Source organism: Elephas maximus, chromosome 3 (assembly GCF_024166365.1).
Source record: "Elephas maximus indicus isolate mEleMax1 chromosome 3, mEleMax1 primary haplotype, whole genome shotgun sequence".
Lineage (NCBI taxonomy): Eukaryota > Metazoa > Chordata > Mammalia > Proboscidea > Elephantidae > Elephas > Elephas maximus.
In genome coordinates this window covers 138,393,001-138,537,179 of record NC_064821.1, presented here as the reverse complement: position 1 = coordinate 138,537,179, position 144,179 = coordinate 138,393,001, and positions in this window count along the sequence as shown.

Sequence of the window (144,179 nt, the reverse complement as noted above, 5' to 3'; positions counted from 1 at the left end):
AAAAAAAAGTTGTGTACAGAAAATAATTATGCCTGTTGAGTCCTGAAAAGGGCTTAGAAGGAGTGAGTGTGCAATTGGTCAACTGATAGATTAGGTTCATTTAAAAGGAGAAATATAAGGTTTGTCTGCTGTGTTGCATCTTGTAACTCACTTATTAAATTTATTCAGGAAAGATGGCTTTAGTGATTTTTCTGGAAACTAACTAGTGGGTTGTGAGAGATAATTAACAAAACTTCCTGTTTCTTCTATTGGAACAGATGGATATTTTTGAAATGCAGCAGAACACGGAGCTCAGTTTGAGGGCATGCATAGTTGAGCTGCTTCTATTTGTATAATGAGGTGCTACTAGCTTGTATTCCAGAGGTCTACAGCCTTTTATCTGCAGAGTCATACAACTCGTTTCCACAGAACTAAGCAGATAAATGCAGCAGCCAATGTTGGCTTCAGGAACAGACTTTTGAGGACATTGCCCCAAACAACATTTTTTTTTCCTGTTGTTTTTTTCTACCTGATGAAACATACCTCGTCTACCTTATTATCTTAGCTATATGGATGCCAGCATTTGAAAATGGCCTAGCCCTCTCGTAGAACTTGTTGAAAGCGCAGACATGAGGTAAGGGTTCTTTGCTAGTTTAAAGTGTCATGGCCTGGAATCTAGAATCAGTAAAATAGTTTTGAGAGAGGGACAGAGCGAAAGGACAGGCCATCCACAAGCATTTCCTGTTGATTGAATATTCAGATGTGAACTGCTACCTGTGAAAAGTCAAGGTTTTGGCAAAAGTATGTGATTGTAGCAGACAGCAGGGCTCTTTATAGGGCCCCAAGTTTCTAATGCATTTCTTATGTTCAAATGGCCAGTGTAGGTGTAACTGTATTGATAACTCTTGAAAGTACAATGCATGTTTTTATATTTGATGCCTATGAGAAAATTTACCATGAAACTAACAAAGCTTAAGTTTCATGGTCCTTTATTTGCAAGGATCTCTTTACAAGTCCTTTCAAGGAGGAAACTTAGCAATCTGTATTTGTGATTTTGTATACTTCTTTTCAAAGCTCCCCACAAACAAACAAATAAACAAAAAACGAAACAAAACAAAAAACAACTCCACGTCACAAAACCTGGATCTGCACCAGTTCATCAACCAGAGGGGAAAGGGCAACAGAAACCCCTATTTGGTTTCCAGAAGGCAAATGGTGCCTTGATAGTTTCTGTGGAAGAAGGATTAAGGGTTGACTTAAGCCACCATCTTTTAAGTAAAAGAAATTACTAAGTGAGAAACCCAGAGAACAGGGTGAAGAAATGTAGAAAGCACCATGGAATGACCATGAGATTTGGTGCCCATTCACCTTTACCATCATTGAATGGTAACAGAGAAATATGTTGGGTTCTTGCTTGTAACTTTAGACTGTGAGCTCTTTGAGGGTAAATTGAACAATTGTTTGTTGAATTTGATTGAATTTCAAGAGAATGCTGAGAAGAAGTCTGCAACATCAATATCTAAAACAAGCCATCTAGGCTCATTTAGATAACTTGGGTCCTTAATTAACTAAAAGAAAACCAAAGCTTAAAGTGTTTTAAAAGCCAAGTGATATTTTTCCTGACATGTGCAGTACAATAAGGAGTATGAATACACACGTTGAGTAAAAAACACATACAATCACGTCTTTTCTCAAAAAAACTTGGAGTGCATATTTGGTATTTAAAGTCCAAATCCCTACCATGGCTTTAGGATGCAACATAACTTTTCAGCTTCCTGTTCATACAGTCTATGCTCCCTTCTGATCGGAATACTCAGCATTCCAAAACATTCTGACCTGTTCTCAAACTGATTCCTCATGTTGAATGCCTTTACTTCCTACCTGCCAAGTATAGTATCTCGTACACGGTGAAACCATAATGAATGTTTGTCCTATTATCACTTCATCTATGAAGAAAAAAAAAGAACTTGCTTGAAGAAAATGTGAAGGAATTGCTCCTAAACTGATCATAGTTGTTTGTATTTGTTTTCTGAGAAAGACTACATTCCTTGATATGTGTACTGGAAACTTTTGGATCTCTAGCCTTTGCTATCTTCTCCAGTTTCATCTCTTGCCCTCTTTGCTTTTGGTTCATGACTAGTCCTGTCTTCAGATCTTCACACATACTATTCCCCATGCCTGGAATGTTTCTTTTCTCCCATCTTCCTCAATTTCCTCCCCTTGGCTAATTTGTGTTGTTCCTTTGAGTCTCAGGTGTCACCTTCTTGGGAAGCCATCTCTCACCTAAACTCCCCTTGCCCATCTCCATGAAGTTTGCCATCCTTTTTATATGTTCTTATGGCGTCTTATGTGTACATTGACAACATTTTTTGAAAATTTTCTGTTTACATATTTGTATCCCTCTAGTAGACCTGATAGCTCCTCAAGGGTAGGCTATCTTGTTTACTATGATATCCCTGGGAAAAGTACAGAGCTTAGCAGAAATATTTATTGAATAAATACATTTCAGATATCTATAAATGACTAGTTATAAGAGTTAAAAATGCGTAAATTTATGTTTTGCTTACACATCCTTGAGTTCATTAGAAACCTGTTTAAGTGAAGAGAAGTTGCTATAGCACTTATACCGCAAAGACTGTAAGTTGGATGTCAAGGCAATTCTCATACAAAGTGTAGCCACATATCCCTTCTGCCTCTCCCATGGGAAAAAAAAGTTCCTCTGCTGTTAAAACTCTTAAACCACTGTGATACGCTAATATCACAGTGGGTGAGTCGTCTTAAAAGAATCAGAAATTGGTCCAAGGACACAGGGAAAATCTCTAGTGAAAATCTTGTAAGTTTTTGTACAGACAGGCTTTATGATATTGCCAAATGAAGAAAAAGTTTTTAAAGCTTTTTAAGTTTGAGAGCTACAATCTACATGAAAATGAAAAATAAACAGGAGTAGAATAGCACTCTATTACTTTTTTTTTTAAAGAAAAAAAAAAAAACCTGAGTGAATTTTTCCCTTTGTATTCTTTGCCTGGCTTTACAATGATAAAATACTTAAACTTGTGGTACTCAAGTTGTACAACATATTCAAAATTAGCACTGCTGAAGACATGGTGCAGCAGTTTTATTTCAACTGTGTCACCCAGGTAAACTTCAAGTGTCTGGCAAGATGGCAGCCTAAACACAAAGACCTGAAAAGAAAATACAGGAAATACAAAGGAGTAAACCAAGAGAAAGAGAGGGATGGCATTAAGAGATAAGGCATTTCAACAAATTTCTGCAAGATGGAAGGAGAATAGAAGCCCATCGATGAACTGTTCCTTTGTTTTTTTTTTTTTTTCAGTTCAGAAAGTATTAACCCAGGACACTCAGGTAGGGACTGCAACAGTGGAAAGAACTGATCTGCCGGGAAACTCTAGAGAAGCATAAATTCAGAGTTGGAAGATACATTGAATCCATCCAGGTTTGAGTTAAGAGCTTGGCTGCTAACCAAAAAGTTGGCAGTTCGAATCCACCAGGTGTTCCTTGGAAGCCATAGGGGGCAGTTCTACTCTGTCCTATAGTATTTGCTATGAGTTGGAATCAACTCAACGGCTTTGGGTTTAGGAATAGCCAGAAAGACAGAAAAGAGGAGAGAAAATTATCAAAACAATAATAGAAGAAAAACTTCCAGAGCGGAACAGTCTTTTGTTATTGAAAGACTTCACCCAATGTTGAGATGAATGAATGTAAAAAGACCTACATCTAGACATTGCATAATGAAACTTCAGATACAAGAAATAACCAGTAAGTCTGCAAATCTTCCAGAGGGAAAATATAAGTCACAAACAAAAGAACAAGGATCAGACTGACATCTGGCAACCCCAGATGTATGAGATCTTGAAGACAATAGAACTAAGCCTGCTAATTTCTGAGAGAAAATTACAGCCAATCAATGTATGACGAGAAAAAACAAACTTTTTCAAAATATGAGGACATGAAACATTTCCTCATAGGCACTCTTGCTTAGAAAATTTCATTATGTTGTACTCCAGAAAAATAACGTAAAAAAGCATGAAAGACGGAAATAAGGCATAAAAGAAGCTGTGGAGCTAAATCAAAAAATAAAAATACCATGGCTTGACAGTTGTTCTGGAAGTTTCTAAGCCTCCCTAGAAGCATGACTCAAGAAGAAGAAAGGAAAAGATTCCAAAGATTTGGTAAAATGAGTTAAAAATTGATGTCATGAATGACAGAATGAAGCAGACATTTTCCTCTTTTACAAGAAAATAGAAAAGAGTATTAGAAAGGGAGAAACAACCACAACAAAACTGTACAGGAAAGTCATAATCCAAATATGAAGCAAACTAAAACATAGCATGATTTTGAGCAATTACTGTAAAGATAGAAAAATAATACATTCGACTTAGATGCTAGGGACATTTTCCTCTGAGTTGTCAAAAAACCCATTGCTGTCGAGTCGATTGCAACTCAGCGATCCTGTGGGACAGAGTAGAACTGCCCCCGTAGGGTTTCCAAGGCTATCATCTTTATGGAAGCAGACTGCCACATCTTGCTCTGTTGAAGCAGCTGCTGGGTTCGAACCACCGACCTTTCAGTTAGCAGCCGAGCACTGTAACCACTGCGACAGAGGTTATGATATTGAATCCTGTATCAGTTAAGGTTTGGGTACAGTTAAGAGACATCTCCAAGTAACAGAGACCTAAGGAAGGTAGAGGAACCCCTGGTATCATAGTGGTTAAGAGCTAAGGCTACAAACCGAAATGTTGGCAGTTCGAATCCACCAGGTGCTCCTTGGAAACCAAATGGGGCAGTTCTACCCTGTCCTGTAGGGTCACTATGGGTCAGAATGGACTTGATGGTGACAGGTTTTTTTTTTTTTTTTTTTTTAAGGAAGACGGAGGAGGTTTGTTTCTCTTGCGAAAGAAGCAATGAACTTCAGGGCTTATCTAGTGGCTTTGTGATCATCAAAGAACTCTATATCTTCCCATTCTTTTCCTCTGCAAACCTCCACCTATGACTTCCATATAACGGTAACTGTCAGGAAAAAAAAGTTATAAACTATTAAAAGATATTGCTTCTGGAATTGGGGCTACGATAGAGAGGGTTGGAGCAGGGATTGTTGCTTTTTGTAATAAACTTTTCAGTATATTTCTATGTTTTACCACGTGTATAAGGAGCCCTGGTAGGTCGACGGTTAAGTGTTTGGCAGTCCAAACCCACCCAGCATCTCTGTGGGTGAAAGACCTGGCAATCTGCTCCCATAAAGGTTAAACAAACAAACAAACAAACAAAACCCAACTAAACCCATTGCTGTTGAATCAATTATGACTCATGGCCACCCTCTAGAACAGAATAAAACTGCCTTATAGTGTTTTCTATGCTGTCATCTTTACAGATGGAATCCTGGTAGTGTAGTGGTTAAGAGCCTGGGTGCTAAGGAAGAGGATGGAAAGTTACAGGGTCCCTCGATGATCATGAAGCCACTATATCATGCCTTAAGTTCCTTGTTTCATTCATGAGAGAAACAAACCTTCTCTATCTTCCTTAGAACAACAACAAAAAGCCCAACCCATTGCCATCGAGTTGATTATGGCTCATAGCAATCCTATAGGACAAAGTAGAACTGCCCTGTAGGTTTTCCAAGGAGCAGCTAGTGGGTTCAATCAGCAGCCGCTTAACCCTCTGTTATTTGGAAATGTCTGTTAAACTGTACCCAAACCTTAACTGGTACAGGATCCAGTACATAACTCCTGTCAACGCAGAGGAAAATATTCCTAGTATACAAGTCAAATGCATTATTTTTCTATCCTTACAGTAATTGGTCAAAATTATGCTACATTTTAGTTTGCTTCATATTTGGATTGTGACTTTCCTGTACAGTTTTTTTTTTTGGTCTCTCCTTTTCTAATACTCTTTTCTGTTTTCTTGTGAGAGAGAAAAATGCCTGCTTCACCCTGAGCACTTAAACACTGTACCACCAAGGCTCCCTATAAAGATTAAAGATTACAGCCTAAAAACCCTATGGGGCAAGTCTACTCTGTCACATGTGGCTACTATGGGCCAAAAATCAACTCGACAACACCTAATAACAACACCACCACCATCTGTAGGTATTATTTAGATTAAAACATAATACGAAGGATAAAAAGGCAGTAAAGAGAAAGATGAGAAAAATTCATTTCATATGACTTTAGTTGAATGTCACCTCCTCAGAGAAATCATGCTGATCACCCTTCTAAAATGCCATAACCAGTATACCTATCCTCAATAAACTTTCAGGTTCATTATCCGATTTTTACTTTTCTTCAGCAGCACTTACCAGTATCTGAAATCATGCAATTTTTTATGTTTTAATTGGCACTTCCCCTAGCTAGAATGTAAGTTCCATAAAGAAAAGGACATTGTTTAATTGCTCATTTCTTTGTCTCCAAAACCCACAACAGTGCTTTGAAACCTAGCAGGTATTTAATAACTACTTATTGAATAAGCGAACTCCTGAATAAATACTTAGAAGTTATTAAACTAGAGGGAGATAAATTAGAAAATTGCATATGAGCCTTATCGTTGTTGTTGTTGTTCTTAGGTACCGTTGAGTCAGTTCTGACTCACTGTGATCCCATGTACAACAGAATGAAACACTGCCAGCTCCTGCACCATGTTCATGATTGTTGTTATGCTTGAGGCCATTGTTGCAGCCACTGTGTCAATCCATCTTGTTGAAAGTCTTCCTCTTTTTCACTGACCCTCTACTTTACCAAGCGTGATGCCCTTCTCCAGGGATTGATCCCTTCTGATGACATGTTCAGAGTATGTGAGACGTAGTCTTGCCATCCTTGCTTCTAAGGAACATTCTGGCTGTACTTCGTCCGAGACAGATCTGTTCATTCTTTTGGCAGTCCGAGTATATTCAGTATTCTTTGCCGAAACCATAATTCAAAAGCAGTGTTTCTTCTTTGGCCTTTCGTATTCATCGTCCAGCTTTCACGTGCATATGAGGCAATTGAAAACACCGTATCTTGGGTCAGGTGCACTTTAGTCTTCAAGGCGACATCTTTGCTTTTTAATACTAAGAGATCTTTTGGAGCAGATTTGCCCAATGCAATGGGTCCTTTAATTTCTTGACTGCTGCTTTCATGGGTGTTAATTGCAGAGCCAAGTAAAATGAAATCCTTGATAACTTCAACCTTTTCTCCATTTGTCATGATGTTGCTTATTGGTCCAGTTGTGAGGATTTTTGTTTTCTTTATGTTGAGGTGCAATCCATACTGAAGGCTGTGGTCTTTGATCGTCATCAGTAAGTGCTTCAAGTCCTCTTCACTTTCAGCAAGCAAGGTTGTGTCATCAGCATATCACAGATTGGTAATTAGTCTTCCTTCAATCCTGATGCCACATTCTTCTTCACATAGTCCAGCTTCTCAGGTTATTTGCTCAACATACAGATTGAATAAGTATGGTGAAAGGATACAACTCTGACGCATACCTTTCCTGACTTTAAACAAATCAGTATCCCCTTGTTCTGTCTGAACAACTGCCTTGTGATCTATGGGCAGGTTCCTCATGAGCACAATTAAGTGTTCTGGAATTCCCATTCTTCTCAATGGTATCCATAATTTGTTACGATCCACACAGTCAAATGCCTTTGCATAGTCAATAAAACACAGGTAAACATCTTTCTGGTATTCTCTGCTTTCAGCCAGGATCGATCTGACATCAGCAATGATATCCTTTGTTCCATATCCTCTTCTGAAACCAGCCTGAATTTCTGGCAGTTCTGTCGATATACTGCTGCAGCCGTTTTTGACTGATCTTCGGCAAAATTTTACTTGGGTGTAGTAGTAAGGATATTGTCCGATAATTTTCACATTCAGTTGGATCACCTTTCTTTGGAATACCCATAAATATGGATCTCTTTCAGTTGGTTGGCCTGGTAGCTGTCTTCCAAATTTCTTGGTATAGAAGAGTGAGCACTTCCAGAGCTGCGTCCATTCATTGAAACATCTTAATTGGTATTCGATCAATTCCTAGAGGGTTTTTTGCCAATGCTTCCAGCACAGCTTGGACTACTTCCTTTGGTACCATCGGTTCCTGATCATATGCTACCTCCTGAAATGGTTGAATGTCGACCAGTTCTTTTTGGTGTAGTGACTCTGTGCTTCATGCATCATTTAATATTTTCCCTGTAGAATTCTTCAATATTTCAACTCGAGGCCTGAATTATTTCTTCAGTTTTTTCAGCTTGAGAAAAGCCAAGCTGTCCTTCTCTTTTGGTTTTCTATCTCCAGGTCTTTGCACATGTCATTATAATACTTTACTTTGTCTTCTCCAGCCCCACTTTGAAATCTTCTGTTAAGCTCTTTTACTTCATCATTTCTTCCTTTTGCTTTAGCTACTTGATGTTCAAGAACAAGTTTCAGTCTCATCTGACATCCATTTTAGTCTTTTTTTTTTTTTTCTTTCCTGCCTTTTTGATCCCTCTTGCTTTCTTCATGTATGATGTCCTTGATATCATTCCACATCTCATCTGGTCTTCGATCATTAGTGTTCTATACTTGAGATGATCTCTAAATTCAGGTGGCATATAGTCAAGGTCATATTTTGGCTCTCCTGGACTTCTTCTAATTTTCTTCAGCTTCATCTTGAATATCGCCTTGTTCTAATTGATGTTACTAATCTTTTTCCATTATCTTTTTCCACAGAGGTAGTCAATTTGATTCCTGTGTATTCTATAAGGTGAGGTCCACGTGTATAGTTGCCATTTACGTTGCTGGAAAAAGGTATCTGCAATGAAGAAGTCGTTGGTGTTGCAAAATTCTTTCATGAGATCACCAGTGTCGTTTTTATCACCAAGATCATATTTTCCAACTACTGATCCTTCTTCGTTTCCAACTTTTGCATTCGAATCACCAATAATTATCAATGCATCCTGATGGCATGTTCAATCAATTTCAGACTGTGGAATTTGATAAAAATCTGCATCTTTGGCATTAGTTGTTGGTGCATAAATTTGAATAATAGCTGTATTAATTGGTCTTCCCTGTAGGCATGTGGATATTATGCTATCACTGACAGGAATGCACTTCTGGATAGATCTTGAAATGTTCTTTTTGATGATGAATGCAAAGCCATTCCTCTTCAAGTTATTATTCCTGGTATAGTAGACTATATGTTTGTCCAATTCAAAATGACCAATACCAGTCCATTTCAGCTTACTAATGCCTAAAATATTGATGTTTATGCATTCCATTTCATTTTTGATGATTTCCAACTTTCGTAAATTCGTGCTTCAGACATTCCAGGTTCCTATTATTAATGGATGTTTGCAGCTGTTTCTTGTTATTTTGAGTCATGCCACATCAGCAAATGAAGGTCCCAAAAGCTTGACTTCATCCATGTCATTAAGGTCGACTCTACTTTGAGGGGGCAGGTCTTCCCCGGTTGTATTTTAAGTGCCTTCCAACCTGAGGGGCTCATCTTCTGGCACTATATCAGACAGTGTTGCCCTGCTATTTATAAGGTTTTCACTGGTTAAATCTTTTCAGAAGTAGACTGCCGGGTCCTTCTTCCTGGTCTGTCTTAATCTGGAAGCTCAGCTGAAACCTGCATGCCGTGGGTGACCCTGCTGGTTTTTGAATACTGATGGCATAGCTTCCAGCATCACAGCAACACACAAGCCCCTACAGAATGACAAACTGACAGATGTGTGGGAGTGGGGTATCATTAAGAAAGCCACGACTGACATCGATATCAAGAAAATATAAGAAAAGTCTTAGAGTCTTAGTTTTCCAAGGCTTGTTCTAGTTTCTTAAGATATTTTTGAAAAATGGCTTCCTTGACTAAAATAAGTATGGGAAATGATATATCCGATGTACTTCTTTTGAGACTTACAATGTATATTGTTATATAATAAATTCTGGTGATAACTGCAATAAATAAACTTATTTCACCTAGCATCAACATGGGTTACTCTGTTATGTTATAATAATCTTATTAACATCTTGTGGAGCTAACCTTCCATGGAGAACACTTTCAGAAGTACTGCTAAATGTGTTACTTAAAGATAATATGATGCAAACTATAAGTTATAAGGAATTCAAAGAAATATGAACAATACAGTTTCAATCGCAGTGAGAGTGATCACGGGGTTCTTGCCACCACATGATAAAATAAGATGCGGGGAATTGGTCCCCATATTTCCTTCTCTGGCTAAACATTATTGTGATTCAAGAGAAAAGAACATTGGAATGGAATTAGATGGCTGGACGTGTGAAATAGTTTGTCTTCCTCCCGTATCTGGAAGGCCACGCTATTTACCTTTACTGCCCTTGAAATAGAAATTCAGAATAGTATATTGTGCATGGAAACCCTGGTGGCGTAGTGGTTAAGAGTTATTGCTGCTAACGAAAGGGCAACAGTTTGAATCCATCAGGCACTCCTTGGAAACTCTATGGGGTAGTTCTACTCTGTCCTATAGGTTCACTATGAATAGGAATTGTCTTGATGACAATGGTTTTTCTTTTTTTTAAATATATTGTGCATATCAGACTCAATGTAATTTTTATTCTTGTTTTGTTAAATCACTTAACTTGGAGCACACCAAATAGAGTTAAGGCTCTGTAAAAAGATATGAGAAATTCTAAAACTTAATCAGAAACATTTAACCATTCTGGTAAACTCTGTACTTTCATCAAAACACTCACAAAATCTTTATTCTAATCCTGCATTTACTGGATTATCAAATGAAGTTAGTGTTTTTTAAATTATATATTATTTTATCTTATATTCTTAGCATATTTTTTTTTTGTAGCAGTTGAAATTGGAGTTTACCTTCTGAACTCTGCCACAGCCTAATTATTATGTTATTGCAATCATAATTGTCAATCATTTTCACCATAGTTCTTGTGGATATCTATTTTAAGGATTGTAATTATAGTATTAAGTACTTACTAAGAATTGCTTAAGGATTATTTATTTTTTTTATGTCTAATTTCTGGAGCAAATCAGGATTTGTTTCTCCACTTTATAGGTTAGGAAACAAGAGCTTTAATCATTCCATATGATTTTGGTCTATTAAAAAATCCACAAAGCCTTTATCCAATAACATCAAATCTATTCTTAAAGATGCTCACATTTAAGTTTTATTTGACTAATTTACACAGCAGCTAAAAAACGATCCTAATAAACATTGCCTCTTTTATTTTTTTTCCACTTTGGATGGACCCATACATGGAACTGAAATGGTTGATTCACTTAAGAGTCGGTGGATTATGGTGCAAGGAAAATCAAGTTGAATCTTCGTGTTTTTCACTCTAGGTTGATCTTGAATTAAATCCCTAACTTCTTGGATTTTGCCACGAAATTTCTCTGTCTGATCAATATATACTGTATTTTTACCCAAATAATATATACCTTCTATGTTTGTTTGCCAACTGATATCTCCCTCCTGCTCCCCAAGGTATTTCCGTGTGCTATGCTAATTTTTTTTCAGCAACATTGAAAAAAAAATTAGCACAGTAGCGCTTATGAAAATACCTCGAAGGGGGAGGGATCCACTGGGAAACAAAAGTGAAAGGCATGCATTATTTGCATAAAAAAGGGTTTTTTTTTTTTTTTTTTTAAAGTTGCCTTCTGGCTGATTTCTACTCATCGCAGCCCTCTAGGACAGAGTAGAACTGCCCCATAGGGTTTCCAAGGCTGTAAGTCTCTTCGGAAGCAGACTGCCAAATCTTTCTCCCATGGAGCGACTGGTGGGTTCCAGCCGCGGACCTCTTGGTTAGCAGCTGAGCGCTTAATCACTGTGCCACCAGGGCTCCATTTGAAATTGTTGTTTTATGTTGGTCAAAACTGGTTCACTATTAGCAACTCCATGTGGTTCAGCCTCATAGAAGTAGGCAACAAGAATCATCTTAGTCAAATTGGTGCCCAGGGCAATCTAGTCTCACAAGTCAATCGGCTGTAGCTGGGGTACATTCAGGTAGCATGCTTGACAGTTTAGACAAAGAAGTGATAGGGCATGTTCTGGTGTAGAATGGTAGTTAATATAGAAAAGCAGACAACATATTAAATTGGTGGATGGGGTGAAAGTGAAACCTCCTGGTGTGACCAACTAACCTTGAATTAACAGATATTACCACCTTTGACTCTTGTGCTGAGATATCCCAAGTCAAATAACTTATAGAAAGGACTTCAAACGGAAACTTTCCAAAGCCTTTCTTGTCTTTCTCTAGACTAAAAAATATTCTAAAATCTGATTTAAGTTACATTCTGTTTGGGAACCTAGAGGGTGGCAGAAATACTGCCACCTGTCTTGCTCCAAATTCACCTGGGTTGCTGACATGTCTGCACATGATCTTGACACCAGGTTACATGAAATACGAATGTGCTGTCAGGTTATTTTAACTGAACTCAAGTAGAAAAGAGTCTGAAACATCAAAATTTTTGGTGAACTTTCCCTAAGTTTTGGTTACAGAGGTAATGTTTCAAGATCCTTAATAAATTATTATATACCTGTTTGAATCTGTGAAAAACGGATCTGGTTTATGGGGTGAAGAGCAGAGAATAGCTTCCCTTGTTGTTGAACAAGGAGGGAATGGCAGGAGCAGATCTCTGCTCTGGGAGCAATGAGAGTAGCAAATTGTACCAGAGAGAAAATTGAGAAAGGACTTCGGTGTTGCAAATGGTATTTTACAAAGATGGCTTCAACAATCTCTCCCAATCCAAAGTTCTACAACTCTGCCCCTCTCCCATCAAGAGGTGGTGTTTATGTCTCCTTCTCTTCAACATGGGTGGGTTTCTGTGACTGCCTCAATCAGTGGTGTTGGTTGGAAGTGAAGCTCTATGACTTCTGAAGCTAGGACATATGAATGTCATGCACTTCCCCCATATTATGTTTGCTTTTGGAATCCTGTAATTATGCTGTGAAGAAGTCCAAGAAGCTAATGGAGAGGCCCACAAAGAGACAAACTGAGACTTGTGGTCCAATTGCTGGTATCGTTCCCAGCCAATCAGCAACACCAACTTGGCAGCCATTTGAGTGTGCTATTGTGAAAGTGGATCTTTCAGCACCAGTTGGGCCATGGCAGCTGATGCCACATGGAGCAGAAAAGAGCTGTCCTGACCAAACTACAGATTCATGAGTAAGATAAATGATTGGTATCGTTTTAAGCGATTGTATTTTAGGGTGATTTGCTATGAAGCAAAAGATAACCAGAACAGGTAGTTTTAGTAAGGCCTTAGCTGCAGCACGGACATCACTGTAACAGGAGCAAACTGCGCATCCTCCTCAATGTGTTTTACCCTTTGCTTTCTTTCACCAGTTTAAATCATCCCAGTTCCCATTGCCTTTCCTTACATCACCTACTTGTTTTTCATTCATTGTTTTGATTACTCTTCCCTAAATCCTCTCTCAGGTTTTGAGACCCCAAGCTAGATACATTATGTTAATAAAGGCTTGATTAAAGCTGAGAGTAATTAGAGGATTAAGCATAATTCCTACATTCTATTATCTTATTTATAGAACTTGATGGCAGGCTCTAAATTTTAACAGCAAGTACGCATTTAGGACTTAGACATCAAGTTCCTTCTGACTTCAAAAGACTTTAAAATATTTTATTTAAATTAAATATTGTAAGCACACAGAAAATTATAGAGAAGACAACAAACACTCACGCGGTCTTTCTTGTGTGAACTCTTAAATTTTCAACGGATTTTCTATAGATTAAAAAAAATAAAATAAATTATAGATATAATTGATGCCTCTTGAGTATCCCTCCCCAATACTCTTCCCTCCTCCAGAAAAAATTACTACCCTAGTAGTACCAACAAATTTTGTTCATCATTTCCATTAATGTTTTTATACTATTATAACATATGTATGTATCAGTAAATAATATATGATATTGCTTTGTTTATTTTACATTTTTTATAAGTGGATTTTTACATATATTTCCACACCTTTAAAAATTACCCATTTATTCATATCGATTGTATGACTCTAAATCCTGGTGGCATAGTGGTTAAGTGCTATGGCTGCTTACCAAAAGGTTGGCAGTTCGAATCCACCAGGCTCTCCTTGGAAACTCAATGGGGCAGCTCAGCTCTGTCCTATAGCGTAGCTATGCATCAGACTCGACTTGACGGCAACAGGTTTGGTTTTTTGGTATTGTATCACTATAGCCATGACTAATCTAATCTTCTGTTGATGGAACATTTAAGCCATTTCTAGATTTTTGTTGTTGCATATCATGCTGCAGTGCCTGTTTTTGTACATGTCTTTTTGTGCACATGTGAAGAAATTTCCCCATGGACTATACCTAGAATTACTGAATATAAGTATATACACGGCTTCAACTTTTTCTGTATTGCCAATTTGCTCTTCAATGCGTTTCTGCCAATTCAATTTCTACTAGCAGTGTCGAAAGTTCTTGTTCCTTCACATCCTTAACAAAACTTGGGATTATCAGAGTTCCTAATATTTGCCAGTCAAATGAACATGAAATGAAATCTAGTGAGTTTTTGCATTTTCTGATTACTAATGCTGCTATCTTTTGCATATTCATATGCTTTCTCTATATCTCTAGTAAGTTTTGTCTTTTTCTTACTTAGTTCTAGGATTTTTAATATAACTTTTGTATGCTAACTTTTTGCCAGGTATGAAAAACCAAAAAACCAAACTCACTGCTGTCGAGTCGATTCCTACTCACAGCGACCCTATAGGACAGAGTAGAACTGCCTCATAGAGTTTCAAGGAGCACCCGGCGGATTTGAACTGCTGACCTCTTGGTTAGCAACTGTAGCACTTAACTACTATGCCACCAGGGTTTCCTTGCCAGGTATAGGTGTTGCAAATTGTCTTTCCCAGTCTGTGAATTGTATTCTAACTTTTCATGGTGTCTTCCACTGAAGAGAAGTTTTAAAATTTTAGTGCCAGGTTAATTAATCTTCTCCTTCATTGCTTGAGTTTTTTTTTCCTGTCCTACTAAATAGATCCATTCCTACCTAGAATTCATTAAAACATGTGCTCCATTTTTTCTAAATGTTTTATCATTTGTTTTTTTTATTTTGGGGGTTTTTCCAATTTATTTTTGATATGGTGTGAGGTGGGGATCTCCTTTTTCTGTCCATGTGGTTAATACTGCTCCTGACCATGTTTTCTGAGTAGTTAATCCTTCTACACTAAATTTGTAACACCATCTCAGACCTATACAACACTTCTGTATTGGTGTGTATCAGTTTCTAGACCTTTTCTTCTGTTCCACTGTTCTATTTGTCCAAGCTTATATCAAAATTACACTACTTTAATTACTATAGTTTTATTCCAAATTTTAATATCTGGTAGAATGAGTCTCCATATCTTATTTTTCAGAATTGTTTGGTGATTCTTAGTCTTTATTCTTCTCTGTGAATTTTTGGATCAGTTTGTCAAGTTCCTCAGAAACACTCTTTGGGGTTTTAATGGAATTAAAATTTTGAGTCTTTCTATTCATGACCAGTGTGCCAGGGGTCCCTAAGATTACCCTCAGGTTTGATGGTTCACTAGGAGTATTCATAGGAACAAGATAAGTTGTTACAGTCATCCAAAAACAAAAACAAACAAAAAATTTCATTGCTGACAAGTTGATTCTGACTCATAGCAACCCTACAGGACAGAGTAGAACTGCCCCATAATTTTTCCAAGTCTGTAAATCCTTATGGACTCACACTACTACATGTTTCTCCCACAGAGTTAGTTAGGGTTTATTACAGCAAAAGGCTACAAAATAAAATGAGCAAAGAAAAAAGGTGCATAAGGAGAACCCAGGCACAAGTTTCCAGTTGACCTTTCCCAATGTAATCACATGGACAATGCTTAAATCTCCTAAGAATAATGTGAGACAACATGTATGAAGTATTGTCAACCAAGAAAGCTCACTTTAGCCTTGTTGTCCAGGGTTTTTATTTGAGGTCAGTCACTTAAGCATGGAGTGTCTGTGTGATTGACCTTTGCTATTCAGTGTCCCTTCCTCCACCCCCAGAGCTCAAACTCATATAGCATAGTCCAGGGCCCCAGGTGAACAAAAACAGGCAGTCACCATAAAACACATTATTAGCATAATATATCTGGAATGGACGAAGTCCCCAGGTATACAAACACAGGCAGGATATTCCAAGGCCTCAGAGGTCATCTCCTAGGAGCTGATCAAGGGCCAGTTTTTTCCTTTGGAATGTACAGAGTTTGAGTATCCCAAGCCTGCTGAGTAACTCTTTACTGCAGAGCTGTATTCCATATCTCCTTTTATGTAGGTCATTTCTTAATGTCTTTAGTAAAGTTTTGTGGTTTTCTCCACAAATACCCTGAACATTTTTTTATTAGACTTCTTTCAAAGTACCTTGCAGATTTTGTTGTTAATGTGAATAGTATTTATTTTTATACTACATTTTAAAATTTGTTTTTCCTGATACACAGTATGTTGATTTTGGTATGCTGATTGTCTTAGTCATCTAGTGCTGCTATAACAGAAGTACCACAAGTGGATGGCTTTAACAAAGAGAAATTTATTTTCTCACAGTAAAGTAGGCTAAAAGTCCAAATTCAAGGTGTCAGCTCTAAGGGAAAGCTTTATCTCTCTGTTGGCTCTGAAGGAAGGTCCTTGTCCTCAATCTTCCCATGGTCAAGGAGCTTCTGAGGCACAGGGACCCCGTGTCCAAAGGACGCACTCTGCTTCTGGTGCTGCTTTCTTGGTGGTATGAGGTCCCCTTGTCTCTCTGCTCGCATCTATCTTTTATATCTCAAGAGATTGCCTCAAGACACAATCCAATCCTGTAGGCTTAGTCCTGCCTCACTAACATAACTGCTACTCATCCTTCCTCATTAACATCATAGAAGCAAGATTTACAACATATAGGAAAATCACACAACACCAGGAATCAAGGCCCAGCCCAGCTGATACACACATTTTTAGGGGGACATAATTCAATCCACGACACTGATCTTGTATTCCAGCTTTGTCATTTTACCAGTTGTGTGATCTTAGGAAAGTTACTTAACTTTTCCGTATATCAGTTTTCTCTGGAAACAACAATTATATCAATTTCATGGGTCTGTTGTATTAGATAAGTAAATAGTATGTGGAAGTACTTACAACTGAACCTGACTCATAGTAAGAATTCAGTATGTGCTAGCTATTCAAATTACTTTTATTTAACAACCTTGCTGAGCTCTCTTATTGGTTTCAGTAGCTTGTAGGTTTTCTTGAATACACTATATAGATAACTGCATTGTATGGAAAATGCAGTTTTGCCTCTCCTTTTCTAATTTTTATATGGTTTATTTTACTTTCTTATTGTAGTGTCTAGAACCACCAGTATATTGAATAGAAGCAGTGTTAGTAAGATAGTCAAACTTTTGTTTGTGATTTAAATGGGAGTGATTATCTAATTTTATCAATAAATATAATAATCACTACAGGTTTACACGATATCATTTCTCAAGAGAGTTTCTTTCTAGTCATAACTTTAAGAAAGTTTAAAAAATTTTGAATGAATACTATGTAGTTTTTAGTGGAGCTGTTTAGAAAATTATGTCTTTTCTCCAATATCAAGCCCACAAGGATAGGAATGAGGCAGCAAGTAAAATCTCATGCTGTGGTTTAGGAGCTAGTAGAAACTAGATTGGAACCAGAATGGGTTAAGAGCAAAGAAAGGAACAGAATAACATTGGAATGGCTGTTTGTCTTTATTGTTTTGAGATGCAAGGTGTGTGGGTATGTAGGGCTTGCTTAAAGCTGGTGATAATACACCCACTCCTCACTTATCGACATGGTTAGGTTCCAAATACCAGATCATTATATGAAAATCAGCATTATGCGAAAGTGGAGGATGACTATATCAGATTACAAAATGGAGGATGACTACATCATTACATAACTGCCAAATTACATCATTACATAACTGCCAAACCGCTGAGATCATGGCCCAACCAAGTTGACACATATCCTTAACCATCACGGCCAGCGTTATTCTCACCTCACACATCAGTGTTTGTTACTGCCAGACACACGTCATTAATGCGCAAAATAGTCAGATAATAGATTTTTTACCATTGTCATAAATGCAAAATGTTGAATAACGAGATATTCAATAAGTGAGACATTGTTCTAATAATAATATGACCAATAATGATAACAGTTAACATTAACATTCACCACCAAATCCTTCCAACACAATAGTAATAAAAATGTCATACATTTCATTTTGTACTTTATGTTGTTGTTCTTAGCTGCCATTGAATTGCCCCTGACTCATGGTGACCCTGACTCATGGAGACCCCATGCACAACAGAATGAAACGCTGCTCAGTCCTGTTCCAATTCCATGATCGGTTGCTGATACGACTGTTGTGATCCATAGGGTTTTCACTGGCTAATTTTGGGAAGTAGTTTGACAACTCTTTCTTCTAGTCTGTTTTTGTCTACAAACTGTGCTGAAACCTGTTCAGCATCATAGCAACACACAAGCCTTCGCTGACAGATGGTGTCTGTGCATGAGGTACATTGGCCAGGAATTAAACCCAGGTCTCCTGCATGGAAGGTGAGAATTCTACCACTAAACCACCATTAAAAAGTACAGTTATTTCATGGTCTCGTATGAAGCACCAGTACAGAACAAAGATCTGAAATAATGAAGGGAGAGTGCCTGTTATATTTTGACACAGGAGGTAGTATAATTCCAACTTTATCCTAAATAGCTTGTCAGAATTCAATCTGCAATATGGTATAGAGTCTCTGATGGATCAACTCTTCCCCAGTTGCAAAGGCTCTATTAGAATAATTGGGAAACGGGTCATTTTCTTTTCACCCTCTTTCTTATAATCAAATAATTTTTATTGTTATTTTAAAGTTCATGGTGCTGGAATAGATCAGCTTTTTGGGATATGGACAAGGTAAAAACCTGGCTCAAACCCATAGAAAACATTCTGAAACCTGTTTGTGATGAGTGTTTAGACAGGTTTTGGAGCTGACCTATCTCTTTAGGTGACAACTGGGCCCTAGCCTGGACCTTTGCACTCATCTTCTGTTTATACCATCTATGAGTAATTTCTTGTTTACACCTCAGGGGTTGCCTCTTGGCTTCAGATCTTTGAAGTAAAAAAGCAAAGGGAAGCAAAGAGGTTACAGTAACTGGATTCATTTTAGAGCCTTCTTGAAACGAGAAAAACTCAGTTTTGTTTACCTTTTTTTTTCTGAGCTATTAGCCTAAGTTGTTGGTAGTGGAGTTATGCATGATTGAAGGATGTAAGTGTAAAAATCAAAAGGCAATTTGAGCATGTTTCTGGGCTGTGTTGGGACTTGCTTTCATAAACTCCAATGGAAAAAAAGAGGATTATTTCTATCTGCTCAACTACTTATTTTTCAAGTTTTTAAAATGACCTACAAAGTGTAAGTACTCAGTAAAAGTTGTACATGATAATGAAACTTTCTTCCCTCCGTCCATTCTTTTCTTCCTCTCTCCTTTCTTCTTACCTTTGTCCTTTCTGTAATCCACCAATACACATTTATTGAGTGTTCTTTATATAGGTCAGGGAGATGATGAGTACAAACTACTTAGCACAGTTTCTAGTATATAATAAGTGAATATTGTTTTTAATAAGATCAATGCAAGTGTTGGTGCCATTTGTTATCACATGCAGAGAGCGTCTTACTAAAGAAAAGTTTCATCTTGATGCCTTTTTCGGGTCAGAAGCCGATGTTTGTAATAGGACAGTCCATTGATTATAAAAAATGGCAAGAATAACAGTAACAAATGCATGTTAAATCCAATTTCTAATGACATTGGGATAGTGAAATAAAACCTGTTTGAAAGCCTTGATTCAAACATTGGACTGGCGATAGTTTGAAGACTGTGTGAAAGGTTAATGGGCTACTATTTAAATAACGTATGTAAAAAATTTTTCCCAGTTTTGAGGACTGTTTTTTTCTAAGTTCATACACACGTTTCTTCTTGTAAAGGGTAGACTGCCTTTCTCAGCTGCATACTGTCATTCGTAAACAATCCCAGAGCTAGAAATTTTAAGTGCTGTCATCCAAAATTGCTAAACAGAACTCGGTCTTTAATTTGTCTGCCACTCTTTCTGTCACTTCCCTTGCACTTTATGGCGAGGCTTTGGTTCAACTGTCATACCTTGAGTCCCTTTTACAATAAAAAGAGAGAGCCCGCTTTATTCTTGTGATGGCCAGAGAGGTCACCTACAGCTGCCCAGAGCTATTTTGACCTAAACCTTTAGGGGTGAATCCTGCTGACAAAGTACAAATAAAGCAACAAATCTTTATTCCTTTAAGACGAATGATCCTTCACCTAAGTACTCTCAATAAATGGCAATGACTGGAAAATTGAGAAGCCAAGGATGGAAGTAGATTTAAAAAACTGGTCATTCCAGCCCTTTATTATGAAGTACTTTAAGCAAATGACTTGCTGTAGTGCCATGCTCAGCAAAGCTTCACAGAGGCAGGGAAGAAGCAGCCTTTGACCAGAAGATGTAAAGAACTCGTACAAAACAACACATTAAGGAAGCTACCAAATGGCTAATCACTTTACCTGCCTTTGGCCTGTTAGGTGTATCCAACTGGGGAAAACACTTGAAGGGGAATAATTTACTCTGCTCAGCAGCCTTTTTCTCCCTCTCTGAACATGGCATTTCTAGGAGTGGCTTATTGGTTTAGGTATGGGAATTCTCTTTGAATCCCACCTTTCTGTTTGAATTCTCAGTGCTGTTAAAGGACGCTACAGAGGATAGACCAAAAAAAAAAAAAAACCCAGTTGCGGGCAAGTTGCCGCCAACTCATGGTAACCCTATATGTGTCAGAGGAGAACTGTTCCCCATAAGATTTTTTAAAAATATAATTTTATTTATTTTTTTGTTGTTGAGAATATGCACAGCAAAACATTCACCAACTCAACAGTTTCTACGTGTGCCATTTAGTGACTTTTCATTACTTCTTCAAAGTAATCTCCTTTTCTGAGTTGTTCCTCCCCCGTTAACAAAAAATCACTGCCCCTTCAGATTCTTATGTAATCTTCTGAGTTGCTGTTGTCATTTTGATCCCATATAGATAGTTTGTAAAAGATCATAATGCTCAAGGCAGACTTTTTTACTAGTTAAGCTAAACTATTGTTTGGTTTTAAGAAGACTTCAGGGGATATTTTTGGTTTAAGGTTTAAATACTATTTCAGGGGAATAGTTTCAGGAATTCATCCAACCTTCATGGCTCTAGAAAATCTGGAGTCCATGAGAATTTGAAATTCTATTCTACATTTTCCCCTTTTGATCAGGATTTTTCTATGGAATCTTTGATGAAAATGTTCAGTAGTGGTAGCTGGGTACCATCCAACTCTTCTGGTCTCACAGCAAACGAGGCATTTGTTCATCGAGGCAATTAGCCACACATTCCATATCCTCCTATTCCTGACTCTTCCTTCTTCCTCTGTTGTTCCAGCGAAATAAAGACCAAGTATTGTGCCTTGAGTGGCTTCTTGCAAGCTTTTAAGACCCCAGGTACTACGCATTGAACTAGGAGGTAGAACAGAAGCACTGAACATGTTTTTCAGAAGTGGATCTCCAGGTCTTTCTTCCAAGGTGCCTCTGGACGGACTTGAACCATCAACCTTTTTTGTTAGCAGCCAAATGTGATAATCATTTGCACCATCCAGGAGTTCCACAGACAGAAGAAAGAGCATGTAATTGAAACATTCCAAGGCCCATAGTAGAGGGCATGTAATAAATCTCAGTTTTGTTTTACTGCCCTGGACCCAAATCCTTTCTAATTATTATGGGAAGTCCTTGGAATGAGTAGAAGGAGATAATATGATAATGTTGGAGTACAGGACAAGGGACCCTCTTCCTTTACCCCTACTTCCACACGGGGCTGCTGTGGATTCTACAGGGACAATCACCACCACTTTTGATGTTGCTGTATCTGCTCTTCCAGTTCCTTAGTTCTTGTCAAAGTGGAGGCACACCTTCCTCTCACCAGTGCCAAGTCCTAGCACTAGGCGACAAAGCATGTTTGGCTAGTGTACTCTGTTCCTTACAGAGAATTTAATAATTCAGGACTTTGGTCTATGCTCTTCTTATTACTGGGACTCATATCTGTGACTTTGGCTCTGGACTGGGGGAAGGGGTGAGTGCAGGCTGAGGACCATTGTGGTATTTACACCCATCATGCTATGCTAAAAGCCATCCTTTCCTCCATGCTCCACCCACACTATCTGGGAGGATGCAGGGTCCTTGCTTCTTCCTGAGCTTGAAGCCCTCATCCTTAGTGGGAAGGAGACTTGAGGCTGATCTCAAACCCCACTGCCCATCAGATGGAGCCCAGGCAGGTTTGATTTTGCAGTGAGTACACATCACGGGCCTTAGTCCTTGGGCCTCTGCAATAAGAATGGCCACTTTCTTTCTTAGCTTTTTAAATAAACAACTTGATTTTTATAAAGCAGAGTTATTCAAACAAATAATATTAGAAGAAGTCTGGGGACATAAAAAAAATTTACAAACATCTCATCTACTGATGATTTCATTTTTTTTCTTAGCATATGGGTTAAGTTTGGGAAATGTGAATGGAGTAACTTTTTTCTGGGCCTTTAATGAAAAGACCAACAGTCAGAGAATACGTGCTTGCCTCTGTGAAAGTTGTTTTCTGAGCAACTCTGTAGGAGTTGGCACTATTAATTTTATTTTTGTAGAAATTTTCTACTTTTATAGCAAATGATTCCAGCAGCTAGCCTTGCATTTGTCCCCTAATGCAGGGCCCCGTCCCTCCTTCCCACCACGCCCCAGCCCTATGTGAGGAGCTAATATTTTTCTGACTGGCTTCGTTTCTTTCCTTCTCCTCTAGTTTTAAGTTAAAGCCCATTTTGGGAACTTGTGCCTGTTGTTTAAAATAACTTTATTGATGAGAAGCTTTGCTCCAATAGAGAATTAATGAGTCAGACAACTCTGTCCAGGATGCTTTCTGAGTGCCAACACAGTGTTTTAATTTATATATTAAGCGTTCATTTTGTTCTTAAACTTCTTGAACTTGCGTGGTGGGTTTATTAAGTATGATTCTGAAAGTTCTTATATGGGTAATGTGCAGTATGCACTTAATAGATACCATTAATAAACTCACACTTAATAAGTACACTAAAAGCTACTTCCATCTGGATTTACTGGCAATAAGAAGAGACATTACAGAACTTTGGGAATTTGATCAAGGCGCCGACATACTAATCTTAGATTACAAAATTGTGGACTCTTAACTGCTTAAACATGGGAAAACAAGGCAATCAAGGACAGGCTTTTGGTAAAAGCTTTGCACTGCGGATTAATAATTAATGTGTTAAATGTACTTTATAATAAACCACATCATAACGGATTACGTTTGATAGCTAAATTGGCAGTGATACCCCAGCATGACTTCATTGACTCAATCTTTCAATTTTAGTTGCAAGATTTATTGGGTTAAACTACAATGAACCTATTATAGGCCTGTTTTAAGTTATTCTGAAATTGTGATTAGTTTAAAAATATTGATGGTGACTGCAAAATTATAGAAAAATTGGCAAAGATACAAAAATAAATAACAAGACAAGGTCTTTAAACTGGAAAATGGCACAATCTACTTTTGAGGTAAAAAGCAGCATTCATTAGGGAAAAGCCATTTCAAAAGAATCAATGTTTTTCATTCAAGGGACTGTTGACATTAGTGCTGTATATTATTATATGTGGATTATAAAGATGAAGGAAACCCTGGTGGCATAGTGGTTACGTGCTATGGCTGCTAACAAAAGGTTGGCAGTTCCAATCCACCTGGTGCTCCTTGGAAACTCTATGGGGCAATTCTACTCTGTCCTATAGGGTCGTTATGGTTGTAATCAACTCGATTGCAATGGGTTTGGTGTTTTTTCTTTTTTATAAAGATGAAATATTCAATGAGTCAGGTAATCTAAAAACAGTCAAAAAGTTTTAGAAAATGAGTAGCAATAAATTATAATTTACATCAACTTTGAAGACAAAAATTGCAAGTAGGCATAAGAATCAACCTCTAGAAGACTGAGAAAAAAACTCTGGTTTGTGATATTTTTGAGTCTAGAACTGTCAGCATTTTTTTTTCGCAAATGACTATAAATCCCACCAGAATCTCTCAGAATACATGAAGAATGACAACCAAATAGACTATCAAAAAAAAAATGAATTTTATCTTCCCAATATTTACCTCAACTTTAGGGGAATTATATTTTTCTTCTCATAAAAAACGAAAAAACCAAACCCATTGCTGGTGAGTCAATTCCTACTCACAGCAATCCTATGCAACAGAGTAGAACTGCCCTATAGGGTTTCCAAGGAGTGTCTGGTGGATTTGAACTGCTGACCATTTGGTTAGCAGCCGTAGCTCTTAGCCGCTATGCCATCAGGGTTTTCTATCTTTTCATAGGACACTCCAGTGTCAGAAAAGGGCAGAACAGATTTTTCTCAAGGGTCATCCACACCAACTGATAACAGTGGTGACTTCTGTGGAAAGAACAAAGTTTGGAGGTATTCCTTAAAGGGGACATCAGCCTACAAAGCACTGTCATGTATCGTATTTTATTTATTATTTAAAACAACCTTGTAAATTGTAATTTGTATAAGAAACTCCTTTACCTTCATTCCACAAATAGTTGAGAGCTCACTATATTTCCGGTACTTGGAATATGTCAGTGAAAACCTATAGCTGAACTCACATAGCTGACATTCTAGCAGGGAGTACAGACATTGAGTAATAAATATAAGAAATAACTAGATTATATAGGATGTTACTACAGAAAAAGAAAAAGTAGATAAGAAGAGGGACAGGAAATGAGTATTGTTGGATGCAATTTTAAATAGGGCATTCTGTGTAAGTCGCATTGAGAAGGTGACTTTTGAGCAAAGACTTGAAGGTGGTGAGAAATTAGCCATGGATGTATTTGGGGAAAGAGAATTCCAAGATGAAAGAATAGCCAGTGCAAAGATTCTAAGGCAGGAGTGTGGCTGGCAGTTTAAGAAAAAACAAGGTAGCCAGTGGAGCAGAGTGAAGAAGAGACAGAGAGACAGAGATGAAGTAAGAAATAACATAGGCCAGTGTAACGTCTTGGGCTCTTCACCTGAGGGAAATGGGGAGCCATTGCTGGGTTTTGAGCAGAGGAGTTATATGATCTCACCTAGCTTTTAAAAGTACCACTCTAGCTTCTGTGCTGATACAGAGTGTAAAGGGCAAAGGTAGCAGGGAGCCCAGTTAGGAGGCCAAGGCAGTAATTCAGGAAAGCGGTGATGCTGGCTCAACCAAAGAAGTAGCAGTGGAAATAGTGAGAAATGGCCAAACGCTGAACACGTTTTGAAGGTAAAGCCAATAGGATTTCATGAAAGACTGCATTAAGGTAAGAGAGAAAGAGAAGCTTGAAGGAGTCCGAGGTTTTTGGCTTGAGCACCCAAGGGAATGGAGTGGTCCTCAGCTGAAATGAGGGACAGCTGCAGGTAGAGCAGGTTTAGGGAAAGGTTAGGATTCAGAGGTGGACATGCTAGGTGTTATATGTCTATTAGGATATCTAGGTGCAGCTGTGGAGTAGGCAGACATATGACTGGAGTTTGGGAGAGAAGCCTGGAATGGAGATATGCATTTGGGAATTGTCAGGACAAAGGTGATATTTAAATCCCTGCTAAGGGAGTGAGCATGGACACAGACAAGATGACCAAGAACCCGGCCTCTCTTCAGGCAACTGGCAATTGGGTGGACAAACAGGCATCAAACACATTTTTACAGAAGTAAATATGTAACTGCAACTGTGATAAACGTCTACAAAAGTAAACCTCATGGGCTCTGAATTTAACGTGGTCAAGGTGAGCCTGCAGCAGGAAGTGACAATTTCAAGGAAACTGGAGAGAGAGATGTGGAAGGAATTAGCCTTTATAAGGGAGGAGAGGTGGGGTGGATACAGCCAGGGCAGAGTTATGGCATGAGCTAGAGACCTGAGGGAGGATGGGACCTGGTGTGTTTGATGAACAGAGTGCAGACAAGTGTGAAAGAACTTTGTGAGCCGGGGGAGGGTGATGTGAAATGAGGTTGAAGAGGAAGGTAGGGCCAGATCCAGCAAGGTGCTATAATATAGGTCATATAAAGATTTAGAACTTAGGAGCAATGGGAAGCCATTCAAAATGCTAAGAAAAAAAAAAAAAAAAAACTATAAAACAAAGAATTAAAATCTTTAGCTGGAAAGAAGTTAATAATGAAGTGTTTCAAAGATTGTGTAAAAAAAAATGGAAGCTGCTGCTTAAAATATATATTACAGACATGGGAGAAAGGAGGGTGACTTTTGAGGTAAAAAATTTAAATCAAACGAGGTAGAATTGTGAATATTATTTAATATTACAATCATTTTGTTAAAAAAAAAAAACAGAAAATGCTGTAGAGGAATAATGTAAACCAGGTACAGTGTGCCTGGTGGTCTAACTCTCATGTTGAGAGTTGCAAAAGCCTTTTTTAAATTGGAAAGAATAGAAGCAGGCAGGTAAAATAACGAGTGATATGAAAAAGGCCAGGTGGCTGGGCCTGTTTATCCTGTGTTGTATGTAATGTTAGAACAAGTCATGGTTAATGAGTGGTGACAAGCTGTTTTCTATCTACTCTGAGAAGCCAATTAAGAGGGAAAAAAAAAAAAAAAAACTTTTACTGAGGGTTTAGGAGAGGTAGAAGGAATAACTTTTTTGACATTATAATGCAGTACAATGGATTCTGTGGGCTTGCCTTTTCTGGAAACCTTTAGAAGCTGGACAGACCAAGGGTGGACAATGTCTAAAAAAGTAACTATGATGAGTCTTAGTGTGTTTTGCTGGTTGGACTTACTAGTTGTAATTGCCTCAAACTAGGAAACTATTCCAGGAAGCAGGGCAAGGAACATAGACGAGAGTTAGGAGAAGTGACACCCGGAGGCACGTGGGTCCATGTTGAGATTCACAGGATTTTGCAGGAAGAGCTATCTGGGGCCGTGAGGGGTGGCTACAAAAACAGCAGTGTACCATCCAGGGATGTCTGTGGCTTCTCCTCACACAATGTGCATGTAAATCTATAAGGCAGTTTCTTGTCTCCTTCAGGAAGACATCTGAAAGAGGAAGGACAGGATTCTTAGAGCCCCATGATTTTGTGATTGTTGCCATTGTTAGCTGACATCAAGTGGGCTCTGACTCATGGCGGACCCACATATAACAGAATGAAACATTGCTCAGTCCTGCACCATCTTCACAATTGTTGATATGCTCAAGCCCAGTGTTGTGGTCACGGTGTAGTTTGAATGCCTTCCAATCTAGGGGGCTCATCTTCCAGCACGATGTAGGACAATATTTTTTTGTGATCTACAGGATTTTCATTGGATAAATTTTCAGAAGTAGATCAGTAGGCTTTTCTTCCTATTCTGTCTTAGTCTGAAAGCTCTTTTGAAACCTCTCCATCATGGTGACTCTACTGGTATTTGAAATCCGACGGCATAGCCTCCAGCATCATAGCAACATTCAAGCCAACACAGTACAACAATCTGATACACAGGTGGTGTTTTGTGGTTGTAATGGACAGCTAATTCTGAATCAAAGGAAATATTTTAAAACCCTTTTTAAGAAACTTGAGATCTCTTTACAACCAAATATTAAATAATCTTAGAGAAATGTCTTGAAGAAAAATCACATTAGCTCATTCATTCATTTGTTCACTCAACAAATAGTAACTGAGCTCCTCCTTTGTCCCAGTAACAGTGTTAAATGCTTAACTGGTGCTTGCCCTTATGGAGTTTACTCCAGTGTTGAAAACAAGTAAGAAACAAGGAAATCTGATTTGTCCTATGAAGGTAACACCAAGTCAGAGAGATAGAAGTAACGGGTCAGGCTGGGGCTGCAGGACAGACTGAGATCAGGGGGTCAGGGAAGGTTTCTTGAAAAGGTTGCATTTCAGGTGAGACCTGAGAAGGAGAAGCCGATAATAAGAGTCATTAGCTCAGCCTGGTCACATGCCCTGTACTAGGTCAAGTGGTTTCAATTTAATTCTGTCCTTAAGCAGTAAGCCCCTTATATATGTTTATGACAACTTTTTAGAAAACTTAACGATCTTGCCACTAAACCTATAGCTTCAATTTACTTACAGGCATAAACTTTCATCAGCATCTTCTTGCAACCGCTTTAATGTAACATAAGCTTGGTACGACTCCGTTATAATTCCTACTACAAGCTTAATAGGAAAAGAATCATTTGCTAAATAAAATATTCACAAACTATTTGCATGTTCAACTGTAAGGGGAGTGAATATTCATAATAGGAAAAATTTTACTACATAAAGTGAATCTAATGGTTACTAGGGATTTGGAAACTTGGAAATATCAAAATATAAATATTGGTATGTTATCAAGATTGCATATTATTCTGTTATTAAATCATAAAAAAACTCTCAACTTTTACTGCAGTCTGGTTTTTGAATGTTCACATTCTCACACCATTTAACTAGAATGCATTTTTCTAGATACAAATGGATATATTAATTTCCATAAAAGCATTCTTTTTACAGTGTATTTAATTCAGATCCAGTTTCTATTTTCACTAAAATAATTGCTTATAATACACAGAGTTGGTTTTATATGGCTAATTAGAACGGTGTATAGGAAAAAATAGGTTTGCAGGTAATATTGAAATTGAATATGTTAATCTGTACCTCAGTGTGCACATTTTACATGAGCTTTAATTTGCCAAATAAATTATAGTTCTGTGTTTATAAGGTGCCCTTGAAAGAGTGTCCTATTTTTGAGCACTAATACCATGGGGAAACAAATATACAAAGCTTTTAGCTGTAGGCTACACTTGCATAAATTAAGGCAAGAGTGGTTGGTTGGTAAGTAGAGCTATGATATCCTCAGCTTTTTAAGCACTCTGAATTGTTAACATGATTTTTTTTTTTTGGTATGGTTACTAATATTAAGATAATAAATAATATTTAGTTTTAATATTGCACCTTTCAGTCAGGGCATAAATTCATTTTGAATGCTGTGTTGAATTAATGTATAATAAACATACTGCAGTTTGCTATCAGGAATTCTTGATGAAATGCAGGAAGTCAGTTCTTTGCTTATGCGTTAGCACTGCCAGTCTTGCTCTGTTTAATTTTAGCTATTTATAAAATTTCTCTACTGACAATCCCCTTTATTTTAATGTGATTGTTTTAAGGTTAACCAGAAATGGTATGGTGTGTTTCCTGAAGTAGGGTGTAAGTGCTGACGTAGGAATACGAGCATCTCACAAAAGTCCCTTCCACGATTCGCCACCTGCAACCAGAACACTCAGCTGCCTAATTGCGTAAATTGTGGCGTTCCCTGTGGGGCAGGGGCCTGCAAAGTCATTGTGTGTACCAGGAGCTGCTGAGTGTCTCAGAAGAGAGTTGTGTCACAGAGGACTTGTAAAAGAAAGCAACGTTGCTGATGGAAGCTGCTAACCAAAATGCTGGCGGTTTCAATGCTACCAGCCGCTCCTCGGAAACCCTGTGGGGCAGTTCTACACTGTCCTGTAGGGTTGCCGGGAGTCAGAATTGACTTGATGGCAATGGTTCGGTTTTTTAATTTTATGAGACAACTATATTATTTAACAACTATATTTAAAATCTTATTTATTATCATCTAGTGGGTTGGATCTTTTTTTTTTTTTAATTGTGCTTTAGATGAAGGTTTACAGAGCAAATTGGTTTCTCATTAAACAATTAATACACATACTGTTTTGTGACATTGGTTGCCAACCCCATGATGTGTCAACACTCTCCCCTTTTTGACCTTGTGTTCATCATTACCAGATTCCTTTCCTTGTTTTTAAATAATATTCATTTAAATACCAACCCACCAAACTTTTGGCTTAAAAGTGGTTCTAGATCTTGAATCCTGAGGAAGGAGTGTCGTGAATTCTCCAGTAACACCCAGGTTTGCAGCTAAAGGGAATAGCAAGGGTACCTCCAAAAAGTCAGTATTACAGTACGTTATAGGGTTGCTATGACTCAGAATTGCCTCGATGGCACACAATAACAACAGTAAGTTATTTAACATGACTTTTAAATAGGGGTTCATAATGTTTTTTGGTGCCAAAGATATCTTTAGCAGTCTGGTAAAGTTTTTGGACTCTCTCTCAGAAAAAACTTTTTACATGCAGAAAGTAAAATACATAGGATTACAAAGAAAACCAATTACATGGAAAAGCAGCTCACAAAATATTAAAATATTATGAAATAGAAATACATGAGCCCCTTTATTATTAACACTTAAGTAATATGCTCTAGTGGTTGGTCTAATAACTACTATAATTTTGATGTAGTGATGGGTAAAAATGATATTTTGAAATATTTGCAATAACTGTAATGTAATTTGAAAATTTCTGTGATTTTTATTGGTGACAAAGCCACAGGGACTGCTAATACTATTGTGATTCGTTCCTTACATTCAGTAATGGAAGGAAATGCAAAATTTTTATTAGAGGTTGTAAAAATAAAAGCACGGTTTTTGTTTTCATCCAAATTCAAAGACTTTTTAAATTCTATGCAGGTACCTCAAGTTGTAAAACCCTGGATAGGTCACTTTTTAAGTTATTTCTGTAATATTAAAATCTGTTTTTATGTTAGCCATGCTCATGATCATAAAAATATGTCTGCCATTTCTGTACTTAATAAAAAACCTGTCTATAATTTTGTTATAGTGGAATTTGGTTTTAAACAATATTTTTAAAGTTGTAAGTTTCAGTTTGGCTGAATGCACTACTACCTGGGGTAAGGTAGGGTTAAAATGATAAAATTATTTTAATAAGTAACTCTACTTACAAAGGGATTATTACAATATGAGAATCCATTTTTAAATTCACTTGCTAAATGCAGACATATTCCCCTTTTGTGACTGACTGATTTAGGAAAGCTATATATTTTGTAGGCATTACTAAAACTCCCGTGAAAGAAGAAAAAAAACAAACAAATCTGGGCTCACTCCATATGAAATAGTACATCTATGATTTTATTTTACAGTAGTTTCTGAGCTCGGTTCTTTTAGAAAAGAAATATATGTAACCAAAAAACGAAACTATTTTACTCACTGGAGACAAAAGGCTGCTTCCCAAATAAGCCAATCTTAGAGTAAGCAGAATCTACAGGAAGCATGGTTGTAATGTTGAGGTCTACTTGAGTAAAAGCTCTAAGATGCCTTTGGGGAGTTAAGCTCAACAAAGAGTTTAGGGCGTTTTTTTAAATAGCCAGCCTGTCTTAAGAAGCAAAAGACTTAATGACCTGGATCAGTTAAGAAATACTTCAAACCCAGAGACATACTCAGGTTTTTGTTTCCTTCACTAAAGTCTATAAACTTATTTAATAGAAAGAAGTCCCTAGGTGATGCAAAGCTTGACCTTCAGCTATTAACTGAATGGTTGGTGATTAAAATCCACCCAGAAGTACCTGGGAAGAAAGACCTGACCATCTACTTCTGAAAGATCACAACCATTGGAAACCCTATGGAGTGCAGCTCTACTCTGAAATGCGTGGGATCTCCATGAGTCAGAACTGACTTGATGGCAATTGGTTGGTTGGTTGTTGGTTAAGAAATGGACATTGCCTCACAAGAAATCATGTTTCAATAGATATTCAATATGTAATTAATTATAATAAGGAGTGATGATGTAAAAGTGCTATGGGAGTATGTAGAAGGGACTTTTTTTTTTTAATATATGCCCATACTTGAGCATGTTAAGTCATGACCATCATAGTATCCTTTACAGTGCACATACATATAGACTCATTCAGAATAGGGGCTTGGGAGTCTTTCTTCCTGGGTTTGGTTTTTTGCTCTGTCATGTACTTGCTGTGCAACCTTGACCAAAATTCTTAACCTTTCTGTTCCTCAGCTTCTTCATCTGGAAAATGTGATAACAGTGGTACCTAAGTCAAAGGGTTATTCTGGAGGTTTTAGTGAGATTTGGCTTCCCTCATTTGTAAATTGTTGGCAGAATAGTGCCTGATACATAGTAAGTATTTAAAAAAGGATAGCTGTTACGATCCGTGTTGTGTATTCTTTACTTAGTGTATGACAACTGTTCCTTTGAACTTGCTCTTATAGCTTTCCCTTGGGTTAAGGTCCACAATTAATGCTGATACCATCTGTAACCTTGTCCAGACCCTGATGCTTTGACTTCAAAGTGAAGTGTCTTTGCAAGTGTTTTATCAATGTGATCTGGTCCATGTCATAAAGCTTTGAGTAATATCCTGGTTAAGACTCAGCTTTCTTTCTTTAGTCTTAAAGGAAGCCAAGACAGGCCTCCTATCTTTGTTGAAATTCTGCAATATGCAATTTAAAGTTAGATTGACCTTCAAGCTGGCAAAGTAAAATAAACAGTTTTATAAATGAAAATGGCTAATCTGAAATAGATCACAGCTAAGAACTTCATTTTTTATTCATTCTCTTCATACAAGGCTGATATCATACAAGTGAACATCTAATATTTTACTTCATTGTGGAGCACATCAAAGACGCAGTTGGAGGAAATTAAGGACACAATGAACTGGCAGAAACCAGAGAATATGCCTGTAGTTCCTTATTTCAGGGAATTATAATATTTAAATTTAGGTCTGACTAATTTAAGAAAAATACTTGCTACATAAAATTTTATTGTTGGGTTCGTTTTCTTTAGAACTATTCTAGTTTCCTAGAAATCAACTTAAACTGACGGTTTTAACTCTTTTTATATATGGAAGAGCCTCACTACTGCAGGGAAACAGCATGAAGTTACCGAAGATTAGTCACTTCAAACTTATATTTCTTTCACAGTACTCCACAGCAATTTCAGTTTTTCCTGGAAAAAAGAAAAATCTAGTCATTAAGAGCCCAAATAATTACCAAAGGAAATACGGTGAAAGAAAGAAAAAAAAAAAAAGAAAGAGCATGCGGGGAAAAAATCACAGGGTCAAAGTATCTCCTCACAGTTGCCTAACAACTATGTCCAGTGCCTTACACCTTAAGATTGGTGTAAGGCTGTGTGCCAGGGATGCCCTAAGAAGTCTGGGCAATTGGCTTGTGTTCTGGTTCTACAGTTCCATGTTCAAAGAAGTCTGTGGGCCACACTGTGCTAGTCTGGGAAGCCTGAGGGAGATAAATAAGCACTGTGCTCACTCCTGATTAGACTGCTGAACTGTGTAGTCATGTATGGTATAACACCTACATTGATGGCCTAGAAGAGACTGTCCCCTGTATGATTCCAGAGAGGCCTCTGTGCCTTATATACACATACACACACATGCACACATGCGCACGCACACAGATGCGTACACACACGCATGCACATGAATGTAAAGCTGAGATTGTAGGAGGGTAGTTGAACTTTCTGAAAGGTCTTATATTATTCCTCTCTCACTTGTGTATTATCATTTTGGATCTTGATTTTTGAGTCCAGAAGCTTACACTTACAACTGTCCTGAAAACGTTGTTAATCAATTTGTACTAATTTTCTTCTATGTCTCTTAGATAAGTAAATGCTTCTTGATTTACCTAAGTGGTGTCATGTCTGGCCTTTCTACCAAGCTGAACATATGAACATTTTCAATATGGTATTGTTCAACTTTATATACAATAGCCAGTTGTGTTGAGTTGATGCCAACTCACAGTGACCCTGTGTTTGTCAAAATAGAACTGTGTCGAAAGGGCCACATGAACCAGAGACCTACATCATCCTGAGACCAGAAGAACTAGTTGGTGCCCGGCCACAATCGATGACTGCCCTGACAGGGAGCACAACAGAGAACCCCTGAGGGAGCAGGAGATCAGTGCGATAAGACCCCAAATTCTCATAAAAAGACCATACTTAATGGTCTGACTGAGACTAGAGGAATCCCGGTGGTCATGGTCCCCAAACCTTCTGTTGGCACAGGACAGGAACCATTCCCGAAGACAACTCATCAGACATGAAAGGGACTGGACAGTGGGTAGGAGAGAGATGCTGATGAAGAGTGAGCTAATTATATCAGGTGGACACTTGAGACTGTGTTGGCATCTCCTGTCTGGAGGGGGAATGGGAGGATAGAGAGAGTTGGAAGCTGGCAAAATTGTCACGAGAGGAGAGGCTGGAAGGGCTGACTCATTAGGGGGAGAGCAAGTGGGAGTATGGAGTAAGGTGTATATAAACTTATATGTGACAGTCTAACTTGATTTGTAAACGTTCACTTGAAGCTCAATAAAAGTTAATAAAAAAAATAGAACCGTGTCAATGGCTGATATTTTGGAAATAGATCACTGGGCTTTTCTTTTGAGGCATCTCTGGGTGGATCCAAACCTCCAACATTTCGGTTAGCAGCTGAGTATATTACCACCATTTGCACCTACACTCCTCTTTGGAAACCCCGGTAGTGGTTAAGAGCTACAGCTGCTAACCAAAATGTCGGCAGTTTGAATCCACCAGGTGCTCCTTGGAAACCCTATGGGGCAGTTCTACTCTGTCCTATAGGGTTACTATGAGTTAGAATCGACTCGACAGCAACAGGTTTGGTTTTGGGTTTAGGAACTCCTGCACACATAATGGAAACCCTGGTGGTGTAGTGCTTAAGTGCTACGGCTACTTACCAAAAGGTCGGCAATTCGAATCCACCAGGCGCTCTTTGGAAACTCTGTGGGGCAGTTCTACTCTGTCCTATACGCTATGAGTCAGAATCGACTGGATGGTAATGGGTTTCGTTTTTTGGGTTTTTTTTGGCACATATAATAACAGAGTTTATTGAACTTAATTATACACTGTTTAAGGCAACATTAGTTATACTAGAATAATATACCCTCTGAACTCTAACTTTATACCCAGATAAATTGAATCCAAAAATGCATGACAATTCAAAAAATAGATAAAAATTCTAGAAATGATGTCTTACATAGAGATGCATTCAGTTACTGACCTAAATTCATACCCAAAAGTCCTACCTTCTTACACACTCTTGATATTCTTGGAACACTGGGATCCTGTGATGGGCTATTTTTTTCTTTCACTTTTGCATTAACTTTCCAAAATGGAGAAAACCAAAATATCATGGTTGATTTAAACCTCTCCGGAGACACCCTGTGCAACTGATCATCTCTTCCCTCTGATTCTCCCCTGCAGAAATTCAGTGTCCAGATGTTGCAGAATCCAGATGGGCTATGAATCCTCTATCACCAGACAGGAGGAAAATGTGCATGAAAGTAGAACATGGGAAAGAAAAAGAAAAAAAAAAAAAATAGCATTGGCTATGTAATGGCAACATACAGGGCTCAAGAAAAAGCTTCCTTTCCTAAGGCATAAAACTTAATAAATATATGTTATAGGCTGGATCGGCAAGCCAAATTTTCAGCCTAGCTTCTTCCTTCCATCACCATTAAGAGGTTTACAGAGATCCACACTCTTTAAAGGGCAGACAGCATGGAAGAACTATCATGTACAATTTAAAGTAGTAGCTAAACTTGGAATGGTCACAAGAAAGCCTGTTTCTTTGCAATTAAATTGACAAGCTGTCTATGATTACCCTAGGGAACTTGGCAGCTGAGTGATAAAAAGACTGCAGAGTGTTGAAAGGTCTAAGACAACTTACTAGGTGGACAAAGACCGCATCTGCTTAATATACTGATTGGGAGAGTTGTGGAATGTACTAGGCTAAATTAGCCAAGGAGAGATACTAATGATACATTTTCCTAAGATTCTTTGTTTAGAACCTGTCTTAGATATTACTCACAGATATTTGAAAGCATGTGTAAGCACTAGTTTAATGCAATACCTGATGCTATTTAGCATGAACCTACCATTTTTTTTACTATTAGAAAACAAACACCAGGAGAATTGAACCAAAGTTTAAAAAGAAATATGATTTAAAAAACCCTTTCATCAAATCATGTCCATAAAATTTATATATACTTGATATGAAAACTGGATACCCAAGAAAAAGATTTATAGAGACATCAACAACTAAAGAGATTAAAGAAAATAATTTAATGACAAAATATTACACAAGAGTTATATAGGGTTTTCATTGTTGGAGGTTTCCTTGAATTTGGCGATGCTGAAAATTAGGTTACTAAGGAAGAAACAACCAGATTTTGGGTGGTAGCAATGCATGAAAATTAACACAGCCACGTTAGCTATGTCTTCTTCATTTTAGTTAGTACATTCCTTAAAAAGGCGAATGCACATAAAAATGTGAAGGTTTCTTCTGATATATACTACAGGTATTGATAACACCGTACACTAAATAAATGAGTGATTTTTTGATTTTTTTGGTTACACAAAATAAATGAGTGATGACTATGCCTCTGTGCCTACGTGTTCTCTCTGAAAGCTGAGGAGCATTGATTTCAGCAATCCTGAAAAATGATTTGTATTTCCAAAGTAGGATTACCCTAAGCACGATTTCTGAAATAAAAATACACTATATACCTCCTTGGCATTCACTTCAAAATCCAAGGTTTTCAAATTAGTTAGCCAGAGCTGGCTAGTCTTCGAGACTGTGTGGCACTTTGACGAAATTATTCAAAGCTCAAAGTCCTTCAAATGTTGAACAGGTTGACACAAGATAAAAATTCTTCAGCATTACTTTTGGATTAATGAAATAATAATACATTGTATTCATATAGCTCATTACATTTTATGAAGTGATTTTACATCTTTGTTACATCCCCAAAACAATCCCTGGAGTAGGTTTTGTTGGGCTCATTTTAAAGATGGAGGAAGTAAAGCCTAGAAAGGTTAAGTGAGTGACTTGCCTAAGGTCACATGGTGAATGGCAGAGTTGAGTCTCTTTCTGCTACCATCAAAGGCAGACAAGAACAGGGCCTAATGTGGAGCAGAGCATGGAATTTTGCAAAACTTAAGTCAACATATTTGTGTAAATAGAACATTCAAACTTCCCTTTTGGGTTAACTGGATGAGATGATACATGTCGGCTGATGCTTTCAGCCTGCCTCTTAAGAATCTGAATCTAATTACTGAAGGGAAAAATACTTGTACCCTTTCCTCCCATCATGTTGAAGGTTATACACTTATGTACTCATTACTTGCTTTTTCTAAGAAAATGTGCATGTGGTAAACATTGCTTCTTGCAAATGCCCCAGTGCTACCAGCTAGTGCAGTGCCTTGTACAAAAGTAAGGTTGAATAAACACTCTTGGATGTAATTATGATGTCTGACAGGTAGCAACCAAATCTTGTTCCAAAATAATAGTTTGAGATTTATTCATCCATGGTAATAGGGAATAGAAATAGCATGGATAATTGAAATCCACAAACACAAACCTCATCTTACAAATAGCTTCAATCTCTTCCCTCAGTAAACCTTTAACTATAGTTAATAACATAATTAGGTTGGCTGGTTTGAGGTTATCTCCTGCCCCCTCTCTCCCCCTTCTCCCCCCCCACCCCCTGTTCTCTGGTTGAGGTATTGCTGAGTGGAGAAAAAAAAAAAAAGGGTTTACAAGATAGGTAACAGGAATAATAAAAAAAAAATCGAGTTGACTGGAGTACAACATTTTTTGTTTTATTTTACCAACTGTGGTACATGTATGTGGGTGCTTAATTGTAACTTGTGGGTTATATGATAACTCAACCATTTTTTATACCTGTGGAGTTCTTTGGGAAACCCCGGTGGCATAGTGGTTAAGTGCTATGGCTGCTAATCAAAAGGCTGGCTGTTCGAATCCACCAGGCACTTCTTGGAGACTCATGGGGCAGTTCTATTCTGTCCTATGAGATTGCTATGAGTCAAAATTGACTTGACAGCAATGGGTTTAGTTTGGGTTTTGGGGAGTTCTTTGGAAAAGAAGTAGCCCGATTTTAACGCAGTTAGTCTCAGGGTGGGAGCCTAACGTGTGCAACTCAGGAGTCCTGAGTTGGAGCCTCATTTTTGCGTAGATTAAGCATTGTCTTAGGTGATGCCTCCTGGATGCGTGAATTTTCTAAACTTTTGACAGGTTTGTCTTTATTTCTGTGAGATAAGCCTCCTCACTATGTTTCCCAGTTACTACGTTCTCCATGGGAGCATGTACTTACCCTGAGAATAAGGTATTCCCAGTCTTCATTCAGTCATAGGGGCCATTTTCTCCCTAATGTCATTCATTGTTCCCAGGTGTTAGTGGCTCCCTGCTTTTCTAGCTCCTGAACAGTAAAAATAATGCCTTCGCAATAAGGAATAATGCATTGCAGGGGTACTTTTCAAGAGACTCAAACTCCTGTCAGTTATTCTTACCCTGCATTCAATCTTAGGGCCCAATCATTGCTTCCACACATAGCAGGTGCAATGCACCCTGCAGTATTCCAGGGCAACTGTTTCTGCTTCTTAGCTGTTAGTACTGCTTTTGTTATAATGAATACACAGTAGTGGTAATTTTCCTGAGATACAAATTCCTTTAGTTTTATTTATTTGGCCTGTCAGTACTGCTTTTGCAGTAATGAAGAATGCACTGTACCATGTTTTGAAAAGTTTTGTAAAAAATAATAAAAAGGCTAAGAAGAAGGAGACTAGAATAAAATGTACGTGCAGGCATTGCTAGGAGTCTTCATGTTTTGCAAATTTTCAAGAAATAAATTAAAAAAAAAGATTTTTATCATTGACTCATATTGGCAGGATTTACAATGTCCAGGGTCTTACAGGACATATGTGATCCCAGATAGTGGGTATCAAAATCCATAAATCATAACAAAAATTCTGAATTGGTCCTTTAATCAGCATGCCTTCCATTAGTGAAAACACATGGTATCAACAAAAAATTCAAAGGAGAACATAGAGTCTTGAAAGAGTTAATAAATGCTTTTTAATGAGAAGTATGTATGGTCATAAATTACATTGTCCATCCCACTCTTCTGCTTCCATCACCGACACAGATCACGATTCCGGAGCTGCTCAGCTACCTTTTTACCTGTCTTGTGTAGGAAAGCATTACTTATGTTATTCATACATTTATTCTAAGTCAACCAATAAACTTCCATTAACAAGGACACAAAATTCTTTAAAAAGGTAGCATCATTTGACATTAACATCTAGAATGAAGCTGAATATATACAATTAGTTAGAGTAATAGTAGGTGTCTTGACAATTCTTCAAAAATGATGTCAGGTCACTTGATACATTTATACAAATCCTACCTCTTTACCCAAGGAAAGTATATTATGATATACCCGTTAAAACGCATTGGCACTGAGTTGATTCTGACTCATAGCGACCCTATAGGACAGAGTAGAACTGCCCCATAGAGTTTCCAAGGAGCACCTGGTGGATTAGAACTGCAGATCTTTTGGTGAGCCGCCGTAGCACTTAACCACTACGCCACCAGGGTTTCCACTATGATATAGAGCTAAAAAAAATTTTGGTATTTTTATTTTTCAGTAGTAGTTGCATGCATTACAGTGTATGGGGGACATTTTTCTAAAATTGAAAACACTAACTGAATCTACGCTGGTACTCTCCCTTTTTCTTTACCAAGGGAACTTAGATTTGCTTGGGACAGCTATGTGCCAGTTAAAATTTCTCACCTTTTATAGCCAAGGGTGGCTGTGTGACCCAATTCTATCTAATGACATGTAAGCAGAACTCTACTGGTTAAGGCTCTGGGCAGACTACTGTTTTCCTATAAAAAGGGACAATCACAGCACATACTTTTTGCCTTTCCTTCTTCTCCTTTCTGTATGAAATGCAGACACGATGCCTGGAGGTAAAGCAGCTATTTTGTGACCATAAGGGAAAAAGCCACATGTTAAGGATGATAAAGAGAGGAAAGACAAAGGAAATTGGATTGGTGATGGAATTGTAGGGCCACTGATCTAGCCCAAGTCTCTCTCCCCAGTAAGAGAAAGACATATCCCTATTTGGTTAAGCCATTTTATTAGTGTTCCTGTTACATACAAGTGAAGGCAATCGAGACAGATATAACAGGTTTATTAGAGCACAGTGCAGATGTAGGTTCCCAGTACTTTACTTTGGGAGTCACTCTTACATTCTCCTCATGTCCCCTAAAGTCATGACAAGCCTCCAGCCATAAGATCTTCCAGCTACTGGCCACACATCTGTTGTTCAATCCTCTCAGGCTATAGTGATGTTTATGGTGCCATTCATAATATCCAAATCCTAATTGTCTGATAATTTTTGTATTGGGTTTCTTAGATTAATTTCTTAATGGCATCTCAAGCCACCATAAAACTTGTAATTTAATACCCAGAGTGAAACATGTATATATTTCTGTATACACATACACATATTTAAAATATCTCTGACATGTACAGCACCCTAACAAATCAATATTATACAGGACAATGCTGAACAAGATGTGGCTTTTTTCTTTTTTTTAATTTAAGCTCTATTAAGGGTGAATTTTGTGGGGCAATCCAGGATTAAATCTGTGAATGCCAATGGTCTATTGCTGTTGTGCGCAGTCGATTCTGACTCATAGCAACCCTACAGGACAGAGTAGAACTGCCCCATAAGGTTTCTGAGGAGCAGCTGGTGGATTCGAACTGCTGACCTTTTGGTTAGCAGCCTAAGCTCTTAACCACTTCTCCACCAGGGATAAATGGGGAATCGTAGCATGGGGTCTGTTTGGAAAGGCACCATCAAGAGCTTATTGAGAAAAGACCATCATGAGGTCAACGAGGAGGTCATGAATGAAGCTACCATGCAATTATCCCTATTTTTTTGTTCTTAGGAAAATATCTCAGAGTTTTGAGGTTAGATGATGTGCATGTGTGTTACACCCCAAAAGGCTGTAAGCTCTTAGAGGGCAGGAACCATATCTGTCCGCCTGTTTCCTCAGTGCCTGTCACATGGTGGATGCTCAGTACACAGTGATTGAATACAGTAAAGCCAGGTAGGAAAAGAGTAGGGGTCAGGAATGTGGAATTGCTGGCTTTTTTTTTTTTTTTTTTTTAATTTCATTTTATTATGACTTTCTATATAGAGGTTAGAGTGAATAGAAATAGGACAGGTGTGGGGATTTTGATGCTTATTTTTAGGAGGCTGTAATTAAATCCTAGAAAATTCTGAACAAACTGGGAAAGAGAAATACCTTGTGCTTTAGCTTGGGAGGAGCATAAATAACAAAACTATGATTAATAACAATTAATAACCAGTGTGGGTGGGTAAATTCCAAATTTTTTAAAATATCTGTATGTCCTTATATTTTAAATGGCTTATGGGTATCCTATTTAAATATTGCCTTCTTTAGTGTTTAGGCTAATTTTAAAACACTTCTATTTAAACAAAAATTTCTGTGTCTATAAAAAAATGTTTAATGGAATGGGGAAACACATAATAGTTGTAATTTGACTAGGGGATGAAACTTGCTATTTGGACCGTAGGCTCACAACAAAGACAGGATTATTCATTAGAGATGAATAATTCATGAAGAAATAATAACTCCAAATTATGTGCAAAGTCAGTCACTAAATGGACAGTAAACATCATAGGTTATGAATATTTTCTTTCACCAGGTTACCAACAATTCCTGCCTGTTGCTTTACATAAGAACTGGCATGTGTCTCTCCTTCGACAACAACCTTCCAAGTTTTTAAGAATCAGACAGTAGTTCATGATGTGTGTGGCTGCTTTCAGTTAACCAGAGTGTCCAGGAACCAGAGCACTACACTTCCTGCCTACGTGGAACTCAGTAAGATTCCTGGCCTCCTTTCTCATGTGACGAACCATAGCAACCCAGAACCCATGGTTTTGAAAAACTGCTGCAAAGTTTACCTGCTCAGAGAGTTAGGCCTTTACCCAAACTGGTCAGTTTCATTTTTTAAAAAGAGAGAGAGAGGGAAAAAAAACAAGGAATTGGCTCTAAAACCTCACCTACTTTTCCAGCAGAGCCCCTGGGTGGTACTAATGGTTAATGTGCTCAGCTACTAACCAAAAGGTTGGAGGTTCGAGTCTACACAGAGGCACCTTGGAAGAAAGGCTTGATGTTGTACTGCTGAAAAATCAGCTACTGAAAAACCTTAGGGAGCGCAGTTCTACTTCTGACACACATGGGGTCACCCTGAGTCGGAATAGATTTGATAGAAATGGGTTTTTACTTTTTCATCATTTCAATGCTAGCCAGGATAATTAGAATAAAATATGACTGTTTAGTTGGTTTTATACAATCTAATTGCAATGAATTTTATTTTGACTGTATTTGGGTAGGCTGGATATTTCCAAAATGTGGATGCTTTCAAGTGACATGACCATTCACTTCTTTACATAAGAGCTAATACGTGGAGAAACAGTGTAGAACACATTTGTATTTTATACATTGGGGTGATCCGAAAAGGGAAAGAACCAACAGCACTCTAGGGGCATTTCTTTAGATCCTCTCCTATTTGAACAATTCCAAGTTCTAATCAGGAAAGTGGTGAGCTCAGTGGCATGCACTAGGATGGGGATAAGACAGCCTCCTGTGTGACACTGGACAGCATGCGTCTCCATCTGAGGTTTTAGGACACTCTCATGTTCTCTGAAGCACTCCTGACATGGATCAGGCCCTGGCACTCTCATCATGTTCCTAGGATGAAACTCTCACAGCTGCCTACAATTCACCTTGACTACAGCCATTCCTTGTGCCTCTCGGCCCCTCCACTCGGTCATTCTCACGAGGCAGTTTGTCACCCTTTCTTCCTCAGAAGCAGCACACAGAAAGATCTTCTTGGACACCAATTCCTTTACAGGCTCTTGTACATTTTCCTTTTGCACGTCTTCAAACACTCCCGAGGACTTTTCTTCTCTTGATGTAACTTTGACCAAATGTTTGAGACATTTTAAAAACCATTTACCTTCTCTCCATGGTCCTCATTTGGCCAGATTATTTTTCTATTCCAGTCTCCGCCCTTCCCAGGCTTCCCTATTGCCATCTGGCTCCTGATTCTCTGAAACTTGTTATCACTTGGATCTAACATTCCTAATCCTTTCCAGGAAAACTTGGTGACATAGTGATTAAGAGCTACAGTGCTAACCAAAAGGTTGGCAGTTTGAATCCACCAGGTGCTCCTTGTAAACCTTATGGGGCAGTTCTACCCTGTCCTATAGGGTCACCGTGAGTCAGAATCGACTCTACGGCAATGGGTTTTTTTGGTAACCCTTTCCAGGAGTCCCTGGATGGTGCAAATGGTTAACACATTTGGCTTCTAACTTAAAGGTTAGAGGTTGGAGTCCACCTAGAAGTGCTTTGGAAGAAAGGCCTGGTGATATACTTCAGAAAAAAATCAACTATTGAAAACCCTGTGGAGTATACTTTTACTTTGATACACATGGGGCCATCACGAGTCTTAACAGATTCCATGGCAATTGGTTTACTGGTTAACCCTTTCCACATCCTGTTAATTTGATTCCTGCATGCCCTTGGTTTCCCTGTGTTTCCTGAGATGCTGCTATTGAGTCATCTTTCAGTTTCCTTCATTTGATCTCCACAGGAGGCTGAGGGTCAGGGGAGAGACATGGGTCTAGGAGTAGGAAGACCTGGAGTGTGGTGGTAGTGGCTATGCTAAGTGCTCATGTGAGAGTGGGCAGTCACTCATCTTCTCTGAGTCTCAGTTTCTTCCCATGTAAAGTGAGGGCGTTTCCTCTGCCTCATAATAATACCATTCTAGGATTGCTTTGTATTTCTAGAGGGTATCAGGGAAATTCATAACATGAGTGTTGCATCAGGACAATTAGCTGCGTTGTATGAGCCATTCCCTTAGCAAAAACAAGGGGATCACAGGTTTATCTGATGACACGGCAACGAGAAAGATGGAATTTGGGGCTCAGGAAAGTATACTGTCTCTTTTTGAAGCAGAAGCAAGTTCATGGTTTATTAGATTGGATTAAAGCTGGTCACGTTAAATAGATTCAATTACACTTTTCAAGTGAAGTAAACATGAGCCTCCCTCGACTTTGCCCAGTTCAGTACAGGATTTTTACGAAATGTTTCTCAGATGTCTAGGATTGAAGTTTCCATTCTGTAATAATGGAAAATAATCATGGCCTTTATTTTAAACAAAAACTATTGTGGAGGTGGATCCTGGATGCAGGCAAAATAATGCATTATTTCACATAGCCAACATGGTGTATGTGCGGCATAAAACATTGTACACGCCATAAACAAACGAAAAGCCCCAGTCAGACCCGTTAGGCCCAGGCTATGATAGATTGCAAACCAAGGGTTGTAAAATAAGCAACAGTCTGGAACCAGGGTTTATCAACAGTTTTATTTTCCTGAGACAACTTTATCCTAGAGAACTGGAAAAGTGCGGTGCCTCGATTGGAAAAGGATCATGAGATTTTTAAAGTATTTTCATTTTCATCCTTTAAGGTTTGCATTCAGCAAAGTTGCTTTCACAAGCTCCCGCACAAAATGTATTTGGGCATAACAGCTTTCAGAGATTTTATTAGCCCCTTGGGTTAGCCCTGAAAATGTAAGTCGCAAACTGGAAAATGTTATTTTGACTGTAACACCGCTCCCAACCAAAAAAAAAAACAACCTAAAAATCACACAAAATCTGAAATGCTCAGCTTACCTTTGTGGGTTGCTTTTTCTTTTTTATTTTTCTTCAAGAGAAGGGAACTGCTGGGGTAGTAAGCTTTTTTTTTTTTTTTTTTGCCTCCAGTTCTTTTTTGAATAGTCGTTTGAAAGTACATAATAAACTCATCCCTTTCAAGGCCTATTCTCTTCACGAATGATGGGGAGACTAGGGACTACGGAGAGAACGGAGGAGGAGGGCCTGCGCTTACACAGCGCCATTCCCCAGTTCTTCGAGAGAGGCTCCCGTCGTGGGCCTCGCCGGCCTCCCTCACCTTCCTTTTTCAAGGAAACTCCCGACTGTCCAGAATCTCAAACCCAGCTAAGTGCGGGGTCATGCAGCCCACTGACATCTGAGTCACCCACCACCATCCCCACCTGGCAAGTTAATTGTTTCTCAGTTTATTCAGAGTCAAAGAAGGAGCCCGGGGGACGGCGCGTCCTGGGCCTCTCCAACAGAGGTGCAAGCAGGGAGCCCCAGTTAGAGATTAGGCTGCCTAGGCGCCTGGCGGCCCCCGGCCCGCACGCGGCCTCAACAAACGCGGCCGCGAAGCGGTTAAGGACCGAGCGCTCTGCTGCGGGGCGCGGGCGGGCGCGGCGCGGGGCGGGGCGGGGCGGGCGGAGGCGCTCCGGCTGAGCGGCGACCGCGGCAGCCCCAGCGGCAGCTGCGGAGAGCCGAGCGAGGGCGGCGCGGGGTGCGGGCAGGACGCGCCCAGAGACACGCAGAGAAAGGGCAGCGCCGCCGCCTGCTGCCGTCCTCCGCGCGGTTAATCACGCGCTCCCCTCTCGCTGCTGATTTGCAAGAACAGATTAATCAGAGAGCGCGGCTTGATGAAATTTGCTGTTATTGTGCCCATTTTTAGCAACATCTTTTATTATCTTCATTATTCATTTACAGGGGACCAGCATCAATTATGCAAATGAGTTCACAGACTTTGCAGATTACTTCATTTGCCGCTATTGTTTGTGGAAATTTAATTATTAAATATTATTAAGCTTGCGTTTTCTTCAATTTTCCAAGGCTTAGTTTCATTTGATTTTTCCTCCAGCTGCTCTTCTTTCCTTTCAGTGCCAAAACAGCTCCTCATCAAAGCAGCTCTGGCATGTGAAGACCAAATAAAATCTCCTCAATTTAATAATTTTGATGTTAGTCCCTTGTTCTCAGCTGCTTGCTCAAAGCAATGCAGAGAGGAACGCAGAGCACATTCAATTTAATGAGCAGAAATTGAATTCAAGTTTGTTCGGAATTGACTTCAATTAAGCAGAGTCTTAATGATAAATTAATCTCTTTTCTTTATTCCCTAGAATTTGTTTTTCAAAGTAGGAAATTGGACTACATTGAAAGACCAAATAAAGAATATAAATTTTAACTAGATCATGGAACTGATAGCAAAATTTAATTCTTTCTAGTAACATACTTGGACAAATAGCATTCATTCTATGGCATGTATTATAATTTATATTCATTGTTACCACTTACACTTCCATGGCATGGATAAAATGGCAGTTGAGTTAAATATGGGGTTGTAATAGACTTCAGAGTTTTCATCTTTATTAAGAAACTCTAATTGAATGCATAATTAGCTTTTCAAGCTTTAGGAAATTCGGTTTAATATCTATGAGGACTGAAAACATTGATCAGGAATTTTAAAGCAATTTTTGTGAGTTTATTTTTGAGGAGAAATTATCAGGCTGTATGTTGTTGTTGTTTTATGTAAAGTGGCATTTTAAACTGAATAGCAAGAACCTGAGAGGCAAGGAATTAGGTTCATCTTGTGTTGTTCCAGACACCCAGCCAGGGCTGCCTTGGAGCCAGGGCCAACACTGGTAATTTTAAGTTCCTTTTATTAAAAACTCTAATGTTCCTCCAGGCCACCAAATCCGTTATTCCTGTCCAGACCCTGCTGAAAATCAAACTCACAGTTACATGGGGATTTTAATGAGGGCGTCCATATTGATTGTACGGTTACACTGTTTGGGTTTGCTGCCGTTGTCAAAAATGTACCTGACAGTTTTTTTCACCTGCATCATGGATCATCTTTTCTGGAACACGCAGAGCATAATTCTCCATGGTTCAGTCTGCAAAGCACTCTATCTGCATATGCCAAATATTATTATTGCAATTCCTTCAGGACTGACCTTAGAAGAGACCATGTTTGTTCCAAAGAACTTCAAGCTGTTCACTGTGGTTATGTTCCTAGTCACAAATTTAAAATACATCAGTGTAAGGACTGTTTCACAGAGTGCATGGGGCCCCTCCCCCTGCTTCCTACCCTCTTCCATGTACATGTTTTATTACTCTTGGTCACTCAGATATGGTGCTCGAAATTTGACTTCGCTATGGGTTTTAAATTGAATTGCATGTGATGGAGATAATCCTTTCTGTGATAGTACGGCATCGTCATTTCCAGTACTTTTCAAGGTCCACCTACCCTATGTTAGAATTAAAGATTTATATAATAATAGAATTTTAAAACTGACAAGGCACTTAAAAATCATCGGGTCCAACTGCCATGTTTTATAGATGAGGAAACTGAGGTCCATAAATGTTATGTGATTTTCCCAAGGTCATATAGTCAGCCAGAGGCAGGGGTAGGACTAATTCTTAAGGTATGCTAACTTCTGGACCAAATAATTTTTTTTTTTCCTTTGGTATTCAAGGCTGCCTCCAAGTTGTGTAGTGACGTCTTTGAGTAAGTGGAAACTAGTTTAAAAAAGACAGGAATTAATTTATTGTCTTGTTCAAACTGGGCAATATATTGATTAAAGTGCATAAAAGCACACACAAACACGGTAAGCCCATTTATCTGGGACTTAGACAATTGGGAAGCTCAAATAACGGGATTTTTTTGTGCTCTAGTGAGAAAGGAACAAATGAAAAGTTAATATGCTAGTATGAGGGATTTTTTTTTTTTAAAGAAAAAAGCCAGGAAACTTTATAATACTACAGGTTCAGTGGATATTAAGTCCTATATTCTGCAGTGGAAATTGACAAGATTTTTAATTAGTATTTCCAGTATTTATTTAGTCCATCCCCCATGAAACGGTAGTATCCCAAACCTTTTTTGTTTCATTGCTGTCTTTCATTTGTTCAACCTTAGTGGCTTGTGAGTACAAGGCAATTTGCTAGATGTTGAAAATATGAAGACAGATAAGACTGGTAAAGAGGCTACAGTCTAGCTACTGGGGAAAACAGAAAGAAACCACCAGTTACTGTACAAAATAGTAAGTGTTCTAATGTGTGCATAGAGTGCCAGGGAAGCACCCAGGGAACACGAGGGGCTCAGGGGAAGCCTTTCCATGCAGTGATACTTGAGCACCACCTGGAAGGGCAAGGTACCAAGGTCAGGAAGATGGTGGTGGTATAAGGTAGGGTGGGTGCAAAGGAGGTTTTACCTGGTAGAAGGAAAAACTTGGGTTAGCAAGGAGGTGTGGGATAGAATGAAAGCTGGATGAAGGTTGTGCCAGGAATGTTGGAAGACTGACCTAAAATGCCAGGGGTCAGGCCATTAAGTAATTTTTGTTTTAAGGATAAGTCATTTCTCCTTTGAGTCTGGAGGGCAGATGTTTAAGCTGCTTCCATGAAAATACGAATATGGTAATCTCACTTTTATCCCTCATTAACTAATATCTTAGTTGTTACTTAGTACTTCAGCAGTGATTAGCTGGACAGTAAAGCAAGTGTGAGAAATTTAGAGGGTGTGATGGGGATAGAAATGGGAGAAGGAAGAATGGAGACACGGAATAAGGTGGAAGAAGGTACATGAAATGAACTGCCTATTCACAACTTTGCCTAGGAACCGGACAGCCTCTTTCTTCAACTCTAGCCCTTGCACCACTAAAATCATCTGTGCACCTTCTGTTCATGGACAATGGCTAGAATTTTACAACTTCTCCTGAAGGCATTGTTGGTTCAGTGGTAGACTTCTTGCCTTCCATGCCAGCGACTTAGCTTGATTCCTGGCCAATGTACCTCAGGGATAGCCATCACCCATCTGTCAGTGGAAGCTAGCATGTTGCTATGATGCTATGCAGGTTTCAGTGGCGCTTCCAGACCAAGATGGACTAGGAAGAAAGGCCTGAAAATCTACTTCTAAAAATCAGCCAGTGAAAACCCTAAGGATCACAATGGTTGGACCCACAACTAATGATGGGGATGGCGCAGGACCAGGTAGTGTTTCATTCTGTTGTGCCTGGGGTCATCAACAGTTGGTGCCAACTCAATGGCAGCTGTATAATGTATAATGAAAGTTTGTAATGATGATTTTAGTGTTCATAATAATGACCCTCTAGGAATTCAATGGCCCAAAGAAATCAAGACAGAAAATTTACATTAAGTTCTGTTAGAATATCGTACCAAGTTTTTATGAATCAATCTCCAATTTTTTTTTTTAGGGTGGGGTAATTAGAACATGGAATTAACCAGAATGTCACATTTCCCCACCATTCTAAATAAATCAGCTCACTAAATCCATTTCTTTACTTGCAACTATAAAATTGGGTTTCAATCTTCTGTGCAAGAAAATGGAGCCCTGGTGGCACGGTGGTTAAGAACTATGGCTGCTAACCAAAAAGTTGACAGTTTGAATCCACCTGCTGCTCCTTGGAAACTCCATAGAGCAGTTCTGCTCTGTCCTATAGGGTTGCTATGAGTCGTAATTGACTCGATGGCAACTGTTTTTTTTTTTTTTTTTGGTGCAAGAAAATGAAGGCAAACGCAAAAGCAGCATACATGAAGCATTTCAGATAAGACCAATGGCATTTTCTTTCAGATCGAAATAAAAAATCTCCTGCAGAATTTCTTAATTTCAGTGATAAAATGAAGAGTTCAACACCATATGTTGAAAAACATTTTTTTTAAAAAGCATTTTAGAGGATGTAGTAGGAATGGAAACAAAAACCTTAAGTGAAATTACTTTGCTGTGTAAGTTAGGCTTGTTATCTATGGTTGATTCAATTCACAGAGAACTTGATTTAAAGATCTGCTCAAACTTCAGCTAAGGGTCGAAAGGGCAAGGCCTTTCCTCTTCACCTGTCAGTTGCAGGCTGAATGAAAAAAAAAAAAACTTGTAAGTCTGTGTAAGGAGATACAGGCTTTTTAGATGACCAGTTAACTGGGTATAATGTTAGAACCCTGACTAACAGAGGTTAGGTTGGGACCACTGATGAGAGAACATTTTGTCACTACCTTTTGTCCTGAGGAATCTAGCCATTGCCTTGACAGGCTTGGCCAATACACATTTTCTGCCTCATTATCAGCTTTACAACTCCACCTCAACCCTTGTGTTCCTCCTTGAGGCTCTTACAGGTCTCTTTTTACCTCATTCTGAAGGTATGTAAATCATATTCTGAATTTAGTGTCACTTTTCTTTCTGTGATAATCTGATGGCTTGGTCACTTATTTTTTGAGAAAAAGATATCGATTGCTGTGGAATCGATTCTGACTCATGGTGACACCATGTTGTCAGAGTAGAACTGTACTCCATAGGTTTTCAGTGGCTGATTTTTTGGAAATAGATTGCCACGCCTTTCTTCAAAAGTACTGCTGGGTAGACTCAAACCTCCAACCTTCCTTTCACAGTCAAATGAATTAACTACTGCTTACACGAGGATAACTTTCTTAAATCCAACATTCATTACCATACTTTGGGGGTCAACTTAATTCGATGCAACCAACATTTATTGAAACCCTCTGTGGAAGACACTGTACAAAGGGTCTTGAGGGATACAGAGGTGAAAGGGATGGTTACTCTGCCCACCAGCAGTTCATATGTGAGTGGTTGAAGTGAAGGAGAAGAAAATAATTGTCAGTCAATGTAATAAGTGTTATAATGGAGGAACAGATAGGATTCTCAGCAGAGAGAGTGAAAGATCACTTCTGTAGGAAGGAAGCTTAACCTGAGTGTTAGAAGAAATCATATGCAGTTTGTCAAGGCAGGAAGGAGGCAATTGAGCAGAGTGGAAAGAACGTGGGCCTTGGAGTCAGACAGCCTGGGTTACAATCTGCTTTGTACTTGCTGAGCCAAGTATTGAACCTCTCTGAGCTCAAGTTTCAGGAATGATAACCTCTATTATCTATAATATCAATATTACCTGTATATGGTAATAATCATCATCTATATCTGTCAGATTACTACAACCTGCACTTCTTGCCTGTAGTTCTTCAGATTTGGGAAGGAAGGAATTTGGCCTGTTTGTCCCCTCCCCCCGCACCCATTTTTTCCCTTCCTTGTGCCTAGAAGGAGGCCCAAATGTCAGGGTGAGGTCTTTACAGAGAGGCAAGGACTGGGGAAGGGAGGAAATTGGAAGTTCAAATACTCTGTGTGTGTGTGTGTGTATTACAGAATTGGGGTCCTGCCCTTTAGTTTCTTTGTGCCCTAGTTTCCAAACAGAGAACAGATAAGGAATAAATTTGGGAGAAAAGAGTACAAGAAACTTCTTTATCATCCTTCCACCCACGTATTGTTTTTATGCTTAAACTTACTGGCTAGTATTAAGTACTCAATAGCTTTATAATGAACAAATGTTTTTAAAGAGAGGTTGGGAAACATGGCAAATGGAATAAAAGGAATCTAATTTGAAGAGGCTTTTAGAACTCTGGTATTTTTTTGAGGGTAAAGGACATGTATTTTACCACTTCCCTTCCTCAGTGACAATGACTTTCGAATAAATAGGTAAACCGTAACCATAACCCACTGCCATCAAGTCAACTCTGACTCATAGCAGCCCCATAGGACAGTGTAGAACTGCCCCACAGGGTTTCCACAGCTGTAAATCTTTCCAGAAGCAGACTGCCACATCTTTCTCAGAGCATCTGGTTGGTTCAAATCACTGACGTTTTGGTTAGTGGCCTGTCGCTCTAACCACGGTACCTCCCAGGCTCCTTTTGAGGGGCCACTATATGTGGGGACTCATTTTTGCAGTGGGTTTCGCAGTGTTTCACCTCTTCATATTTCCTCAAAATTCTCGTTAACTACTGTTTATAGCTGGTTTACTGCTGCTTACCTCTGGATTTTCTAGGGCTTGACTCATAATGGAATAGATAATCATAGTAGCCCATCATGGGGGAATAATGATTCTCTTGTCATATATTATGTCTGGCTCATATCTGGGTCCTGAGCAAAGGGTTTCCTCCTCCTACATTCAGATGTTGGAGGTTTACTGAGATCCCCTCTATTCAGTAGCACGGTTTGGTTTTTCCTTTTAAGATGCCATCGTATCTCGTAATTAGTTAAGTGTAATGTTTTCTTTTGCCTGGTGGCATTTTTGAACAGATAAAGCTTGCTTAGCGTGGTATTTCCTTCCAGGGGAAACTTCTGAAGTCACAAGTAAGCTGTGCAGCCGCCAGCTTAGCAAACTACAAAAATGAGAGCCGGGGGATGAGGACATTGCAGTAAAGGTCTGTTGGGTTTCTTTTGATGCACTTTTAAGAATTTATGGGAGATTATCACTGTTTAGATTAACAAAAATTCTGTTAATTTAGTAAATGAGCTAAAGTATAATTGAGAAAAGGAAAAATAATACTTGCCTCAGTTATCTAGTTCTGCTATAACAGAAATACCACAAGCAGGTTGCTTTAACAAATAGAAATTTATTTTCTCACAGTCTAGGAGGTTAGAAGTCTGATTTCAGGGTGCTGGTTCTAGGGAAAGGCTTTCTCTGTCTGTTGGCTCTGGGAGAAGGTCCTTGTTCCTCAAAGATCTTCATGAGGCTTGGCAGCTATCATCCCCAATCTCTACCTACTTCTCTACACCTAATCTGCTCTTTTATACGTCAGGAGATTGATGTAAAACACACCTTACACTAAAAAACAAACAAACAAGCAAAAAAATAAACCTGTTGCCGTTGAGTCAATTCCGACTCATAGCGACCCTATAGGACGGAGTAGAACTGCCCCATAGGGTTTCCAAGGAGCAGCTGGTAGATTTGTACTGCCAACCTTTTGATTAGTAACCAAGTTCTTAACCACTGTGCCATCAGGTCCCCACTAATACTATCTTATTATCATAATGTAGGAAGCCCACTCCCAAATGGGATTGTAACCACAGGTGTAGGGGTTGGGATTTACAACACATATCTTGGGGGGACAGTTGAATCAGTAACAACACTGAAAGAGAAAATATCTGAACTTCCTACATTATGGAGTTGCATGACTTTCGAGGAAATGCGTTGTGATGACAGGAACAACAAATTTAATGTAGATTTGAAATGTAGGATGAGAATATGGAGATTTTTATTTGTTCTTCAGCTTGTTTCCCTCTTCATGAGTCGCTTTCTGCTTTGGGATCTTCTCCCACTACAGCGTGCTGTCCTGTTTTAGTGGCTTTTGAACATTGATAACCAAAGATGTTTACTGTCCTTCATTGAAAAAAAAAAAAACAAAAAGCAAAAAAAAAAAACAAAAAACTCTTGTATTTATTTCTTAGGTGGGTGAGGAGAGTTGCCAACATCTGGTTTTGTAGTCTGTATTAAAAAAAAAAAAAAAGTCACCCTTCTTATTTAGCATTGTCCTTCATAATACAAATTGCAAATAAGGCAGAGTGCCAGTGCTGAAAACTAATTTCAATTAAAATTCCAGGGGCTTTTCAGGGGCAACATAGGAGTCAGCCTTAACACATTGTCCTTGAATCTGGGCATAGCTTACCTGCAAAGCTTTGAAGGGGGGCAAGTGATTTTAATGTCACCTCCCTTTCCCTTTAACCGACCCCCGACGCTACCCCCAGTGATAAACAAAGCAATAACTGCCCTTTCCACAGAAAAAAAGAAAGAAAGAAAGAAAGGAAAAGGAGGTTTGGTGATCACTTGTCTGGAAAAGCTGGTAATGGACTATTAAACAGTTGTTTGTGAAGTCACTTCACAGCACAGTGTTTGCTTGTTTCTGCAAAAGTGTTTCTGTTTACCCAGTTCTGGATAAAGAACAGATCATTTGACAAGGCCCCCGGCATAAATAATATCCCCACAGTCCCCTTCAGTCTCTGGTCCAGGCCTCTGCATTTTCTGTTGTTGTGTAGACAAGGGAGGGGGCTGAGTGGCCACATTATAGGAGTCATGTCATGTACAGCTGGTCTCCTGTGTTGGAATAGCCTGTCCTGAGAAACACTTGTTCCCTGACTTAATGTATTTTCCTCTGCACCTTTTCCTGCAGTTTAAAAATCTCACAATTATACTCTCCTTTTTTTTTAAGTTAAAGCTGCTGATGAAATCAAGAGTTGCTTTGAAGGGATGACATTAGACTGATACCCATCATTAACATTTTAGCTCAAATAATACCTAACATTTTTTTATGTACCAGGCACTGCACCAACTGCTTTATCTTTATTATATCATGTACCCTCACAATAATGCTGTGAGGCAGCTATTGAGACAAGGGCACAGGGGGGTTAAATTATTTGCCAAATCTCACAGTTGGCAAGCAGAGGAGCTAGGACCTGCACCTACGTTCTCTGGCTCCTATGACCGTGTATTCATCACACTTGTACCCACAGAGAACAGGGTTCCCAGGAAGCAGGGTAGAAAACAATTAAACTTTGATGTTGGGAGTTGGAGATTGTGTTGTCCAACAGACGAAGCTGTGTAAGGGAGCGTGGGTGAGGGAAGGGGACTATCATGAGCTCCTGACTCCTGCTGGGTGTTTGGAGGGAAGGCCTAGTGGAGCTGACCATAAAAAGAGGGAGGGACTGAGGAGGCAGAGGAAGGAGTTCCTGAGTGATGCAGAGAGTTAGTGTGCCTGACTACTAACCAAAAGGTTGGAGGTTTGAGTTCTCCCAGAGGTGCCTTGGAAGACAGGCCTGGTGATCTAATTCTGAAACATCAGCTGTCGAATACCCTGTGGAGAACAGCCCTACCCTGCCACACAAGTTTCCATGAGTCAGAATTGACTAGATGGCAACTGGTTAAGAAGATAACTGGTTAATTTCACAGATTCACTTATGGCTAATCTGATGGAATCTTTTTTAGATGTCCCCTTGATTCTGAAATTTCAGGACTTCTGCCCTTCTTTCACATTTGTTAAGTACATTATAGTTCACATGTAACTCCGTGTCCATGAGGCCTTGTGACCCTCGCAGGCATTCTAATTCCCTGAAATGCAGAGAGTTGGTGGCCAAGTGAAGACTAGAACTAAGGTCATTGACTCTGAGCCCAGTGCTCTTTCCAGAACACTCCAGAAAGCCTCTTATTTGTTGCTCTGCAATGTCTCTTGCGCCACTTCTTTTCCTGTTATACAGGCCCCACTTCATTTTGGCCTGTTCTTGCTTTGGGCCTCTTTCGTTTCTAGGAGATGGTGCTGGCTACACACTCACAACTCTAAATCTTGGTCTGCTATTTGGGTTCTGTTAATTCATTGTTATGAGGAGAATGCCTTCAGTGAAACACAACAAACTGCAGAAAATATAATTCTCCCTTAATGTATATTTACTAAATATATTTATTATTCATCAGGATGTGCATTTTAAATTGTGAATCTAGATTCCCTCACTTTTAATCCCAAACAAATGTTAAAAGATTTATTTTTATAATAATCCCAGAACGAGAGCTAAGTAAGCCTCCCTGAACGCAGCTTGCCAAGTGGTGTATGTTAGCTCCATATATCCACCCGAGATGCTCAATCTGCAGTTCTTGTCATCTCTTACTGTTTCTAGTGGTGATGTACAGATGCATACCAGCACACTAGGGCCCATCAATGGTTGCAATTTGTTGGCACTGACTCTAGGGAAGGAGCGCTGCAAGGGAAAATTTTAAAGTCCTTTGTCTTTGTAAGATATAGATAGATATGGTGGGAGGAATAAAGGCAGATGGATGAAGAAAAGGGAATACGTGGGCCAGGAGACAAGAAAATGCACAAAAATAAACTTCAAAGACCTCAAGGTGCCACCAACATGCAAGTGTTTGAATAGTATATGAAGAATTAAATATGAATGTGTTAAGCATCCTGGAATGAATAATTCCTAATTTCCCATCCTGCAAGAAGAGGGAGTGCCAGAGAACAGGTGCCAGCATGAGGTTGGTATAGCACAGGATACTTAGTAAAAACCCAAGTCTAGTTTACATGAAGATGCAGTTGTGTGTGATGGCTGGCCCTCTCTTCAGCTAGGTTAGGGATTCATTTGGACAGGGCACTTCAACTGACTTTGCTAAGAGTCTTTGATCATTAGTGGTCTTTGTTGTAACTCCAAGTGGGTTTTATTTTTACATATTCCTCAAGACCCCAGAATTGTAGAGGTTTCTTTTCTCATTTGTAAGAGCTAGTGAAGGGCTCCATTTCTTCTCAAATGATGTTTTTTTGAGCAAACCCAGGAGTGTCATATTAATAATCAATGTTGAAATGTGAGTTTATGGGGATGGGAAGTTTGGCAAAGGACATTGGTGATGGTTGCACAACGTGATTGATGTAGTTGATCTCATTGAATTTTATATGAGGAAAATGTTGAATTGGCAAATGTGGTGCTATCTATATTTTTACAACAACAACAAAAAAGAATCATAAAAAAATGCCATTTAATACAAATTCTGGGATATCATCTTTTTCAAAGCTGAGCATCATTGCATTTAAAACAGCAGTATGGCCAGTTTTACATCTAGAGTTATAAACAGTAAGAACAGAAATTAGTAAGAGAGAGATGCTGCCATTTTAGCCAAAAATTAAGTTGTTTTCTAACACTGGGTATAATCAATCAAACTAAAGCAGAGACTGATTTCCAGGGTTTAATATTCTCCAATGAGTAGAGGTAAAGATGGAGGAGTAAAAATCTATTGACCAACAGGCAGATACGGAATCCTATGACCCCCTTTCTCTTATGATGAATTCTTCAAATATAAATTCAATGGAGAAAAATAATTTAGTGAAATATTTGCATTGCACTGAACCTTTATGGCGTGAAGTACAGGTAGGAAAATTGGGCATCGCTTTTTTCTACGTTTTCAAATATAGTTCAATCATGTGTATTATGGTAAATAATAAGGCTGAACAATCAGATTAATCTAAAGAATCAGTTTTACTCATGTAGCATAACAATGTGAAAAAACAAAGTAGAACAATTTTAAAGAAATAATGAAAATAGCCACTTTCTAGAATTAAAAGGAAAAAAATGATAGTATGTAAATCAAATCAACTACAGTATGTGCACTGTGGTTAACCTTTGGCCTCTGACTAGAGCCTCTCTGTTCAATGCCACCATTCCTTCTTCTCTGGCAGATTTCCTGTTGACCGATGCCTTCAAAATTAGCTCATCCTACTGGGAGCAGAACCGTCTTCTTCACTGTGAGATACTAAATGACAGAACCTCTGAATTATTGCCATAGCCCTTAGCATTTGATAAATGAATTAAATAGAAATAATTGGGTATCTTTTGCTGAACTTGAAGCCTATAATAAATGTCACGGGTGTCATAGAAAACAATTTATAAATTATTTTGAAAAGAATTGTTTCAACTTCAGAGCAGGCAGTGAAGGAGACAAATGGGAAGGATTTGTGAGAGGGCATTTCTCTAATGACATCGTAAGAGCCACGAGGATTTCTGTAGCAATTCAGTTCATGCCAAGAATAAGAAAAAGCAATGCATATAGTGAGTCTATGATTATTTAAAAACTGTATTGTCTTTTTTTTTTTTTATCCTCCCTTAAGTGATTGTAGAAAATAAAATGAGTGGTGGTGTGGAGACCTCCAATCAGCTTAGCTACTAGTTTTACTTGTGTGAATTTATATTACCTACCAGTTATGTTCCATGAAAACCCTTTGGTAACCAAAACAGTCAGGGACAGATTACTGGGATTTTACAGTCCTTTGTCTCAAAAGAGTACAGATGGGAAAATAACAATGGTTATCATAGCACGCTACACCAAACAGGTGTCCCATTTTTAGTAAAATTTCCCAATGAGCATTATATTGCTGAAATGCAGTCAAAGGTTATGTTCAGTTCATGAGATAGGCTTAAAACAATGAAGTTTTTCTCTCGTACAAATTTTCAAGATGAGAAAAGATTTAAAAAGCAAATTAAGTGGGGAGAAGTAAATGAGACATTATTTCTCCAAAGTTTTTTTATTGTCTGCCGGGAAAATATCTCCAGGAGATGGACTGAAAAGGAAAAGACTTTTGTAGTGAGCATCTGAGCCACAGCAGATTTGTGGGTATTATTGATTTTTTCAGACATCAAAAGCAAACTGTGTGAAAGATGATGGAGGTGTTCAAACAGGAATGAGGAATGAAAATGAGCAAATAGAAGATCATGCTCAATAAAAACACAAAATGATAATCAGAATAAATGAGACTATCAGTGCGCAAGTAGGAGAAAATCAACTAGGAATATCTGTTCAGGTGAGGCTGAAATTAAGAGAAAATCAGGCTCTGGTCGTGTGCATTTGGAAAAAGTCTATGAAAGATATGATGAGTAGCATCTCATCCCTCACCCATGTGGAATGATCGTATACTACCTTGGTACTTGCCTTAAAATTGGCTTTTGTGACTGTGGTGTTATATATCCAAAAAAACAAAGGGTTGCAGCAAAAATGCTATCAGCTGTGAACTGCAGATTAAGAAAATTCTAATGATGAAATGAAAATTTCTCAGAGAAATATGTAAAGATATGAGTAGTTATGAAAAATATTTCTAAGCAAGCCTCTGAAGGAATGAATACACAATGGCATCGGTTCACAAAAATCTTTGGAGAAATAATATACATATAACATAGAAAGTATTAAAATCAAATAAATCCACATTTAGTTCCAGAAAAGATAGAATAAACACACTTTTCCCTATTTCTTCTGCTAAATACAGCTAAAAACTCTGGGCATATAAAACAAACACATGAAGACTCTGACAGGTGGTGGGAAGAGATCAGACTGGTTAGGGAACTTGGGACCTGAGTAATGGCACAGTGGTGAGTTCTCTGGGCTTTGTTTTTGCCATATAATCCCCGACTAGGTGCTGGAGAAGCCAGCAACCTAGAAATGCCAATTGGTTGTTGTTAGGTGCCATCAAGTCAATTGCTACTCATAGGGACCCTATGCACAACAGAATGAAACACTGCCTGGTTCTGTGCCATCCTCACAACCGTTGCTATGCTTGTGCCCATTGTTGCAGCTACTGTCAATCTATCTCTTTGAGGTCATCCTCTTTTTCGCTGACCCTCTACCAAGCATGATGTCCTTCTCCAGGAACTGATCCCTCGTCCAAGGTAAGAGAGATATAGTCTTGCCATCCTTGCTTCTAAGGAGCATTCTGGTTGTACTTCTTCCAAGAAAGATTCGTTCATTCTTCTGGCAGTCCATGGTATAGTCAATATTCTTCTCCAACACCACAATTCAAAGGCGTCAGTTTTTCTTCGGTCTTCCTTATTCATCGTGTAGCTTTCGCGTACATGTGAGGTGATTGAAAACACCATGGCTTGGGTCAGGCTCACCTTAGTCCTCAAGGTGACATTTTTGCTTTTCAACACTTTAAAGAGGTCTTTTGCAGCCAATTTGGCCGATGAAATTCGTCTTTTGATTTCTTGAATGCTGCTTCCATGTATGTTGATTTTTGATTCAAGTAAAATGAAATCCTTGGCAACCTCAGTCTTTTCTCCAATGGATGGAGAAATGCCAATAGGTACAGAAAAAAAAAGAAAAGCCTCAGGAAAAGCTTTAGCCAAAGGACCAGAAAAGGGACAGCCTAGCAAGACAGAGAACTTTTAGAGAATAACCTCCCTAATCTAGCCAAGTACCATGGGAAAAATGGTGGCCCCATCTTCACCTTCTGCAAGCAAAGGCTGAGTGGAGAGCCTAGACTTCTAGTCTTACCTGGCTGTAATGAGTCACCCCTCCTCCTTCTCTGGGTTGGTGTCAGAAAAGACAGAGTGGAATGTGGGGACTTTCATCCCTGTTCAGTGATGATAAGGGCACCCCACGATGTTAGTAGAGATTATGTGGAAGTCTGAACTTCCACACCTACCTGGCAGTCAGAGAGAATAAGTGGGAAGCCTGAACTTTCGCCTTCTGCCAGCCAGTGTGGAACAGTAATGAAGTATTGCTCTCTCCCAGCCAGGGCAATGTCAGTGGAGGTCTAGTAGGGAGCCTGAACTTCCACCCTCACCCAGCAGCAAAAAGGCAGCTCCTCACCTCCTCCTGCTGGTGCTGTGTCAGAGGAGGCCAGCTACAGCAGAAAATTTAAATAAGATCCAGAGTCTTATAACTCTGGACCCAGAGGTAAATAAGACCCAGAGTCTCAAATACCCAGAATGTTCAGGATATAATAAAAACCAAGATCCGGAAAAACCCGAGCCTGAATGATAAAAGACAATGAGCATACACAAACACCAAGATGACGTAGATACTGTAACTCTCTGACAAGGATTTCAGAGCAGCTATCATAAAAACGCTTCACTGAGTGATTGTAAACACTGAAATAAATGAAAAAATAGAAAGTCTCAGCAAAGAAATAGAAAGTGTCAACAAAGAAATAGAAGATATAAAGAAGAACCAAATGGCATGTTAGAACTAAAAAATACGATAACCTATATTAAAAACTCACTCAACAGTGAAATGGGGAGGACACAGGAAAGAATCAGTGAGCTTAAAAATAGATCAATAAAATTACCCATTCTGAAAAACAGAGAGAAAATGGATAGGGGAAAAAAAAAAAAAAAAGAGAGAATATATCCTCAGGAACCTATAAGACTATGTGTAAAAAAACCTAAATTCATGTCAACCAAGCCTGAGAAAGAGTGGAGAAAAAGTGAGGGGCTATAGAAATATTCAAAGAAATAATGGCTAAAAATTTCTCAAGTTTGGCAAAAGACATAAGCCTACAAATTTCAGAAGTTGAGTAAACCCCAAGCAGGATAAACCCAAGGAAATCCTTGCCAAAACACATTCAACGAATGCAAGGGAACATGCAAAGTATCTTCCAAAGACTTCAAAAACTGGAAATACTACCTGCTTCCCAGACAAGCTTCTGAATTGCCTTATCTTTTTCTTCTGCTTGTTAATCTTGGGAAACGGTATATAGTCTATGTTGATGACATTTATACAAATCAATGCGTTTAATAGTTTTTTATATAAAAAGAATCTATGGAAAAAAGATCAAATAAATCAAAATTATTATTTAGCTCCTACAATGTGCAAGGCATTGTGATTGCTTTCCCCTGAATATTTAGTCTGTCACTTTGAGGGAAATATGTATCTTTCCAGGTCAGAAAGTGAATACTGGTGGTGTTTTGTCCTAGAAACTTCATTTTTGTGAAGAGTAAAGAAGTGGGTAGCAAGAAAAGAATTGAAAGAAGGATCACAATGTCTAATTTGGCTCAGCCAATTGTGACTGCAAATTCTTACTACTGAAAATGATTATTGCAGGAAAATCTATGTGAAAAAAAATGACTAGAACACAGTTCTCTGGAAAAAAAAATCACCTCTAAAGCTATTACATAGTAGGTATGCAAAGCTATTGCATAGTAGGTATGCAGTAAATATTTAGTGAATGGATGAATAAGGGAAAGAATGAATGGCACATGTAAACCCAAGGATTTAATTTTCTTTTAGACAATACAGTTATGAAGAACGACTTGCTTACTGTATAAGAGTATTTATTAATCTTTTTTTATGTTTAAATATGCGTGTGTGTCTTGTTTAAGAAAACTTTTCCTATGCCAAGGTCATAAAACATAGTCTATGTTTCCCTATAGTTGAGTCTTTTAATTACATAGATACCTGGTTTCAGTGTAAATCTTAACTAGCAACCTTAGAAGACCTCACATAGACCTTTCAGAGGCCCAGAGCTGGGTTGCGTCTTTGAGTGGCTATGTCCTCACTCAAGCCAGTGTTGTCAATAACAATTGCAATGATGTTAACTTAACTTGCAAAGTTCAGTGTTTTCTAAATTGGGTTTGGAAGAACACTAGTTCTGTAGCATATTAATAGGCATTACTCAAAACAGTGTGTGAAATAATGGGATTAAGAAATTAAACCTATATATTAATGTGAAATTATCACTTTTAATAGAGTAGTTTTAAACACTTAGTATGACTGTATATCAAGGTCCCTGGTTGCTGTTTAAAAACAGACGTATTTTTCTCACTTTCTAAGGTATATCCTCATCCCAAGATGAATTTGGCTCTGGTCAACTGGAATGGGTGGTGATGGTAAAAAACACCCAGTGCAGTTGAGTCGATTCTGACTCATAGCGACCCTATAGGACAGAGTAGAACTGCCCCATAGAGCTTCCAAGGAGCGCCTGGTAAGTCTGTATATTTATTCTGAAATGTTCTCCAGGTGATTCTGAGACACTTCTACCCATCTCCCCCAATCTTCTCTCCCATCTTGAGAATAATATGTTTAATGTGTGTTATAGCTTGAAGTGTATGCACCAAAAAGATATGTTGAAGTCCTAATCCTCAGCAACTGTGAACATGATCCTGCTTGGAAATAGTCTTGGACAATGTTAGTTAAGGTAACATGAGGTCATACTGGAGTAGGTGGGTATTAAACCAATATCAGTGGTGTCCTTGTAAAAGAGGAGCAGAGAGAGGGAGAAAAATACAGAGGAAAGGTGGCCACGTGAAGACAGAGGGAGAAATTTGGGGTGATGTATCTACAAATCAAGGGACAGCAAGGATTTTTGGCCATCAGCAGAAGCTAAGAGAAGTATGAAACAGATCCTCCATCAGAGAACTTCAGAAGGAATTAACTGACACTCTGATTTCAGACTTCTTACCTCCAGAACTGTGAAAGAATAAATTTCTGTTCTTAATAGCCACCCAGCTTGTGTTACTTTGTTATGGCAGCCCTACTGCTAAAGCGCATTGTGATTCTCCAACATGGAAATAGTTTCCCAAGCTCCATTAGCACAACCCCATTTTCATGGCAAGCTAAGGACAACAGAATGAAAATGTATTTTGGGAGACTCTGGGACAGTACTTTACCATTGACAACGTGCTTCCTTGTATATGATCCTCTTACTATCCCTGCAATATAAACATTTTTACCCCCATGTTAAAATAAGGAAACTAAGTCCAATGTATATCTTTGAACTTCAAGCCTTGTTCTCTTTTATCGTGAAAAGCACAGCTGAGCTAGGTTATTAGCACAAAATTTGTTATGGAAGAATCGATAGTGTTCTAGAACTTTAAACCCACCTCTCAAAAATTCTCATAGAGTTTAAAACTCCTTGTGTGCTATAGAGAAAAATGATATTAAAGATATACTATAAAGATTTAGTTTAAGTACTGTGGAGTTCTACGTCAACATGAACTCTGTAAAAATTCACAGTTCTCGTCTCAATAATTTAAAGTTGTTTTTGAAAGTAAGTATTTATATAAAAAGGGAGAGGAACATTAACGCTGGCATAATACTGTCAGCTGTTGGCCATATGGAAAAATTTAAATTGTCATAAAAGCTGGTGGGTTATAAAATGTTTTAGATACATTTTCTTTGAAAATCGCATGTTAAACATTTGGGCAATATGCTTAAAAATATATTGGTGAGCTGCACTAATAATTGCTTTGGCTGTAATTTTGCATGGTGTTTCCATATGTAATTAATTGTTTTTTGAACTGACCCATGCAATAAGCAATGAAAGACTTTTTGGGTGGGGAAAAAGATGTTAAAAGGCAAAATTTTCCAAAAATACATTTTTAATGTTTATCTATGGATACCTGTGTACAGTCTTAACTGGAATAGTTAATAATAATAAAAAAAAATAGTTATCTTTTTTTTTATTTATTAGACAGGGGGACTACATGCGAGGTACTATGCTAAGCCCTGCAACATTATGATATTTTATAAATGAAGAAGCAGACTGAGAGAGTTGAAGAAAGTTGTGCCTGAGCCTAATTTTAAACCTGGGTCTGCCTGCTCTCAAAAGTTGTTTTGTTTTGATTTTTTTGTTTTTAAATTACTAACGTTAAAACAATCAACCTCAAAAATAATTTCTTTTCGTTGTAGAAAATTTGGAACATATTGCATATAATAGGGAAAAAAATATGTATCAGCTGTAATCTCACCACCAACTAATATCTAACCACTGTTAGTATTTATTGCATACTCTTTTTAATGAATATGTCTACTGACTTTTTAAAAAGGATCATGCTATTTTGTGACTTTATTTTTAGTTGAAAGTATTTCCAGAACATTTTTCTGAATCACTGAACACTCTTGGACAATTTTTAATAGCTGCATAGTATTCCATTCTATGGGTATTCCATAACTTAGGTAACTACACCAGTGTTTTGGGATGTGTGGATCATTTCAATTTTTCATTATAAAATCTTTATCAATAAATCTTTGTGGCCATCTCTGATTAGTTTCTTTGGATAAATTTATAAAGACAAATTTTTCGAATGTAAAACTTACGATGTATATTGTAAATTGTCCCCCAGAAATGTTGTATCAGTTTGCATTTGCACCAGCAGTAGATGACAGCTCCTCTTTCATCTTTCCACATTTTAACTAATACTGGGGATTTCAAGAAATTTTAACCTCACAGCCATTCTACGCTGCCTCTCTGTGCATCCAGATTTCAGGAAGCATCTTACAGTTATTAATCATCAAGAATTCCATATATATACACTAATCATTTATTTATTCACTTAGTGCGTATTTAATGATCCTGTAATATGTGCCAGATGCTGTTTTAGGCGCTGAGGGTAGAGCTGTGAACTAGATGAAGGCCCTGCCTTCATGAGGAGTACAGTCTAGCAAGCTTTGCATATATTGATGGAGAATCATTTTTGGTAACATAAAACATTGAAGATTTTATATTTTGACATACCCCTTGACACATGCAATATCCTGTTTATTTTATTCAGTCTTACTAAACAGAGCGAGTCATAGTCAAAGTTAGGCTTTGTGAATGTATAAAACTAAAGTGATAATTAGATTATGCTTTGAGTTTAATTATCTGATATGAAATGACAAATAACTCAGAAAACATGTTTCATATAAGGCTTTTGGTTTTATAACATGTTGCTCAGTGTTTCAGGTTATTTGATCCATTAGGTAAAAAGATAGGCAAGTTTAATTAAACATATACATAATTAACAACAGAAATTTTAGGCTGCTGCAAAAAGACCTCTCTTGGGAACTAAAAGGAAATTAACACAAAGCATCTTAGGAAAAAAAAGGGAGAAAAGATTAGTGAACTTTATGACCTCCTAGTGCCACCCATCAGAATGTCTATAACTGGGTCAAACAATTTGCTATAAATAGTGCCCCACAGAGGAAAGCATGAACAAATATCAGGGTACAAGAACACCATAGTCTTAGGCTCATACAGGCTTAAAATTCTGCTTTTTAAATATCTGTGTGACTGAAGTCATACAGCTAAAACGTATGGTAGTAGTGTGCATATCTTCCATTTTTCCATCTTAAGGAAAAAAGAAATCATAGACCTCTTGTAATTTGTTTCCTTGTCACTTTCAAGAAATTTCCTATTTTGCTTTTCAGATTGAGAATTTATTTTGGAGAACGATATCTAAATTTAATAAAATGTTCCAGTGTATTTGCTACCTTAAAATGTAACACACGTTTAGCACTGTTTTCCTACTTCCTCCTACGTGTTTAATAAATGCTAGGTGGTGAACTGATGTATTAGCTTGGGACTGTCTTTTCTACCCCAGTGATTTGGCCTCACTCACCAAACATACTGTACACCAGATTTTACAAACCACAGGAAAACTGGCACAAAGTTTGAGTATTTTGCTTTACCGAATGAGTTTCTGTATTTACTAAAGTTAAAAAAAATTTTTTTTATATTGTGTCAATAGATCTCAGGCCTTGAAAACAAATGCAGATAAAATGTTTAAGCTGTAAGCATTTGCTATAAGTAAAATTGGGTATGCCTTTCAAATCATCAGGGAGAATGCAGAGACGGAATTCAATTAAAGCCTAGTATGTCTTTACAATTTCCAATGCAAAACCGTAGTAGCCTTGTTTGAATATAGAAAACCTTACTGAAGTGGTTGGTTTATAGATAGCCGTCATGAAAAGATAAGATAAAATTCTGGTGTTACATTTGTGTTTTGAAGATACATCTAATCTGTAGTGGCATGAGAAATGTGGCAGAGGTACATGTTGCTGGAAATCACTGTAGCATCACACTTAAACACTTAGAAACCAAGGCAGTTAATATAATTTATATATACATGAAGTAAATGATATCTATACTAGACACTTCTCTGATAAAAACACTTTTACTTAGGATCTTAATCAAGTACTCTATCACGTCTGCTCCATTTGATGCATGTGGCACACAAATTTACTGATGTATGTTTCATTAAATGGATTTAATATTTCTAATGTGCTATTAATGCCTATTAGAAATACATATAATAGTGAGAAGGCAATTTAGTTAGAAATAGTTACTATTTCTTGATATCAGAAGTGTGGTGAAGATCAAGATACTGTGAGGTAGGTTTTTTTTTTTTTGTAAAGTGGCAGTGTTTTTGTCTCTAAATGGAAATAGTAACATAGTCATATTTTTATTTTGCATAAATTTGCATGACAAATTCCCAAAGCTCTAATTTGAAGTAAGTGAAATAAAAGGATGCAAACTACTATAACCGTATGTATCCTTTGGTATTTAGAAAAATCACACATAACTGACTTTCTAAAGAATTAATTTCATTTCCTTTTAGGTCAAGGGACTGAGGAACAAATATAGGAAAAGAGTGGGAGAGAGTGAGAAGGAAAGAGAGAAATAGAGAAAAAGAGCAAAAGGATATTCATTCTAAGCTGTGTGTGTGTGAGAGAGCTTTATTGAGATACAATTCACATCCATAAAATTTACCCTTTTAAAACTTATAAAGTATACATTTCAATGATTTTAGTATATTTACAGACTGATGCAACTATCCCCATTATTTAATTTTAGAACATTTTTTATCACATAGCAATTAGCAGTAACTTCCCACTCCCTCTTCTCCCAGACCCTGACAACCACTGATGAACTTTTTCTAAGATATTCTCAGGAAAATGCCCAGTGTTACTTCACTCCCTAGCAATTGGGTCTAAATTGTTTATGGATTGTGTTTAGTGATTGTTATGGATTGAATCGTGTCCCCCAGAAGTATCTGTTGGAATCCTAACCCCTATACCTGTGGATGTAATCCCATTTGGGAGTAGGGTTTTCTTTGTTATGTTAATGATGCCATACATGTCTAGGGTGTGTCTTAAACCTAAGGACTTTTGAGATATAAAAAGAGCAGATTAGCAAGCAAAGACAAATGGGGAAAGATAGATGCCACATGAAGACACTCAAGGAACTGAGCAAAAGAAACTGAAGGAGACAAAGATATTCCTCCAGAGCTGACAAAAAGAGCCTTCCCCTATTGCTGGTGCCCTGAATTCAGACTTTTAGCCTCCATAAACTGTGAGAAATAAATGTTCTTTAACGTCATCCACTTGTGGTATATCTGTTACAGCAGCACTAGAAAACTGAGATCAAAAAGAGCCATTGCCATCGAGTCGATTCCAACTCATAGCAACCATATAGGACAGAGTAGAACTGCCCCATAGGGTTTCCAAGGAGCACCTGGTGGATTTGAACTGCCTACCTTTTGGTTAGCAGCCATAGCTCTTAATCACTGTACCACCAGGGTTTCCAGGAAAATTAAGACAGTGGTTGATTATATTGACCATACATGTGTTTTGGAAATTTAGTTTTGAGTAGAACCCCAACTTCCTGATGCTTATGAAACTAAGATAATTTCAAATAAGTATATAAAATTATTAAAAATTAGGTTGAAAACCAACGACTGTGTTATTTCTTTATTTGAATAAGTAGAACGGGGTTCAGTACAAGTAGTTGATTTATTTTTACTGGTATATCAGCTGAACCTAGGGAATGAGACAAAGGGCAGAAGCCCCAAAGTCTCAGATTTCCCATGTTGTCACTTCACATGCGAATAGAAATCTGTAACTGGTTGTGCCTTTGTTAATCAAACACCTGCAGGCCTCCACTTAAATATGTCTTGGACTTCACTTGTGTGAGCTGGGAATGACAGAGCACAGCTGTCTTCCTTGTGAAAAGTGCTGTGCTCCCATTTCTGCCTGCCTTGTGTGATTTGGTTCCTTGCTGTCTGGTTTGGCTAGCCTCTGGACATTTGTTTTCAATGGCTGATTTTTCTGGAACTGGGTTGCCAGGCCTTCCTTCTGAGGTGCCTCTGGATGTACTTGAACCTGTAAGCTTTCGTTTAGCAGCTGACTTTGTTAACCATTTGCACCTCTCAGGGACTTTGCTAAGCTCCTTTAAATTCTGCAGATCTCTCAGTTGTTGATTGTTTTCTTGGGGTTTCCATTCCTCTTTCCCCCTTTCTGCACTGTCCGGCTTTTCTTGTTCTGTTTGTGATCCCACAGATCTTTATGGGATTATATGTGTGTTTTTCTTCCCTTGTTCTTTCTTGGCTGTTTGATTTAAAAAAAAAAAAGACTCTTTCATTACATGAACATATTTATTAAATCAAAATTTTTATTTTGAGATAACTGTAGATTCACCTGCAGTTGTAAGAAATAATATAGAGATTCTTTATCTAATTTTCTCCAATGGTAACATCTTGCAAAACTATAGTACAATATCACAACCAGGATATTGACCTTGACAGTTTATACAGAACATTTCTGTCACCACAAGGATTCCTCACATTGCCCTTTTATAGCCACACCCACTTCCTTTCCACCTCCAGCCCCTTCTTCACTCCTGGCAACCACTAATCTGTTCTCCGTTTGTATAAATTTGTCATTTCAAGACTTTTGTATAATGGAATTATACATAATCTTTCAGGATTACCTTTTTTTTTTTTTTTTTTTACTGAACATAGTTTTTTAGAGATTCATCCAGGTTGTTGCAGATATCACTAGTTCATTCCTTTCTATTGCTGAGTAGGATTCCATGGTATGGATGTACCATAGGTTGCTTTACCATTCATCCACTGAAAGATATCTGGGTTGTTCCCAGTTTTTGGCTACTATGAATAAAGTCATTATAAATATTCATGTACTGGTTTTTGGGTCAATATGCTTTTGTTTCTCTGAGAGAAATATTCAGCAGTGTGATTCCTAGGTCCTATGGTATTTACATGTTTAGTTTTTAAAGAAACTGTCAAGCTGTTTTCCAGAGTGGCTGACCGACAAGATATGAGTGATCCGGTTTCTCTGCATCCTCACCAGTGTTTGGTATTGTTACTATTTTTAATTTTACTTATTCTGCTGGGTGTTCACTGTGGCTTTAATTTGCATTTACCTAGTGACTAATGATGTCAAACATTTTTTCATGTGCTTATTTACTATCTCAATATCCTCTTTGGTGAAATACCTCTTCATGTCTTTTGTCCATTTTCTAATTGGATTGTTTGTGTTTTTACTCTTAAGTTTTGAGAGTTCTTTATATATTCTAGGTAGTAGTTCTTTGTCCAATATGTGGTTTGCAAATATTTTCTTCCAGCCTCTAGCTTTTCCTTTCATCCTTTTTTACAGGGTCTTCCACAGAAAAATTTTGATGGAGTCCAATTTATTAATTTTGCCTTTTAGGAATCATGCTTTTGGAGTTAAGTTTAGGAACTCCTTGCCTAGGCCTAAATCCTGAAGATTTTCTCCTCTGTTCTAGACTCTCTAAGTAACTCAGGAATCAGCTTCTCATTTCAAAGTTTACATCCCTGTAGTATTTTGAAGGAGACAATGTGCCTATAAACTTTCCACCTGACAGCTGATTTTTCACTTCTCCTCCCATTGTGCTGTGCACCACTGCTTCTTCATTGTTAGTCTGTCCTAGAGCCCTACAGTTACTCTCCTCGTGGAAGGTTGATGTAGGAGAGATACGCCACCCTTTACTTCCTGTTCTTTGATTTTCTACCCCATCACCCCATGATATTTTATCAATTCAGTGGACTTTACAAAAGGATTTGGTTATATGAGGGGAATTACAGTATAGAAAAACAAAAAGCAAAACAAAACAAAAAACCCCAAACTGTGGATTAATTAAAATTATTCCCATAATCCGAGGAAATAAAAAAAAAAAAGAATAATAAAAAATGGTTAAATTTTTCACAGGGTATCTACCATAATTCCTAACATTAGTATCCTTTCTTGAGGTCTGCCTCTTCTTCCTTTTTGAGATCTCCTTCTCCTGCCAGGTAAAATGACCATGATAATTTTGGAAGCTCTCAGGCTCTACCTACTGGTTGTTCTCCCCATATATCTAACCTGTTCCTTGGCCAGTGTAAGATACTAAACGTGCTTATCTGATATTAGACATAATTTCCAACATCTGGGGCATTTATCCTAGAATAATGCAACGGGCTCAGTCAGTGAGGATTGTATTTTTCCTTAGGTAAATTTTTTTTTTTTGGCCAGCTTCTGACCATAACTGATGGCTAGCAAGACACCCACCTAACCAATTCAATGAATAAGAACTTTCTTCTCTATTTCTCTGTCATCTGTTCTTAGAAACTGCATTATTATTTTTTAAACATTTTATTGTAAAACAAAAGACAGATTCAAAAAACCACACCAAAATACATAGCTAGTAAATTATTATAAGGTGAAAACCATTGTAGCCACCACCTGGGACAAGAAATCAAACTTTGTCATCCACCCAGTGCTTGTCCTTATCACAGCCTCTCCCTCCTTCCAAAAGTAACCACTATCTTGCCTTATACAACACACAATTCTTTTAATTTCTTTATGTTATCAGGCAAATGTGCACCTTTAGATACTATAATTCAATCATGTCCATTAAAAAAAAAATGTCTTTTCAGTCTCTTTTAATCTATAAGATCCTCTTTCATCTTTTTCCTTTATTTACAATTTATTATCCATGAACCTGGTCATTTGACCTGTAGTTTTTTCCACGGTCTGTATTTCCCTGGTTACATATTCATGAAGCCCTTCTACATGTTCCCCTGTCCTCTGTATTTCCTGCAAATCTGCAACTGGATTCAGAGGCTCTATGAGACTTAGGTTGAATCCTCTTGATCATATTATAGGTGATGTTATGCGTTTTTGCCAGGCAACACGTGATGTCTGGTTTTTGCTCTTTTTTTTTTTAACAGACAACCAGTTGATTCCTGGCCAACCTCAGAAGATGACTGAATACTTTCTGTTTCTTTCTTTTTGGGTAATATCATTATAAACTCATGGATATAAACATAGTTTATACATTTCAATACATTGCAATCTTATCCTTATCAAAGCTCAAATTTTTCTGTCTTTGGATCATTGTATTCTCCTTTCAGGTTGGCTCATGAGGTTTTTTTTTAATCACCTTCATTTTTTTTTTATAGTTTTTGATAGTTTTCTTGGTGTCTGTTATGTCAAAATGTTCCAAGCCAACCTTGCATGTGTGTTGTCCCTGACCTGAAATTAGCTATTTCTTTAAAATTGTGGGTTCTTTTCACAAAAAAATGGTGTGTTGAGGGCATAGCCTGGTTACTGGAAGTGTTCTCTGATGCTGGATCGATCATTGTTTCTAGACCATTTCAGCAAACAGATCTAGGAAGTGCGTGTGCGTGTGTACTTTTAAAGTTTAAATAACTCATGAGTTTATACTGACACTTCCAATTCAAATTTAGGAATAAAAGGTTTTTACTTATATTCTTTTTCTTACATCTATTTTTCTTTTCTTCCACACCAAGAATCCTGGTTCTTAAGGACATAAACGATGACAGGATTAGAATATCCCATGATTACCAAAACATAAAAAAAACCCACTACTAAAACATGCCTAATATTTATTCTGGGTCGATGGCCTCAGATGCATAGTGTAGTTTCAATTTGTATGTAGTTTCAATTTTTTTTTTCAATATGTACTATAAAATTTTTTTTTTTTTTAATTTCGGAATTTTTTTTGAGTTAGAATTTTTAGTATTTGTTCTGTTCCTTTGTTTTGTTTTTCTTTTCCAGGGATTTATAGTATCTGCATATTGGATCTTCTTTGTCTTTACTATTTCTCACTCACTCTTGCATCCTTTTAATATTTACAAATTAAAGTAATCCTTTTTTTTTTTTTAAGTGATTTTTTCAAAAAGAGCTAAGGTCTCAAATACATCATTTAACCACTGAAGTCTCAGCTTTTGGACTCGGCTGGGCATCTCTTGGAGTACAGTCAGTTTTATTGTGTGGGATGGGAATGCTTTCCCACACATGCAGTTCACTAATGCAAAAAAATATTTATGGAGAGTCGACTATGTGCCAGGCAATGTGCTAAGTCAATGGAGAACAAGACAGACTGTAAATATACTCTGTCTAAGATAGACACTGACCAAATAATTGATGTAATTACAATGTTAACAAGCTCATCCAAACTTGTCCACTAAGAATTTATAATAAAGAAATATATTAGTTCCCTATGGCTGCTGTAACAAACTATCACAAACTTAGTGGCTTAAAACAACACAAATTTATTATCTCACAGTTCTGGACATCAGAAGTCTGAAATGGATCTCACTGGGCTAAAATCAAGGTGTCCACTGGGCTAGGTTCCTTTCTGGAGGTTCTCGGGGGAAACTGCTTCCTTGCTCCTTCTAGCTTCTGGAAGCCACCTGAATTCCTTGGCTTATGGGTCCCTTCCTCCATCTTCAAAGCCAGACATGGCCAGTTGAGTCATTTTTACATTTCATCACTCTGATATTCTCTTCTTCCTCTCTCTTCCACATTTAAGGACACTTGAAAGCCCTGGTGGCATAATGGTTAAGTACTATGGCTGCTAACCAAAAGGGCAAGCAGTTCAAATCCACCAGGCACTCCTTGGAAACTCTATGGGGCAGTTCTACTCTATGAGTCAGAATTGACTTGACAGCAGCGGGTTTGGTTTGGTGTGATTATATTGGGCTCAACTGGATAATCCAGAGTAATCTCCCTATTATAAAGTCAGCTGGTTAGCCGCTTTAATTCCCTTTACCATGTAAAGTAACATAGTTCCAATCTCCAGGGATTAGGACATCTTTAAGGAGCCCTGGTGAGCACAGTGGTTAACAGCTGGTTAACAGCTGCTAACCGAAAGGTTAGTGGTTTGAACCCACTAGCTCCTCTGAGGGAGAAAGATGTGGCAGTCCACTTCTGTAAAGATTACAGCCTTGGAGGACTTATGGGGGCAATTCTACTTTGTCACATGGGGTCACTATGAGGCAGAGTTGACTTAATTTCAATGAGTTTGGCTTTTTTTAGTTTAGGACATCTTTGAGAGGGGCATTATTCTGCCTACCACAGGGGATATAAACTATCTAGGACAAGGGTGGTCAGAAAACGTTGTCCTTAGGGATTGGCATTTACACTGAACCGGAAAAATAGGTGAGAGTTAGCTAGGTGAAGACAAAAGAGTGAGACAGGAGAAGATGCAGAGCACCAAGTTGGAGGGTGTTGTAGTAATTCAGATGGGAAATGAAGCTGGCTTAGACAAAAATGTTAGCAATGGAATTAGAGAGAAATGTGTAGATTCCAGAGAGCAACAATCCATTTTCTAAATGAGATCCCATTATCTTTAGTCAGTTGGGTTTTTGTTTCGATGCTTTTACAACATTCAATTTTCTACTCTTGTTTCCTAAGGGCACCTAAAAGAATTCTTTGAGACCGTAAAAGCTAGGATGGACCCTAGAAGAATCAAATAGTTAGGATCTTCTCCACAGGAGTTATTGTAGACCCTTCTGGATGTCGGCAAACATATGGATTAAGAAAATAATCAAATTCTATTTAAGGTGGTCCTGAAAATCGCAGCTTGGCTTTTGACGTCAGCTTAGGAAGGCTTGTTTGGCTCTGTGAGTAGACAGCTATGCCTCTGCATCTACTAATGTTGGTTTCCCTTGGTCAACCTGTGATGACTCTTAAATGGCTAAATCTTCAAAAGGCCCACTGATCAGGTTAGCTGCCTAGCATGCCTCGGGACTAGAATTGTTTAAGACTGAACAACTGCTACTTATAGAACAAGACACGTTTTTCTAGTTCAGTGGTATTTTGACTAGATTTTTCCAAGTAGGTGAATTTCAATGTATTTTATTAGGTCCAAGGCCCTGAATGTGTTGTCGTTGAATTTCTCCCATATCTGGGCTTGTCAGACGTGTTGGTAGAGTTCGTGGTACCTAGTGTTTGTGTGTGTTGATCAGTATGTGAGGCAGGAATATATCAAGTACTTCTGGAAAAAAAAATTTTTTTTTTTTTCTGGCAGAGGTAGAGCGGAGCAGGAACCGAGGAGGGTTGTACACAGTTTTCCTTTAGGAGAAAGTAGATAATTTTTTTTTTTTTTTTTTTTTTTATTGAGGATTTCTAAGCTGTGAAGGCACAAGAAGTGCTGCTTTGGGGCCCAGTTGACAGAATGGCAGAGGGAGCATTCTCTCCATTCCTATGCAAGTCTGGTAAGGCTTCAGTGCAGTGAGGATTACGGGTAACATAGCCTCAATTTAACACTGTTTGCATTTGTAGCTTTGTGAACACTGGAGACAGCACCCTAGAATCTTTGTTTTTGAGGACGGAACTGGTAATATTGCAGGTGAAAGACTGCCTTCAGGTGACTTCCTGAGCAGTAGAAATCCAAAAGCAGAGGGAGGAGTAGAAGGCTGAAAATGTTGAATTTTACCTTAACTGTGTGATACTGGAAAGCGGTGATGGTGAAAGAAACCCCCTCCCCCTCTTTCATGTTCAGGAAAACAGCTTGCTACAAAGAACTACCCTTCTCATATGACTTAGATGAGATTCATGGATATCCCCTTGTGAAATTAGGGCCAGGCCTAAACCAAACCAGTTGCCATTGAGTGGATTCTGACTCACGATGACCCCAAGTGTGTTGAAGTAGAACTGTGCTCCACAGGGCTTCCAATGGCTGGTTTTTCAGACTTAGATCACCAGGACTTTCTTCCGAGGCACCTCTGGGTGGCCTCGAACTTCTAACCTTTCAGTTAGCAGACAAATGTATTAACTGTGTGTACCACCCTGGGACTCCAGGCCAGACACACATCCTCCAAATTCCCGTTTCTGGGTTTATAAATGAGTAACTGGGTAGACATGGTGTTTGTAAGAACCTAGAAGACAACCCCCTGGACCGCAGAAGAGTAGCTAGAGGAGACTGTTAGGAGGCTGAGTTCCAGCATTATGCAAGGGTGACAGTGAAATTTAGGTTGTTACTCTTCAGTTAACCTCATTGTTATCAACAATTTGGAAAGGCTTGGGGAAATTTTGGATTACAATTACTACATTCTTGTCTCTTCTCATTCAGATTAAAGGGTCTAATATTTTACCGAATGGATTGTGGATGGAAACTCAAACTTGGAGAACAATTTGGATTGTTTGGCACCTAACTTATAGCTAAGAACACTTCAGTATTTCAGGAGTGTTGTTCTTGTTGTTAGGTGCTGCTGAGTCTGTTCCAACTCAGGGTGACCCTATGTACTACAGAACAAAACACCGCCCGGTGCTGCGCCATGCTCACAATTGTTGTTATGCGTGAACTCATTGTTATAGCCACTGTGTCAATCCATCTTGTTGAGAGTCTTCCTCTTTTTCACTGACCTTCTACTTTACCAAGCACGATGTCCTTCTCCAGGGACTGATCCCTCCTGATAGCATATCCAAAATATGTAAGATATAGTCTCACCATCCTTGCTTTTAAGGAGCATTCTGGTTGTACTTCTTCCAAGACAGATATGTTCATTCTTTTGGTAGTCCATGGTATATTCAATATTCTTTGTCAACACCACAATTCAAAGGTGTCAAGTCTTCCATTTTTGTTATTCATTGTCCAGCTTTTGCATGCATATGATGCGATTGAAAATACCATGGCTTGGGTCAGGTGGACCTTAGTCTTCAAGGTGACATCTTTGCTTTTGAATACTTTAAAGAAGTCTTTCACAGCAGATTTGCCCAACGTAATGCATCTTTTGATGGCTTGACTGCTGCTTCCATGGGTGTTAATTGTGGATCCAAGCAAAATGAAATAGTTGATAACTTCAACTTTTTCTCCATTCATCAGGTTGTTAATTAGTGGTCCAGCTGTGAGGATTTTGGTTTTCTTTAGGTTTAGGTCTAGTGCATACCGAAGGCTGTAATCTTTGATCTTTATCAGTAAGTGCTTCAAGTGCTCTTCACTTTCAGCAAGCAAGGCTGTGTCATCTGCATAACACAGGTTGTTGATGAGTCTTCCTCTAATCCTGAAGCCCTGTTCTTCTTCATACAGTCCAGCTTCTCCAATTATTTGGTCAGCATACAGATTGAATTGGTTTGGTGAAAGAATACAACCCTGACGCATACCTTTCCTGACTTTAAACCACACGGTATCCCCTTGTTCTGTTCGAACAACTGCCTCTTCATCTATGTACAGGTTCCTCATGAACACAATTAAGGGTTCTGGAATTCTCATTCTTCACAATGTTATCCATAATTTGTTATGATCCACACAGTCTAATGCCTTTGCATAGTCAATAAAACACAGGTAAACATATATCTGGTATTCTCTACCTTCAGGCAGGATCCATCTGACATCAGTAATGATGTCCCTGGTTCTACATCCTCTTCTGAATCCGACCTGAATTTCTGGCAGTTCCCTGTCAATGTACTGCTGTAGCTGCTTGTGAATGATCTTCAGCAAAATTTTACTTTCATGTGGTATTAATGATATTGTTTGATAATTTCCACATTCGGTTGGATCACTTTTCTTGGGAGTAGGCATGAATATGAATCTCTTCTAGTCAGTTGGCCAGGTAGCTGTCTTCCAAATTTCTTGGCATAGATGAGTGAGCACTTCTAGCACTGCATCCATTTGTTGGAACATCTCAATTGATATTCCTTGAATTCTTGGAGCCATGTTTTTTGCCAATGCCTTCAGCGTAGCTTGGACTTCTTCCTTCAGTACCATTGGTTCCTCATCATAGGCTACCTCTTGAAATTGTTGAACATCAACCAATTCTTTTTGGTATAATGACTGTGTATTCCTTCCATCTTCTTTTGATGCCTCCTGTGTTGTTTAGTATTTTCCCCATGGAATCCTTCACTATTGCAACTTGAGTCTTAAATTTTTTCTTTAGTTCTTTCAGCTTGAGAAATGCTGGGTGTTTTCTTCTCTTTTGGTTTTCTAACTCCAGCTCTTTGTACACGTCACTATAATACTTCACTTTGTCTTCTCAAGCCATCCTTCAAAATCTTCTGTTCAGTTCTTTTACTTCATCATTTCTTCCTTTTGCTTTAGCTACTAGATGTTCAAGAGCATATTTCAGTCTCTTTGGACATCCATTTTGGTCTTTTCTTCCTTTCTTGTCTTTTTAATGACCTCTTGCTTTCTTCATGGATGATGTCCTGATATCATTCTAGAACTTGTCTGGTCTTTGGCCATCAGTGTTCAAAGCATCAAATCTACTCTTGAGATGGTCTCTAAATTCAAGTGGGATATACTCAAGGTCGTACTTTAGCTCTCCTGGACTTGTTCTCATTTTCTTCAGTTTCATCTTGAACTTGCATATGAGCAATTGGTGGTCTGTTCCACAGTAGGCCCCTGGCCTTGTTCTGACTAATGGTATCAAGCTTTTCCATCATCTCTCCACAGATGTAGTCGATTTGATTCCTGTGTGTTCCATCTGGCAAGGTCCATGTGTATAGTCACCTTTTATGTTGTTGAGAAAAGGTATTTGCAATGAAGAAGTTATTGGTCTTGCAAAATTCTATCATGTGATCTCTGGCATCATTTCTATCACCAAGGCCATATTTTCTAACTACCAGTCCTTCTTCTTTGTTTCCAACGTTCGCATTCCAATCACCAGTAATTATCAATGCATCCTGATTGCATGTTCGGTCAATTTCAGACTGCAGGAGCTGGTAAAAATTTTCAGCTTCTTCATCTGTGACCTTAGTGGTTGGTAAGTAAATTTGAATAATAGTTATATTAACTGGTCTTCCTTGTAGGTCTATGGATATTATCCTATCACTGACAGTGTTGTTCTTCAGCATAGATCTCGAAATGTTCTTTTTGATGAACGCAATGCCATTCCTCTTCAAATTGTCGTTCCCAGCATAGTAGACCATATGATTGTCTGATTAAAAATGGCCAATACCAGTCCATTTCAGCTCACTAATGCCAGAAAATTGATCTTTATACGTTCCATTTCATTTTTGACAATTTCCAATTTTCTTAGATTCATACTTCATACATTCCAGGTTCCAATTATTAATGGATGTTTGCAGCTGTTTCTTCTCATTTTGAGTCATGCCACATCAGCAAATGAAGGTTCTGAAAGCTTGCCTCCATTCACATCATTAAGGTTGACTCTACTTTGAGGATGCAGCTCTTCCCCAGTCATCTTTCGAGTGCCTTCAAACCTGGGGGGACTCACCTTCCAGCACTATATCAGACAATGTTCTGCTGCTATTCATAAGGTTTTCACGGGCTAGTTCTTTTCAGAAGTAGACTGCCGGGTCCGTCCTCCTAGTCTGTCTTAGTCTGGAAGCTCACCTGAAACCTGTCTGCCATGGGTGACCCTGTCAGTGTCTGAATACTGGTGGCATAGCTTCCAGCATCACAGCAACACGCAAGCCCCCACAGTATGACAAACTGACAGACACGTGAGAAGTAATCTTCTTAAATTCATGGATTCTTGGCAAATCCATATCTTGAGATCTCAGTTGTTTTGGTAAGCAGGAGAACAATTTGGATTTTCTAAGGAATCTAGATGTAACATCTTATCAAAATAATGGCACCTTGCTCAGGTTACATTTCAAAGTCAAACTAGCCATCTCCCTTCAAACTAAGATTTATAACTGTGTAAGAGATAACAGGGTATATATAGTTGTTATATATATACTGTCCCTTTAATTTGCACAACAGCTGAAAACTGGATATTGTTTTCATTTTCAGATGTAAAAACTGAGTCTCAGAAGTATTTAAAAACCTTGCCAGAGGTTTCATAACTACTAAGGCAGGATTCTATCAGTCTCTGGCTCATTCCATTATGCCCTATGGCCTCTGCTTTAAAGCAGATCAACAGTGATAGAAGAGCAATGAAGAAAATGAACTGCTAGATGGAGTATCTAAAATTAAACAGCATTCCTTCCATGTCTGGCAATATAAAGTTTACTTTCTTTTAATGGCAGTTGTGTTCAATCAAGTTTCACATTCACCAAATTTCACAGTCTACACTCCTAGAACTGACTCTGCTATTCTTCATGTATTATAAGAATTGTATTAAAAAGCAAATGGAACTTTAAAAAACATGTGAGAGCTGCTTTCTGTCTTCCTCTCTCTTTCATGTGTCTTTTGCAGAATTATTGCTTGCTTCTCTTTGGTAGGGTTGGTATCATCATTTCACATTGAAACAGCACTTCTAGTCCAATCACTGCAAATGGTTTGTAAACAGTGGTTTCTTTGGTCTTTGACTGCATAAATAAACTACTTTTTAATGGAACAGTCATTGAAGTTTTGGGCTTCTTTTGTTACAGCAGAAAGCATTGTCTTAGACTTTAATAATTTGCTTAAATTTAATTCTTTTGGTTTTAAAAAGTAGATGCCCACTTATTGTGCTCTTTCAGAAAAAGAAGATTATGTAAATTCTAATCATGACAGGAAAGCTTAGTGATCTCTCTCTCTTTTTTTTTTTGTAGCTTCCCTTCTTTCAATTGAGCAACTACTGTTCTTGCTTGACTGACAAGTTTCCTCACCTTCCACTCTGTGCCTTTTCTGCTCTCCAGTATCTTTAGCTTCTGATCTCATGAATCTTTTCATATTTTTCATATTCAGCTTCATTTCTAAGAAACTAATCATCTTTCTTTGTTTGATTTTCACCCAAATGGAATCATATTGGCCAAGTTAATTTTTGTCAGTCAGTTCATATGGGCCATAGGTCCCTGGCTAGCCTGTGGATTTTCTTTTATTACTTTGGGTTAGTCACCTCAAAAGAAAGGCCTGGAGATCTACTTCTGAAAAATCAGCTGTTGAAATCGGTACGGAGCACAGTTCTATTCTGACACACATGGGGTAGCCATGAGTTGGAGGCAACTGGTTTAGATGCCCTTTGCTGATCTAAAAAGGGGATACTCAGGGTTCACACCATTTTAGGATGAGCTACAGACAGGAACTATGATGGCTCTGTGGTACAAATGTTTAAGGTATTTGGCTGGTTGGAGTTTCAAGTCCACCCAGAGGCATCTCTGAGTAAAGGGCTGGTGATTTACTACCAAAAAATCAGCCACTGAAAACCCCGTACAGCAAGTACAATTCTGACACACATGGGGCCATTCTGGGACAGAATCTTCTCGACAGTAACTGGTTTACTACGTACTGCAACTGAACACCAGTTTATAACTTTCAAAACTTACTACGCCTTATGTTTCAAACATTCAAAGATGTTTCAAAGATGTTTCATATGGACACTTTACAAAATTTTTCATAGATAATATTTGGAATTGCTAAAGGAAGATTCTTTCATGACTCAAATGCTGTAATTCATATTTTAAATGGAGGTGTCTGTGGGCATCGGAGGGAGACAATTTGGATGTAACAAGTTGGGTTAAGTGTAGAATCACCAAGTTTAATGTTAAATTCATATCAGGCTCACAAGTTAAATGGACTTTGGTTTTTATAGGTGTCCATGAATGGATTAAATTAACAAATACTTACCAAATGGCCTGCTATATCCCTATAAAGTTATTGAAGTTAGATGCAGAAAGTCTCATGCTGAGGAGTATTTGAATTGTTCAATCCACTAATATTTATTAAGCACCACTATGTTCTTTTTTATGTTCTAAGTTGGAAACACTGGTGGCATAGTGGTTAAGTGCTATGGCTGCTGACCAAAAGGTCAGCAGTTCAAATCCACCAGGTACTCCTTGGAAACCCTATGGGGCAGCTCTATTCTATTCTATAGGGTCACTATGAGTTGGAATCCACTCGATGGCAACGGGTTTAGTTTTTTAGTTGGTTTATGTTCCAGCTAGGAGTTGGGTTGCAGTGATAAATTATAGATAGCCCTGGTCCTGAAATTTGTTGGTAGAGAAAAGTGAGGAGATAGACATATATTCTGGACACCTACAATACAGCATTATACCTGCAATAATCAGAGGGAGGCAAGTGCGGGGTGTTTGGGTGATATAGCAAGGGATATCTGAGACAGACTGGTTAGAGCATTTGAAGCCTCAGCTGTGTGTTGAAAGCTGAATGGGTATAATCAGGTGAATGTGGAGTTGGGGAAGAACATGGATTAGCAAGGATATTTCTGTATATATTGTACATTATGCTATTGAGCTTAAACTTCCTGACTTTATTTTCAGCTTACTAGCCAACAATTTAAAAAAGGGAAGAGTATTACAGTGTGTTTTAAGGATGTTGATTCAAAAGTCTAATTTAAACAGAGCAAGGTCTGATATTATAAGTATTTTCCCTATTCCTAGTGGTATATGGACCGGGCCGTGTTTTGTTCTGTTGTACATATGATCGCTACGAGACAGAACTGACTTGACGGCACCTGACAACAGTGGCATGAGGCATATTTATATTCAGTTGTGACTATAAGTGGCAAATGTAGCTGCAGCATGGTGAGTCTGAAAAAAAATTTTGTTTATTTGCTTGGAAAAATACCTGAAGGACCTGTAGATTTTTTACATTTATTTATTTGTTTATATTCTTTACTTTTAGTGTTCACTTTCTTTCCGTGACTATTTTACCAATTTAAAAAGAGTATGTCGGTTTATTAAAGTTTCCCCAAGTACTCTCGAGTTCCAAATGGACTTGAATTCATTTTATTTTTCATGGGCTGCTGGTCTTTAATCTCTTATCACAGAATCAGAAATGTACCTGTTACATACTGGTAAATTAGTTATCAATCCCTTGGGCAGTATATTTTAATATCAGTATTCTAGTGAAGATGATATAAATCTTGTGTACAGTATTATTAGCTTAGGCAGCTGCTGACTTAAAAAGGCCGGTTTAACAAGTCACCACTGTATTATGTTTAATTAGGTACAGTTTATATAATGAGGTGTTCAGTTCTAATGGAAAGACATGCTGTGAGCAGCACATCTGCAGGAATAACTATTACAATCAGCATTGCAGAGACCCATGCAACTGCAAATTAGACTGACTTATCTAGAAATAAATTACATCCCAATGCCTTCATAAAGCTCATTAATTAATTCCACTGGCGTAAAGGTCTTTTTCTTAATTTCATGTTCCATTAGCATAATAAACACAATTTGAGTTACAACAGTATGATCAGTTTAATGGATGCTATTTATTTTAGTTTTGTATTTAAAGTCCCGGTAACGTAGAATTAACATCAATATGCTGCTTGGTCCTTTATTAAAAATTCCCATAGGATAACCAACACAGATGTTCAATACAGCATCATATATTTGTTGTATTTTATGACTCTACTAATTGGCCATATGGAAAGGTGTTGCTTGGGTATAATTTTTTAAAAAAATCTGTTAAATTATATGGATTGTAATAATTGCAATTAGTTTATATGTAAAGTTGGATAGGTTAGTATATATTGCCTGTTGCAGGCGAAATAAGAATAAACAAACTTTTGGTGCCATGTTTTAAAGTAAATACTAGTTCACTTAAAAGAAATTCTGACAAGTACTTTAAATTCTGGTTAATATAATACATAAGATTAACTTTGCTTGCATTCTGAAATTATGCAACATGGCCTCCATTTGTGAAAGTATGCATTTTTAGACACTCATAGTTGTGTTTTTTAACCTACTCTGTGCATTTTGTTAGTACGTATGCCAGTAACATACTTACAATGTTTGTGCTGTGAAACTCTGAGTTAATTGCACCTATTAATGGCCTAGTATTTGCTTATCATATATTCTTTTTGAGTGATCTCATATATAAGTGATCTCATATAATGTCTGATATTATTTCTCGTTATTGAAATAAAATGTACTGCAAAACACACTTACAAATTTTCTTCAATTGGGTCATGATAGCTTTCCTCCTGTCATATTTTCTCTTTTTCACAGTGTGTCTTCTCTGCTAGAAAATATAATCTGTGTTTTCTTTAATCCAGTAATCCAGTAACGATTCTGACTCATGATGACCCCATGTGTATCAGAGGAGAAACTGTGCTCTGTAGGGTTTTGAAAGGCTGATTTTTTGGAAGTAGATCGCCAGACCTTTCAGCCTATGTGCCTTTGGGTAGACTCGAACCTCCAATCTTTTGATTAGTGGCCAAGCACATTAACTGTTTGTACCACCGAGGGACTCCATATTTCCTTTATTATATTTTATTTTTGAGTAATAACCTATTTTTAGTATTTAATTTAGCTTGTGTTTCTGTATCAGTTACTATGGCTATGTAACAAATTACTCCAAAGTTTAATTGCTCAAAATAAAACAATCATTTATCACCTCTCGTGTTTTCCATGGGTCAGAAATTTGGGAAAGACTCAGCTGGGTAGTTCTCGCTTGGGATGTGTCATGCAATTGCAGTCAGGTGTTGGCTAGGGTCACAGTCATCTGAGGTTTGACTGGGGCTAGGGGATCCACTTCCGAGGCAGCTCACTCACTTTGGTGTTGGCAGTTGGCTATGAGCCTTAGTTTTTCTACATGTGGGCCTCTCCACAGGTATGCTCGAGTGTTCTAAGAACATGGTGCCTGTGTCTTCCAGACTGAATGATCCAAGAGGCTAACCAGAAGCTACAATATCTTTAATGAGCTAACCTTGGAAGTCATATACCATTTCTGTCATATTCTATTGAAAGTATATGCAGTATTGGAGGGTAACACACAAGGACATGAACAGCAGGAGGCAGGCAAGGATCTTGGAGGCTGACAATCACAGTCCTCTCATAATTTACAACCATCCCAAATACAAAATATAGCCCTCCCTCTCAAGGCTTCAGAAAACCTGGTGGCGTAGTGGTTAAGAGCTACACTTGCTAACTAAAAGGTTGGCAGTTCGAATCCGCCAGGTGCTCCTTGGAAACCCTATGGGGCAGTTGTACTCTGTCCTATAGGGTCACTATGAGTCTGAATTGCTGACTCGACAGCAATGGGTGGGTATACTCAAGGCTTCAGAAAGTCTTGTCCATTACATTGTGTGCTCAAGCTCTAGGTCCAGGATCTTGTCATCTAAATCAGGTTGAGATGTGACTAAACCTCTTTAAGCAACACTCCTTGAGTATAGTTCCAATTGATCTGAAGACCTGAGAACTAAAGAAATATGTTACCTGACTGCCTTTCCAACCAACGTATGATGGTGCCCCCGGCAAGGATAATCACTGTAAACTCTCCTGTCTTAAACTGGGAAGAATGAGAGAAACAGAGGAGTCACTGCTCCAAAGCATTCTGAAGTCCGGTAGAGCACATGTTGCCAGTGCCTCAGTGAGGTTCTCTTCTACTGCCTGGGAATGGTTCCCTTTGGCTACTGGATTCTTGGTTCCACCCCTGGAGTTATTCTGCCTTTTCAATAAAAGATGGCCTCCAGATGATTGAATCCCCAGCACACATCTGACTGAAATCATACGAAAAGAGCCAAGTGATTAACAGCTGAGGCCTTTCTGAATCCATGACCCAAAGAAACCACAAGAGATTATAAATGATTACTGTGGTAGTCACCCACTAAGTTTGGGGGAAATTTGTTGCGTAACCTTAGTAACTGATACAGATTTTGATACCGGAAGTAGGGTGTTGTTGACACAAAAAACAGTGACTTTGGGGCTGAGTCATGAGTGAAAATTGATAGAGCCTTGAAGACTGTTAGTGAAAGCCTTTGAAGAGGCTATCAGTGAAGACTTCAAGTGAGAAAAAAAAGTTATTTTAAATTGGAGAAATGGGGATTATTGTTACATAGCGATGGAAAGTTCAGCAGCACTGTCATGTGTAATAATACTGAAAGTGGAAAATGTACTTAAAAAACTGGCTGATCTAGCTAAGGAGATTCCTGGCAGAATATTGAAAGTGTCTCCTGGTCACTTCTTGCTGCTTAAAGTAAAATACAAGGGGAGTAAGGTAAGTTCAAAGAAGTTCAGTTAGATACTGAGGAGCCAGGAGTTGCTGGGTTCAAAAATTAGAATTGTTTCCCATTCCCAGCCTCTCCAGATGGCAAACAATGCTAAAAATAAGAAAGACTTCTGAGCAAATATAAAATCCAGGCACTGTTGGGAAAACATAGTCTAATGGTGAAGTCAAGTGTGTTACTATGAAACTCTTTGTAAAAACCTCAGAAAGATTTAAGGTAATGCCTCTAACAGAAAAAGGTCCCTGTGAGGATTTTTAGGTCATTCTATACAAAACATCACCATTAAACAACAGAGCGTCTAAGAATCTTTAGGGTGTTGTTCTGTAGCAGCATCACAGGAAGTTAAAGGGAGAGAAAGGTTTTTCTCAATAAAAGTTATGAGTATGATTTTGTCCAATAGTGTGGATCTTAGAAGATTTGTAGAAGACCCACAAAGCTTATAAAAGAATTTTATTGACGGGACCACTACCAGGTTAAGCTAAAAGGGGCTGAGACAGTTCAAAAATAAAAAAGGCCTTTGAACTCCCTAACTACAATTGATAGGAAACAGGGTGAGAAAACTTTATTGCAAGGATCATCAAGGGTCATCTTGAGGGTGTCCCTTGTAAGTAGAAACCAAAAAAAATCAAACCCATTGCCACTGAGTCAATTCTGAGTCATAATGACCCTATAGAACAGAGTAGGACTGCCTTATAGGGTTTTAGAGGAACGGCTGGTGGATTTGAACTGCCGGTCTTTTCGTTTGCAGGTGTAGCTTGCCGTAGATCTTAACCACTCTGCCACGAGTATGTGTGATATATTATTATATTTACAGTATTTGTGCTGTGACATTCCAGCTGCTAATGCCTAGTATATAGTTCTCGGGTTTATTTTTTTGGTGATCTCAAATGCAAAGTCCTGTTAAAATCGCACGTATATTTTACTATAGAAATAAAATGACATTGAAGAACACACTTATCACCAGTTATAAACTTGAATCGCCAGTTATAAAATCTTTCTATTTTCTTTTTTCTTACTGCAATCTCTCCTGCTATGAAATGCAAATTTCCGTTATCTTTGGACTTCTCCTTAACACCTTTCAATATTTAATTGAACCTACATTTTTCAATCCATTTCCCAAATCACAAGAATCACCCACTATTACCACTCTTCTCATAATCTTTACATCCTAATATGTAACGTTTATATCACTCGTAGGTCTCTAATCTATCACAGAATCACATATGTACCTATTATGTCCTGTTAATTCAGGAACTTAGGGACTGACAACCGAGTCCCCAAGCCTTGTGTCTGAAGACGTATGCAAAATAAAGTGGTCTTCTGAATTGTTATTAAAAGATGAGTCAATAAAATAATCTTGTCCTCCGTTTTCTGTTTGCCTTGACCATGTATCCTTGAATGTGTGCACATGAACTTGTGGCAGAAATGGTAAGATATTTACAGTTGTCTATCTGGATTTTAATCTTTTCCTTTGATCTTCCCTACTCTGCAATATGTGGTGGGACTTTTTTAGAATCTTTTCTTTTAATAGGAAATAAAGATGAATAAGGATGAAGTCACTGAATCATTATCTCGGACTCATATTGCTTTATTGGAATAATTGTATTATCAGAATGTTCCTTGACATTTATTTCACACCTTTTAGTTGTTAGAAACTGTGCTAGGTGCTTTAAAGTATGTTATCTCATTTAATTCTTGTGATTAATTAATGTATAGTTTTCTCAATGTAAAGAAACTAAGTTCTCAAAATGCTAAATAACTACCCTAAGATCATATACCTAACAAGTAGGAGAATTCAGATTTGAATCCAGGCCGTCTTTTAAGTCCTATGTTCTTTCTAGTATGTTAAGAAGACTGACGTTGTTGTTGTTAGGTGCCGTTGAGTCGGTTCTGACATACAGCGACACCATGTACAAATCCTCACAATCGTTATTATGCTTGAACCCATTGTTGCAGCCACTGTGTCAATTCATCTCATTGAGGGTCTTCCTCTTTTTCACTGACTGTCTACTTTAGCAAGTATGATGTCCTTCTTCAGGGACTGGTTCCATCTGAAAACATGTCCAAAGTACATGAGATGAAGTCTCGCCACCCCGCTTCTAATGAGCATTCTGGCTATACTTCTTCTTAGACAGATTTGTCAATTCTTCTGGCAGTCCATGGTATATTCAATATTCTTTGCCAACAACATAATTCAAAGGCATCAATTCTTCTTCAGTCTTCCTTACTCACTGTTCAGCTTTTACATGCGTATGAGGTGATTGAAAACACTATGGCTTGGGCCAGGTGGACCTTAGTCCTCAAAGTGACGCCTTTGCTTTTTAACACTTTAAAGAGGTCTTTTGCAGCAGATTTGCCCAATGCAATGTGTCATTTGGATTTCTTGACTGCTGCTTCCACAGGCGTTGATTGTAGATCTAAATAAAATGAAATCCTTGACAACTTTGATATTTTCTCTGTTTATCATGATGTTGCTTATTGGTCCAGTCGTGAGGATTTTTGTGTTCTTTATGTTGAGGTGTAGTTCATACTGAAGGTTGTGGTCTTTGATCTTCATCAGCGCTTCAAGTCGTCTTCACTTTCAGCAAGCAAGGTTGTGTCATCTGTATTTTTCAAGTTGTTAATGAGCCTTTCTCCAATCCTGATGCTGAGTCCTTCTTCATATTATTTGCTCAGCATACAGATTGAATTAATATTGTCAAAAAATACAACTCTGACACACACCTTTCTTGACTTTAAACCACACAGTATCCCCTTGTTTTGTTTGAATGCTTGCCTCTTCATTGAAGTACAGGTTCCTTGTGAGCACAATTAAATGTTCTGGAATTCCCATTCTTTACAATATTATCCGTAATTTGTTACAATTCACACAGACAAATGTGTTTGCATGGTCAATAAAATACAAGTAAAACTATTTCTGGCATTCTCCGTTTTCATCCATGATCCATCTGACATCAGCAGTGATATCCCTTGTTCCATGTCCTTTTCTGCAGTGGCTTGAATTTCTGGTAGTTCCCCATCGGTATACTGATGCAGCCACTTTTGAATGATGTTAGGAGATGGTCATGTAATGGAGTTTTTTTTTTTTTTCTTAGAGTTTAACAAACAACTGTACCTTCCACAAAACATGTTCTATATCACGATGAATTTTTCCTAATATATTACAGGTTATTGTTGTTAGGCACCATCAAGTCGGTTCCAACTCATAGCAACCTTATGCACAACAGAACGAAACACTGCCCGGTCCTGCGCCATCCTCACTATCGTTGTTATGCTGGAGCCCATTGTTGCAGACATTGTGTCAATCCAGCTCGTTGAGGGTCTTCCTCTTTTCCACTGACCCTGTACTTTGCCAAGCATGATGTCCTTCTCCAGAGACTGATCCCTCCTGACACCATGTCCAAAGTATGTAAGATGCAGTCTCTTCCATCCTTGATTCTAAGGAGCATTCTGGTTGTACTTCTTCCAAAACAGATTTGTTCATTCTTCTGGCAGTCCATGGTATGTTCAATATTCTTCGCCAACACCACAATTCAAAGGCATCAATTCTTCTTCCGTCTTCCTTATTCATTGCCCAGCTTTCACATGCATAAGTTGCAATTGAAAATACCATGGCTTGGGTCAGAGGCACCTTAGTCTTCAAGGTGACAACTTTGTACTTCAACACTTTGAAGAGGTCCTTTGCAGCAGATTTACCCAATGCAATGTGTCTTTTATTTCTTGACTGCTGCTTCCATGGCTGTTGATTGTGGATCCAAGTAAAATGAAATCCTTGACAACTTCAAACTTTTCTCTGTTTATCATGATGTTGCTCATTGGTCCAGTTGTGAGGATTTTTGTTTTCTTTATGCTGAGGTGCAATCCATACTGAAGGCTGTGGTCTTTGATCTTCATTAGTAAGTACTTCAAGTCCTCTTCACTTTCAGCAAGCAAGGTTGTGTCATCTGCATAACACGGGTTGTTAATGAGTCTTCCTCCAATCCTGATGCCCCGTTCTTCTTCATATAGCCCAGCTTCTCAGATTATTTGCTCAGCATACAGACTGAATAGGTATGGTGAAAGAATACGACCCTGACGCACACCTTTCCTGACTTTAAACAAATCAGTATCCCTTTGTTCTGTCTGAACAACTGCCTCTTGATCTAAGTAGAGGTTCCTCATGAGCACATAATTAAGTATTCTGGAATTCCCATTCTTCCCAGTGTTATCCATAGTTTGTTATGATCCACACAGTCGAATGCCTTTGCATAGTCAATAAAACACAGGTAAACATCCTTCTGGTATTCTCTGCTTTCAGCCAGGATCCATCTGACAACAGCAATGATATCCCTGGTTCCACGTCCTCTTCTGAAACCGGCCTGAATTTCTGGCAGTTCCCTGTCGATATACTGCTGCAGCCATTTTCAGCAAAATTTTACTTGCGTGTGATATTAATGATATTGTTCTATAATTTCCACATTCGGTTGGATCACCTTTCTTGGGAATAGGCATAAATATGGATCTCTTCCAGTCAGTTGGCCAGGAAGCTGTCTTCCAAATTTCTTGACGTAGACTAGTGAGCACCTCCAGCACTGCATCCATTTGTTGAAACATCTCAATTGACATTCCATCAATTCCCGGAGCCTTGTTTTTCGCCAGTGCCTTCAGAACAGCTTGGATTTCTTCCTTCAGTACCATTGGTTCCTGATCATATGCTACCTCTTGAAATGGTTGAACACCAACTAATTCTTTTTGGTATAATGACTGTGTGTATTCCTTTCACCTTCTTTTGATGCTTCCTGCGTCATTTAATATTTTCCTCATGAGATCCTTCACTATTGCAACTTGAGGCTTGAATTTTTTCTTCAGTTCTTTCAGCTTGAGAAATGCCGAGGCTGTGCTTCCGTTTTGGTTTTCCATTTCCAGCTCTTTGTGCTTGTCATTATAATACTTCACTTTGTCTTCTCGAGCTGCCCTTTGAAATCTTCTGTTCAGTTCTTTTACTTCATCAATTCTTCCTTTTGCTTTAGCTGCTCGGCGTTCGAGAGCAAGTTTCAGAGTCTCCTCTGACATCTGTTTTGGTCTTTTCTTTCTTTCCTGCCTTTTCAGTGACCTCTTGCTTTCTTCATGGATGATGTCCTTGATGTCAATCCACAACTCCTCTGGTCTTCGGTTACCAGTGTTCAATGCATCAAATCTATTTGTGAGATGGTCTCTAAATTCAGGTGGGGTATACTCAAGGTCATATTTTGGCTCTTGTGGACTTGCTCTGATTTTCTTCAGTTTCTGCTTGAACTTGCATATGATGGTCTGTTCCACAGTCGGCCCCTGGCCTTGTTCTGACTGATGATATTGAGCTTTTCCATCATCTCCTTCCACAGATATAGTCAATTTGATTTTTGTTTGTTACATCTGATGAGGTCCATATGTGTAGTCACAGTTTATGTTGGTGAAAGAAGGTATTTGCAATGAAGTCGTTGGTCTTGCAAAATTCTATCATTCGATCTCCGGCATTGTTTCTGTCACCAAGGCCGTATTTTCCAACTACTGGTCCTTCTTTGTTTACAACTTTTGCATTAAAGTCACCAGTAATAATCAATGCCTCCTGATTGCATGTTCAATCGATTTTAGACTGCAGCAGCTGATAAAAATCTTCTATTTCTTCATCTTTGGCCCTAGTGGTTGGTGTGTATATTTGAATAATAGCCGTATTAAATGGTCTTCCTTGTAGGTGTATGGATATTATCCTATCACTGACAGTGCTGTACTTCAGGATAGATTTTGAAATGTTCTTTTTGACGATGAATGTAACACCATTCCTCTTCAAGTTGTCATTCCCAGCATAGCAGACTATATGATTGTTCGATTCAGAATGGCCAATACCAGTCCATTTCAGTTCACTAATGCCTAGGATATCGATGCTTATGCATTCCATTTCATTTTTGACGATTTCTAATTTTCCTAGGTTCATACTTTGTACATTTCAGGTTCCAATTATTAATGGATGTTTGCAGCTGTTTCTCCTCATTTTGAGTCGTGCCACATCAGCAAATGAAGGTCCCAAAAGCTTTACTCCATCTATATCATTAAGGTCGACTCTACTTTGAGGAGTCAGCTTTTCCCTAGTCATCTTTTGAGTGCCTTCCAACCCAGGGAGCTCGTCTTCCAGCACTGTATCAGACAATGTTCTGCTGCTATTCATAAGGTTTTCACTGGCTAATGCTTTTCAGAAGTAGACTGCCGGGTCCTTCTTCCTAGTCTGTCTTAGTCTGGAAGCTCATCTGAAACCTGTCCTCCATGGGTGACCCTGCTGGTATCTGAATACTGGTGGCATAGCTTCCAGCATCACAGCAACACGCAAGCCCACGCAGTACGACAACCTGACAGACACGTGGGGGATATTACAGGTAAAGCAGACTATATAGCCAGTAGTCAATTACCTGGCGTAATTCAATCTTATAAGTTCTCAAATTGTGCACTTTACTCTGTGGTTTAAACCCTTTTCTTCACCAAACCTTCTACCAGAGTAAAGCCGTAGCAGAAATCAATGGATTTGAATTTCAGTTCCTTTGATTGTTTTCTTATGAGGTTCTGGTGAAGATGTTAATGTCCAGTTAAGTGGGAAGGAAGAATAAAAACGAAGGATAATGGAGCCTGCATGAAGACGGTAAGCTGCCACAACTTTCTGTTTTCTTGTTATAAAAAGTACCTCAAGTTACTTTCACCATGTTTTGTGTTTCAGAAAATTTTAAAATAAATTTTTTAAATATCTTTCCCATTATACCTTCTAGGTTTATTAAAAGACATTTAATCCACTCTTCTGATTTATCCATACTTAAATCACACATTCTCTTTTTTATATTATTTTGAATATCTATGAAGATCTTTTCAAAAAGTATGGAACTATTTAATACAGTTTTTGTGCTTTTAATCATTCAAAATGTTTTAAACTTTATTTGCCAAAACAAAATAGTGATGTATAAGTGGGTTCTGAAGTTGGCCAAATATGGTTCATTTTGGTTTAGTTTTTACTTGATGAAATATGATACATAGATATTTAAACTAGAAACTACTTCGATGAGCAGGGAAAGTATTAGATTTAACTTTCAATGCACTGTTCCATAGATTCTGCTCATTTTTCAGTGTTGTGTGCACTAAAATATGTGCCTAGTTTTTAATTTTTCAGGCAGTGAAATGAGAAAATGGTTGAATGGTATTTAAGTGGTGGTTATAAGCTTGCAGAATCTCAGAATATGGCAAAAAATCACAATTTTCAAATGGCTATATGCTATAGTTCTACAGATGCAAACATCTGAAAAAAAAATGTTTTGCATTCATGGGAAAGCCAACATTGCTCTACAGCTGTATTGTTTTCATTGTACAGTAATTAATGAGATGCTGCCAAGTACCAAAGAACTACAACGTTGTAAAGTTGGAAGCAAAGTCACAATGTGTATAATCACAGGGTCAGAATGGAATAGACAAATCCATTATGTACCACAACTAAACACCATTTAAAACTTTCAAACTCAGTATGTCTTCTGTTCAGCTAAAAAAATAAAAAAAGTATCACATTGAATTTAGAGTCAACTCCTAGGGCTGCTGGACTTGATTAGATAATTGGAGTCCTAGCAGAAGGTTTACTCCTCACTAGTTGGATGACATTGGATAAGTTATGTAAACTCTTTGAGCTTTAGTAACCTTGTTTGCAAATTGTGGATAATATTACCAGCCTCACGCAACTGGCATGAGAATCAAATGAGGTGAAGTGTAGTAGATGAGCAACAAAGACTATTTCCCGACCCTCCTTCCTTCAAGGTTCATTTCTACATCTGCTATCGTTTGGGCCAGAAGAAAATTAAGTGAGTTAAAAATCTGTAAATTAACAACACAATTGTGTGAAGCATTTTGGACTAGAGCTTTGGAGGAGAATGTTGATAAAACTGGCTGAAATGAGGTATGAGGATTACCTTTGGCTGTTATTAATTGATTTCTGCTTCCTACTTTTGTTGATAATTTGAAATTGGTTATAATAATTGAATCACACAACTTAATATTAAGTAACTTAAAAAGTCTATCTGGCTCCTTATATGGGTACGCTCAACTGGTTTGGTATTATTGCTGAGATTATGCCTTCTGTGTAATTAAAATACTGTCAGGGAATACAATTTAAAATGAAAAGTCAGTTTCAAATGTCAGAGCTTGAGCAAAGATTGAGTAAATAGCTGCAAAATATTTTATAGGGGATTTCATGGCATAAAAATAAAGCTTTTAAAATAAGTCATTGTTCAGCATGGCAGACAAAGTATTACGTTTTATCTGTGCCTTAATAGTACATCCATGTAGATAAAAGGTTGTTAAAATATCTTGCCAAAAACTACAAGTGTCGATTTTCCTAATAAAATCTGCCTTTGATCCTTACAAACTCAGGAAAAATAAATGAAAATTTCTTTCCTTTCACTTGCTGTGGTGCCATGGCCATGTGATCTTAAGGAAACAGTATCCACCAGCACATTGGGGCGCTGGGTCTCAGAGCACCTATTACAGAAGGTTGCTTTTTGCCTATTTATTTTCTATATTTGTTACTTAGAGAAATAGGTAAGTAGAAATAGGTAATTATCATCATCAGATGATAATTCACCAGGAAACCAAACAATAGCATAAGTATGTTGATCTACAGGCTCAGTGACCTTTTGTGTTTGTTTAAACAGCTTGTTTTAATTAGTAATGGATATCGCTTACTCTTGTGAATATTATTGACAATTGAAAACAGTACCTTATAAGCTGAAGAATTGGAGAAATTTAATATGAGTGTTTGAATTGAGTTTCTTTAGGGGTTGCTTTGTTCTTGTCATCATGCTTGAAGTTAATGGACAACTAAAATGGAATGGCTTCATGTGTCATACACTGAGTGAAGAGGACTGACAAAAAGCCATTAGCGTCCCGGGAAGAAAGACAAAAGCAGAAATTCTATCGTTTCCAGATGAGTCCTTATGATTCCCCAAACTCTTTATTACCTTGACAGGCAAAAGGCAAGGCTATTAATACAAAGGTCAGATAGTGCAATTTTAGCCAGATTTTTTTTTTTTTTCATTTAAAAGGTAGTAGAAAATTATCTAGAATGCTAGTGTTATGGAATCTAAGAGATGGTCCTTTGAAAAAACAAATTTAATGGCTTGATGTTCTAAGTGACAATTTTACCTGTCCTACTAAAAGGAAAGAATATGACTTTTCTTACCTAAAAGGAAAAGTTGGATTATGCTTATTTCTGGAGGTACTTTAAAAGACTTTAAAGTAATACTGTAAGTTTGCAGTTTCTTCTGACTCTCAAATACAATTACAATATTCTATCATAAAATCTGATAAAAATCTCATTATAATCAACCTGATATAGCATCAAGATCATCGACTCTTGTCAAATTATTGTAATGTACATAGCAGAACCATCATCTTTCCTATATATAATATTTTTTAAAGTAGCTCTAAAAATTACTTTCATAGATTTGGAGAGCCATTTCAGGTAGAACACACATCCTTTCCTTGTTTTTTGCTCTAAACATAGAGCATGCTTCTGATAGGTATTTATGAGATGTGGTTGTTATTTTTAGTTTTTTTCCATTAGCTAAAACAATTCTGTCTCGGTTGTCTAGTGCTGCTATAACAGAAATACCACAAGTGGGTGGCTTCAACAAACAGAAATTTATTTTCGCACAGTTTAGGAGGCTAGAAGTCCAAATTCAGGGTGCCGGCTCTAAGAGAAGGCTTTCTTTCTGCTCTAGAGGAAATTCCTTGTCTCTTCTGCGTTTCTCTCCTGGGCAGTCTTCATGTGGTTTGGCATGTGACTTCCCCAGTCTCTGCTTGCTTGTTTAATCTCTTCTGTACCTCAAAAGAGATCATGGACTCAAGGACACCCTACACTAATTCTGTCATATTAACATAACAAAGACAACCCATTCCCGAATGGGATTATAACCACAGGCATAAGGGTTAGGATTTACAACACATATTTTTGAGGGACACAATTCAATTCATAAAAAATGGCAAAGCTATTTTCTTAGAAAATTCAGCCATCGTGTTCCTTTTGTAGTGGCAACACTAAAATACTCTTAACGGATTAGTATTTGGGAAGGCAAAATTATACCATTCTTCCTGATACCAGTCTTTATTACTGAGGGAACTATGGAGAGGGGAAGATGAATAAGTCATCTGGTCATTAGATGAAAGATTGGGTGTGCGTTCTACTTTGATTTGATTTTCGTTTCCTCTGCCACATCGTTTTTACAAATGATTGTTATTGAAAGCCTGGTATACCTCTCTCTGTGTTATTTACCATACGGGGGAAAGAAAAAAAACTGAAAAATAAAATAAACAAGAAACCAAGCAAACAAAAACACCACAACTCCTATATAAGACATTATTAATACTTTTCTGTTGCTTTATACCTTTTGGGCAACTGGGATGCTAATATGAGTACAATGTGGTGAAACCCTGGTGGCGTAGTGGTTAAGTGGATATAGCTGCTAACCAAAGGGCCAGCAGTTCGAATCCACCAGGCGCTCCTTGGAAACTCTATGGGGCAGTTCTACTCTGTCCTATAGCGTTGCTATGAGTCGGAATCAACTTGACGGCACTGGGTTTGGTTTTTTTGGTTTGGTGGTGAAATAACAGTGGATTGATGGTCAGGACAGCTTAGTTTCAATTCTGGTTGATCAACTAATTAGCTTTGCGACCTTGAATAAGTAACTTAACTTCTCTGGAACTAACTTCTTATGGCGTTGTGATATTGCCTGAAGGGGGCAAACATTGGTTCTTGGGGAGTGTGAAGAAATTACTCTTTTAATGTATAAAGTACAGACTTACAACATATTTGTGTTTTAAAATTTCATAGAGGAGACAATTAGGAATAACATGTTTAAAGATGTTTCAGTGGACCATAATGAACAAACTGAGTCGAGAAACACTGCCCTATCTGACAAATGAGTAGATGATGTCTAATGTCCTTTTCAGCTTTCATTTCCTGTATCTTCTATAAATAAAGCTGATGTTTCTAGGTAATCTTTTTCAAAGGGCTGAAAGGTGTATTTTAATTTTGTGTATTGATTATCATGACTTACTTATGGAAAAATATTTAATATTTGTTTCAAAAAATAAAAGTGACTTAATTTTTCTCTTGTTTGGGAAAAACACATGTTCTAAAAGACCAAACCAAACCCATTGCCGTCAGTGGATTCTGACTCATGGCGACCCCATGTGTAACAAGGTATACCTGCTTCATTAGGGTTTTCTTTACAGAAGCAGATCGTCAGGACTTTGTTCCGTGGCACTGCTGGATGGGTTTGAACCACCGACATTTAGGTGAATAGATGAGCACCAATTTTCGATACCCAGAGACCTTATGTTCTTATAGAAAACTCACAAAATACAGAAATGTAGAAAGTAAAATCACTTGTCCTGACACATGCTGTTAGCTTGTTACAGAAATCTGTTTCCCTTCTTCCTGAATGTGCGGCTTTATTGCTGAACTTCCTCGATGATAGATGCAGATGTGACTGCCTTTTAGTCAATGAAATATACCTGGAAGTGTCCTACTTCTAGGCCTGACCTATAAAAACTTCTGATACATCTTCCTCCATGGTCTATTCCATACCAGTTAAATGGGATGGCAAACCCCAGGACTACCTCGATCACTGGAATCCTGGGTTCCTGAATGACCACATACCTTGTTCCTGACAAATGAACTGCTTAAGACTCATCCATTCACATGATCGATCGACCGATCGATCTGTCTGTCTGTCTGTCTGTCTGTCTGTCTATCTATCTATCTATCTATCATCTGTCTGTCTGTCTATCTACCTACCTATCTGATCTATCTATCATCTACCTATCATCTACCACCTTATCTATTGATCACCTATCACATCTATCTATCTTCTACTATATGCCAAGATTGTTCTATGTATTTGAGATTTATCTGTGAACAATCAGAACAGTTATTTATTTGCATGAACATGTTAGTGTTGTATCATTTCACCACACTTATTCAACCTGTGTGCTGAGCAAATAACCCAAGAAGCTGGACTACATGAAGAACATGGCATCAGGATTGGAGGAAGACTTATTAACAACCTGCGATATGCAAATGACAAAACGTTGCTTGCTGAAAGTGAAGAGGAGGGACTGGAAGCACTTACTGATGAAGATTAAAGACCACAGCCTTCGGTATGGACTACACCTCAGCATAAAACAAAAATCCTCATAACCGGACCAGTAGGAAACATCATGATAAATGGAGAAAATATTGAAGTTGTCGAAGATTTCATTTTACTTAGATTCACAATCAATGTCCATGGAAGCAGCAGTCAAGAAATGAAACAATGCATTGCGTTGGGCAAATCTACTGCAAAAGATGTCTTTAGTGTTAAAAAGCAAAGATAGCACTTTAAGGACTAAAGTGTGCCTGACCCAAGCCAGGGTGTTTTGCCTCATATGCATGTGAAAGCTGAACAATGAATAAGGAAGATCAAAGAATTGATGCCTTTGAATTATGGCATTGGTGACAAATATTGACTATACCATGGACTACCAGAAGAATGGACAAATCTGCCTTGGAAGAAGTACAACTAGAATGTTCATTAGAAGCAAGGATGGCAAGACCTCATCTCACATACTTTGGACATGTTATTAGGAGGGACCAGTCCCTGGAGAAGGACATCATGCTAGGCAGAGGGTCAGTGAAACAGAGGAAGACCTTCAACAAGATGGACTGACACAGTGGCTGCAACAATGGACTCTAGCATAAGAAAGATTGTGAGGATGGTGCAGGACTGGACAGTGTTTCATTTTGTTGTACATAGGGTTGCTATGAGTTGGAACCAACTCAATGGCACCTGACAAAAACGACTTAATATGATCTTCCATATACCTGCTGTATCAAATACAGTAGCCATAGTCACATGTGCATATTTCAATTTAAATTAATTAAAATAAAGTAAAATAAAAAAATGTAGTTCCTCAATCATACTAGCTACTTTTCAAGTGCTCAATAGCCACATGTGATTAGTGGCTAACATATTAGATTGTATAGATATAGACATTTCCATGATCACAGAAATATCACAGACAGTGTGGTGCTCTACTGTTACGTACTAACGCTTGTACTGGCACATATATACATTTGACTGTGCATAAACATGCACATACATACACGTAGATAAACTCACACACATATAGTAGGGAAGGAGATATAATGGATCCAAATAATGAATTGTGTTAGGATTCTCCATAATACCTGTAGGCCAAGTAACTCTATTGTTATGGAGATAAATTATATGAGAAGCCCACGGAGAATAGTGTGATCACTAGAGATTTAGGTTAAGGATGGGACAGGCCCAAGTATCTACAAGCTGCTACACTTATAATTTATTTCTCTCCCTCCTTAAACTGTCTATCCCATTTTATTCTCTAAAAATTAAGAACTACCCCAGAGGTAAGCATTGGTTGTTTAATGAGACAACTTGTACCTGGGGGTGAAATTGTCATTCATTTGCAGAATGGTTCCTATCTTCTGGATGTGATTCCTCCTTTCCATTAAGAATGTCTTGGAGCTAGTGGCATCAAATTCTTCCCTTTCCAGGTAAAGGAAAAGTAGGGGAAGGGTTGGAAATTTTATCTAGTGTCATGATTCTCAGTTTTAGGGTAGGAGTATAAACCACAAGGGGTGAAAAATTGTTTTGCATGATTCTGGTACTCTCCATTCTCCCTCCCCCTATTACAACCATTCTTGCCTTTCATATTGCAAATCTGTGACCTTGCTGTTTGGTTTTGTGGTAGTGCATATAGCTTGCTTAGAGGAATTTTACACCATGTTACTTACCAATGGACTACGTATTTTTGGTCATGATTGGCCTGCCTAGCTTCCAGAACAAGGATAGCTCTTCTGTTTTTCATCTTGGTTTTTAGAGTTTGGTGTAACTTAGAAAAATAGGGAGTTACATGAAAGTGTGTGTGGTGTTCAAGTTATGACTTTCCAAATAAATTAAGCAACATAGGGTTTCCTTACCATTTTAAGTTAAGCCTCAGTTTTATGTCCAGGTGTTGAAACCTCTCAGGAAAAAAAAAAAAAAATAGAATGGTTGATTTAGCTCCTTACCACCCTACAGTGCAGTAATTAGGACTATATAAAACTTTTACGTGTCAGAATAGCCAGTAATTTTGTAGTGAAATAAAATCAGTGCCTTGTGTTTCACTGGGCCTATATGTTATAGAACTGTCAGGAAAAAGAGAACCCAAACTTTTCCTTCTTAGCTTATTTACTGACTTAGGAGATCTACCTGTCAGTAAGCAGAGGTATAAAACCAACGCCTAGGAATTATGAAACTTTCAGACAGAAGCTACGATTTAGCTTTTCCCACAGCTTTCTCTGCTGACTTAAAAGGAAGAATCTCTCCTTCAGTGGAATGACTTGAAAATGAAATCAAGGGCCAGGGTCTAGTACCTCTAAATTTACATCGAAGCTTTCCACAAGGTAACCTAAAAGCCCATTTATTTCTATACTTATTTTTTGCAACTAAGAAAACTGACAAGCTCTTTGGAGGTCCCTGCTGGTAGAATACTTTTCTAATGTGGAAGATGGGGCTTGATTCAATGATTCTTGAAAGGTTTTCAAACTGGTTTTGAGGAGCTAGTAGGCCACTTTGTCGTAGGAAGAAGCATCTGACATTTAGAATCCTGCCCCCCAATGTGCAAAGAATAGAGGAGGAAGAGCTGTGCCCTTGCTTGGACTTCTGCTGTGCTAATTACGGAAATGTAAAGCACAGCTGTGGTCAGACAAGCTCATCAAGGAGAGATGTGTTAGACCCAGAAAGCAAAAGAAGGACTGAAAATGGTTTTCATTTTTATTCCTTGCATATTGTCTGTCAGAACATTCACTTCTGCTTAGTTGTAAATGATTTCTTTTTTTTTTTTTGGTAAGCATGTTCTTATCCCCTGCATTTAATGCAAATGAAGGTTCTTCGAGACTAGAGTGTGGCCATGTGCCTGGAGCTCAAAGGCTAAACTAAACTTTCTTTTACACATCTATATGCAAATTAATATTAACCTATAAATCAATCAGTTAAAAATTAAAGGTTCTTGATCCTTGTTCTAACTCTTTAACAGCCCTCTTCTGCTCCAACAGCCAAACCAAACCAAACCAAGCCAAGTCAAGTCAAGCCAAACCAGATCAGACCTGACCTGACCCAACCCGACCCGACCAGACCAGACCAGACAAGACTAGACCAAACAGACGGGCAAATTTTAACTTTCCAAGGAAATTTTAATTTCAATTCAACAAGGAAATCCAATATAATTTAAATACATTTTATTTCCCCTGATATTTCTTCTGTGCTTGCTTTTCCAGGGACTCTGGGCCCAGATTAAAACCACAAGTATAATTCGGTGTAGTTGTACACTTTCTTCTGTTAATGCAGGAAATACAAGAAGACATAAACAGAGAAGAAAAAAATCTGGGTTGGCATTGGTGAGTGTATATCAGCTAATGCACCCATTTTGGACTAAATCATTTTTTTCTTACCCATATCCAGAATACTAAAAAGTATTTAGAAAGCTGTTTTAATGCTTCTAATATTTGCAAATATCATTTAGACAGTAAAAAATCAATGATACAGTGCAACTGTATTACGATCATTTTATATTATTGTCTGGGAATAAAAATGATACCGATGTTACAGGTTTTTTGTATTCTGAACATACAGCTGGGTATTACTATAAACAATAATAATAATAATAGAAATTTCTTGAAATAGTCCTAAATAGTTTCAATGTTAAAGTAAAATATCATCTATTTATTAGGGAAGGATTGTTACCACAGCAAGATCGTCACCACGTGTAGCTTTGCAGGTTGTGTAGACTCTAGGGAGCACCATTCATATTGGTAGTCTTGTAGATTAGCATATGTATATATTATGACAATTTTCAGGGCGATGACAATAAAGTACCTTAGGAAGGCTCCCTATGGGCTTGTAGCAGAGCTAAAGGTAGGTGCTATTATTCTCCCCTTTATGACCTACAGAGGCTAAGCAACTTGTCCAAGATCATGGAAGTAATGAGTAACAGATATTCAAATTTTCACTGTGACTGTATATTCCCTACTCTTAATTATTATGGTTTACTGATCTAACATGGAGCACCCTGAATTCAAGAGAAGAGAAATACCATATTTTTTGTTGTATTTGTGACGCGCTTTAAAATTTGCCTGACGCAAGACCTCTGAAAACTGGCCTGCAAAAAATACATCTGACATTATCTCCTCCTTAGCCCAAGTGTTTATTAGGAACCATTGGTGGTCAGTGTACTATTGATGGAACCTTAAATTAGTCTAGGTGGAACCTAGGGTTTTCATAACAACAACAGAAACCTGCAAGGCTATAATGATATTAATTTAATATAACAACTGAATATCTATACATTTTTAGATTTGTGAGAAGTTAATTGATTGACACAAACTGGGAAATGTTGAGACAACGACAGGAAGAAGGGCATTGCTGGATCCTCTACTTCCTTATTTGCAAAATTTAGTTTACCCAGTTGGCCAACTGAAACTTTGAGGAGAATAAGATTCTTAAGAAGTATATAATTGAGGATAGGAGAAGAGTTTCAGTTAAATCAAGGAAGTGATAAGCTGTTGGAGCCCCTTGGTGGTATAAACATTAATGTGCTCATCTGCTAACCAAAAGTTTGGAGGTTTGAGTCCACCTAGAAGCACCTCAGAAGAAGATCTGGTGATCTACTACTGAAAAATCAGCCATTGAAAACGCTATGGTTCTACTCTGACACACATGGGGTTGCTATGAGCTGGAATTGACTTCAGGACAACTGGTGGGATAAGTTCTTAGATGCCAGAGGTGAGCTTGAGGTCATTAAGCATGCGTAAGTATTAGAGAAAACTATGCTTGCTTCACAATTTGGGTTTGCTTGGCCTCTGAAATGTGTCCCATGTATAGGATACCTCCCAATTCTTACCATATAGGATTAATTCACTATTTCAGTTATGTATTTTCCATTCAATAAACAGGTAGTGCTCAAAGTACAGTGGTTCACCCTGGGAGATGCAAGAAAATAAAATAATGTTGTTGTTAGGTGCCATCGGGTCAGTTCTGACTCATAGTGATCCTATGTACAACAAAATGAAACGCTGCCTGGCCCTGTGCCATCCTTGAAATCCTCAATGTTTGGAGAGTGCTCTATAGTTTACACAGTCATTTCTCAGACATCTCCTCATTTAAAACCTTGGGAAATAGCTATTATAACTATACCAGTTCACAGATAAGAAAACCAAGGCTCAGTGATTTGCCTAAGTTCCAGCGTATAGTAAGTGTCCAATGTGGGGTTCAAACTCAAGTTTTCCAACTTTAGAATCCATCTTATTTCCATTTTCCCAGATTTCCTGCCCTAAACAACCTTGCACATTAATGTGAGAGAAACATATATAAAGCCACAATATGTGACAAGAGTGTAACTGAAAAAACAAAGTGCTGTCACAGTAGCATGATTTTCTCCCACCCCCCAAATCTAGTAAACACTGGATTACGGTCCCAAATTTATAAGGTTACAAATTCTCACAGTGCAGCTTCTCCATTTTGCCTTTTGAAGTCTGGGTCCCGTTTTCTCAGTATGCTTTCAGAAATCATAGTCTGTTAGCTTTATATACTTGGGAATTAGACCATTGTTCTTTCTCATGAATACATAGACTGCTTTTCCACTCAACAAGGGGAGTGCTTAAAAGAAGCCTGCAGTAAATTCCTTTTGACTTTTTCAATCCATTTCTATGGATCCCCTCACTGGTAGCATATTAGATTTTTTTTTTTTTTTTTTGCCTCTCTGCATTTTGATTCAAGTGTTGTTGATGGTCTCAAATAGATAAAATAAAAAAAAAATAGGGCCTATTTAATAAGGTATAATTGATATATGAAGACTCATAAAAATGAACAGTGTTCTGGGGATGAGTGGCAATGAGTTCTTAAGTTTGAGAGAAGATTCTTAGCAGATATCAAGGCCGCTCTGATTCAAATATGTCTTACTGGTAACCATTATAGTGGCAAAGATTTAAGCAATTTCCTCTCTGAACAGAGACTAAGATTACCGGAGCTGGTAGAATTCCATGACCCACTTGCTGCTTTTGAAAGGTTGAGCTTTTTTTTTTTTTTGGCTGATGCTTTTGTTTTCAATAAGATCTTTGTTTTGAACATTTCCTACCTTCCTCCAAGTCTCTGTGATACAGTCATTTTTGATGCACTACAAATCAGTGTAGCTTAAATATTTTTCACTACTTCCAAAGCAGCAATTTTTCTTAATCAACATGGCATGTGTTGGAGAAAGACGGATTAGCAAATCTGAATGTACCATACAGTGCTCTTTAATAGCTTCTTCTGAATGATGTTTTGTGATTTCCTATTAGCAGCCCTTCTGAAGTACATTTAAAAAAAATTTGGAAATGGAAAACATCTGATAAGTAGGTGCTGAAATGTGTACTGCCTTTAAAAATGGTACCTTAATTTTTTTTTTTTTCAGTGAAGCAAAAAACCCAGTCAAGGATTTAGGGGTATTGTTTTGTACATCTGATGATGATGCAGATTGCATCTAAAAGTATTTTGTTTAGACTCGAACAAATGTGTCTCACTCACTGCAGTATCTCCATGCCTAGAACCAAGTAAATGTATAATATTCATTGAATGAATGAACAAATGATTTGGTAATATTTCAAATGTATAAAATAGTATTTGGAAGGAACACAAAAAAAGTAATAGTTTTGTTGTTTTCCTTGGGCATTTCCTATTGCTGTGTTGTTATACTTTATATCTTTTTCTTTTTCGTGGGAGAAAAACTGGTCACTGAGTTTCAGGCAGCAGAGGGTTACAGGTGATTGGACAGAGATTATTTCATCCTGTGGAAATTACAATAGGTCTGTGGTAGGCAGAGTAATGGCTCCCCAAAGATGTCCACATCTCCAGAACTAATGAATATGTTAGGTTACATGGCAATGGCAAATTAAGTTTGCAGATTGAATTTAGGTTGGTGATCAGCAGATTAACCTGGATTATCCAAGTGGACCAAATGTACTTACAAAGGTCCTTAAAAGTGGAAGAGGGCAGTAGAAAAGATCAGAGTGATGCAACGTGAGAAAAACTCCATTTGTCATTGCTGGCTTTGAAGAAGGGGCCACAAGCCAAGGAATGCAGATGGCCTCTAGAAGCTGGAAAAGGAAAAGAAATGGATTCTCCCTTAGAATCTCCAGAAGATAATGCAGCTCTGCCAATACCTTGATTTTAACCCAGTGAGACATGTGTTGAACTTCTGAGCTATAGAACTGTAAGATAATAAATCTGTGTTGTTTTAAACCACTAAGTTTGAGGTAATTTGTTATGGTAGCAATTTGAAATTAACACAAGGACTTTGAACAAGCTGTTCATCAATACAGGCGACCCCTGAGTTATGAATGTCCAAATTATGGACAACTGTACTTGCCCTTTAAGGTTGTGTAAATTTGCCCTCACTTTCAAATGATTGAACCAACCTCTACTGCAATGAATTCTTCATCACAATCACCTTCATTTGCTGCACATGCAGCTTTTAAATCACTGAAAAGGTTTCGAGTCTTTTCTTGCACTAGGCCAAACCAAACCAGACCTGTTGCTGTCGGGTCAATTCCAACTCATAGTGACCCTATAGGACAAAGTGGAACTGTCCCTTATGGTTTCCAAGGAGCAGCTGGTGGATTCAATCTGCCGACCTTTGGTTAGCAGCTGAGGCTCTTAGCTACTGCGCCACCAGGGCTTCTTTTGCACTAAAGTAAGGCAAGTAAGAACCGTATGTATCTGTTCCAAATCACCTACAAATTCCTAAAGACATACTCTGGGAGGGTCTCGTTAGTAACCTGGGGACTGCCTGTAGTTCAAGATATTCAGTAACATTTCTTGGGAAATTATTATGAATTTGGGAAAACTGGTTTTCTGTGATGACATGACCATTAAAAATGAAGCACAGTGGTCGCCTGCTTCAGGCAAGATGGAGTAATTTTTTTTTTTTTTTTTTACTGGATTCACTTTCTTGTTGGAAACAACAACAACAAAATGGACAGAATGTATGAAAGAACAGTTCTCAAGACATTGGACATTAGGCAGGGAAAGACAGTGATCACTGAAACATGGGAAAGAAATGATCTGAATCCTATAATTGCCCCAGTTTGCTGCCTAGATAGCATTTCCAGGCTGTGGCACAGAGAGAGGGAGCCCAAGCAGAGCCTGGTGGGTTGAGAGTCTCCTCCTGAGTTCAGGAGACAAAGCTGAGAGTTGAGGGACACCAAGTCAGCTAGAATTTATGGGGCTAAAATTACATTGATAGAGAGTTCTGGAGGTTTTCAGAAGTTCTTCATCGAGTATTCAGCTGAGCATTGATCAGCGCACACATGTGAAGAAACCACACCTGAACCACTTCAAAAGATTAGAGAAACAAAGATAAGAATGACAGCTGGTTTCTCTTTGGAAACAGTGTAAACTGGAAGACCACAGGGCAACTTTTTAAACTCTGGAGTGGGGAGAATCTGCAATTCTTTACACAACAAAAATATCTTTCAAAAATAAAGGTGAAATAAAGACTTTTCAGACACTGAAAAACTGAATGACTCCATCATCAGCAGATCTACACTTCAAGAAATGTTAAAGGACGTCCTTTAAGCAGAAGAAACTTTATACCCAATGCAACTCTGGATTAACCAAAGGGAATAAAGAGCGCACCAAATGGAGACTATGTGGGTAAAATTAAAGATGTTTTTTCTTATCATTTAAAACCCTCTAAAAGTTAATCAATGATTTAAAGCAAAAATGATCACACTGTATTGTGGAGCTTATAAAATATGTAGAAATAAAATGTATGTAAAATTAGAAAGATCTGGAGGGGAGAAATGTAAATATGCTGTTGTAATATTCTTATACTATATGTGAAGTAGAATAATTTTCCTTGGAAGTTAACTGTGGTGGTTTCAAGATATTCGTCATAATTCTCACAGCAATTATGAAAATAACCCAACAAAGAATTACAGTTAATAAGCCAAAAAAGGAGGTAAAATAGGGTGATTAAAAATAATTAATCTAAAAGAAAAGAGGAAAAGGGGAATGAAGAACACCTGAGGCAAATAGAACACTAATAGTAATGTGATAGACTAAAACCCATTCGTGTAAATAATCACATTAAATGTAAATCTTTTTAAAAAGCAAATCATTAGGCAGATATTGTCAGATTGGATTGAAAAAGCAAGACCCAAATACATGCTGCCCTCAAAAAAGCCAGTGTAAGTATAAAAACACAAACAGGTTAAAAATAAATCTGGAAAATTATATACCAAGCAAAAACAAATCAAATGATTGCTGAATTAGCTATATTAATATAACAAAAAGTATGCTCCTTAGAAGCAAAGATGGTGAAACTTTGTCTCACATACTTTTGACATGTTATCAGGAGGGACAGTCCCTGGAAAAGGACATCATGCTTGTTAAATTAGCAAACCAAAACCAAATGCGTTGTCAAGTCAGACTCATAGTGACCCTATAGGACAGAGTGGAACTGCCAAATAGGGTTTCCAAGGAGCACCTGGTGAATTTGAACTGCTGACATTTTGGTTAGCAGCTGAATTCTTAACTACTACCCACCAGGGAAACCCTTGTGGTGTAGTGGTTAAGTGCTACAGCTGCTAACAAAGAGTTCGGCGGTTCAAATCCTCCAGGCGCTCCTTGGAAACTCTATGGGGCAATTCTACTTTGTCCTATAGGGTTGCTATGAGTCGGAATCAATTTGATGGCAGCAGATTTTGGACCCACCAGGGTTTCCTGTTAGAGAGTCGAAAAAGGAAAGAGGAAGATCCTCGATGAGATGGACTGACACAGTGGCTGCAACAACAGGCTGAAACATAGCAACAATTGTGAGGATGGCACAGGACCAGGCAGTGTTTTATTCTGTTGTACACAGGGTCACTATAAGTCAGAATGACAAAAGCTAACAACAACAACAACTGGGAGGAATATACAAATTCACAATTATAGTCAGAGATTTAAACATCCTTTTCTCAATAGAACAAGTAGACAGAAAATCAGAGTATACAGAAGACTTGAACAACAATATCAACCAGCTTGACCTAGCTGACATTCAAGTAACACTCTACCAAAAATACCAAAATCACATTATTTTCAAATTTACATAGAATATTAAACAAGACCTTATTCTGGAACACAAAACAAGTGTCAATAAATTTAAAGGAATTTAAGTAATGTATATTATCTGGCCAAAATGGGCTTAAATTAGGCATTGGTCACAGAAAAATTTCTAGAAAATTCCCAAATATTTGAAAACTAAATAATATACTTCTTTTTTTTAATTTTTTTTTAATTAACTTTTACTGAGCTTCAAGTGAACGTTTACAAATCAAGTCAGTCTGTCACATATAAGTTTATATACATCTTACTCCTTACTCCCACTTGCTCTCCCCCTAATGAGTCAGCCCTTCCAGTCTCTCCTTTCATGACAATTTTGCCAGCTTCCAACTCTCTCTATCCTCCCATCCCCCCTCCAGACAGGAGATGCCAACACAGTCTCAAGTGTCCACCTGATATAATTAGCTCACTCTTCTTCAGCATCTCTCTCCTACCCACTGTCCAGTCCCTTTCATGTCTGATGAGTTGTCTTTGGGAATGGTTCCTGTCCTGGGCCAACAGAAGGTTTGGGGACCATGCCCGCCAGGATTCCTCTAGTCACAGTCAGACCCTTAAGTATGGTCTTTTTATGAGAATTTGGGGTCTGCATCCCACTGATCTCCTGCTCCCTCAGGGGTTCTCTATTGTGCTCCCTGTCAGGGCAGTTATCGATTGTGGCTGGGCACCAACTAGTTCTTCTGATCTCAGAATAATGTAGGTCTCTGGTTCATGTGGCCCTTTCTGTCTCTTGGGCTCTTAGTTGTCATGTGACCTTGGTGTTCTTCATTCTCCTTTGCTCCAGATAGGTTGAGACCAATATACTTCTTAAGACCCATGTTTCGAAGGATAAATCAAAAGAGAATTAGAAAATTACATGTTTTCTTTTATGCTTGATTTGCAACAATGGGCTCAAGGATAACAACAATTCTGAGTATGGCACAGGACCAGACAGTGTTTCGTTGGTCACTATGAGTCCAAGCCTAATCAATGGTACCCAACAACAACAAAAACAGCTAAATCAATACCTACTGGGAAATTTATAACATTAAATGCCTACCCATTGCCATAAAGTCAATTCCAACTATAGCCACCTATAGGACAGAATAGAACTGCTTTTTAGGGTTTTTAAGGCTGTAATCTTTTTTTTTTTTTAATTAAGTTTATTGTGCTTTAGGTGAAAGGTTACAGCTTGAGTTAATTTCTAATTTAAAAATTTGTACATACATTGTTTTGGTTGCAATCCCCACAGTGTGACAGCATGCTGCCCCTTTCTACCCTGGGTTCCCTGTGTTTGTTCATTCAGTTTCTTCCCTTTCCTGCCTTCTCATTTTGCTTTTAGACAGCAGTTGCCCATTTGGTCTTGTATATTTGATTGGACTAAGAAGCAAGCTCCTTATGTGTTATTTTTATTTTATAGGACTATCTAATCTTTGAAAAGTGGGCTTCAGGAGTGGTTTCAGTTCTGAGTTAGCAGAATGTCCAGGGGTCTTAGTCTTAGGAGTTCCTCTAGTCCCTGTGAGACCAGTAAAGTCTGGTCTTTTTTGTGATTTTGAATTCTGTTCTACATTTTTCTCCTGTTCTGTTTGGGACTCTTTGTTCTGATCCCTGCCAGAGGAGTTGGTGGTGGTAGCAGGGCACCATTTGGTTCTGGGCTCAGGCAGGTGCAGTTTCTGGTTCATCTGCTTCTTTAGTCCTTTGGGCTAATATTTTCTTTGTGTCTTTGGTTTTCTTCATTCTCCTTTGCTCCAGACAGGATGGGGCCAAAAGTTGTACCTCAGATGGCCACTCACAATCTCTTCACCAAAGTGGGGATTTAGAACATATTCTTTAGGAACTATGTTATGCCAATTGACCTAGATGTCCTCCAAAACTGTGGTCCCCCAGCCCCAGCCCCAGGCACTTGGTCCCTCAAAGTGTTTGGATATGTCTAGGAAACCTCTATACATTGGCTTTGACTCAGTTGTGCTGACTTCCTCTATTATTGTGTGTTGTCTTCCCCTTCACCTAACTTGACACTAATCTATTATCTAGTTAGTGTATTCCTCCCACAACCAACCATGAAAGAATTTTTTTTTTCTGTATGTAAACCTTCTCTTGAGTTCTTATAATAGTGGTCTCATACAATATTTTTCTTTTTGTGACTCACTTATCTCACTTGGCATAATGCCTTCCAGATTCATCCATTGCTGTGAGATGCTTTGCAGACTTTCATTGTTCTTTATTGTTGCATAGTTTTGCATTGTGTGTATATACCATAATTTGTTTATCTGTTCATAGGCTCTTAGATGGTTTCCATCTTTTTGCTATTGTGAATAATGCTGTAATGAACATGAGTGTGCATATGCCTATTCGTGTGATAGCTCTTATTTCTCTAGGGCATAATTCTAGAAGTGAAATTTCTGGATTGTAAGGTATCTCTATTTCTAGCTGTTTAAGGAAGCATCATATCCTTTTCCAAAGTGACTATAACATTTTACATTCCCACCAGTAGTGCAGAAGGGTTCCAATCTCCCTGCAACCTCTCCAACATTTGTTATTTTGTGTTTTTTGGATTAGTGCTAGTATTGTCGGGGTGCGATGGTATCTCAATGTTGTTTTGATTTGCATTTCTCTAATGGCAAATGATTGTGAGTATTTCTTCACGTGTCTGTTGCCAGCCTGAATGTCTTCTTTAGTGAAGTATCTCTTCATATCCTTTGCCCATTTTTAAATTGGATTATTTGTCTTTTTGTTATTGAGGTGTTGAATTATTTTGTAGATTTTTAGAGATTAGGCCCTTGTCAAATGTGTCATAGCCAATTTTTTTTCCTCCAATCTGTAAGTTCTCTTTTTACTCGTTTGGTGAAGTCTTTTGATGAGCATAACTGTTTAATTTTGAGGCATGCCCAGTTATCTAGTTGCTTTTCTGGTGTTTGTGCATTGAGACAGTCTCTGTCTATTTACTGGTATATTTAGGCCATTTACATGCAGTGAAATTGACAGGTATGAGTTTACTGCTGTCATTTTGTGTGTTTTTTTTTTTTTGTGATGTTGATAGTTTCTTTGTTCTGCTTAATTTTCTGTGCTGAGTTCTTTTTGTTCATGTATCTTCTTTTCATCTCTTTCATTAGTGTTGATTTTGTGTTTGCTGAGTATTTATATTTTTCTTCTTTTTTATTTTGATGGATAGGTTTTTTAGCTTCCTTTGTGATTGCCTTGAAATTCACTTAATTTTTCTGAGTTTAAACCAGGCTTTTATTATTTTTTTTTTGTGCTTTAAGTAAAACTTTACAAATCAAGTCAATCTCTCATACAAAAACTTATATACACCTTGCTATATACTCCTAGTTGCTCTCCCCCTAACGAGACAGCTTACTCCTTCCTTCCACTTTATTTTCATCTCCATTTGGCCAGCTGCTGACCCCCTCTGCCCTCTCATCTCCCCTCCAGGCAGGAGATGCCAACATAGTCTCATGTGTCTATTTGATCCAAGAAGCTCATTCTTCACCAGTATCATTTTCTATTGCATTGTCCAGTCCAATCCCTGTCTGAAGAGTTGGCTTTGGGAATGGTTCCTATCTTGGGCTAACAGAAGGTCTGGGGACCATGACATCCGGGGTGATTCTAGCCTTGGTCAGGCCATTAAGTCTGGTCTTTTTACAAGAATTTGGGGTCTGCATCCTGCTGTTCTCCTGCTCCCTCCGGGGTTCTCTGTTGTGTTCCCTGTCAGGGCAACCATTGGTTGTAGCCAGGCACCATCTAGTTCTTCTGGTCTCAGGAAGATGTACTCTTTGGTTTATGTGGCCCTTTCTGTCTCTTGGGCTCATAATTACCTTGTGTCCTTGGTGTTTTTCATTCTCTTTTGCTCCAGGTGGATTGAGAGCAATTGATGCATCTTAGATGGCCGCTTGCTAACATTTAAGACCCCAGACACCACTCTCCAAAGTGAGATGCAGAATGTTTTCTTAATAGATTTTATTATGCAAATTGACTTAGATGTCCCCTGAAACCATGGTCCCCAAACCCCTGCCCCTGCTACGCTGGCCTTCAAAGCATTCAGTTTATTCAGGAAACTTCTTTGCTTTTGGTTTAGCCCAGTTGTGCTGGCCTCTCTTGTATTGTGAGTTGTCTTTCCCTTCACCGAAACTAATTCTTATCTACTGTCTAATTAGTGAATACCCCTCTCCCTCCCTCCCCGCTCTGGTAACCATCAAAGAATATTTTCTTCTCTGTTTAAAATATTTCTCAAGTTCTTATAATAGTGGTCTCATACAATATTTGTCCTTTTGCAACTAATTTCACTCAGCATAATGCCTTCCAGATTCCTCCATGTTTTGAAATGTTTCATAGATTCATCACTGTTCTTTATCGATGCATAGTATTCCATTGTGTGAATATACCATAATTTATCCATTCATCCGTTGATGGGCACCTTGGTTGCTTCCATCTTTTCGCTATTGTAAACAGTGCTGCAGTGAACATGGGTGTGCATATATCTGCTTGTGTAAAGGCTCTTATTTCTCTAGGATATATTCTAAGGAGTGGGGTTGCTGGATCATATGGTAGTTCTATTTCTAGCGTTTTAAGGAAGTGCCAAATGGAGTTCCAAAGTGGCTGTACCATTTTACATTCCCACCAGCAGTGTATAAGTGTTCCAGTCTCTCTACCACCTCTCCACATTTAATTATTTTGTTTTTTGGATTAATGCCACCCTTGTTAGAGTGAGACGGAATCTCACTTTAGTTTTGATTTGCATTTCTCTAATGGCTAATGATGGTGAGCATTTCCTCATGTATCTGTCAGCTACCAGAATGTCTTCATTATTGAAGTGCCTGTTCATATCTTTTGCCCACTTTTTTAATTGGGTTCTTTGTCTTTTTGCAGTTGAGTTTTTGCAGTATCATGTAGATTTTACAGATCAGGCGCTGATTGGAAATGTCATAGCTAAAAACTTTTTCCCAGTCTGTAGGTAATCTTTTTACTTTTTTGATGAAGCCTTTGGATGAGCATATGTGTTTGATTTTTAGGTGCTTCCGGTTATCTAGTTTCTCTTCTGCATTGTTAGTAACGTTTTGTATACTGTTTATGCCATGTATTAGGGCTCCTGATGTTTTCCCTGTATTTTCTTCCATGATCATTATTGCTTTAGACTTTATATTTAGGTCTTTGATCCATTTTGAATTGGTTTTTATGCATGGTGTGAGCTGTGGGTCTTGTTTCTTTCTTTTTTTTTTTTTTTGCAGATGGATATCCAGCAGCTATGTCAGCACCATTTGTTAAAAAGACTGTCTTTTCCCTGTTTAACTGTTTTGGGGCCTTTGTCAAATATCAACTACTCATATGTGGATGGATTTATGTCTGGATTCTCAATTCTGTTCTATTGATCTATGTATCTGTTGTACCAGTACCAGGCTGTTTTGACTACTGTGGTGGTATAATAGGTTCTAAAATGAGGTAGAATGAGGCCTCCCACTTTGTTCTTCTTTTTCAGTGTTGCTTTACTTAACTAGGGCCTCTTTCCCTTCCATATGAAGGTGGTGATTTGTTTTTCCATCTCATTAAAGAATGCCGTTGAAATTTGGATCAGAATTGCATTGTATCTGTAAATTGCCTTTGGTAAAATAGACATTTTTACAATGTTAAGTCTTCCTATCCATGAGCAAGGTATGTTTTTCCACTTATGTAGGTCTCTTTTGGTTTCTTGCAGAAGTATTTTGTAGTTTTCTTTGTATAAGTCTTTTACATCTCTGGTAAGAATTATTCCTAAGTATTTTATCTTCTTGGGAGCTACCATAAACGGTATTGATTTGGTAATTTCCTCTTCAATGTTCTTTTTGTGGTGTAGAGGAATCCAACTGATTTTTGTATGTTTATCTTGTATCCTAATACTCTGTAGAACTCTTCTATTAGTTTCAATAGTTTTTTGAGGATTCTTCATGGTTTTTGGTGTGTAAGGTCATGTCATCTGTAAATAGAGATACTTTTACTTCTTCCTTGCCAATGTGGATGCCTTTTATTTCTTTATCTAGCCTAATTGCTCTGGCTAGGACTTCCAACACAATGTTGAATAAGAGTGGTGATAAAGGGCATCCTTGTCTGGTTCTCATTCTCAAGGGGAATTCTTTCAGACTCTCTCCATATGGATGATGTTGGCTACTGGCTTTGTATAAATGCCCTTTATTATGTTGAGGAATTTTCCTTCTATTCCTATTTTGCTGAGAAATTTTATCCTGCGTGGCTGTTGAACTTTGCCAAATGCCTTTTCTATATCGATTGATAAAATCACGTGATTCTTGTCTTTTGTTTTATTTATATGACAGATTACATTAATTGTTTTTCTAATGTTGAACCAACCCTGCATACCTGGGATGAATCCCACTTTGTCATGGTGAATTATTTTTTTGATACATTGTTGAATTCTACCAGCTAGGATTTTGTTGAGGATTTTTGCATCTAAGTTCGTGAGGGATATATGTTTGTAATTTTCATTTTTTATGGTGTCTTTACCTGGTTTTGGTATCAGGGATATGCTGGCTTCATAGAATGAATTTGGGAGTATCCTGTCCTTTTCTATTCTCTGAAATGCCTTTAGTAGTGGTGGTGTTAACTCTTCTCTGAAGGTTTGGTAGAATTCTGCAGTGAAGCCATCTGGGACAAGGCTTTTTTGTTGTTGTTGTTGTTGGGAGTTTTTTGATTACCTTTTCAGTCTCTTCTTTTGTTATGGGTCTATTTAGTTGTTCTACCTCTGTTTGTGTTAGTTTAGGTAGGTAGTGTGTTTCTAGGAACTCATCCATTTCTTCTATGTTTTCAAATTTGTATTAGAGTATAATTTTTCTTAGTAATCTGATATGATTCTTTTAATTTCCAAAGTTGGGTCTGTTGTAATATTGCCCATCTCATTTCTTATTGGAGTTATTTGCTTGCTCTCCTGTTTTTCTTTTGTCAGTTTGGCCAATGGTTTATGAATTTTGTTGATATTTTCAAAGAACCAGCTTTTGGTCTTGTTAATTCTTTCAACTGTTTTTCTGTTTTCTATTTCATTTAATTCTGCTCTAATTTTTATTATTTGTTTTCTTCTGGTGCCTGAGGGTTTCTTTTGTTGCTCTCTTTCTATTTGTTCAAGTTGTAGGGATAATTATTTGATTTTGGCCCTTTCTTCTTTTTGTATGTGTACATTTATCGATATGAATTGACCTCTGAGCTCTGCTTTCGCTGTGTCCCAAAGGTTCTGATAGGAAGTGTTTTCATTCTCTTTGGATTCTATGAATTTCTTTATTCCATCCTTAATGTTTTCTATTAATCCAGTCTTTTGAGCAGGGTATTGTTCAGTTTCCAAGTGTTTGATTTCTTTTCCTTGCTTTTTCTGTTATTGATTTCTACTTTTATGGCCTTATGGTCAGAAAAGTCGCTTTGTAATATTTCAGTGTTTTGGATTCTTCTAAGGCTTGCTTTGTGACCTAACATGTGGTCTATTCTAGATAATGTTCCATTTGCACTAGAAAAGAAAGTATACTTGGCTGCTGTTAGGTGGAGTGTTTTGTATATGTCTAAGAGGTCAAGTTGGTTGATTGTGACATTTAGATATGCGTTTTTATCGAGCTTCTTTCTGGATGTCCTGTCCTTCACTGAAAATCGTGTGTTGAAGTGTCCTACTATTAGTGTGGAGCTGTCTATCTCAATTTTCAATGCTGATACAGCTTGATTTATGTCTCTTGCAGCCCCATCATTGGGTGCATAAATATTTAGTATGGTTATATCCTCCTGGTATATTGTCCCTTTAATCATATATAGTGTCTTTCCTTATCCTTTATGATGGATTTAACTTTAAAGTCTATTTTTTCAGAAATTAATATTGTCACTCCTGCTCTTTTTTGATTTTTTTTGCTTGATATATTTTTTCCATCCTTTGAATTTTAGTTTGTGTCTCTAAGTCTAAGGTGTGTCTCTTGTAGGTAGCATATAGACAGGTCATGATTTTTATCTGTTCTGCCAGTCTCTGTCTCTTTATTGGTACATTTAGTTCATTTACATTCAGCGTAATTTTATGAATTTAGTGCCATTATTTTGACGTCTTTTTTGTGTGTGCTGTTGACAGTTTCTTTTTCCCACTTAATTTTTTGTGCTGAGTAGTTTGTCTTTATATTTTGTCTTTTCCTCTTCTTCGTTGCTGTTGATTTCGTTTCTGCTGAGTCTCTGTTTTTTTCTCGTATTTTATTTTGACATGTAGGATTGTTTGTCTCCTTTGTGGTTACCTTAATATTTACCCCTGTTTTTTAAAATTTAAAGCTAACTTTTATGTCTTGATATCACCTTGTCTTCCTCTCCATATGAAAGATCTATGACTACATTTCTTAGTCTGTCTTTATTGTTTTAATGTTTTCTTCTTTTACTTAATGACATCGTTGTTTCCCTGTTTTGAGCTTCTTTTTTTTTTTTAACTTGATTTATTTTTGTTAATTCCCTGTCTGGTTTGACATCTGATTGCTCTGTCCAGTGTTCTAGTCTTGGGTTGATACCTGATATTATTGATCTTCTAACCAGAGGACTTCCTTTAGATTTTCTTGTAGTTTTGGTTTGGTTTTTACATATTTCCTAAACTTCTGTTTATCTGGAAATGTCCTAATTTCACCTTCATATTTGACAGACAGTTTTGCTGGATATATGATTCTTGACTGGCAGTTTTTTCCCTTCAGTTTTTTGAATATGTCATCCCATTGCCTTCTTGCCTGCATGGTTTCTGCCAAGTAGTCCAAGCTTATTCTTAATGACTCTCCTTTGTAGGTGACTTTTCATTTATCTCTAGTTTCTCTTAAAATTCTCTCTTTATCTTTAGTTTTGGCAAATTTGATTATATTTTGGTGACTTTCTTTTAAAATCTACCTTATGTGGAGTTCAGTGAGCATTTTGAATAGATATCTTCTCATCTTTCACTATATCAGCGAAGTTTTCTGCCAACAAATCTTCAACAATTCCCTCTGTATTTTCTGTTATCCCTCCCTGTTCTGGTACTCCAATCACTGAAAGGTTATTTCTCTTGATAGAGTCCCCCATGATTCTTAGGGTTTCTTCATTTTTTTATATTCTTTTATCTGATTTTTCTTCAAATATATTGGTTCCAAGTGTTTCCTCTTCACATTCAGAAATTCCGCCTTCCACTTGCTGAATTCTGCTACTCTGACTTTCTACTGAGTTGTCTACTTCTGTAATTTTATTGTTAATCTTGTGAATTTCTAATTGCTGTCTATGGATTTTTCCAGCTTATTAAATTTTTCATTATGTTCCTGAATAGTCTTTTTAATTTCTTTAACTGCTTTACCTGTGTGTTCCTTGGGTTGTTCTGCATATTGCCTGATTTCCTTCCTGAAGTTTTGAAGGGTTCTGTATATTAATCTTTTGTATTCTGCATCCAGTAGTAGTTCCAGGAATACACTTTCATCTAGAAGATCCCTTGGTTCTTTGTTTTGAGAGTTTGTTGAAGCGATCATGGTGTGTTTCTTCAAGTGATTTGATATTGACTGTTGTCTCTGAGCAATCTATAAGTTATTGTATTAGTTTATTTTATGTTTGCTTACTGTATGTACTCTAGCTTCTTGCTTTATTTTGTTTTGATATGCCCATATGGGTTTCTTCAGTGAGCTAGCTTGATTATTTTCACCTTTGAAGCTGTGAAGTCCTGTCACCAGATGGCTAGAGCTGTTTTAAGGTATACCAGTCTAGGAGTCCGTTCACTTTTCTGGTATGGGTTCAGCTCAGGTGTCCAGGTAGCTGCTGATCAAGTGTGTGGTACAGGCTCTGTCCTATAGTCTTAGAGGAGCAGGGGTGATTGGTGTAGGCACTGGTATCTGATTGCAGCAGGGTGTCACGCTCTGAACAAGGCAGGGCGCTGAGAATTGTCACCCAAGTGTTTCTGAGGAAAGCATGTCCCTCTTCTCTAAAGGGTACAGGTGGGTGGGTTCTGCAGATGGACCATGGGCACCCAAAGTTTTTGGTTGTAAGAAGCGGGAGGTACCAGTTATCCCTGGACCCCTGCCACAGGTGGCTGGGTGACCTGAGTGGAGCCATCAGTCTTTAGGCCACTGATGTGGGTAGGTGGAGACCCTGTTTAATAGGCAAAGCTGTGTCAAATATCAAACACCCATCTCTCCACTGCACAGCTGAAAAGTTGTAGTCTGCGAACAAAGGCCTATTCTCCTGAAATAGGCCCACATAGGTCCATGTGGAGGGGAAAGGTACTCAAACTCCACAAACCATTTATGCCTAGAAAGGAGCCATTTCTGTCTTGAGCTCCCCAAGTTAGTTGAGCTGGAAAATTATCTTTTCCCCCAACTGCGAATTTATTCCATGGCCAGGAGAATGGCTCTAGGTGCTCAATAGGGCCTATCTCAGGCCCAGGGAAATCAACAGCCTCTGAAGCTGACTTGGGGTGGGGGGTATGGTAAAATACACTCAAGTACTTAACTTTTGCCGAGGGCACCATTTTTCTCTGGTTTTGGAGGTGTGAGTAGGCTGTGTGGCTGGCTGCTTCTTCCTGAGGAAACTGCGAGCGAATGCTAGTACCAACCCGCAGCAGCCACTCCCAGGAATGGTGCCGAAGGCTCCCAGCAATTCAGGTCCAGTAACTGCTCTCTACACCTGGACTGTCTCTTCCTCCCCCTGCTGCTCAGTTCATTTTCTAAGTTTGCCTTTGATGTTCAGGGATCCTAGCTTGTCATAAATATACTCGTTTCACTTGTTTTTTTGGGTCTTTGTCTTAATAGGGCTAGCTGGAAGCATCTGTCTATTCTGACATCTTGGCCCCACTCCCCCAGTCTTTTATTTTTTGATATTGCTTTGACTTCTTCATATGGAAGTTCTGTGAGTACACTGTTATTCTCTCTTTTTTGTTTTGATGTTGTCTTTGTTTACATATGGACATCTCTGGTTCCCTAAATTAGTCTTATAGCTTTGCTTTGTTTTTGTGAATTCCCTTTCTTGGTTGTTATCTGTTTGTCTGTACTGTGTCCAAGTCTTGGATTGTTGTTTGGTGTTGTTGGTTCTCTAACTGAAGGACTCCCTTTAATATTCCTTGTCATTTTGTTCTGGTTTTTACATATTCCCTTAATTTCTGTTTATCTGGAAATGATCCAATTTTGCCATCATATATGAGAGACAATTTTACTGGATGTATAATTTTTTGCTGGCAATTTTTTTCCTTCAAGGCTTTATGTATGTCATCCCATTGCCTTTTTGCTTGCATGATTTCTGCCGAGTAATCAGAGTTTAGTCTTATTGATTCTTTGTAGGTGACTTTTATTTGTCCCTAGCTGCTTTCAGTATTCTTTCTCTTTCTTTGGCTTTAGCAAGTTTGATTATGTTTTGGTGACTTTCTTTTGAGGTTTACCCTTGTATGGGGTTTGTTGAGCTTCTTGGATAGACATCTTCTTGTCCTGCATGATATTAAGGAAGTTTTCTGTCAGCAAATCTTTGACAATTCTTTCTGTGTTTTCCGTTATCCTCCCCTGTTCTGGTACTCCCATCACTTACAGGTGTTTCCTTTCGAAAGTATCTCACGAAATTCTTAGGCTTTCTTCATTCATTTTTCTGATTTTTCCTCAAATTGGTGTCAAGGAGCTTATCTTCAATCTCACTAATTCTGACTGCCATTGTCTCTATTCTTCTTCTATACCATCTATTGGGTTGCCTAATTCTGAAATTTTGTTGTTAATCTTTTGAATTTCTAGTTGCTATTTCTGTATGGTTTATTCTGTCTTTTGTTCTTATGTTGTTTTCCTGAATTCTTCTATTGTTTTGTCTGTGTATTCCTTGGTTTGGTCTGTGTTTTGCCTGATCTGCTTCTTGATCTCTTGGAGGACTCTGCATACTAGTCCTTTGAATTCTTTATTAAGTAGTTCCATTGCCTTATCTTCCTCTGGGAGCGTTTCTGGTTCTTTATTTTGGTCACTTGCTGGAGCCAACTTGTCTTACTTCTTTATGTGATTTGATATTGACTGTTGTGCTCCTTGGAAACTCTATGGGGCAGTTCTACTCTGCTCTGTAGGGTCACTATGAGTTGGAATCGACTTAACAGCAGTGGTTTTTTTTGGAGTGGTGGGTTGTCTCGGAGGCATCAGTATAGTATTATATTTATATATTGTATTTTTGTTTACTGCTTCCTGAATTTTTGTTTTGTTTTGTTTTGATATGGCCAAGTAGGCTGGGTATGTGTACTACTCTGGTCCTTAATCTTGCCTCGTTGAAGATCTCATCTCCCATCTCCAGATGGTCAGAGCAGGTACTAGGTGTGTGAGCCTGGGAGTCTGTTCACTGTTCTTGTGGGGGCACTTATGATGTAGGTAGCATTTTTTGGTGAGGTGATGAATCTGTCCTGCTGTTCACTTGGCTGTGGGTGCAGGGGATGTTCTTCCTGGTCATTGGGTTGGGTGTTGTGCTTGTGCTCTGCCACTTACAGGTTGGTTGGGGTGCAGGTGCCTGGGTAATTGGTCACCAAATGGGTGGTGTGGAGACTCTCACTTACAGTCCTGAGTGGGCAGGGCTGTGTGAGGGTGTTCAGAGCAGGCACAGGTCTCTGGTTGGAGTGGGAGATAATGTGGGGGCAAAGCAAGGGGCTGTCAGCTGCCCTGGATGCCTGAATTAAGAGTGTGTCCTGTTTGCTAGAATGCATAGTGGGAAAGGTAGTGCAGCCAGCCCTTGGGCACCTGGTGCCATTGGCCGGAGGTATTGGGGTTCACCACTAATTCTGAGGCCCCTGTCATGTGCACCTAGATGGGGTGGGTGGTACTGCCAGCCCTCAGGCCTCTAGTGTGGGTGGGTGAGGTCCCTTTTTAGGGGGCTGGGTAGTTTTGAATGCCACAAATCTGCCACTCCAACTTGGCTGCTGCAGGTGGAAATTGGCTTCAGGTGGATACCCTGCCAGTTTTGTCCCAATGAGAGCTGCCGTGCTGAGTTGGCCAGCAAGGCGATGGTACAGGTAGTCAGTGGGTTGAAGGGTACTGCACCAGTAGCTAGGAGAAGGAGCAGGAGCCACTGGACAGGGCCATGAGTTCCCAGTTTAGGGAATGTGAGTGTGTTGAATGCCACTGGGACTGGTGTCAAAGCGGTGAAGGGGATGATTGAAAAGGGAGTGATCCTCAGTTGTGGAGCTCTGGTGGGGGGAAGGGTTATGGTATGTGTACAGTGGTTTGGGAGCTTGCACTTTACTTTCTCAGGTCTGGTGTCACTCTTTTTTGGTTCTGAAAGTGCATGGAGATTCGCTGCTGCTTGACTGCACCACAAGGGGTGGGTTTTGGCTTGGGATGTTGCTACTTGCCTCAACCTTTGTGTGCTGTGCAGATTCAACTAGCAGTACACTAGTGATCCCATGATCCTTAATTCCCCGTTTCTGCTGTTTTTGAGTTGTTTCTCCTTCCACCTGTCTCTTGGTCCAATTCTTCAGCTTTTTCTTTGATGCTTAGGGTTCCTAGATTGTCACATATATCTGATTCACTTGTTTTTTTCGAGTCTTTGTTGTAAGAGAGATGACAGGGAGCATATAACCATTCTGCCATCTTTATGAAGCTGACTGCGACATATTAAAAAAAAAAGGTTTTCAAACAATGACTTCAACTTTATCTTAATAAACTATGAAAAACAGCAAATGAAAAACAAAGTAAGCAGATAAAAGGAAATGATGCAGATCAGAATGGAACTCAATGAAATAGAAAATAGGAAAACAATAGAAAAATTCAGTGAAACCAAAAGCTGGTTCTTTGAGAAAATAAAATAAAATAAATAAAATTGACAAATCTTTAGGTAGACTGATCAAGAAAAAAAAAGAGAAAAGATGCAAATTACACATATCAGAAATAAGAGGAGTTACATCTCTATAGGAATTCCACAGATATTAAAAGGATAATAAGGAATATTATGAACAATTCTACTCTAAAAAAAACTGACAACTTAGTTGAAGTAAACAAGTTTCTTGAAAGATACAAATAACCAGAACTCACTCAAGAAGAAATAAAAAAATTATAGGCCCTAAAACTGTTAAAGAGACTGAATTTATAGTTACAAACCTTTCCATAATAGAATTATATTCAACATTTATGAAAGATATTATACTAATTTTACACAGATTATTCCATAAAACTGAAGAGATGGAAATTCTCATTCTGCAAGATTAACATGACTGTGATACCAAGACCAGGCAATGATATTTCAAGAAAAGAAAACACCCCCTCTGTGATGAAGTCAATTCTGAGGTTCACCCTTTAGCCAAAGATTAGACAGGCCCATAAAACAGAACTAGACTAAATGTGCACACCAACCCAGAGGTAAGGATGAGAAGGCAGGAGGGGACAGGAAAGCTGGTAATAGGGAATTCAAGGTTGAGAAGGGAAGAGTGCTGCCATGTTATGGGGTTGGCAACCAATGTCACAAAACAGTATGTGTTTTAGTTGTTTAATGAGAAACTAGTTTACCCTGTAAGCCTTCATCTAAAGTACAATAAATTAAAAAAAAAAAAACCCAATATCTCTCATAAATAGAGCTGCAAAAATTCTTAACAAAATTTTAGCAAATTGAATCCAACAATATATAAAAAGGATAATACATCATTACTAAGGTTCATTTTAATAGTTGAAAACAAATCAATGTAATTCTCTACATTAACAAATTAAAAAATGAAGACCATATGATCATGTCAATAGACAGAAAATTGTATTTGATAAAATCCAGCATCCATTCCTGATCAAAATTCTTGGCAATATAAGAATAGAATGGGATTTCCTCAACCTGATAACGATCATCTCTGAAAAACCTCCTTACGTGTCTGTCAGTTTGTCTTACTGTGGTGGCTTTCATGATGCTGTGATTCTGGAAGCTATGCCACTGGTATTTCAAACACCAGCAGGATCACCCATGGTAGACAGGTTTCAGTGGAGCTTCCAGACCAAAACAGATTAGGAAGAAGGATCTGGCGCTCTACTTCTGAAAAATTGGCCAGTGAAAACCTCATGAATAGCAGTGGAACGTTGGCTGATATAGTGTCAGAAGATGAGTCCCTCAGATTGGAAGGCACACAAAATATGGCTGGAGAAGAGCGGACTCCTCAAAGCAGGTTGACCTTAATGATGTGGATGAAGTCAAGGATTCAGGACCTTCATTTTCTTATGTGGCAAGACTCAAAACGAGAAGAAACAGCTACAAACATCCATTAATAATCAGAACACAGAATTTTCTTGATCAGTCTACCTAAAGATTTATCAATTTTATTTGATTTTCTCAAATAAAATGAATCTAGGAAAACTGGAAGTCATAAAAATGAAAAGGAACAAATAAAGAATGATATCTTAGGAATTAGTGAGCCAAAATGGACTGCTATTGGCCATTTTGAATCAGATAATCGTATGTTCTGCTATGCTGAGAATGACAAATTGAAGAGGAATGTTGCTGCTGTATTGTCAAAAAGAACATTTCAAGATCTTTCCTGAAGTACAACACTGTCAGTAATAGGATAATATCCATACACCTACAAAGAAGACCAATTAATACAACTATGCACCAACCATTAATGCCAGAGTGTGGAAACTGAAGATTTTTACCAATTTCTGCAGTCTGAAATTGATCAAATATGCAATCATGCTACAATGATAACTACTGGTGAATGAAATGCAAAAGTTGGATGTGAAGAAGGATCAGTAGTTGGAAAATATGGTCTTGGTGTTAAAAATGAAGCCAGAGGTAGCACGATAGAATTTTGTAAGACCAATGACTTACTCATTGCAAATACCTTTTTTCAACAACACAATCGGTAACTATACACATGGACCTCGCCAGATGGAATACACAGGAATCAGATGGACTACATCTGCGGAAGGAGATGATGGAGAAGCTCAATATCATCAGTCGGAACAAGGTCAGGGGCCGACGTTGGAACAGACTATCAATTTCATATACCAAAAAACCAAAACAAACCTGGTGCCATCGAGTTGATTCCAACCCATAGCGACCCTACAGGACAGAGTAGAACTGCCCCATAGAGTTTCCAAGGAGCATCTGGTGGATTTGAACTGCCGACCCTTTGGTTAGCTTAACCACTATGCCACAAGGGTTTCCTCAATTGCATATATGCAAGTTTATGTTGAAGCTGAAGAAAATTAGAACAAGTCCCTGAGAACCAAAATACAACCTTGAGTATATCCCACCTGAATCTCAAGAGTAGAGACCAACTGAGGCCATCTCAGGAATAAATTTGATGCGTTCAACACTAATGACCAAAGATAAGAGAAGTTGTAGGATGACATTAAGGACGTCATACATAAAGAAAGCGAAAGGTCATTAAAAAGACAGGAAAGAAAGAAAAGACCAAAATGGATGTCAGAAGAGACTCTGAAACTTGCTTTTGAATGTACAGTAAAAAAAAAAAAAAAATTTAGCTGTAGCTAAAGCAAATGGAAGAAATGATGAAGTAAAACAGCTGAAAAGATGATTTCAAAGGGCAGTTGGAAAAGACAAAGTATTACAATGACATGTGCAAAGACCTGGAGATAGAAAACCAAAAGGAAAGAATACACTTGGCATTTCTCAAGCTGAAAGAACTGAAGAAAAATTCAAGCCTCGAGTTGCAATATTGAAGGATCCTATGGGAAAAATATTGAACGATGAAGGAAACATCACGAGAAGATTGAAGGAATACACAGTCACTGTAGCAAAAAGAATTGGTGACATTCAACCATTTTAGGAGGCAGCATATGATCAAGAACTGGTGGTATTGAAGGAAAAGGTCAAAGCTTCACTGAAGGCATTGGTGAAAAACAAAGCTCCAGGAATCGATGGAATACCAATTGGGATGTTTCAACAAATGGGTGCAGCACTGGAGATACTCATCAATGTCAAGAAATTTGAGAGACAGCTCCCTGGCCAACTGACTGGAAGAGATCCATATCTGTGCCCATTCCAAAGAAAGATGATCCAAAAGAATGTGGAAATTATGGAACAATATCATTAATATGACATGCAAGTAAAATTATGCTGAAGATAATTTAAAAATTCAAAAAATGTTTGCAACAGTACATAGACAGAAACGGCCAGGAATTCAAGCCAGATTCAGAAGAGGATGTGGAACGAAGGATATTGCTGCTGTTGTCAAGTGGTTATTGGAGGAAAGCAGAGAATACCAGCAATGTTTACTAGTGTTTTATTGACTATGCAAAGGCATTCGACTGTGTGGATCATAACAAACTATGGATAACATTGCAGAGAATGGGAATTCTAGAATACTTAATCATGCACATTGCAGAGCCTGTATATAGACCAAGAGGCAGTCCTTCGAAAAGAACAAGGGGGTACTATGTGACTTAAAGCCAGGAAAAGTGTGTGTCAGGGTTGTATCCTTTCACCATGCTTATTCAATCTGTATGCTGAGCAAATAATCCGAGAAGCTGGACTATATGAAGATAACATCAGTATTGCAGGAAGATTCAATAACAAACTGCGATATGCAGATGATACAACCTTGCTTGCTGAAATCAAAGAGGCCTTGAAGCACTTACTGATAAGATCAAAGACTACAACCTTCAGTATGGATTACACCTCAACATAAAGAACACAAAAATCCTCACAATTGAACCAGTAAGCAACATCATGATAAGTGGAGAGGAGACTGAAGTTGTCAAGGATTTCATTTGTTTTGGATCCACAATCAATGCCCATGAAGCAGCAGTCAAGCAATCAAATGATCTATTGTATAGGGTAAATCTGCAGCAAAGGCCTCTATAAAGTGCTAAAAAGCAAAGATGACACTTTGAGGACTGAGGTGTGCCTGACCCAAGCCATGGTATTTTTAATCGCCTAATATTCGATGGCACTAGTTTTTTTTTTTTTAATATACAATTGAGGAAACACTGGTGGCGAAGTGGTTAAGAGATACGGCTGCTAACCAAAAGGTTGGCAGTTCGAATCCACCAGGTGCTCCTTAGAAACTCTATGGGGCAGTTCTACTCTGTCTTATAGGGTTGCTATGAGTCAGAATGGACTCAACAGCAACAGGTTAGGTTAGGTAATATGCATGTGAAAGCTGGACAGTGAATAAGGAAGACCAAAGAAGAATTAATGCAATTGAATTATGGTATAGGCAAAAAATATTGAATATACCATGGACTTCCAGAAGAACGAACAAATCTGTCCTGGAAGAAGTACAGCCAGAATATTCCTTAGAAGAGTGGATGACAAGGCTTTGTCTCAAGGACTTTGGACATGTTATCAGGAAGGACCTGACCGTGGAGAAGCACCTTATGCTCGGCAAAGTAGAGGGTCAGGGAAAAAGAGGAAGACCTTCAAATAGATTTACACAGCGACTGCAACATTGGGCTCAAGCATAGCAACAACTGTAAGGATGGCACAGGACTGGGCAGTGTTTAGTTCTATTGTACATAGGGTTGCTGTGAGTTGGAACTCACCTGACAGCACCTAAGAACAACAGCAACTTATCTTGTTTATTTTCTGTTTCTCACGTTGCATGATGATTGAATACAGGAATTTTGTTTGCTTTCTTCACTATTGTATCTGCAGGTCCTAAAACAGTGACTGTTATACAATAAATTCTCAATGTTTATTGATAAACCTCTCAGAAAAATAATAGAAATAGTTCTTTAAAAGTATATCTACTGATAAGATATAGCAAGAATTATGCTTTTTGGAGTGATTTTACATTTTGCTTCTGAGAACTGAGACAAGAACGCGAGATATCCCTGCAACAAATATCAGTAGCATTCCTTTAGACCAGTAACTGCTAACTAGAAAATAAGATACCAAATACACTTTACATGGAAAAAATATAAGCTAACTAAAGAAGTTGGAAAATAAGTGTACAGGGGGGTATAAGATTATAACGCATACCACGAAACCTAAGCAAAAAATGAAGCCAGTTCAGGAGGAGACAAGTATATATATTCCATTGATCTCTGTGATTCCATTTTTTCCTGTGTTCTGTGGTATGCCTATGTATGTATGTATGTTGGTATGTGTATACATGTATACACAGACATATATATTGTAGATTTTGGATATAACTGAAGCAACATTACAAGTCAGTGGGGAAAGAATGGATGTGGAAAATTAAATTTAGATCTCTACTTTGTATAAAAAATATAGGTTAAGGGAATGAAATCTCTGTAAATGAAAGGCAACAACTGTAAAGCTAATAGAAAAACATACTGAAGAATATCTTTATAATTTTGGAATAAAAAGAATCTAAAAAAACATCCACAAGGCAGAAACCAAAAGGTAAAGTGTGAGGAATTTGACTAGTTCAAAATTATGGATTTCTTTTCAATAGAGGGCACTGTAGATAAAGGAGTCACCACAGATTGGGAGGAATTTCTGAAATGTTTAAAACCCACAAAGAATTAAATCTAGAATATACAAGAAACTCCTGCAAATGAATACTACAAACAAATGTTCCTAAAGGAAAAAATGGATAAAGGATATAATTAGCAACTCAAAGGAGGGAAAACTGAAAATGACCAACAAGTATATGAAATGATGTTCAGTGTATACTATAACCATGAGATATCATTTTACACTCATAAGATTGAAAAAAGACACAGCAAAGCAAAACAAAACATGTAATACCAAATGTTGGCAAGGATGTGGAGAAAGGAAAACATCTGAACTGCTGATGGGAGTATAAACTAATGCAATTGCCCTGAAGGGAAATCAGTAGCACTCAGTGAAATGAAGCATGCATATAAATTCCACAAGTGGAAATGTATGAGGCTGTTCATCGCAGGATTATTTGTGGTATCAAGAACTAAAAAAAAAAAGACCAAACCCGTTGCCAAGAATTAAAAAAAAACACCCAAACCCTATGGGGCAGTTCTACTCTGTCCTACGGAGTTGCTGTGAGTCAGAATCGATTCTGACTCACAGCAACTCCGTAGGACAGAGTAGAACTGCCCCATAGTGTTTCCAAGGAAAGGCTGGTAGATTCAAACTGCCGACCTTTTGGTTAGCAACCGAGTTCTGAACTACTGCATCATCAAGGCTCCATCAAAGATTAAAGATTAGGAGGTATTAAAAATATGAATAGGTAAATCGTGGTATACACATATGATAGAATGAAGAAGCCAGAAGAATGAACTACGTTTATATCCAGCAAAATGAATAGAACTAAAACTACATAATTTTTAGTGAACACATGAAGAGCATGTGATTATTAATACTAATAATGCAATATCCATACATGTTTTTAATTTACATATCCTAAACAACACTGTATCCTTTTCAAGGAAAGTTGTATGTTTAAGGACATTTATATCTAATAGATTATAGTGGGTGACTATAGGGTGATGAGGAATGGGACTAAAGATGGTAAATGAAGGTTAACATAAAATAAAATGGAGGACTTTTTGTACAGACAAGTGATAACACTATGTCATAAACTGGAGACCGTGATGACTAAATTCTAGGCATTGAAGGTTAAAAGAAAATAAGATAGGACTGAAGCTGATGGCTTAGGCCCCAGAGGCAGTAGCTAGGTTCCCAGAACCTCTGTTGTTAGATTGCTATGGTGCTGTATACTAAATGGAAATGGAGACTTTTTAGGATTCAGTTACTACAAAAAAATATTTTAGTTACAGTGACAAGGGTAGCTGTTATCCACGAGTTTTCATTAGCTAATTTTCAGCAGTAGTGAGTATGATCCAAGCCAGGGTATTTTAAATTGTCTCATATGCATGTGAAAGCTGGACAAAGAAAAAAGAAGGCACATGAAGAATCCATACGTTTGAATTTAGTTGGTGAAGAATATTGAATACACCGTGGACTGCCAGAGGAGCAAACAAATCAGTTTTAGAAGAAATACAACTGGAAAGCTCCTTAGAAGAGAGGATGGCAAGACTTCGTCTTGCTTACTTTGGACATGTCATCAGGAAAGACCAATTGTTAGAAAAGGACATCCTGTTTAATAAATAGCGGGTCACTGAAAACGAAGGAAACCCTCAATGAGATGGACTGGCACAATATCCTCAACAATGGGCTCAAAGAACTCTAAGATCATGGAGTTGGTGCAAGACTGAGCAATATTCCGTCCTGTTATACATAAGGTCACCATGAGTCAGAGCAGACTTCATGGCAACTAACAATCACGACAATAACCGTTGCTGTTTTAGAGACGGGAGCAGCCAGCCTGCTAGATAGATTGCATCAGAGCCAGCTTTTCATGGGACTTCTTCGCCACTGAATTGCTGCATTTCATCCAACTTTAAGAACTGAGGGAAAATCTTCACCTGAGGGTCTTAGGCTGAAAGACATGCTGTCAATAGAGATTTACGTGGGGACCGTGCTAGCCACTGGATGTGAAAAATTGAGTAAGACAGAATCTCTATCTTCGAGAAGCTCACAGTCTAGTGGGCCAGAGAGAAATATAAATAATTAAAATCATGTGGTATATACAATGATAGGTATAAGTTGGAATCAAAACACAGAATGTTTGATGTTCAAAATTCAAGCTTTCCCTATCAGTCTTTGATGATGTAGAGTGACCCACTGATAATCCTATTCATGAGCCCAAAGGGAACCTTAGGTTAATGAACAAGACAAAAACCTTTGGTTTACTTTTTTTATTTATGCAAAACCAAATGTTTTCAAAATTTCTAAGAAAAACAGACTTCTACATTATCAGAATGCAGATATATACATTATTCTCTAAACTAAATAAAAAATTTTGTCTCCAGTGCACTAGCCTAGGAGGCAAACCCATTGCACTGTTACCATATAAACTGTGTAATATGCAAATCCTTTTCCCTGATGATTTTTTATTTGAAGATGTGCAAGTTTAATTTTTAAAAAACCAGTTCTCTATTGCTCTCTATAATAAGTGGCAATGCTACACTCTTAAAATGAATATTGTGGTAAACATTTTATAATTTGGTTCTTTTTGTATCAGTTATTTTCACAGCTAATGGCATTTTAAATTTGGATTTCAGTTTTCTTCAAGTTTTGTTGAGAGTATCAATGCTGGACTGGTAGTACTTTCCCCTCTTTTGGCTTTGATTCATGCCATCGTCTGAAAAGATAATCAGGTCCTCCATCTGCAGGTGGTGGCTTGTTTCTATTTGTAGGCACTTACCTTGTGCTTGAAAATGGACAAAGCAAACTTATGTCACCACCTCTTGAAAACAGAAAACATTAACATGAAGAACACTGAGATGTTTCACACTTAGAAGGACTATATTCAACCAAAAGAAAAAAAAAATTCTTTTGTCTCCGATTATAGTTTGATAGAATCAGCACTGCATGAAACGAAGCAGTTTATCATTAGAAACTTTACCTAATGGTTCCTTTTTTTAATTTTTAAATATCACCTTCTGCCCTCTTTCAGATCATCTAAACCCTGGCCTTTAAAAATACTGTGTCATTTGAAAAATCGCATTAAGGGTAGGGTTGTGAGCCAATCATTGTAATTGCTGTCAATAAGTTGTACAACTGTAAAAAGTTGAATAGGCAAAAGCTGTGTGATAGATATTTTTATAACAATGACAAAAAAAAAAAAAAGAGCAGCTGCTGAGACTGCTTACGTACAACCAAATGCCTTATGGTATAATATGGGTATGTTAATTATGACACATCAGCAAAATAGAAAAATGAGTGAAAGAAAAAAGGGTGAGGTAAAATGGAGTCAGCAGTAAGGTTCAAACCGGCAGTAATATACACCAAACGGGCAGGGTAGATGAGCACAAATTTGTTTCTAAGTTTTTTACAACAAAGACTTGTTCACAGTTACCATGAAACACAGGCATTGTTGACACTAAAATTAAATAATTCCTTCTGGGCGAAAATGAGTTAAATTATTTAATGGTTTAACTAGTTAGAGTAAAACTTTCACTTTTCAACTAATTTTGCAGTACTGTGGCATACTAGTTGCCTTGGAGTCTGTTCCGACTCGTGGTGACCTCATTTGTGTCATTTGTTTTCAGTGGTTGGTTTTTGGAGGTATATTGTCAGGCTTTCCTTCTGAGGTGCCTCTGGGTGGACTCAAACCTTATGTAGCAGCTCAGCGTGTTAACTGTTTGCACTACCTAGGGACTCACTCTAGTGGAGAGAAAAAACCTGGGTTCTGGAGCCAAATCTACCTGGTTTGAAATCTCAGGTGTTTCATTTGTTAGTTGTGTGATCTCAGGCCAGTTCCTTAAACTTCCTCTGTCTTACTCTCTTCATTTATAATAAAGATGCGGTAATACCTCTCTTATAGGGTGGTTATGAGGATAAAATGTATATAAAGTCCTTGCACTATATTTAATTCCCCTTTCCTTTCCTTCCTTCTTAGAAGGAGAGTGTGGTATTTAGTCATAAAGAAAACAAATTAATTCTCTGCGAAAACCTGTAAATCAGGCGAAGATTGCAGAGTAGTGGGTATAGGTAAAATTAACACCCGCTGACTTCTGCTGAGTACATGCTTAGGACTGAACAACACACTTAAATAAAGACATACACACGTGCACACACACGCGAAAGCCAGCCCACAGTATCTTACGTGAAGATTAGTCTCATATATTTGATTCTTTAACGTTCCAGCTGGCATTCCCATTTTCTATGAGTCTTTAGGTATGAAGTATGAGTCTTGGATATTGTGGTCTCAAGAAAGCAACCCTGTGCAGCATTGCAATTAGGTCGAGAGCATTCTCTTTCTATAGTGCATTTGTGACCAGTGAGCCAAGGATTCAGAATCTTTCCTCTAGAATTATGAGAAAATAATTTCTTTTCACATGAAGTTGAAAATTGTTAGGTTTTCCAATTAAGAAGTATTATTTGTGAAATCTGAGTTAAGTCCACTGTAAAAACCTGTGATTGGGGTGCGGATTGCAGAATTGTTGGTATAAGTCACAATAACACCAGCTGACTTTTGCTGAGTACGCACCAATGCCCCATCCTCATTCCCCTCCCTCTACCTCCCTTCACATTTTTATTCAGGTGAAACTGTGTTCAAATTAGCATCCCAGAGGCATGTGGGGCACAAGAAGGCACTAATGCAGTCACATGGGGTGCGGGTGGATGCCTGTGACATGGTGGTGGTGGTGGTGGAGTTAAGTGAGCCATTACCTGATTATCCGAACAAAATCTTGCAATCTTTTCCAGTTCAAGATTGTGTAACCACATCCTTCTCCCCTTCCAGCCTCCTTTCTGAGTGCCCGCCCTTAGCCTTGGGCTAGTTAGCTAACGTGCTGTATCTTGGGAATGGCTCTGATAACTGTAAGATGTATACACTAAGGTCAACTTGAACACCTATAGCTGGTTGAACACTGTAAGACAAAATATCTTAGAAGAGGCCTGTCCTGATTATTCTGTGATATTTAGGTTCATTTTTTCACTTGATTTTCTCTACGTTTCAAATCACTGTGACATTGATGTATGGCCTCAAACATTTAAAAAGGAAAATCAGATGCTATATTAAAGGTATTTGCTTGAAAATATCACAACACTCCCATATTTCCTAAAAACTAGCAAAAGAGTAAACTACAAAAGTAGGGATTCAGAAGTGTCTTTTAATAAAAGTTTAAAGTCTTCAAAATATATTTGCCCCTGGAGCAAACTTTTTTTCATTGAATATTGTGCCTGTTAATTAGTGCTTCAAATTTGCAAATTCTTTATTGGTTTATATCAATGTAATACCCAAAGCTCATCTCATTGCCAGATTTGAATGAAATATGATCCTGTTTATTCTATTAAAATGAAGGCTTGAAATTGTTACCCAAATGCCACAGGAATTCTTGCCATTTTCTCATCAAATTCCTCATCAGATTTTTTGTTAAAGTCACATTGTTTTAGATTTTGTGCCTTGGCATTTAAATGAAATTCAATGTGCCCCACTAGAGGAAACATCTGTAGGGACATATTATGTACAATATCCATTCCAATCAAGCAGGGGCGTACTGAGTGCCTGAATGAGGAGCTTTTTCTTGCTTCACTTTCCTCTGATGTGGCTATTGAGAAGAGCTGTAAGAGAGGGAACATTTTTAAAAATTAAATCAGCAGTGGAGCACAGTACTTTAAATGCTCAAATCAAATACTTTTTAAAGGCACAATATCAGTTTCAGTGAACAGACTCCTGTCTCTTTCTTTTCATGTAAGAGACTCTATATATTTATCTACAGCATCTGATCTGGACTTTAGCAGCTTAGAGAGTGGTTAGATTATGATTTCAAGGTCCGTGTGCCCCAGAAAACTCCCGTTTACTTGAGTTTAACTCCCTCCCACATCGCTTAACAGAGTCAGCCTTAGTTCAATGTGTTCTACACAACCTTTCATGTTGCAACCTGACATAGAACGCCTACAACTAGCGCCATGTCAAAATGGACAAGGTATAGGAACAGTTCCTAGCCTATATATAGACCCACACATAAATGGGAATTTTCTAGAATGATCTTTTACTTTTCAGTTAAAAAAAAAAAATAAATGGAAATTTTCTAGAATGATCTTTTACTTTTCAGTTAGCAAGGGCAAATGACCAGCAAAAGTTATTACTTTCATAATCCAAATTATTTTTCCAAATGGCCAAGTACCCTGCTAAGACTGTTATAAAATGAAGATAATTATCACACTAATCTCATAGGACTTTAAGATACGTGGGAATTAAATAAATTATGGGTGCAAAGCACTTAGAACATGGCACATGGTAAGCGCCTAGCACACAGTATTGTTATTTTTGCCAGGGATGACTTCACAGAGGAAGTGGGATTTGAATTGGGCAGCATTCACACAGCAAGAATGGTTTGCACAATGGTGTTAATATAGGGAAACAGAAAGTGTACTGAGAGAGGGTGGCTAGAACAGTTTCGATGTTGTGGAAGGCTCATGGTTATTGTCAACATCAAGTACTCAGAGAGCCTACTAAAGTGTAAGCCACCAAGCAACATGCTGGAGTACAAAGAGGGCCTTGTAGCTTCAATCTAGACCATTCTCTATTAGGCATGCTGCACATAAAAGAGATATTTCATTTCTAGGTACTTCGGCATATAATTAAGTAACTGAAACACTGTATAGTAAACAACATGAACCATTCAGCATTATCCTGTCAAAATGCACTTAGATTTCTTTTGGAAGACAGAGCTGCTTACAAAAGAAATAACTCAACCTTCCAGTATATAACAAAGTGAACCATTCTCTCTTATTTTCACTGCTTTGGTCCTTGCTTACCTTTGTTACAGTTATGATGTGTATCATGGCATAAACATGGAATTATATTTTTAGAGGTAAGCAATGTAGGACACATTATAAAATGTAAATTATAATTTTCATTTCTTTTTTTTCTTTTGAATCTAAGGACTGATGTTGTAGTGCTGACTTTCTTTCAATAAACTCAAAAACTATTGCACGGTAAGCTTTAGAAAATGTTGGATTTTACAAAATTGTACTGGTTTCCTTATGTTAGGACTTTTTGGAGTCCTTAATATGTTAACATTTTAAATCTATGAGAATAAGATGTAGTACGCATGGTTTCTGACACTTACTTGGCGTGAAACCCCTTTTCTAAGTATATGCCAGAACTTCTGCTTCAGGAAACAATGCTCAGTCTTATGGCCTTAGAGTTGAAGGGATATTTATGTAACAATGATAGATGCTAGTACAGACTAGAGAAGACAATATATTTTAAAAAAATATTCTAAATGAATGGAAATGTAATACTTTATTTTCACATAGTTTGTTTCACCCAAGAAAATTAAAGCATTTCTATCAGACGGTGAACTTCTTAAATGTAGGATCATAACTTATTCACCTTTGGAACCTCAATACTGTGTGCAATCTCTCTATACAAAGGGAATGCTAAGTTTATAGGATGTGGATGGCCAGCAGCCATTTTCTCAGCCATAGAGAAAGTTTGTCCAAGAGGCAGATTTTGTTGTTAGCTGCTGTCAAGTTGGTTCCCACTCATAGCAACCCTGTGTACAACAAAATGAAATGCTGCCTGGTCCTGTGCCATCCTCACAGTCGTTGCTATGTTTGAGCTCGTTGTTGCAGCCACTGTGTCAATCCATCTCGTTGAGAGCCTTCTTCTTTTTTGCTGACCCTCAGCCAAGCATGATGTTCTTCTCCAGGGACTGGAGAACATGTCCAAAGGATGTGAGATGAAGTCTTGCCATCCTTGCTTCTACTGAGCATTCTTGTACTTCTTCCAAGACAGACTTGTTCCTTCTTCTGGCAGTCCATGGTATGGTCAATATTTTTGTCAATATCATAACTCAAATGCATTAATTCTTATTTGGTCTTCCTCATTGTCCAGCTTTTGCATGCATATGAGGTATATGAGGTGATTGAAAATGCTTGAGTCAGGCATGCCTTAGTCCTCAAAGTGACATCTTTGCTTTTTAACACATTAATGAGGTCTTTTGCAGCAGATTTACCCAATGCAACGTGTTGTTTGATTTCCTGATTGTTGCTTCGATGGGCATTTATTGTGGATGCAAGTAAAATGAAATTCTTGACAGCTTCAATCTTTTCTTTGTTTATCATGATGTTGCTTATTGGACAAGTTGTGAGGATTTTTTTTTTTTTCTCTGTGTTGAGGTGTAATCCATACTGAAAGCTGTAGGTTTTGATCCTCATCAGTAAGTGCTTCAGGTCCTCTTCACTTTTAGCAAGCAAGGTTGTTCATCAGCATATCACAGGTTGTTAATGAATCTTCCTTCAATCTTGATGACACTTTCTTCTTCATATAGTCTGGCTTCTCAGAAATTATTTACTCATCCTATAGATTGAATAAGTATTGTGAAAGGATACAACTCTGACACACACCTTTCTTGACTTTAAACCACACAGTATGTCCTTGTTCTGTTCAAATGACTGCCTCTTGGTCTGTGTACAGGCTCTGCATGAGCACAATTAAGTGTTCTGGAATTTCCATTCTTTGCAATATTATCCATAATTTGTTATGATCCACAGAGTCAAATGCCTTTGCGTAGTTAATAAAACACAGATAAACATCTTTCTGGTATTCTCAGCTTTCAGCCAATATCCATCTGACACCAACAATGATATCCCTTGTTCCACATCCTCTTCTGAATCTGACTTGAATTTCTGGAAGTTCTTTGTCGAAGTACTGCTGCAACTACTTTTGGATTATCATCAGCAAAATTTTACTTGTGTTGTTGTTGTTAGGTGCTGTCTAGTCTGTTCCAACTCTTAGGGATCCTATGTACAACAGAATGAAACACTGCTGGGTCCTTTGCCATCCTTACAATCATTGTCATGCTTGAGCCCATTGTTGCAGACACTGTGACAATCCACCTTGTTGAGGGTCTTCTTCTTTTCCACTGACCCTGTACTTTACCAAGCATGATGTCCTTCTCCAGGGATTGATCCCTCCTGACAACATGTCCAAAGTATGTAAGAGGCAGTTTTGCCATCCTTGCTTCTAAGGAGCATTCCGGTTATACTTCTTCAAAGACAGATTGGTTCGTTCTTTTGGCAGTCCATGGTATGTTCAATATTCTTTGCAAACTCCACAATTCAAAGACGTCAATTCTTCTCTGGTCTTCCTTATTCATTGTCCAGCTTTCACATGTATATGATGTGATTGAAAATACCATGGCTTGGGTCAGGCACACCTTAATCTTCAAGGTGACATCTTTGCTTTTCAACACTCTAAAGGGGTCCTTCCCAGCAGATTTGCCCAATGCAATACGTCTTTTGATTTCCTGACCGCTGCTTCCATGTGTGTTAATTGTGGATCCAATTAAAATGAAGTCCTTGACAACTTAGGTCTTTTCTCCATTTATCATGATGTGGCTTATTGGTCCAGTTGTGAGGATTTTTGTTTTCTTTATGTTGAGGTGCAGTCCATACTGAAGGCTGTGGCCTTTGATCTTCATCAGTGAGTGCTTCAAGTCCTCTTCCCTTTCAGCAAGCAAGGTTGTGTCATCTGCATAATGCAGGTTGTTAATGAGTCTTCTTCCAATCCTGATGACGTGTTCTTCTTTGTATAGTCTGGCTTCTCGGAATATTTGCTCAGCATACAGATTGAATAGGTATGGTGAAAGGATACAACCCTGATGCACACCTTTCCTGACTTTAAATCACTCAGTATGCCCTTGTTCTGTCCAAACAACTGCCTCTTGATCTATGTACAGCTTCCTCATGAGCACAATTAAGTGTTCTGGAATTCCCATTCTTTGCAATATTATTCATAATCCATAATTAGTTATGCTTTGAATTATTGTCAGCAAAATTTTACTTGTGTATGATATTAATGATATTGTCCAATAATTTCTGCATTCCATTGGATCACCTCTTTTTGGAATGGGCACTTATATGAATCTTTTCCCGTTGGTTGGTCAGGTAGCTGTCTTCCAAATTTCTTGGCATAGAGAAGTGAGCACTTCCAGCGTTGCATCTATGTGTTGAACTATCTCAGCTGGTATTCTGTCAATTCCTGGAGCCTTGGTTTTTGCCGATGCATTCAGTGCAACTTGAGCCTCTTTGGTACCGTTGGTTCTTGATCATACGCTACCTCCTGAAATGGTTGAATGTCAACCAATTCTTTTTGGTACAGTGACTCTGTCTATTCCTTCTATCTTAGTTGATGCTTCCTGTGTCATTCAGAAACAGAGGAGGAACAAGTGAAGGAGGAGGGGGAGAAGTAGAGAGACTCTGATGACACTGTTCAAGTTTCTGAATTTAGCTGTACCTGAAGCCAATATACCCGAGACTTTAAGTTATGCAAATGTGCTAAATTTCCTTTTACACCTAAACTACTTCGAGTAGAATTTTCTCACTTGTAACAGAAAGCATCAGTGTTGCAGTTGACAGACTCTAAATTATGGAATCGGATAAGCAGAGGCAAGATATGACATGTGAAGATTCTCCCGCCCATGACTAATGTAAGTGTAGCAGACTGAGAGCTGGCTACCTAACTCTATGCTCTCCTTTATTACTTTCATAATCCAAATTATTTTTCTAGGTGGTAAAGTGCCCAGCTAAAAAAACACTTTTCCCAGACTACTTTGCTAATTGGGAATGGCAATGTGATGCAGTTTTGGACAATGAGATGTGAACAGAAGTCTTAGAATAAGACTCTCAGGAAAGTGCATTAGGCGAGAGCCAGGCTTAGCTGGCATGTGTCTTTCACTTTGCCCTTCCTCCTTCCTCCTATCTGGTCCAAAGTCACAGTGTCTGGGACCATGAGAACTCCATCCCACACCTCAAGCATGGTAAAGCAGAGACAGAAGAAGACTATTATATTGTTGACATTATGGTATTGCCACACCAGTCCTGGATTGACAACCTCTCAGCTCCTTGTGTGAAACAGCAAACTTCTATTTGATTAAGCCACCTTAAGTTCAATTTTCTGTTATGTGTACCTGAACCTGCTTCTAAAATGACTCAGCAAGGCAGATGTTTAGGCTGTCTTCAGTGTGTCTTGGGATGCCATGGAAAGACTACCAAGCCTGGGGCATTTGAGGGAGGACATGTAGAAAATGTAGGGAAATGGGAGAGGGTTGATGATTTCTTGTATGCCTTCTAAGAAAGAGATGAGCTTCAGCTCAAGCTGGTCCTCATAGACCCTCTAACCAGAAAGGGTCACATAATCCAATGTGCCATTTTGGTTGGATGAAGAATGGACATTTAATGGGAGCATTAAAGAAAAATTTTGGAGAATTCAGGAAATGTAATTGACCTAGCCTTGGGCTTGTGTCTTAGGCTGGGTTCTCTAGAAATGCAAAACCAGTGAAGCGAATATATATATATATATAAATTATGTATATATTCGCTTCACTGATTTTACATGTATATATATATATATATACACACACATACATATAGAGAGATTTATATCAAGGAAATGGCTCACATGGTTGTAAAGGCTGGGAAGTTCCAAGTCCATCAGTCAGGCTGGATGCTTCTCCTGACTCACATAGTTGTAGGGATTGTTGAACTCAAGATCGCAGGTCAGTCAGCAGGCCTCTTGGTCACAGACTGTGGAGGCTGACAAATCCTAAGACTGGTATGTAAACTGTTAGCTCAAGTCCCAAGAACTGGAGGTCAGATGAACAAGAGCCAGCTGCAGGATCCAGAGTGAACAAAAGTCAATGAGCTTTGACAGAAAGTCTACCTGTATTGGATTCAGGTCACACACTGAAGGAAACTCTCAGCTGATTGGCTGTTCATAACCGATCTCATCATGGAGCTGATTACATTATTACACGGCTACCAAACTACATCATAACTGCCAAGCCAATGAGAATCATAGCCCAGCCAAGTTGACACACATCCTTAACCATCACAGCTTGCAAATGGGGTGTTTTGAAATATTAGGTTGATTAAATAGCTCTATCATAATATTACTCAACTATATGTTATGCTCATTATTGAGTCTATTATCTCATACAATTTTAACAATTATTTGTATGATTTCTTTCTTTCTTTGGTAGGATAATTATTTTCTAAAAATCTCTCCATCTGTAATGGTGAAAAGTACATACTCTGAAGGGAAACTCCCTGGATTTGAATCTCCCTTTTGCCATTTATTAGTTTTTTGACTTTGGAAAAATTACTAAACTTCTCTGCAGATTAGTTTTGTCATCTTTAAAATGTGGATAATAACAATAATACCTACCTTATAGAATTGTTATGAGGATTAATCGTGTTAACACATATGAAGCACTTGGAACCATGCCTGATTTTAGTACATGCTGGAAGCTATTCTTCTTATTATAGTAGTTGAAAAAGCCTTTAATTTTTACTTTGAATTTAAAATATAAAATTTTATTTTACAAAGTTAAATTGTTTTACGTTTGGAGTACGTAAAGTGAATAAGGATGTTTCTAAAGATTAGAAGGCCAAAAAAAAAAAAAAAAAAGTTCTGAAAGCCTAAATTTTAAATGTGTCCTGCTTTAGGGCTTTATCCCTAAGTAAGTTCTTTGTAGGTGAGTGCTTTGAAAGAAGTGATCTGTTTCACAGAGCAGGAAATAGTTTGTTTCAGCCAGCCATTTCATTTCATGACACTAATTCAATTTCTTCCCTGGATGAAAGAATGTAGGAAGTTTGATGTCCACAGGAAATGCCCTCATATTTAAGTGTACCTAGCCTTACTTCTGTATCTAAGCATGATTCGCAGCCACCTACAAGATGTGCAAGGAACCCTGGTGGTGCAGTGGTTAAGCACTCAGCTGTTAAAAGAAAGGTCAGCAGTTCAAACCCACCAGACACTCTGTGGGAGAAAGAGGTGGCAGTCTGCTCCCATGAAGATTTACAGCTTTGGAAACCCTACAGGGCTGTTCTACTCTGTCCTATAGAGTTGCTATGAGTCAGAATCAACTTGATGGCAATGGGTACAGGATGTGCATTAAAGGGAATGGCTGGTGGTGGCTGTCATAGCTGGCCCTTTCCAGGTAAAGGCAAGCCTCATGTGAGAAGCAGAGTCCCCGGGGAGTGCAAATGGGCAATGAACTTGATTGCTAACTGAAAGGCTGGAGATTTGAGTCCACCCAGAGGTACCTTGGAAGAAAGGCCTGGTGATCTGTTTCTGAAAAATCAACCCCTGAAAACCCTATAAAGCTCAGTTCTACTCTCACACACAAAGAGTCCCCATGAGTTGGGATCAACTCAATGGCAACTGGTTTATATGAGAAGCACTCCACCTGATGACAGAAGACTATCTGAATAAAACACTCCAGGAGTGGTGAAGGTCAGAGATGGAAAATCACCCTGTTCTTCTATGCCCTTTTCTTCTGCTTGTAACCCCTTATGTTTCTTTATTTTCTCTCCCTTAAAGATGTATAAAAATTAAATCTAGTTTTCTTCATTAAATCCTGCTTGGTCTCTACTTATGGGGGCTCCAGAGGTTTTATATCTCCACTAAGAGTTGTTTTTTTTCACCTAATAATGATAATCCACCTGTTAGAATTAGTCAATAACATATCCAATCATGAATCAGTGAAATTACAAGACCATTGAACCTTAGATTTCTTTTGGACCAAAGTGTTAATATTGCCTACGTTGTTGTTTTTAGCTGCCATTGGCTCATGGTGACCCCATGCACAATGGAACAAAAGGCTGCTCAGTTCTGTGTCATTCCCATGGTTGGTTGCAGATCAAATCATTGTGATCCACAGAGTTTTCACTGATTTGTGGAAGTAGGTTGCCAGACTTTACCCCTAGTTTGTCTTAATCTGGAAGTTCTGCTGAAACCTGTTGAGTATCATATAACAACATACAAGCCTCCACTGACACGTGGGTGCTTGCTCCACATGAAGTGCATTGGCCAGGAATTGAACCTAGGTCTTCCTCATGGAAGGCAAGAATTCTGCCACTAAACCATCATTGCCTCCAATATTGCCTTTTTTTTGGCCTGTCCATTCAGTTTATGTTCTTTAGATTTTCTCCTTGGGTAGAACATCCAAATTGGTCCTGAAGGTTGGTTTCTAACACACCTAGCTAATGTTTACCAGGAATTAATAATCAGAATAGTATTAAAGTACCTAATTATACATACATACACACACACATACAATCCAGTCAAAGGCATTGACGTTAGCTCTGTCTTTGACACTTGTGGTGGCAGCACAGATAGTGATCTATGCCATCCTGCATCAGGGTTAGACGCACAGAGTTATGTCTCTGAGCAGAACGGCCCTCAACTCTGGGCTGGGCACTGTCATGGTTAAGCCACATGAATTGCCTGCCAAGGGCTGCATTCCAAGATAAAAGATATTTGGGGAAAAATAATCTCTTTGTAACCTTTGGATGAATAAAACAAATATCAACACAGGTAAAATATTATGTTGTTTTTGGGTGCTGTCAAGTCAGTTCTGACTCACAATGAACCCACGTACAACAGAACAAAACACTGCCTGGTCCTGCGCCATCCTCTTGTTTGTTGTTACCCTTGAGCCCATTGTTGTAGCCACTGTGTCAGTCCATCTCATTTACGGTCTTCCTCTTTTTTGTTTGCCCTTTACTTTAGTAAGCATGATGTCCTCCTCCAGGGACTGGTCCCTCCTGATAACATGTCCAAAGTATGTGGGACGAAGCCTCACCATCCTCTCTTCTAAGGAGCATTCTGGCTGTTCTTCTTCCACGACCGGCTTATTCTTTCATTTGGTAGTCCATGGTATATTCAACATTCTTCGCCAACACTAGAGTTCAAAGGCATCAATTCCTCTTCGGTCTTCCTTATTCATTGTCCAGCTTTCACGTGCATATGAGGCTATTGAAAACACCATGGCTTGGCCAGGCGCACCTTAGTTTTTACAGTGATATCTTTGTTTTTTGACACTTTAAAGAGGTCTCTTGCAGCAGATTTGCCCAATGCAATAATACGTTGTTTGATTTCTTGACTGCTGCTTCCATGGGTGTTGATTTGGGATCTAAGTAAAATGAAATCCTTGACAACGTCAATCTTTTCCCCCACTCATCTGTCAGTTTGTCCTACTGTGGGGGCTTGTGTGTTGCTGTGATGCTGGAAGCTATGCCACCAATATTCAAATATCAGCAGGTTCACCCATGGTACACAGGTTTCAGCTGAGTTTCCAGACTAAGGCAGGCTAGGAAGAAGGACCTAGCTAATGGCCTACTTCTGAAAAAAATTAGCCAGTGAAAACCTTGTGAATAGCAGTGGAATGAAAATATAATAAGGAACAAAATTCAAGCATCTAAGATCTTTTTATTGTGGGGGTGCGGTGGTATTAGCCCTTGTTGACTCATATGAGGTCATGGCTTTGATAATTTGTCTCTCATTTGTTTTTGATGAAGGTTCTGTGTCTGCTGTGGGTTTCAAAATATTTCCCAACTTTGAAGAGTTGTGGCTTAAGAAACAAGACTTTTTTTTTCCTCTTCTTCTTTCAAGGAAGCACAGGAACTAGTATCTTCTGAGGAACGTTTTCTCCAGATCAAAAATATTTCCTACTCTATTTTCTGTTACCCTAGAAAATAATAATTTAAACAGCATCAACAAATGTACGTGGGATCAATGATAAACACTTGGAGAGGCTTAAATCTTTATGTGAAAATCAAGTTATGACTGGGCTGGGATTTTTTTCTCTTATTTTCTTTTAATTTTTCTCTCTCTGTTTCTTTTTTAGAAACAATTGAAAATATTGCTTCAGAAGAATTAGTACAAAGACTTAATTAGCAAAATCTCATACCCAATAAATATAGTCCAGAAAAAGATTTCATGGGTGCGTGATTGTAACATTTAAACAGAGGCAGAAAGGTACAGGAAGAAATCATCTTTCTGAGTCAGGTTTTTGTTTTTGTTTTTTTTTTCACCATTTATTTCTATACTCACTGAAAGAGCAATCGAGGGAGAGCCATGGAAGACTCAGCTTCATAAGAAACAAATCAGGGGCTTTGGGTAGCATCATAAAATAGCTATTTAGTACATTGACCTCATGTATTTAAAGATTATGAGATTTTTACAGTAGTTGGGTAATAAAATATCAATTTAGAGCAACAGCAAATTTCCTGATATTCGTTTTGGTTTATAGGCAATTCCTGTTCTGACAAAAATGGATGGGGCTGGGTAGCCAGATTTTCTGGGCCAATGCTACAGTTTCCTTGTGGGAGGGGGTGCCTGGGGAAGGTCTTGATGGCTTTTACTCAGAAAATCCATGCACTAAAAGTCTCCTTCTTAGCCTAGCCATTTGTATTGTAGGAGGTTTTAGAACTGTTCCATTATTTATTGGAGCTCTAACCAGTTTTCCCTTGTCACATTCTGGGCCAACAAGGGCAATAGAGAATATCAGGGTGTTGGGTTTACATTATCCCACCTTGAGGGGTTTATATAGAATTTGAATCTTGTATATCACTAATTGTGACAACTAAAAATAAAGTATGACTGAAAGAATACTGCCATTATGAAACATTTGCTGTGTTAATATTCAGCTGAGAAGTCTTCTTGGTTTGTACTTCATCACAAAATTACAGTTTTTTTTTCTTCCTTAAAGATGTATGCTTATTGAATGTATTTAAATTACTAGCTAATTTTTTTCAAGGGAAAAAAAAAACCCTGAGGCAAGTGTAAAACTAGTAGCTACAGAAAGCTGGAGAATCAGATGTCTGCTGGGCAAATTGACAGAACTCATTAATCTTCGATGCAGTGTGCTATAGAGTCTGTCCTTTTATGCACCTGCCCAAGCCTAAAGTAATTACATGATGGCACTATTAATACTGAAGAGCTTGAGTGGGGAGAGGGTTATCTTCTTTTCTTAGTAATTGATTGCCAGCTGATTAGTGGACAACATTTCTCTTGCAGCATAATCGCCTTTGTGCTATCCTAGCCCCTCTGACCTGGGTTTAGGCCATCTCACTGATTCTGAGGCCCTGACAATAGCACTGCAGCCCTGAAAGTAATGAACTGGAACTCAATCACTACAAATTCCCCAAGCAGTAGATGCCTAGTTAAATGTATTTCAACGGTATCCTGAATCACAGCAATCATACTATAGATCACATTTTTTTTTGTTGTTCCTTCTATAAAAACTATAGAATTCCATTTGGGAAAGTGTACACTGGAAGAGGAATTAATGGAAGTCATGATAAATGTATCTTCATCTTTAATGGCTGTGACAGACCTGTTGCAAGTTAGTTCTGTAGGATTTTTAAGGACCTTGTGGATAAATGCTGGTGATAAACACATTATAGCTTCTTAGGCAATATTTTGGCCTTGGGTTTAAGACTGCCAAAGCATATTAGAACCCAAGCAGAGAATTAGAAGATTTTTAATGTCGGTTTATTGCATGATAGCCACAAATATAATATAATGACCTCTTTCTTATCATAAAAAATGTGTTTATGTGCCTTTATGTACTGTATAAGATGCTGGGTTAAGAATAGTAAGAGAGGCATGTGCTGTTTTAAATCTATGAGCTTTTAAATCTGTAGCAAACTGGAAATGAATGAACAGTGTAGGCTTTCCATGTTAATGCCATTGATGCTAAGAAGGCTTCCCCATAGGTAACTTCACGTTTATGCAGAATATAATAATAAAAATATAATAATCCACTGCCTAACTTTAAGAGTATTAAGCAGCAAACCTCTAAACTTTAAAAGGAAAAAATACTGCCATGTGGAAGAGAATCCAGTAGTCATTAAAATAAGACTTGCCTCGTCAGGGTAGGAAGTCAAGATTTTCTTCATGTGAAAGCTCAGATACAAACGGGACCTTTGTAATGCTAATATGCTCAATTTTGCCCAATATTCTAGTGCCTTCAGGAACATACTCAGCAATATTTGCCCATATTTCTAATTGAAATCACTGACCCAAAACAGCAGCATTACTAAATTAGTTAGCAATTTAGAAGTATTACTAAATTTGTCTCTCAAGATTCAAAGAGTTGTCTTTTCATGTGTGCTAGAGCATACTACCCTGAATGAAAAAAAAAAAAAAATTTTTTTTTTTGTGGTATTAGCCTCATGCAGCCATTTTCTTCTCAGCTCTTATCATGTGTGTAAGTCTGCATGTTTGGTATGCTCTTGGTTTGCTTTGAGGAGTTTTAGGAATATTATTAATTCCAATAAAAGTCCTTGGGTGGTACAGATGGTTAGCAGTTGAGTTAAACTTTTTGGGTGCTAACTGAAAGGTTGGAGGTTTGCACTCCCCCAGAAGGGCCTGGAGGC